Below are 138,572 nucleotides of genomic sequence, written 5' to 3'. Positions count from 1 at the left end.
TGATTGTGCCAAGTGTAATTAGCTAATGTCTGAGCAGCTCTTTGAGGTCTCAAAGCAGGATGCCAGTGCTGAACACTAGGGTCTCTGATGTTTTTGTGGGATTATGAAATATGTTATATATGATTTTGTTTGACAATGGCTCTCTCTCTACTGTTGCCACCAGGTAACAAAAGGGATGACTCCTATAGAGAGAAAATAGATTCTCTTTTCTCCTCCTCCAGCACCAGCCTAATGAAAACTGTTCTGCTTCTTTTACTCTGAAGTGGAGAAGAGCTCCTCTGGAGCAAAATTGCAGCTTCGCTTTTCCTGCTTCCTGACAAAGTTGCAGTTTCTTCAGGCAAGATCCTCAGCCCTATTTGAGTCTTTGTCTGACAATATAAAGGACTGAAACAATACAAAGAGGTTAGAAGGCCACACCCAGGTAAGAGTAGACTTGGGCTCTTTAAGCTTTTGGGTTTTTTTTTCCTGCAAACATCTTGGATTCTCCCGAATACTTCCATGAACATCTCACAATCTTTGACTCACTGCTTCAGTAGACCCTTGCAAGGTAGGTTCAAAATAACCCATTTAACACATTGGAGATGGAGGTACCAAGAGTCCAAGCAATTTGCTAAAGGTCAACAGACTGTGTGGTAGAGCTGCTGGATTTGTGTTGTCTGCTCATCCTTCCTCCCATTCTGTTCTGCTATTTTACAATTTCAGCTCATGAGCCAATTTCCATTAGCCAAAACAAACCTTGCAAACCTTGGGTTGGTCACTTGCTTCATGTGCTGGAGGGACGTTTGGGGGATTCAGACACTGAACTCATGGACACAGAATCTTAGTCTCGTTGCCTGCTGCCTGATGTGTTCCCAGTGTCATCCAAACCCCACTCTCCTCAGACTACACCCCTGTGAAACTGAAATAAGAACATTTTCCTGGGTCTCACTAGTAGCAGGGCAGGAAGTTATTGTTGCATGAGAATTGCTTGGACATTAGGCTGACAAGTGTTACAGGAAAACTCATCAATTGAAGCAATAAGTAATGCCTCTGTGACCATTTACCCTTCCTTTCCACTTCATAATGGTTCTGAAATTGTCATTTTTACTATCTTTTCATAGGAAAGATTTCATCATGGTAGAAAAGAAGCCAACTATCCTATTATATTAACAACAGTACTCCCACTGTGTTTTATATGGGACATAAAAAGCAGCATCTTATAAATAGAGATTATAAAATAAACATCTCTTTCTTTCTTGGAGACAGGCTGTTTTATTCTAAATAAATGTCTCAATCATTGTATGGGCATTCAGAAATCAGGGTACGTCTTTCTAATTGGAATTTCAGCTTTGTCTATCGCCACTCCATTCTGCTGTCCTGTAAATTGATTGCACTATGTCAGCACGTTAAAGAGATGCAACTATATTTGGCCTCGCACGTTAATAACAGCAATTCATTTTGCTAAGTTTTAATACCATTGTTGTAGCACTGCAGAAGATAAAAGCTCAGGCTAACAAACCCCAGGATATTTGGGACCAGCTCAGCTCCTATTAAGGTCAATGGAAAGGTTCTTATTGACCCTGTTGAGTAATGATTACTGTAAAATCAGAATAGGTAGTTGTGACAAGTGCAAAGGCTGATCTTGTAACTAGCAGCTCAGTCTGTTTTCGAGGCACTGACTGTTCATAGTCATACTTTTTTGCAATGCAGCAAACCTACACAAAGCAAAATAAAAGCACACTTCCCAGTAGGAAAGCTGACCAACTACCCAAAGAAAGTGATCAAAAAGAAAAAAAGATGTGACAGAAGGAACGGAGCTGGGATGGATTCTCAGATAATCCAAACTTAATTTCCTGTCTCTGGTGACACTTGTTCTCATGTGCCTAAGAGCAGCTTCCAAAGAAGGACAAGTGCTGGACTTGTACCAAGGGCATGAGGTCATCAGTCTGGACAAATCCTTCAGTTGCTCAATGGGAGAGAGGTCTCTGCATAGACCCATTATTCTCGCTGAAGTCCCTATCCTACTTCTCGATCTTCCCTCTGGAAGCTAAAAGCTTAGAGGTGCCTTCAAGTGGCATTTTACTGGGAAGCATGTCTGCATAAGGATTTAATACTATTAAGTGCTGGTTTATGGAAAATAAGATCAGAGCTGGTTTGACTTATCAGAGTAGAAATAATGACACTGAACGTAGGTGCAGATAGGACTGTTCTTCATCCACTGGAGTGTAATGAGTGGAAGTAAAGCTTAATCTTTGCCACTTTGACTGGAACCGAATGGCACTTCTGAAAGTCATAGCAGGCTCTGTATCAGGGATGGTTACCTTAACCAGCCCACCAGGCTCAGCATCTAGACAAGCTGAAAGAACTAGTTTTTGGAAGTAGACATTTTCCCTTCTCCATTTCTGTTATAACCCACACAAGGGTTGGCATGGCTTGTTCAATCCCTCAGTTCTTCTGGGAAGGAAATGTAATTTCTTCCTATTTTTAAATTTGCAGCCCTGGTTTGGGGTGTTTGTTTTTCTTTAACAAAAGCTTGGGTTCCTAGATTTAACTGACTACTGGCTGAAAGAAATCAGTGTCTAACCTGCTTCTAAAACGATCATAAACAGCTGATCATGAGAAGCTGGGAGGATGTACCAGGGCCTGAAACACCCTGAAATTGCCCTGTTTCTTGTACTCTTCTTAATCATCTGTCATTGGCAATGTCAAAGATGGGATATAGGTGCATTTTGGTCTACCTGAGGCTTGTGTTTTATGACAAAATTGGAGAGAGGGAAAAATTGAAACTGTTGGGTAGTAGTCCAAAAAACCAGTGTCACTGTAGCATTTCTGCATGCTACGGCACTGTAGCATTGTATTTCTCTATTCAAGGTAACAGGAAGCAGGAAGAATATTCATTCAGGAGCCGTTTCAACAGTGAGAAGTGAGAAATACTCTTTTGCTGCTATGCCAGAAGGGTAGGGAAACAGCAGCATTCATCCCATTGAACCAGCCGCTGTTTTGAGGATGCCACCACAGCTGACTGTGACACTCTTCCTCTATGCAGTAAGTGGCTATTTCCATACTAAAGCAAGGTAAGGAAGTAAAAGGCACATCCTAGATTATTTTGCAGTGGAGAAGGGAAATAAAGGGTGCATTCCACTGGAAGGGAAATAATTTGCTCTTGCACAAAGCAGAGCAACCTCAAAGCTGACTCTTTCCTGTCAGAATATACCTTCCCAAAGACCTGGCATGATGTAGCCACACAACCCTCCTGCAGGTTTTAGACTCTTTACTGCATCAGCCCACCACAATTCATTATTTTCAATGGTGTCAGTCCTGATTAACAATGTCAGTTTTCAAGATTCTTATTTTCCATTGTTGAACTGGACTTTTGAAGTGCACTTCACAGGGGCGGGATCAGACCTTTAAAGTAGGGAAAGGCTGAAAAAGAAATCCTTTTCTCTTTGTTGACAGGTCCTTTTTTTTTTTTCTGGCTAATGGTTGTTTCTTTTCTAAATGATTTATATAGCTTTTTATTAGGGTGGCTATATTTTACTGCATTACATTGTAAATTGCACCCAACTAAATATGATGGATTTAGTCATCATGTTATAAATTGTAGTGGATTTTTAAAAGAACCCATCATGGTTGACAACTGGGGCATCTAATTTATTTCTAGTGCTAGACTACTATAACAGTCATCAAAACATTGTCTTGCATAGATAGCTTATTAGAGCATTTCTCAGAATATTCTAACAAATATTTGCATTTCAGAGGCTGTTTCCTACCTATGGTTCTTCAAACCACGTTTACAAAGTAGGACAGGTTACAGCTATGGGAAATACATATGGTCTATAATGAAAACTTTGCACAAACAGTGTGGAGGGAAGATTATAATGTCCAACTGTTCCCATTTGTTGTAGGACAAGGAAAAATTGTGACCCATATAATCTAAGTGGCTGAGAAAAAAATGACAAAAAAGCAAGCTTTAGCTAAATAATAGACTTGATTACATGTAAAAAGAATCTGGGAGATGAGCAAAGAAAAAAGAAAATACTGGAATTATTTCACAAAACAATCATTTAGTATGGAAACTGTGTGAGGGATTATCAGTGGGCAGTCAGACTTTTCCATCATAGGCAAGGAACATTAGCTCACTAGTCTTTCTCTACAGTCACAGCCCTCTCTAGCTAAAGGGGACAAGGAGCCATTCACCCACAGAGAAGTCCAGAATCCAGAAGTACCAACAGCCATGCAAGTTAGTGTTTGTGCTCTGGATTCTGGTCATTTCCAAGAAGCAGTTCTCTTGCTGTTAGCTGTAGAGGGGACTAAGAGAAGTCACCTGGCCAGAGGTCCGTGGCTACCTCAGTTTCCTGAGTAGCCCTCCAAGGAGCATTTTTTCTGTGAGAGTATCGCATGTGGATTTTTGACAGCCATGGAGTATAGTATGGCAATTCTGTCACAAAATAGAATATTTGCATATTTATCATCTGATGTGCTGGGTCTATCCCATCAGGAGCTTTATCTTTCCTGCAACTTGATTTGACGTCACAAGACAAAAGTGAACACTCAGTTTCTACATTTGAACAGGTTTTTTTTTTTAATTGTGATAAATGTAATGTACAAATTAGGAAAAAAAAATCATGCCCTGTTATGTCTACATTCAGGTTATTTCCTGGTGGGTTTCGTATCCCAGAAACAGTGTCTCAATAGCTGTTTTCCCATAAAATGATCTCCTGATGTAATAGTTAAATGAGTTCTGGGCCATGTTCACCAGTTTCCTCTAGGCCACTGCAATTCCATTGAAATAAAGGTGGAGTGGCATTGATCAGTCAGATCCAAATTTGATAACTCTACTCTCTTTGGGAATCCTTAATGAAAGAAGAGTACTTGTGTACACGTGTGAGAGGAGGAGAGACGGTTCCTGTGGGATGCTGCACAATGGAAAAGTGCTAAATATATTAATTATTTATAGAACAATTAGTATTCAGCTTATCCCACAAGTTCGGATCTGAGTCTGGATCCAAACTGTCCCTAATGGGTGCATTTAGCCTTTTGGCTCAAGCCCTACCCTACTTGTAAGTAATGTCACTGACTTAGTCCAGCCACAGAATGATAACCATAGCCCTGCCCTTGTCTTGTTCATGTTTGTATTGTGTGAAGCTGGAGCTGATCCAGAGAAGAGCATCTAGGAAGAGATTCCAGACTGACTGTGGGGTGAGTGAGAACTAATTAAATTCATTGTCTGAATCAAATGCCTTAATAGAACATTAAATAATATTAAATAATCCTGAAACACTTTCATAAACATTAGAATTTATGAAAATTATTCAAAAAAAGCAGTGTTCAGTTATTTGCTGCTACAAATTAGTTTGAAATTTCTTTGATAATACAAATCCCACTCATGTTGGCAAAATTGTTCAAATTCGTAAACTAACAGATCTGTTACAAATGTTCTTTTTGCAAGGTCTCTCAGCCTCTTCAACTGCTTCTATTCAGCACAGCCTAAATTTTCTAGCTTTTCAGGCATGGTACAGAAGGTAGCTGCTAAGAACACTTCTTAGCGTGGTAATGGACTCAAAGTGTGCTTTGGAAGTGACTTATAAGCAAAATTTCTGTCTGGGATTCATCTCCCCTAATTTTTAATCCTAAGGCATGCAAGCTTACTTCAAGTGCATTCTTCTCCGCATGGGTTGTAAAGGAAATTTGACTTAGCTGAGCTGGGATGCTCTCTTTTCAGATGGTTAAAGTGAGGTAAGATAAATCCTGCCATTTCAGTGCTGCAAAAGGACTGCTACAACAGACTGTCTTGTCACTCACAAGGTGAAAAGCTTCCAAGAACATGAACTCATTTGCAGGGAAATGGAACACTGAGATAAAACAAGGGCTTCTCACAGCACAAGTCACCCACAGCACAGAGCAGATGCCCATTGCTGGCTGAGCTGGTGTAACAGATCCTTTAATGTTGATATGTGCCTAAATCGGACAGGTCAGGAGACAGAATGGAAAAGGACATATAAAGACATCTTCACATGTGTTTAAGTGCTAGCAGGTTCACACAGTCATCTTACTTATTGGCTTCAAATTATGATAGTACTTCAGAAGGTTATCAGTGAATAAAAAAGCAATCTCAGACTGTGAAGGAAACTTTCATTCTTATCTGAACATTTCCCTGTTCACATATTTATTTACCATGAATAATTTACCAAAGTTAACAGCTCATCACGGACCTTTGATGTTTGCAAAGCCACAGCCCACAGTTACAGTCCAAAAAGAAAAATTAGAGTATACAGCTGCAAGGGTAAAATTGCAAAGTTATGTTTAAACTAAGAAAGGCATTTCTCTCACAATTACAGCATCAGCATACACTAATCCCAGTGGCACAATAATGCACCAGCCCCACAGCTACTGCTGACTCAATAACACCACAGAAATACAACAGCAAAAAGAGGCCTGATCCACCATTTTTAAGGAAGGGAACATGCATCCTTCCAGCCATTACGCTTTCTGCTATTTAATATGCCACATATTAAACTCTGTCCACTTCAAAAGCAGGAAAAAATGAGACATGCCCCTGCCCAGTGCCCTAACTGGTTATATACTAGAAGAAATAATGACAGTGATATGAACAGACATAGGGAAAGATCTAAATTAATTCTTGAAGTGCAACATAATGCAAATATATGCAAGTTGGCAAAAAAAAAAAAGGCAACAGGAATTTAGCCTCTGATTGTTCTGATTTATTTACAGTAGAGAGTTAAAGGGCAGATAGACCTCTTGATTCAACATTTGTGCTATGCACAGATATTGACTCTTGCCTGTTTTCAGACAAGTTGTCTCTGTTGTCTTTAGTAGTCCACCCACTACTGTGCCTTCCATCAGAAATCACCATCAAAATTATTCTTATAACTCCTTGATGACAGCATTCAGTTAAATAATACAGCAGCTCCCTGTCTTAGGAAAAGTATAATTGTGTATATTTCACATGTATGAAACCAGTAAACTATCTGATTCAACCTCATAAATGAATAACACTTTTTCTAGTGTCCCACTGAGTCAACTGGATTTTAGGGGTCCTCGACTAAGCTTAGTTTCTGTCTTTTAGTCATTATCCAGTACTGCCTGAATGGAATTAATGAACATTCTGTGATACTGTCAATAGAGAAACTTATTTCCAAGCTAGGAACAACTGTTTTTATGATAGCTTATTACAACAATTCCCTTTGCATAACGAATAGCTTGATCCAAATATTCATTTTGAATCACTAAATGATAGATAGCAGTAAGCAGCCTTAAGCAGCCTCCTAAATCTCTCCCTTCTCATTTCTTTCCATGCCTAAGTAAGTTTAGTGCTTTCAACATGTCTGTACAAATTGCTTCTATCTACAAGCTCCGCTAAACAAACCACGTCATCACCCAACGAGCAGCTCAGAGATACCAAAACATCTAAACCCAGAAGCGTGATGGCTGCTTCCCAAAGCTGGCCTGTAAACCTTCCTAGTACAGCTGTGTTGGGGTCAACACAATGAATTACAATAGATTTCTTTCTTTTTGCACTTCTTGAAGCAGTAGTAGTCCAGCATTCCTTAGTACTGCTTAGTCATCTGCTGTATCTGTTTTAGTCATTAACATAATCCCCATTTAATCCAAATTTTCTGTTGGTTAATAGTAGTATATTCAATAGGCCACTAAAGAAGTAGCCTCATACTTCTTTATTCCTTAGTCTGAGTTACTTTATTCCTTGTTCTGAGTTCGGGACACGATGTTTACACTCACATAAACTTTCTGCGTTTGTAGTAAGAAGTTTCCTAGGAGCCAAGCAAATAAAATTAGAAAGGATTCTCTGAAGATCAGTAACAACCACGGCAGCTCTTCTCTTACACCTCACACCATTCAGGATTCTCTGTAACTTTTGTTCAACTCTAAATGAATAGAATCAAAAATGTGGCTTCTCTCTTAATGATAAGAACCAGGCAGAGGGTTCTGGTGCAAAACTTGAAAACCCCAAACTGTGGAGGTATTTGGTTTCAAGGCCCAAAAAAAAAAAAAAGGAATCTTTTCCGCAGCTGAAGTTCAGGCAGAAGAGAAGTTAAGAAGACAGTTCACCTCAGTTCACTATAAATAGAGGCTTCTAAGCAAAGACCTATCAGTACAAAGCAAATTTGGACTGAAATGTACAAGATGTACAGAAGAAAGGACTGATTTAGCAGTAAGCCTGCAAAGAGGAAAAGCTGGAGACCCTGGAGACACTGGTTTGTTTGGCGTTGCTGACTGGGAACAGACAGGGAGTCATTTCCCTCCAATAGCTGCTTGGGTGACACAGATTTCTTTATAACTTACTAGCAAGAAAAACCAATAATGTGGTTCTGTCTTTGTTCTTTCAATGCCACCGTCTCTGAGTCTGTGAAGTGTTGCTAAATGGCCTGACAGTCATGAGAACAGACAGCAAGCAGAGAAGGGATGTTCCCACATATTTGTCAAGACCAGAATGACCAGATGCAGAGTTGTCTTTAAAAATAAAAGGGTGGATTAGTTTTGCCTCCCTGTAGAAGAATACATTCGTACAAGCAGTTATTATAGTAAGCTGAAATGTTACTTTTCAGAATATATCCATCCGATGTCATGTGTCCCATCTCCAGGTGATCCCCCTTTTTGGGGAGGAGGAGAGTCAGAGCATTGAGCTATGTGACAGAAGTACCAGCTCTGCTGTGGATGCGTAGCTTGAATCCCTGTGGACTTCCTTGTTCCATTTGTAAAACAGAGATGGTTTTTTACTATCATGAGATATTGTGATTAAATATATAAAGAATTTTAAATTCCTGTGCATCCATGATACAGTATGAGAACTTTAGACATTGAATTACTTAATTTCCAGTTTATAGTTTTCCTTTGGGATTACAAAGTAGCCAGGTTTACTGTTCTCTCAGGCTAAGTGTTGGAAGATGCTTGGCAGGATGTTTTCTTCAGTTAAGTAGAACTCAGCTTGGAGCCTTACCTGGCTGTTGACTGTTACTGTGACCTCCTTCCCTGAAAGCAGTGTTAAAGGCTGGTGGAGAAAGGTTCCTGCGAATATCTTGTCTGCGTATTTTCTGCGTCCAAATCTGCTGTATTTGGAAAGGCCTGAGTCCATGATCTACAGCTCTTTGGAAAAGTATAAAAGTGTTGCTCACAGGTCTCCTTTATTATTTCTATAGTCCTTTTTTTCTGCTTAATAACCCAGAAGGGTTGGAAGCCAAGGCAATGATAGGCAGCTGTGTGACCATACTGAGAAATAACTGTTTTAGAAAGACACTGTTTACATGACTGTCAGGTTACTATTCCTCCATTGGGCACGTTGCACTCTTAAAAACTTTCAGTCACTCTTTTTTCTAAAAGTAGTTGGGAAAGAGCAATGTGCTCACTTTCCCATAGAAGAGCAGAGAGCATAATCTGAAATTAGGTTTGTTGAAAGTCACCAATTTTGCATAGGCATTGACTGTGCCAATCAAACAGTCCCATGTAAGACCAGTTTGGTGACACATGTCACATTATTCCAGCAAGAACTGTGATGCCTCCCTCACCTTACACTGAGCTAGGGAAGCCTACCCCATCTGACCAGTCTCTCAGGCCAGTGCAAAGTCCTACCAGGACCTTCTACACTTGAGAAGAGTTCACAGTGCTCAGGATTTGCAGAGACTCTGCTCTCTTAGTGCTGTGTAGTTTCTTGTACCATGTTGTCTGGATGTATGTGTTAGTCCCAAACAACCTCTGAGCCTTAGACTACCATTTTTTATCTTTATGTGGATTTTGACTTGTGTGTGCAGACACTGGAACTTTCCAGAACTACTGCGAGCCGTGAACATGCCTTTGAGGAGAGTCCTACCAGCCAGTAATACAGCAAAGCGTGGTGGAGAGACCATATTCTGCCTTAGAACAAATCCTGCTATCAAGTTACAGCACCCTCTGAAATCAGGGTAAGGCGGCCTTTAAAAAAAGAATAATCTTGAAACTGTCGTGTCTGTAGCCCATCTGCTTTGCCCATCGTGATAAGCAATTTATCCAGCATCTTCCCTTACTCATATCGCTGGAAAAAATCTCTGCTCTGTGTAGTGATCAGATTCTTTTTTCAAGACTCAGCTTGAAGTGCAAGGCTGTAAGCATGAACATTGGGTGTTCTGACTCATTCTTTTGGAGGGCTAGTTTTATGATTGTTCTCCGTGGAACTACATATTAAAACTCTCAGTTAATGATCTTGAATAATTTTCACAGCTTTCTGCTGAGCCATCTCAGCACAGTGGTTCTTCCCTCTGAGGTAAGAACTTTTCCCAGGTTCTCAGGCTTATAACTACCCTCCATCACTGCAGTCTGTGAAACCAAACTGTTGGCTGAATATCTCCTTTTTTACTTTTTTTTTTATTGTTGTTACTTCAGTAAGTGGCTACAAGTCAGCATCATTTAAAATTTAATCAATCTTGTCCTAACAGGATATACTTCTTGGATTTTAACCCATCTTCTACATAAAACAAACCACTAAATTCAGCTACAATAACTGCCTCGACAGAGCTTTGTCTCAAGAACCTCTTAATGAGCTCTCATTATCACAAATTGCCTGTGAATATCTATAATCTCTTTTGTAGCTCCACACGTCTCACTACTTCCTGTCTCTTGCTTTCTTCACAAGCCATTAGCATCCCTTAGCAGCCTCATTTGAACTATTAACTTTACTGTTTCTAGAAACACACAAGGAACCCCAGGTTCTACTATTAGGTCTGTGTCTTTGAGAGACCTGGGAAGGGATTCACAGGGTCCAACTTAACGGAGCTCAGATTTCTCCTACAGTTCATGGTCCTCAGAGAAAGATTTACTGCAGGTTGTGGGTCTGATGTGACTGGTAACTTCATCAGTCTCTGAATCACCCCATTGAAGGTCCCCTGTAAAGGCACTTAAACTAAATGTCTGATGTTAGACAGTGAGAATCTACATCCTTTCCTCATACACCAGTTTCAAGTCTCCCTGGCTAATCTCCGCACACAATTTTGCCTTCTCTCTAGATCTAATGTGCTGGCAGCTTTTTGTTGTGCTTGCGGTGGATGTTGTCTACCTTGACTTCAGCAAGGCTTTTGACACAGTCTCCCACAACATATTTATAGGTAAGCTTAGGAAGTGTGGATTAGATGAATGGACAGTGAGGTGGATTGAAAACTGGCTGAAAGACAGAGCTCAGAGGGTCATGATTAGTGGCACAGAATCTAGTTGGAGGTCTGTAACAAGTGGAGTCCCTCAGGGGTCAGTACTGGGTCCAGTCCTCTTCAATGTATTCATCAATGACCTGGATGAAGGGATGGGATGTACCCTCAGCAAGTTTGCTAATGATACCAAGCTGGGAGGGGGGGCTGACACACCAGAAGGCTGTGCCACCATCAAGCAGAGGATACGTCCGTGGTCTCCATCCCTACTGAAATCAACCCTAAAAGTAATTGCGTGCTGTGGACTGGGTTCTCTAAGTTTGTCTGGTGACTGCTTAAAGTCCCTGGAGAACAAACATATCAGAGATTTTACAGCTACAAAGAGCTTGTGCCTGAGCACTAATGGGTACATTGGCAAGCAGATCTAACTGGCATTTCTTGCTGTTTCCTAAAGATATAGAATCTTTTCTTTTGACGTTTTGATAGATCAGCAGATTATCATTGTATGTTATATTCTAGGCATGCAACTGAGATGATTAATGTATACAAAAGTGAAAATACCTATATTTCTATGTCTTTACTGTGTTGATGGCATTTTATCTTGTAGGATGACATCCAGAAATGGGAAACCATGGCTCCATTCAAGTCAATTGCAAATCTCCCAGTGACAAAAGAAGCTCATTCATAAAGCTCTAAACACACTGTTTTCTATAACTTTAATTAATGAAATACTCTCAGGAGGAGCCAGACAGAGCAAAGTCTCAGCTCCAACCTTCATCTGATCAGAAGTGTCTCCATTCTGCTGAAGCTCCATGCAGGTATAAAGTGGTTTTTTTCTTGTATCACATGGCAGAAACAGAACCTATTCCTTTCGGGATGCAGGCTGTTACACTTTTCCCTACCAGCTCCAAAACTATGATGGAAGCTGATCTTTATTTACTAGTTTTGTGGTTTGCTTGGGTTGTTGGGTTTGGGTTTTTTTTTTCCCATACAGTAGGTTTTGGAAATAATAAAGATTCATTTCCTTGCTCCCTCTCCTCCATCCCCCAAAGTGGATTTTAACTTCTGTTCAGTAAGGACTGAATCACTTGCTAAAAATTGGCCAAAATATTGTGGGCTTGAGCCACCAAAATGCTTTAAATTGGTTATTTTCTGCTAATCTTTTGTGGTTTTGCTAAGTTTAATAAATCACTGTGGTTAGGAGATAACAAACTCAGCCCAGATCAGAGGAAATGCCTTCGTAGACTTTACGCCACTTGCTGATGGGACTCGCTGACAGCATAATGAGGATGTAAGAACACAGTGAAGTCCTCCCCGGGGTAACGCGAGCTTAGGTAAAGTCATTTAACTCCAGTTAAAAAGTTTCGGAAAAGACTGGAAGGGCGGGGGGCCGCGCTGCTCCGGATCCCTCGGTGCCAGCGGTGGCTCCTGGGGAGGGGGCGGGAGGGGGTACCCAGGGGAGCGCTGCCCGCCTCCATCGCGCCGCAGCCGGGTCTCGGGGCTGCAAACCCTCGACGGCTTTCGTTTCCTTTAGGTTTTGGTTGGTGGTGTTTATTTTTGAAGGTTTCTTGCTAGAGGAGCTGTCGGCGGGCACCTCTCACCCCACCCCGCCCCGCAGCGCTGCCGGTGCCGGTCCCGGGGAGGCGCCGCTCCCCTCCGTGGCGTGCGGCGGCGGGCGGCTCCCTTGGCTGGGCGCCGCGGCGGGGTCACGCCTGCCCGGTGCGCGGCGCTGGGCTTTCCCAGCCGCCCGCCCGCCGCGCCGCAGCCCCATGTCCTCGCTCCCCGCCGGTCCCGACATCAAGAGGGCTCTGGAGAACAGCCCCGAGACCAACATCGAGGATGAGCTGCCCGACGCTCCGCCGCAGCCGCGGCCCAAGAACTACCTGCTCCTCAGCATCCTGGCCTGCTTCTGTCCCGCCTATCCCGTCAACATCGTCGCCTTCGTTTTCGCCGTCATGGTGAGTAGCACCCCGCCGGGTGCCCAAGCCACCTGCGGTTTGGGGATGGGTGTTCGGCGGGGCGACCTCCGGCTCTCTGCACTGGCCCAGCCGCGGCGCTCCCGCCCGGTCCCGCCCGGGACCCGCGGAAGCAAAGCGGGGCTGGAGGAGCCGGCAGGGTAATGGGCATCCCGCCGCCTTTGGAACCACTCGTCCCTGCTGCGTGTGGACAAAGTTAGGTGAGGCAGCAAGCCTTGAGAGCATCAGTCAGCTGTCCTAGCAGCAGACAGAAAATGTGGACTAAAAGGCAGTTCAAATTGAGTTTGCAGTATCAGGCTATATAAGGGAGGGAGTTTTATAACTCAATTAATGGGATTTGTTACATCAACTAACTTGCACACTGAATTGGACACAGTATCTGTGTGTGAAAGTGGCGACTGGGGAGCAGAAATCAGATTTGCAGAGGACCAGATGTGATTTCTGCTTCAGCTAATCAAATATGATAGAAGTGCCTTTTTTTTTCCCCCAGTAAACAAGTTCTTTAGCCTGCTGCTAACTCTTTGCTAGAATAAAACACACAATAGTGATTGTAGCAAAAACCCTTATAAAATTGAGTATCGAGTACACTGAAAGAACAGTCTTACCCTTACAAGCCATGATTGGTTTGCATAGTCCTTAATAATCCAGCAATCTCGTTAACTTCAAAGGGATTGTTAGAACAGAATCTTCTTTGAGTTAAAAGTTGCCAAGTCAGATCCAGACTTTTCTAATAGGATACATGAGCAGTGTAATCAGTGATACTGCAATGTGTTTCTGTTACTTAGGAGCTGAAGAGGGTTTAAAACATTGTGTATTTTCATCCTTTTCTCTGATAGCCAGGCTGAAAAGGTAAGTAAAAATATAGTTTTTTCTTTTTGCAATTAAGTGTAAGAACAATTACTTATATCTAAAATACACTAAAGCACACTGTTTTAAAACTAGAAAGATTGATCAGAAATCACACCTAAATATTGGGATGCACGCATAAGCTTGATAATTACTTAAAGGAGCTATTCTAAACTCATCTTCACAACCTTTTTTGTCCAAATAAGTATTAGCTGTCACTTTATTTTTTTTTTATGTGTCTATTTTCTTTTGTCATTAACTTAACTATACAATAGGCTCTTTTCTTTGATTTGCTATTTGGTCCTGCTGGTACCCAGCATCCTTTCTGTCTGTGGACATTTCGGGTGCTATATAAAGTAATGAGAGCTGATGAGTTGGGGCTGTGAGCATCTGTTCACCCTGACAGTACTTTCACCAAAGCACTAGGGCTGCACAGAAGTTAACTGTCAAGGACAGAATTTGGCCTCTAAAGATTTTTGCACCCCATATGGAGAAATCTCCACCCACGTGCTAGTTGAAGTTCATGCAGCCTTTTCGAGTCAGGCTTAAGTAACTGTCACCAGGGGATATGTAGAAACCAGGGTGGGAAGAGCACTTCCTGAATGCTAAACAGTCTGTGCAGGTCTCAGCTGCCCACTCCCTTAAAGTGGGGGGGAAACAAAAACCAAACCAATAATCTCTGCTGCATGTGAACGCCTTCTGTTTCAACATCACTCTTACCTAAAACCTCTTCTTGTCCATGAAAATAATATGCCCATCTTCTTTGTCACAGCCTGTTCCCTTGCCTTTTAGAGCTGCAACCTGTAACTGCTCCATTAACCTCCAGTCAGGTTCTGCATTTTGACCTGTGCTGGTTTTATTTCCACTTCCTTTGGGATCTGTATCCTCTTTCTCAGCTTGTTTCCTAGAGTTGCCAAGGCTTAATGTTGGGATACGAGAGTGGGTTATTTTCTTTTCTTACAGAAGATACCTTTATAGTCTGCAGACCTTGCCTGAGATCTTGTGTCAGAAGAGATTTGTAAAAAATTTCTAGTTCTTGGAATGGGCCTGGGAGGAAAAGTCCTGTTGGCTTCTAGAGGGGCATGGTTCAGCACCCTCTTTGCCTGTGTCATGTCCTCTTTAAGTGCTCTCAATTCAGAAAGTGTTTTCACTCTAAAAGTAGAGTCTGGGCTCTAACACACCCCCAAATTAAATGACAGGTTTGTCTTCAGTCTCTTCTTTCTCTTCTGCTGCCCCATTTACAACTCCAGCACTGGTTTCCTCACTTCTTTCTCACCTTTGGGGGCACAAACCTTACCATTTCAGATTTTACCTCCTTGATTATATTTTTAGAATCAACCTGTCCCAAGTTCTCCTTGTTGCAATAATAACCTTTTCCTGTTCCTTACCTCCTTTGTGAAAGAAGTCTGTTTCTCATGATAGCGGTAAGAGGACACTTAATGGCATCAGTGTGTTGATAAATTAGCATTACAAGATCAGCCCCCTCAAACCAGTTGCTGGTCACTTGCAGGTGTAAGGGTTGTTTGGCAGTTTTAGCAAATGGGGATCTGTTTTCTCCATGGTCCTGGCCAAGACTCCTGGCTGGAGGATTACTGTTCTCCTCAGTACTCTCCTGCAGTTCCACTCAGGTGCCATCAGGTCTCCTGCTTCCTGTTGCTTCCAGCAGATGTATCATGTTGCTCTATGATTAGTTGACTCGCTTTCCTTGTTCTTTCTCACGTAGGTGGGACTACAGGCATCAGGGCAGAAGTGTGGGGTGCAGGTACCAGGTCAGGAGGCTGATGAGACAGAAGAGACTTCTCTGGTGAGAGGCTGAGGGTGGGCAGTGTGTCCCTGAGCTCGTGGGCTCCATATCTGCAGTTGTGCCTTTTCCCCCTGTTGTGAACCCAAAGAGCACTCGCTCAGTGTACTGAGTGTGCTGGCAGTGAACTGGCAGCTGTACCTGAGAACTGGGTGGACTGGGCACATCTGACTCATGGAATAAGAGCTAGAGGGAGGCTGTGGGACAACTCTGAAAAATTAATGAGTTCGGTATTTCTAATATGAGCATCGAGGTCTGATAGTTGAACAAACTGGCCTTTCTCAGTACAGCACCTTCAGTTGTCTTTATTTCAGAGATCTGTATGTCAGACTAGTCATCGGATTCCAGAAGGCCTTAGATCTGTAACAATTTCAAAACAGTCTCTCAAGCTATTTCTCCCTGATTGTTTACTCCTAACTGCCTCTTTATGTTGACACATTTCTGTTTAATCATTTGCATGTTTCAAATAACATATGCGGTCAAGCTGTGACAATCTTGGCTCATCTGCCTCTGATAGCAACAAGCTCTTTGACTACATTTGTTATCCTTGGATTCAGATGCCTTGTCTGTATATTAGTTTCCCTAAGCAGAAACAAGAAGCAAAAGCATGGTAGAAGTCATGGGACAGCAAAGGATGGGACTTGCTTTCTGAGGGGGTCACCTCTTCTAATTGGGATCCTAATGAGCCATGTACGGTGTGTTGGCTTTGGTCAGGTCAGTGACTAGCAGTGATCAGTGTTCCTCTTCAGTTAGAAAGTTTATTTGGAAAGTTTATTATTTATACTGCTCTTTTTAAAGTAGCTTGTAGGTACCTGGGCATCTAATATCATATGGGACAGCCTGTACCTACTTCAGGAGTATTAAACAACAAGGCTCAGCAGCTGTTCTTACGCATTTTTGCATGGCCCTTATCTTCGCAAAATGGTAAGTTTCTCTTCTGCAACAACACTTTCAGCCTGTGCCCAGAGACACAGAAGTCCAGTGTTTGTGTGCTGCTGTACAGGCTGCAGAGCAAACTCCCCTTTCACTGTGTCCTGCTTCATTGCCAAAAAACCAGAGATCAAGCCTGGTTCTGAATAGCTTACCTAGTCCCCCCTCTTCTTTCTCCTTCCCTGTAAGTTGTTCAGAGTGAGGAGTCACAGTGAGCCAGCATGTCTCATTCTTCCTTTGGTCTTAACCAGAGAGTCTCATTTCCAGGCACAGCCAAATAAGGTTTGTTACAGACTGGCTCATAGAAAGCATAGAAAATGTTGAGCAGAGAACTTTAGTCTTGTCTGCCTGGATTTGTAAGAGACATAGAGGAGGGTTTCTGAAGTAATTCAGTATTCTTTCAGCTTTTGCCATAAACGGTGCTCTGGGGATGTGGAACAGAAAATGCACATTAAAAGGGATTAATAGTTTGTAGCTAATTCAGTAAATTTCTGTTCATATGAGGTTAAGTTGCTTCATTGTTGAACTGAGAATATCTTTTATAAGTAGGTGTGTGTGAACCTGGTGAAGTCACTGAGATTGCTCAAGTAAATAAGCAGCTAAGGAACCATGGCTTTAATTTAGTTTATGACTTCATAGTGAGCGAGGTAGCAGAAACCTGAGAAATCATATGGCTGAAAATGGCTGAAATTTGTTTTAGAAGTTGGACAGACCAAATGTCCCACACAGATACTGTACTGTGTATATATTGCCTAGCCCTTGGAAATACACAGATGTAACATTTAAGGCTTTTATGGTTAATTCTGTCTGTGTCTGATGTTGAAAACTAGAAGCTTGATCTAAGGGCTTTTTGAAGCAGACAGAAGTAAATGAATTTCAAAGAGAAATTCATCAGACCCCAACCACTTCCTCAAACCTCTTATTTTTTTCTTGAATGCTAAATTCTGCCTTTTAATTTAAACCTCTTAATAAAGAAACTTTTGTCTCCTTCCTGTCTCTCCCAAATCCTCCTCTTTATCATTAATGCTGTTTTCCTCCTCTTCATCGTAGATTTGTATTAAAATGACATTACTTATTAAAGTGCACTGGGTGAATTATTTATGTGGTACCTGCAGAAATCACATGGACATTTTCCAGACTTCCTAAGTACATTAGTAAGACTGCACAGAACTGCAAGCTGGTGCTGCCGTGTCTCGCTTACAACTCTGCCTCAGGCTTGAGACCACATGAATGGTGAACTGAGTTTAGAGTGTTTGCAGGACCACTCTCTAGATGTCACACAAAGTGAATCCTTGGATGGTGGGGAGAACCAAGTCAGGGCTGAGGTGTCAGTGATGCTTCTCCCTGTAGCCACAGTCACGTTCATAGCTGCTGACAGAGGCAGGAGGAGAAGTCAGTCTGCTCAAGACCAAACTAATCCATGTTTCTTCTGATACTCCTTTCATTGACCTTCACAAATGTATTTTGAAAAACCCTAAGAAAAGTCTTCTCCTGTAGACAGGATTCCTGAAAACAGGGGAGTAAGTCAGGTGAGAGGAGCTGTGCTGGCCACTCTTCGTAACAGGAGGCCGCACTGGTGGAGAATCAGAGGTGACATCATCCTATCTGACTATGTCTTTGTGTCAGTCTCATTTCTGTCTTTTTCTGTCTTTCCCCACTATATCCTTTAAGTCCACTAGCCAACCTCAATGAAATTTGACAGCAGAGCAGAGGTATTAGCAATATTCTTTAGAGAAATAAAATAGAGAAATGTTTAGGCATGTAGGCTTCCAGGAAGAGAAGAAATGTATCAGTGCTCTCTTTAAGGACAAGAGTGCATCAGCAGCTCAGCCTTTCTTAGACGCCAGAGAATAAGTACCTGCACTTATCCTTGAGATGCAATTCTAGGAATATTGGCTTCATTGCTTTGGGACTGCCTTGGCACAAGTCATCTTACTGCAGTGCTAACACCAAGGATGCATCTAAGCCCATTAACTTCTATGTGCTCACTAATCGACAGACATGCACAGATAATGCCCCTAATTATTTTTTTGCTTGGAGAAAAAAGGTTCTACAGCAGTGCTTGGTATCCTCTGAAATTCTTTCCTTTCCTGCTCGCTGCAATCTCAGATCCTTACTCTGTTGAAATGTTCTGTCTTTGCTACAAAAAGTGATTCATAACAAAATCACTTTTCCTAATAGGACTTTGTGATACCTCATGCAGTCATTTTCTAAAGACAATCTGAATTATTTAGTCCACAGGGCAGTTCATTTGATCAGGTCCCCACATTCCTTCCCCCACACCTTCCATTTCTGGCATGCTTCCTGAAATAGAATCATAGAATGGTTTAGATTGGAAGGGACCTTAAAGATCATCGAGTGCCGCCCCCTTCCCTGGCCAGTGACACTTCCCACCAGACCAGGTTGCTCAAAGCCCCATCCATCCTGGTCTTGAACACCTCCAGGGATGAGGCGGTCACTGCTTCTCTGGGTAACCTGTTCCAGGGTCTCAACACCCTCACAGCAAAGAATTTCTTCCTAATATCTGATCTAAATCTCCTCTGTTTCAGTTTAGAACTGTTCCCCCTCATCCTACCTCTACACTCCCTGATAAAGAGTCCCTCCCCAGCTTTCATGTAGGCTCCCTTTAGGTACTGGAAGGCCATTATAAGGCCTCCCCGGAGCCTTCTCCAGGCTGAACACCCCCAACTCTCTCAGCTTGTCTTCACAGCAGAGGGGCTCCAGCCCTTGGAGCATCTTTGTGGCCTCCGCTGGACTGTCTCCAACAAGTCCATGTCCTTCTGATCCTGGGGGCCCCAAAGCTGGACACAGCACTCTAGGTGGGGTCTCACCAGAGCAGAGTAGAGAGGTAGAATCTCCTCCCTCGACCTGCTGGCCACATTTCTTTTGATGCAGCCCAGGATGCAGTTGGCTTTCTGGGCTGTGAGCACATGTTGCTGGCTCACACTGAGCTTCTCATCAACCAACACTCGCCAGTTCTTCTCCTCAGGGCTGCTCTCAATCCATTCTCCACCCAGCCTGTATTTGTGCTTGGGATTGCCCTGACACGCAAGTGCAGGACCTCGCACTTGGCCTGGTTGAACTTCATGAGGTTCACAGTTTGCTTGGAGAAAAAAGGTTCTACAGCAGTGCTTGGTATCCTCTGAAATTCTTTCCTTTCCTGCTCGCTGCAATCTCAGATCCTTACTCTGTTGAAATGTTCTGTCTTTGCTACAAAAAGTGATTCATAACAAAATCACTTTTCCTAATAGGACTTTGTGATACCTCATGCAGTCATTTTCTAAAGACAATCTGAATTATTTAGTCCACAGGGCAGTTCATTTGATCAGGTCCCCACATTCCTTCCCCCACACCTTCCATTTCTGGCATGCTTCCTGAAATAGAATCATAGAATGGTTTAGATTGGAAGGGACCTTAAAGATCATCGAGTGCCGCCCCCTTCCCTGGCCAGTGACACTTCCCACCAGACCAGGTTGCTCAAAGCCCCATCCATCCTGGTCTTGAACACCTCCAGGGATGAGGCGGTCACTGCTTCTCTGGGTAACCTGTTCCAGGGTCTCAACACCCTCACAGCAAAGAATTTCTTCCTAATATCTGATCTAAATCTCCTCTGTTTCAGTTTAGAACTGTTCCCCCTCATCCTACCTCTACACTCCCTGATAAAGAGTCCCTCCCCAGCTTTCATGTAGGCTCCCTTTAGGTACTGGAAGGCCATTATAAGGCCTCCCCGGAGCCTTCTCCAGGCTGAACACCCCCAACTCTCTCAGCTTGTCTTCACAGCAGAGGGGCTCCAGCCCTTGGAGCATCTTTGTGGCCTCCGCTGGACTGTCTCCAACAAGTCCATGTCCTTCTGATCCTGGGGGCCCCAAAGCTGGACACAGCACTCTAGGTGGGGTCTCACCAGAGCAGAGTAGAGAGGTAGAATCTCCTCCCTCGACCTGCTGGCCACATTTCTTTTGATGCAGCCCAGGATGCAGTTGGCTTTCTGGGCTGTGAGCACATGTTGCTGGCTCACACTGAGCTTCTCATCAACCAACACTCGCCAGTTCTTCTCCTCAGGGCTGCTCTCAATCCATTCTCCACCCAGCCTGTATTTGTGCTTGGGATTGCCCTGACACGCAAGTGCAGGACCTCGCACTTGGCCTGGTTGAACTTCATGAGGTTCACAGTGGCCCATCTCTCAAGCCTGTCCAGGTTCCTCTGGATGGCATCCCTTCCCTCCAGCATGTTGACCATGCCACACAGCTTGGGATCACCGGCAAACTTGCTGAATACAGGATACTAAAGAACAGGTTATGAATAACCCAATTCCTCAAGGAAGTATGGTGAGATAGTTCAATAGTGCAATCTGATAAAGAAATCTGGACTTAATGTCCTGGTTTATGAATTCAAACTCTCCTGATCTTACAAAATAGCTCTTAGTAATGATAGTCTTTTTAAAAATTCTTTAATACCACCTTGTTCTTGCAAAAAAAGTTACTACAAACTCTGTTAGATTAATTTACTAGAATACTTCAGTGTCCCCCACTGAATCTTTTCTTTTAAAAATATGGTCTGGCTAAAACAATTAATTCAGAAAACACTACAGTGTGTCTCACAAAAGAATAGAAGATCAGTGGTGCTATCACACTTTGCAGTCTCTCTATGTAATGAATATAAAGCATCTGCTAAATCATGGGTGGATAAACTCAAGTATATTGAGATAACATCCATGTCTGATGTGTACCTCAGGATGCATATGACAATAATTATCAGTATGTTCTGAAAACACAAAGGGACACTTTCTAGCCCATGAAGGTGGCACTCAAATGTTTTGTTGGGGTTTTTCCACCACTGGCAAACTACCTATTAATTCTTCAAACTTTGTTTTGAAAAGTAAAGCATTGGAAAAATAGGACACTAGTAGACTAGTAGACTTATTTTAAGAAGTTTTCCTGAGTCTTTCTGTAAAAATGCAGCCCATTTATGCTCCTTTTTATGCTTATGGTCTTGTAAAGTGTAAGAGTTATTTTCCTGCTAGTGAAGTGGCCAACTAGCAGTTCACATGCACTACAAAAATATTTCCAGAGATAAAAGCTACAGATTTATGCAAGTGGGTGGATTAGAGTTGATTTGGCAGCTTTTATGCTGGTGTGTACAAGAAAACTCATCATAAGAGTATAGCCTTACAGCTGAAAACAAGAGCTGTAGTTGCAATGAAATATACTGAAAACGAGTGGAATAGAAAACTGGACTTACCTTGGACTGTTGGTAGTGGATGTTTATTTTTACAAAGCAAATCACAGTTTTCTAAAGTCTTTTCTATAATTGGTTCAAAGTTGCATTGGTTTGTACAGATTTCTGTTTAAAAAAAAAGTCACAAACTCTCTGTTTCTCTTCTACAGGCTTTAAACAGTTATAATCAAGGAGATATAGAAGGGTCAAAAAGACTGGGTCGCAATGCTCTCTGGGTTGCCGTTGCATCCATTATCATCGGGCTTGTCATCATCGGAATCTATTGCGTAGTTCATTTCACCACGGTAAGCAAAATGCTGTCGGTTCCAATGCCAGCAGTTCTCTGCGCACGGGCTTCAGAACATGAAACTAAAGATTATCAGAACCATCTGCTAATGTTAAAATTTAGGCACACATGTATGTTTTCCAGAAAAGCAATTTTTACTTATTTTGCGATTTAGAATATTCCTTGTCTGTGGTTAAAGGCAAGCAACTGTGTCTTAGCAGCAGTGAATTTTTGTAGAAACTCTTGCAGCTCCCATAGGATTTTCCAATTTAGACCAGTTGCCTTTTGGGTTTTCTGCCTGTTAGTTTCATCTTTTGCAAGACGAAGTGTATAGAGATCCTTGGATTTCAGGTAATAGAGTCCCCAGGTGCTAATTTTCAGTCTCATAATCTGTCCAACGTGTCTTTTAACTTTGTAAGGAGAAGATGATGGTGGTCAATTACTGTTTTATTGTTTGATATTAAGGTGACCATAACTGTATCAAAAATGACCACAAATGGAATTTTGACGTGGTTTGCTGTGGGAGAAGGTTGGTTTCTCTCAGTCCTGTGTGATTGACCTGCCTTCGTATACCTGGAATGATAGTAAAGAAGATTGACAAATGGATCTCTGTATACACAGTGGTTATCCAGATGGATTATAAGCTTATTTGAAAAAGAGGGCAAAAGTAATTAGGGTATTGATATCCTTTCTTAAGGTTGTGCAACAATATGTTCTTTTCTCCATAATAATGTGCACTGCCCATTAAAATAACCAATTTGAATCAATTTATTATTGGCTGTTTTGGTTGGAGAGCCTTTCAGTGCACTGTACAAACTTGTGTGTGAACCATAAACAGAGATCACCTCACCGCTGAAATGCAAACATCTCTGGGGAGTGGAATGGAGTAGCTGGTTAAATATATACAGAAGTACACCAGATTGAACAGCAGGGGTGGAAATGGGGTCTGTTTCTCTAGGATATTAGTGGATGGTGCTGCAGAACCAGAAGCTTAATGTATATTCAGTAATTCCCTATGCATTTTTGCAAGCATGAATCTCTTCTGGTTCAGCCTGTGTTCAGTTTGTTCAGCCCTCACAGATTTAAAGCCAAGTCACTTCAGGCTGAGTGTGCCAAGTTTTCTAATTGACAGCAGCAGTAAATTCCTCTGTTCGCTTCTACTACCTTACTCATCGTTTCTCAGACGAGGATAGCAGCTTGGTTATGTGTTTTGTTTAAGTAGGAGGAGAGAAGGGCAGCATGAGGAGTGGCAGACAACACTGACCTGAAGCAGTCATGTTAACCAGGGCACACTACCTACACTTAGTTGTAGTCAACAATTCACTTTCACTACATTAAGGTCCCCGCGTGCTGAATGTGTGAACGCTTCCTTGTGCCCATTGCCAGATATTAGTGGTAGTTGGCACTTTACATCTAGCTAGCATTTGTAAGCACCTGTTTATCTTCTGCCCTCAAGGGAGTAAGGGAGTAAGCAGCAGTAAAGCAGTATAATACAACTTCATGGGGTTTTTTTCTAATTTTTTGTCTTTTCGGGATTTTTTAAATGGCCTTCCAGTACCTAAAGGTGGCTACAGGAGAGATGGGAGGGACTCTTTATCAGTGAATGTAGTGATGGAACAAGGGGTTCAAAGTTGAAGGAGGGGAGATTTAGATCAGATATTAGGAAGAAATTCTTTGCTGTGAGGGTGGTGAGGCCCTGGCCCAGGTTGCCCAGAGAAGCTGTGGCTGCCCCATCCCTGGCGGGATTCAAGACCAGGCTGGAGGGGGCTTTGAGCAACTTGGTGTGTTGGGAGGTGTCCCTGCTCATGGCAGTGGGGTTGGAACTGGATGATTTTTGAGGGCCCTTCCAACCCAAACTGTTGTATGATTCTGACATTTGTATTTTATACGAAATTTTCTTCCACTGGTGTAGATGGCGTTGCATGCTCCATGTAGTTATCTCACATCCATTTGTACCTTGGTCATGATTATTTACTAACAGCCGCTTTGCACTCTGCTAATGTAAAGTGAGTGTAAATTACTTCTATGCTAACTTTAATATATATGCTTTCTAGAAGACCAGTTCAATGAGGTCAACTTGCTGAATTTCAGTAGCCTCTGAATATCAAAACCCCCATTCCCTATGCGAAATTCTAACTAAAGTTATTAATTTGTTTCCTCATCTCCTCTTCTGGCTTTTCAGTGCCCAAACCTACTATGTGTTCCATCTCGCGTAGGAAAGGGGTTAAGTCCTGTGCTTTAAGCAGAGCTGAGGAGGGTTCCCATGGGTATTCCACCTGCCTCAGCCAGGAGAAAAACATCTGGTCGAGGTATTGAGGGTAGAAATGGTAGAAGCTGCAGAGAGAGGAAGTGCAACAAAGTCCTGCTTTGAACAAACAGTGGCATTACACCCCCCAAAATACTGGTAGACTTGGGAAAAGGAAGACCCTTCTGCTTTTCAGAAGCAGCAGGCTCTGAGCCCCGAGCTTCCTTGTGTGTCTTCTGTGGTTTGTTCAGTGACAGAGCAACGGTAGCAGAGGAATAGCAGCAGGGGAGACCTACGTCTGCGTGGAAGAAACAGCCTTGAGTTTGCATTTTGAAGATTTACTAGGTGCTAAGCCAACTCAGGGCTTCTACTGCTGCCTTGGAGAGCCTCATTTGTCTTTAACACTGGCATGTTATCTTTAGCAAACATACATTAAGATACATAGTGATACATACATATATAGCCTGGAACAGGGCCCACCCAGCACTTGAGAGCCATCTACCTTCTGCAGTCATGACCCTGAGTGTAGACAAGGGGAAGCTGTCACTTGCATCGCTGCAGTTAACAGCCCCGCAGTGAAACTTGTCTGTTTTGATCAACGTAAACTGGTGTGTTCCTTGTTACACTGAGGAATCACTGAGTGTTAAGCTGCAGCGTGTGCTGAATGAGGGCTATCCCCCATTCCACACCAGGCCAAATTTATTCTTACTCCAGTCTGTATCTTTTACCTTCTCCTGTCACCTTCTCCTGCACTCCCACCTTGCCAGTCCTGAATGCAGAATTACACTTTCACTGTTTGCTCAGATGTAACTTAAACCAGTATTTGTGTCACCGCCGAGTCCAGCCCTGCGTATGTGCCCATAGGCATGCTGTCCATCAAGAACTGCAGTGAGAAAAGGGACATATATATCTTCCATAAGGAGATGTCACTACAAGCTGAAACAGCGCAGAGCTGTGTGCCATACCCTGCATGTGGTGTGGCCTTAATCTGCTGTAGTGTGCCTGGTTAGAGAGCAAATTGCAAGATAGATATTGACAGGCAACACTCAGCTGGGAACCACAGCCTGAATCCAGCCTCTAGTTCTGATGTCCTTCTCTTAAGAAAGACATGGTGTACATACACACACCCTGCAAAGAGAAGGGCTGCAAGGTATGAAAAAAACTTGATATGTGGAAAGACAAAATAGACACAATCTTTTTGGCTTGGGAAAGAAAGACTTAAGAATGAGTAGTTAAAGGCAATGAAATAAAGAGTGGTTATTTGTTGTCTCTTACTAACAAGATGAAGGGGCATCAGAGGAAAGCAGCTTTAAACAAGAAGGAGGTACTTTTCCCAGTGACATACAATGCAGATGTGAAATCTATTCATTCTGGTTGCTGTGGATACAAAAAATACAAATGATTTGAAACAGCAAGTGAAGTTGCAAAGAAAAGCTTAAATGCAAAGATGCAGATATAATCTTGGGCTCAGAAAGTTTCTAAGCTGCAGATGGCCAGAACTGGAAGGCAGTAAAGGGAGAAATATCACCCTGGACATAGCCTTTTCTTTATACAGTCCCCTTAGGCATTTGTAATGTCACTGTCACTGATGGGATGCTGTGAACAACCCAGTACCACTGTTCTTATGCTCCTGCATAAAGCTTGTAACTCACCTTCCCACTGACTTGAATGGATCTGGAGTCAGAATGGTTTTGGAGCAGATTCCAAATTCTGTTCTGTTTTGCTTTTTGGTAACACAAGACATTTGGTGTCTTTAGGTTTCATTTGAATCTTGCTGCCAGGATTTAGGAAAATGTAATTCTGGTTTGGAACCTCCTTACTTAAGTGATGTCCCAAACCCTTTTGTTAACTGTATCTCAACATGTCATATTCTACTTCATGCCACCATGGGATTTTTACTCCATTGCTAGGTTTGCAGCACAGGCTGTTAGTCTGAAACAACATGCAGCTTCTTACAGCACACGCTTTTAGACTGTCTCCAGCTTAAGAATGCTGCTTGGAGAACTAGAACTTACATGAGCTTTGCTTCTCAATTGAGCCACAAAGCATGTCACATAAAGCCCATATCTTCTGTGCACCTCTGTAGTGGTTCTCTGCAGTCTAGGCAAGTAGGAGCAAATAAAGTAGAAATGTGACGAACTGGTAAGAGATGTCAGAGTGAAGTAAAGACATAAGCTTTTCTGTAGAGCTCGTAGGTAGCAACAGTTTTGGTATGAGGGAGGGTAGCTAAAGTACTGAAGGAAAGGAATGCAAGAAACTCCTCCAATGGACCAGTGTCCAAGACTGTTTTAATTCACATCAGAATTGCATTGTGTTTATTTATCTTGAACCCCAGGGCCACAGACAGGGTAGAATTATCTTCTGGTAATAACTTATGTGAGAAGGGTAGTTGTGTATGGTGACTTTGGAATTTCATGCAAACCATTATGATATTTTGATGCTTTTGTAGAGGAGTGTGAACTTTTGACCCCTTCTTTAATCTCACTTGATCTAGAACTTCACCCCAAGGAAGTCACAGAAATACCACCTGTCAGCATGGCTTGGAAGGAAGACAGAGAGACAGCCAGGCTGGGCAGAAAGCACTGGCTTATACTGTTTCATAATCAGTAGGTTCTTAAATGGAGCATATGTGCAGTAACGCAACATTAGTGGTAGAAGGAGGAGGAGTAAGCATTTAGACTCTGCACCAGGGACAGATGTTTTTCATACATACATTTTTCTTACTAACTTAGAAATAATTGTTTAGGGGGAAAAGGCATGCAAGATTACTTTTAATCTCTGCTGTCCCCTTCCCAAGGCTCTCAAAAGCCTTTGCAACCATTTCACTGAGTGACTGTCTCTCTTTCAGAGACAGAATAAACTGAGGTCAGTAAGATGGCAGGAATTACACAGCTGACCTCCAGATCTTTACATTGCAGTCCAGTCTCTGTACCTCACCATAGGAAAAAAAGAGTCAAGAAAGACTAATCACCTTTCGCTGCAGGGATTGACCTGCCAGTAACTGATAGAGCACAAAGACTGAAGTCATGGCATTCCTGTTGTCTTTTACTCACATTAATTCTCGGTGCCCACCTAGCCAGTGAGCTCATACCGCTGCTTTTCTATCAATAAGGGCATTAACTGATTATCTCAGTATTTCAACTGATACCCTACATCTTCTTACTGAATTTGTAAAGCATAAGAGCTTAAAGTCCTCTACCTATCACACCTGTTCAGTCAGCTCAGAGGCTCCGTAGTGAGCAGACACATGTGGATGCACAGAGGCAACGTGATTACATCAGCCTCATTTCCGTAGCAAAGTACATCAAAAATTCTGGTCCAGTTGTTTCATTTGTGCATGGAGGAAATAGATCCACAAATCCCACAATAGTTTCTGCCCATTAGAGTCCTGAGTAGGATCCAAGAGGCAATCAACAAAGGAGTTAGTGCTGTCTGCAGGACATATTTACTGTTCAGTGCCTCACGTCCTAGATCTCTCTTTAAGGAGCTGCTAAATGGTAGCTGCTTGGTGGAGAAGATATCTCAGGCACCAGCAGAGAGTCCAGCATCCAGGGACAAGCCAGTGAGATCTCTACGTCTCTGGGTGATGTCTGAGACCTACCCCAACACAAGAATTTGAGGGACCTTCTCAGATCATTTCCTATCCTAAGGCAGATGCTCAAGCAGAAGTTACTCAGTCCTTTTAAAACGTCTGCCATGTATTACTGTTGTACTTACTAAGTTGTCTACTGCTGAAAGAACTGTTCTTGCCTGACTCTTTTATGTACCACTACAAGGAAGCAGAGATGCTGTTGACCTCTTGAAACTTTGTCAAATAAGAGCCCGTTTCCTGGCAATGAAAGATTCTGACTTGCGTTGATTCATGTAACCCAGTTTAAAAATTCAGTTTAGATTGACAGATGACCAGTGCTATCGGAAACTTCGCTCTTTGATTCAAAACTGTATTGAACCACTAATCTAGAGGGATGTTTGTTAAGAGAACAATTGCCACTAATGTGGCATAATGTATCCATTAGATCTGTAGAATTAATAATTTAAATTCACAAGGCAAACTCTTTGTCTTTTCCGCTTTAAAAAATACATGTTTCTGTGTCCTTGCAGCATGCTATCTGAAGACCAGGACTGCACTTGGAAGAAATCATCATGTAAATCTTGGGAGTGGAAAAAGAAGAGGAGAAGGAAACCCTTCATTCCAGACTGTTAGATTTGACACTGCAAGTCTGCAGAGGCATGTTGCTGGTGGATGAACCGATAGTCCAGTTAGTTAATCAGCATGGCGTGACCAGGTTTTCAAAATTATTTATTTATAAGGAATCTTAGTATAAAGCAGCATTTTCTCTTCTACCCTGATGTATAATGAGATCTTGCCCTAACAACTCCCTTTTCTTTCTCATTTACGTGGAATGTATGCTGGATCCATGGTGTTCCCTGGCTGACCCTATCCAAACAAAGCCAACGTATCTAGACTGTTTATAGTGCACGATGTAAGATCTGATGCACAGCCCGCTGAAGCTAGTAGAAGAGCTCCTGTTGCTGCCTCCAGTGGGTTTTGGATCAGGCCATTAAGGATTTTTTTATTACTTTAAAATAGTCTCAACATAACACAATCATAACCATGGTTTGTGATTTTATCCTGTTATGTGATTTTATAATGCCGTGGGCGTACTCTGCAGCTGCAAAGCGGCTGCTTTCTTCTGTCATCCTCAGCTTTTAGGTCTTTACCTTGGATTTTTAACCACCTGGGACCGATTTGAATCACTTGATTACTAAGAGACACTCTTCTTCCATAGCGTCCTTATTTTTCTTAATGATTTTTGTTTGTTTTGTTGTCTTTCATTGTTGAACTCCCTTGATTTAGCTCCAGTCCTGCATTAAAGTTGCACTGATCATATTTTCCTCTTTAAACTTCACATATGTAAAAAGTTCATATTTTTTTATCTGACAAAAGATCTTTTTAAATAGATGTTCTTCTTCTTCATCCCTTTGTTACTGTTCCTCTAGGAAGTCACATAGTTTCATTGTGTTCTGCTTTGTTCATGTCTCTTTTGTTTACTTCATCCTCTCATCTTGCTATGAATAGTCTATATATCAATATGGTTAGAGATGGACAGACTTTTGTACGCATACATAGTTACCTACACTCTTGCTGATCCTAAGATATTAGTGAACAGCTTTAGGTTACAGAATTGATAGTCTCTAAATTACTGCAGTTTCTTGATACCTTATGAAAATTTTGCATGGAACAGCTGTTTTTTATTAGCTGAAAACTGTTTGAAAGAATATATTTGTTTTGTCTCACAAATATACCATGTTAAAAGGACTGTGCTCTGGTGAGCGTTAAGACAGATGGCTACATCTTCAGCAGTTGTTGCTCCATTTGCTTTAATTGTTACTACATCTTCAAGCGAGCTATGCCAGCTTACACTCTCCTTGTACTTACATCAATCTGGACCTACTACCCAGAAATGCATGGGAGTTCTGCAGGTGCAAGTGAGAAAAGAATCATGCCTGGCGGGAGTACAACTACCTATTGAAAAAAAGAAAAAAATCAATCTCCCAGAAACCTTTACCTGTTAAAGTATATGCCTGGAAGTAGCATGCATTTTCTGTGCCTTGAATATTATACTTTTAATGTGCTTTTTCGCTTTTCTTTCTGCCAGATTCTGTTTTTCATTGAAGTCAGTGATGCATCACCTATCCTTAATTACTCTAGTATAAAACCTCATGAACAGTGGTGAATTCAGTTGATTTCTTCAGCATTTACACTGATCAAATATGTCCACAGAGGAATCTTGTCACTGATTTTGATGATCCCAAGAGTTGGCTGTTCTGTGAACTCCTCTTTGCTTTTTGAATACTATTTCAATGGTCTGGTATGTCTTGTGGGACTTTTAGTAGCTTGCCTTATTATCAGATATGATAGAACTGTCATTGAGAAGTGGAATAAAATTACTTTTAATTCATGTCCATTCTGGTATGTGGGAAGTGTCTTTCCTAAGTTTTGTTGCCTCTTCTGTTTTCAAGAGTAATATCCCTTTTTCTAACCCCTTGGACAGTTTCAGAATCAAAGCAAAAGCAGGATTTCTGGTCTACGTGATACTATACAACCACTCTGTACTGTAGCTAGTGCATTCAGAAGTTGCTAGAGATCAATTAATGCTCAAAATAATCAGCAAGGTAAGCTTTTTACTTCGTTTTCAAAATAATATCCAGAAAGAGTGTTGAGGCCGTTTCAGAATGGTCCCTTGGTGGTCTCTTCTCTTCGGGGCTTTCCTGCCAGGAGGGGAAAGTGGTCAAATGAGGTCACCGAAGGAGGTCTCTCAGCAGGCCACAGGGGTCAGGTTTCTAACGCCTTGAACTGCTGGCATCAAAGTGAACAATATTGCATTGCTGTCGTAATAGTTTTCTACGTCAGTGTACTAAAATTCAAAGGGTGTACAAAAAGTTTCCTCCTTCTGCAAAATATTAAACTCCAGTTCTGTAAACTAAACCACAGCTCGTGGGGTGAGAGGGGAGAAAGATTTCTAAAGGTATTTGGGCGCTAGAGGATAGTAATAGGCAACTTGAGGTATTTTTTGGAAAGTGCCTACCAAGGATTTAGATCAATAGGAGCTAAACACCCGACTTGTTGAGATGCTTTTGAAAACCATACTGGAAATCTAACTTGCATCTTGATGCTCATAAATATCTTTGAAGTCTTGCTCTTAACATAATTGAGAATTGAGCCATTGTATCTTCAGTGTTTCTGAAGATAAATGTTGCTACCTTACAGCGCTATTGATTGGTATAAAAATAAAGGCTTTATATTAAACCACTTAATGTGACAGAGAGGGGAAAATGCAGCAATTCCTCTAATGTCCTTTAGTGCTTCTATGTCATAGGTAATCTTATTTTTGCTATACTAATGTACTGGTATTGGTTCTCTTCATTTATTTATGTTTACATAAATTTCAACCATGTTTGAGAAATGCAGCTTGTGCTGGAAATGAATATGGTCCTTTTATGACCAAATCATTCTGTTGTAGGTGTGATGGATCCATACAAAGTGAGCTATCAAACACAGGGAAGCTAAATGACATTTTACTGCCCAAATGAGCAAGACCCCTGGTGACAGCAGTGGGTGTGGAAAACAGAATGCAGTTGTCTGAGGAATTAGTGCATGCTTTGTATTTTGAGGAGCATATAAACAAATTCCGTTATTTATGACAAGCTCTTGACATTATCTGTTCTTCATCATCATGCATCTAGATTTGGATTTGGCCTGTTATTTCTGCATTGCACTTACTGGGTTTTTTCATGGAAAAAAAAAAAAAAAAAGACCTGTCATATATATGCATTGAATTATGTTATTTCGTTAAATAGGTGGGGAAAAAGTGGTAAAACCCAACTTACTGGGTTTTTTCATGGAAAAAAAAAAGACCTGTCATATATATGCACTGAATTGTGTTATTTCATTAAATAGGTGGGGAAAAAGTGGTAAAACACGTTTCAACTCAACATCTGTCTTGGCCAGGTGAACAGAGTCTTCCTACCACGAATCTGCTCCAGGCTTCCAGTTTTTGGTGCAGTCTTCCTGCAGGCTGAAGGCACAAACTAATGCCTGAAGTCCAACTCTCTTTTCCTCCTGCATGTGTTACAGGCAGAGACAGATGGAAACTTGAAATTGCTGGCCTCAGCTCCTGGATCATGTTAGAGTCTTTCGCTTCTTACAGGGCAGCTGCATCTGCAAAACAGCAGTGTGCACGTATCTTGATATGTAACCCTAGAAGAGGGCTTCTAAATATAAGAGAAGTTTCTTTGCTGCCGTATGAAGGGGGTCAGCCAGACCCTGTGAAACAACATGCAGTGTATGTTTCATTAGATTGCACAGCAAAATAAAAAAAAAGATCAAGGGGACAACATGAAATTAAATTCCTAGGGTGTCTCCCTGCAGGAATACCCAGGATTTTACAGTTTATGGCTTGGAGATTAGCAATGGCTCTTCAATTTATGTGGTTGCAACCACAATCCATGAGCAGTGTGGCTTGAAGCTCCAGAATCTGTTGCTTTTGTACTTGTATCTCTAGATATATGCTCCCGGTGTTATGCCACTCACCCTAGAGATAGGTTGTATCTGATTGCTGTCAGTGCCCACCACTCTCAGAATCATTCCAGATGCATCTGCTGGAACAGTGTGCAAGCATCTCTCTCTAGGCTCATTTCCTTACCTGGACCCAAACTTTGTCAACCAGTTACTTAAAATGGATTTTGTTACTGATCTGCATCAGTAGGAGAGAGAATGGATCGCCTTCCCAGTTAGTGTTTACGTTGTGTGCGTTGTGTGTGCACACTCAAAGATGGGATTCCCCAGGACAAATAAGATGTAAATGCAGAGAAAGTCACTGGATTGATTTGGGGCACTGTAGGTAAGCCATTACCTGGTTACCTGAGAGCTGATCAGGAGCCTTAATAGAATGTGTTGTTTCATGGAGGGAAGAGTCCTTATCACCAGATCTTCACTCCTGATAGAGGTGTGAACTAAGAGGAGGTTGAATAGATGTGGAACCTACTCTCACTGTGGAGGAGGTACCTCCAGGCAAAATCAGAGATGCCAGAAGACCTGTGCGGGGTAGTGTGTGGCTGCTGCCCAACCTGCAGCTCTTCTTTGCCTGAGCCCTCAGGCATTACCTTCAGGCTGAAATACTATTTGAACGTTGGCTTCCTCTTACTATCCTCCAATCTCATTTTTAATTAGTAGGTCTCTGAAGGTGTGCAGTGTTACACTGGAGTAGAGGAGAAGGCATGCAATGGTCTGTGAGTGATTTTTATGCACACTCACAATTCTCCATTTCCCAAGCACAACGGCATGTTCTGCATGCACAGCAATGGCATGTGTCCCTGAAATGTGAGTGAGCCTTTAAGGAGGCTGCCCAACTTCCTCTGCATCGCTCTCTGGCAGCCTAGAAAAATGGGCTAAATTCAGAAGTGACCTAAAAGGAGGAGAGGGTTTGGAAGCAGATCACTCAGCCGATGTAAAGATGGAGGAACAAACTTGGGAGCCCAAGGTAGAAAGGAAGGTTATAGTAAGAAGTTTAACCAGAAGGGTTTTGCAGTTAAATTTATCCTGTCTTGAATTCTAGGGTAAGTTCTGGTGCTGCTACCACCTAACTCACTCTGCACGGCACAGAAGCTACAAGAATCACTTGCTCATTTGTCATTTATAATGTGATTTATGGCAAGTCTGAATTTGATCTACCGGCTCATGACTGAAGATGGCTCTTCTGTTTTTGTCATATCTAGCTGTAGGGCTGAGTCAGCTTCCACTTCGCTTGCAATGACTTCTCTGTGGCTAAATAAGCTTGCATCATGTCAAGGAAAAAGAATTTTGCCAGATATCAGCGGATTCATCAGGACTTTAAACTGTGCAGTCTGAGACTTAAGGCCAGTGCATTTCTTTTTCAACTCATGCTCTGGGGTAAGAGAAGGGGAAACTCCACTGAACTTAAGGGATGCCCCCCAGAGCAGGCTGTGTGCCATGGCAGCCTCCTGTACACACAGCTCAGCCAGTGTTCATGGCAGCTTAATTGCCTTTTGATATTAACCAGCTCCAGGAGATAATCCAAACAGTGAAAATGAGAGAGTGCAAGTGGTTGGAGAGTGCCATCCCTTCCTCAGGGTTAGCACAAGAGTTCGGCTCTGACTTTTTGTGCCTGAAAGGTTTGTACAGCTGTTCTTCACCCTATTTAATCAAAGACACATATTCCCCTAACACAGTTCTCTCCTGAGCTGCAATCTATCCTGTTTGGTCCTTACTTTCTTTAAAACTGAGTCAGCTGATGAGGACAGTAAGTGATATCTCCAAGGGGGTAGAATGACTCAGTAGTAAAGATGTCACTTCACCACTCAGCCTGTACAGCACTGGAAGTGCTCTGTCATGATTGTCAGAACTTGACAAAGTCTGCTGAGTCTCGTGATCTCATGAGCCAAGAACCAAAACACCTTTAAATTAATTTCTGAATAAGATGCTCTGTATGAGTTTTAATAGTCAAGCCAGATCTAGTTCATGTTTGTTAAAGAAGGTAGATGTGAGTAAGGGAAAAAGGAGCTGACCTTTGCTCGTGGCTGGTGACATGGTAAATAACATGGAGACCATGTAGCTCTTCATATCCTGCAGGTGTTTTACAAACATCCCATTTTAGAACCTCTCATTGCCCTATGAGGTGGTGTAGCACAGTCCTGACACCCGATAAGGCATTTAATCATAAGCATCCCATTTTAGAACCTCTCATTGCCCTATGAGGTGGTGTAGCACAGTCCTGACACCTGATAAGGCATTTAATTACTTTTATCTTGGTTTATGGGTTGTGGACAATCTGAAAATGGACTGTGGGTTTTTTTCCAAGGGAATTTCTTATTCAAAATTACTCAGTTACATTTTCCCCTGATCCTTTTACCCTCCAGCTGCCATTTGCAATTCAGTCTTGTTGTGATTCACCATACAATTTCCATGATACCACTTCTTTTTCCTGAGCAGATAACTATAAATCCTAAGGCATTCACATCGTTGGTGTGATTGCTAATACGAAAATTTGTCTTCATGATGTATAAATTTAATGTCTACTTACGGTGAATATTTGTTCCATGGAAATGTGGGTAGTGAAAACCAGCAGGGCTCGGAATACACCAGAACAAGATAATTCACAGTTCTGAATTTGTATGTAAAGAATAGGTTTTTCAATATTCACTCAGGCTAGCATAAAGATATTTGGCTGATGGCAAGATAATAGCTAAAGGCAAAAGTGATGAAGAGTCTTCTTGAAGGTCATGCTGGCAGTTAGTGTCAGAGGCAAGAAGGAGATTTTTATCTAATTCTTTCTCTCCTTTTCAGTGCAGGTGTTACAGTCACTATTCATGGGCATCCCCCAAAATTGTAGCAATGTACCCAGCCTATGGAACAAATCATTCTGGTCCCAATGTCAGGAGTGCTTAGTGAGGGCTAAGCCTAAGTGGCCTCTTGCTGTGTGCCCCGTCTCATAAAGGTACAGAGCTTTAGCAATGTAGAGACAGTTGTGATAAATTATTTCAATGGCAAGTGACACCTCTGACATTCTCACTAGGGAAGTTAACCAGGAACCTCATTTGTGACGCATATGGAAGCCTTTGAGGAAGAATGTGAACCAGCTCCCCATCTGTTACACCCTCATCTGGCAGTAAGACAAAGAAGGTTAAGGCAGGTATGTAAAGGGGCAGGAGTAGAAAAGGTGTTTTGTCTTCTTCCTCTGGGATGTGGAGGGTGGTTCTGGATGGAGTGGAGAAGGGGGAGTTTTTATGCCCTTTGGGTGGCAGGGCATGGAAGGAGGCAAAAAGTCATAGATGCTTTTAAAGGGAGGAGCAAAACTCCAGTGTTCCAGAAAGCCAGTGGGTGGATGAGCTCTGCCAGGCCCTTGTGGCATGTCTTCAGCTAATCTCTCGCTTCCCACGTCCCCTGCATTAACAGCTGTAAGGGAATTGGGCTCCCACTCAAGCTGATGGGAGAAAACAATACTCCCGTGCGTGTGAGGACCACACATACAGGCATGGCCGTGAGGAGACAGGGTGATGATTTAGTGGGCAGCACTTGTAAGGCCCCCATGTAAGGCTCGTTGTTCATGGTGTAGTGTCATCCAGCCCTCATAATTCATGGGGACCAGGCACCTCACAGGAGTTAGAGGCTGATTGCTCTAGGACTGTGCTACACCTGCCTGTCACGACTGACAGGGAGGGGAGACAAGAATTGGGGTTGAAGAGGAAGCAGTCATGGGGAAAAGAGGGAGGAGAAGGCAGCAGTGGTGAAGCCCAACCACCAAGAAGTTGAGATGTCCACCCCCTCTGTCCTGTCCACAGGCCAGTAACTGCCAAAGGTTTTGGCATATAGCACAACAGGGATGGATGGTTCATCACTGTGTAGGAGGAACCATCACATTTTAATACCAGAACTTTTAATTGAATAATGCTTGGACCTACCATAGACTAGTTACCACAGCCTCATGAGTTACTAAGAGTCCTTATCCTATAGTTTATTACCTGTCTGTGGTTCCTAGGAGTCACAAAAACCATTGCAAAGAAGTGAGGATGGGCCCCAAAGTGAAGGTACTGTCACTTGCAATGACTCTGGCTGGCTCTTGTACAGGTCATCATGGTGGTCCTACTGGGCAGGTGATGGACGAGACATGGTAGTGTGTATCTCCATCCTGTGCTGCAGACAGATCTGCAGACATACCCAGCACACGCAGAGCCACGTCCGTTGGTGCTGGCCAAAAAAGAACTGGGGGAAACAAAACGACTGGGCTTGGAGACAGAGAATGTCGGAGTGCTAAGCTGTGTGGAATACCAAAATAACAACAGCTGTGTTTTATAGCAGGGTGTCTGTTCCGCAGGGGCTGGGGAGGAGCTGCCCACACGCGTTCCTCTCACAGCCCCTCCGGGCTGTCCCGTGCCAGGTATTCTCCCGGGAGAGACAAACTGGGAGCAGCTGTTCCTCAAAACACGCTGCGGGAGCCAGCCCTGCACTCCCCGCTGGGCACGGTGGATCCCTCTATCCCAGCACAATTCTTCCCACAACATAACAGCATGGCACAAGGATACGCTGCGGTTTGGTAGTTCTTCTGTCTGTTTGCAGGTTGCTTCCCTCGGTTAAGAGAAAACCACCAATTTTGTTGCAAAGAGAACTGCCGCCGCAGGAACCTGCAGCGCTCACAACTCTGTGCCTGTTGGAAAAGTAGAAAGACAGCGACAGCTGATGAAGAGCAGAGGGTGGAGAGTGACGGTGTAATTGGTAGTGCTTAGAGAAATCTGTTAGAGAAATACACGAGGGTAACTTAATTTGGGACACATTTATCAGTTAGGGGCTTAAATTTCCATCTGGGCTTTCTCACTGGAGAGCGAGCAGTGCGTGTGCTGGGTGGTCTCACAGACACCTTCGACCCCCCAGCGGTGGGTGTCCGTCCTCCTGCTGCCGGCTCGGGGAGAAGGGGACGCGCACGGCCCGGTTCCCGGAGCTGAGCCCGAACCTCCCGGGGGCGGGGGTGATGGGGAGGGACCCCCTTCCACAGGCTTCGCACCTACGGCACCGCTCCATCAGCCGCCTTCAGCCGGGGTGGGACAGCCCCGGGGCGGCCGGAACGCACGGGCCGGGCTCCGGTTCTCCCCGGGCGGGGGCCGGGCGGAAGCGGAAGCGGCGGCGGCGGCGGGCTCGGAGGTGGGTTCCCGTAACCGGGGACGGTGCGGGGGGTACGGGGACGGAGCGAGGGGTGCAGCCCCTCCGGGGAGCCAACCCCCCCCCCGGCAGAGTCAAGCGTTTAGAGAAGACAGGGAGTACACAAAGCTGTGCGATTTCACATAGCCTGCTAGCGTTTGCGTGCACGCTTGTTTTTTATTGTGCCGGTTACGGTATTTATTTGTTTAGGTTTTTATTTATTTAAGCTACGTACGCCAAGACCGGTCGCGGGTTGTGACTGAGCTGGGATCTCCACAGTTAAAAATTGGGCAATGCCTGTAATTTGAGCTGAGGGGAAACAGGGCAATATCCCGCACAGGTGCTGGTGTGTGCTCTGCAGGGCCCTCTGCCTGGAGTCCCACCTCACACCACCCCTGGCCACCTCTGAGAGGCAGCTCTTCACCTCTAAAGCAGTAGCCTGTGCATCCCATCTCCCTGCAGATGTGGCCACACCGGCTGTGGAGCGGGAAGAAACGTTGTGTTTCTTGCACAGCAGGCCCCTGCCTCTCCCAGCGAACAGCCTCCAGTGGAGCATCGGTGGGACTGTGCTGTTTGTGCTGTAGAGCACAACTTTATTTTCTAGTGAAGTCGTGTTTCTAGTAGGCTGGTTTTGAAGCATTCTGACAGAACGTTCTACTGATGTGGTCAAACATGATATGTGTGGGTATTTGGAAGACAGAAGAACAAGCACTTGGCTTGGGGAGACAGAAAATCAGTGTGTTGCAGTGGCAGATACCTGCATGGTCAACCCCTAGAGTGGCTGAGTCTCACCAAGATGTTAGGATATTGAACTGTAGCACATTTTTAAGAGTAGCTAAAAATTGTCATTTAGTATCTTTGTTCCAAGTGTAATACAATTTTTAAATGCTAGCGTTTTGGGTTGATAAAGTTTCTTATGCTCTTCAACTCAAACAGAGCCCAGGTCTCCTGATGAGCCTGCTTTCCTCCCAACTGGTGTTCTGGCTTCAAAAGTACATGTGTTAATCTGGCTTTCCTGCTCTTCTAGGCCCTTAAAAATGGGGAACACAAGCAGCGAGCGAGCTGGCCTGGAGCGTCATGGGCATAAAGCATCCCGAGGTGACAGCTCAGGAGGAGCCATCAGTACGAAAGAGGGTGATAGACCAAAAATCTTAATGGACAGTCCTGAAGATGCAGACTTGTTCCATCCAGACGAAATGAAGGTATTGCTGGTTTGGTCTTGCCTTCTAACATTACCAGCCTGGGAATGCTTTCCAGTTGTGGGGCTGGAGCAATACTGTCACTGAGTTTACACACAAAACTGACTATCTCCCTTGCTAAGGAGGGATACTGCATTGATGTTCAAACAGACGTGAGTGTAATGTCATGGTTTCCAGCAAAAATTAATTGTAGAAAATCTAAAATATAAGTAGCCCAAAGCTCTCCCCCAGTTCTAGCTACAGTGCCTCAGCTTCCTTCGGATCCTTAATGCTCTTGCAGGTACCAGTGACATTTTACCTGGCTTATTTACCATATTGAAAGATCTCTTAACTGGGTTTTTTGCTCATTATTAGATGGATTGTTAGGCACGTCTTGCTGTGTATCGTGTTTCATAAGAATATCTAACAGAAAAAGACGCTTAGATTTTGACTGTTGGAATAGAGCTGTTTCCTATAGACTACTCTTAATCTTTCTGCCAACAACAAATTTTGTGCCTGAGATAAATGTATAATCTAAATGCTTCTTAAGTGTATTTCTTCTTAATGATATTTCTCCCTCTTCTTATATCTGTGTATTTTGAAAATTTTTGTGACCTTAAGTTATTTCATTTTAAACTAATTTAGCTGGAGGGAGGGGGATTATTTTGCCTTCCAGTCTCTCTGCAGGTTTGGACGGCTTTAACATCTTTGCAGAATTTGTGCAGGTAAACTTGTGAACAGCACCTAGAAATGCACAGTTTCTAATCTCTATCTGATGAAAACTACTTGTAGACTTGTACCTGGGTGCAAAAATACCTTCAATAAAATATAGGTTGTCTAAGCCTGCTAGTGAAGAATTCCTTTTGATTAAGACATTGTGCTTTTAGGCTCCATTGGAGAAAGAAGAATTCCTGGCTTGGCAACAAGATCTGGAAGTGAATGATAAAACTCCCACTCAAGCTCGACCGACAGTCTTTCGCTGGACTGGAGGAGGGAAAGAAGTTTATTTATCTGGGTCCTTCAACAACTGGAGTAAAATTCCCCTGACAAGGAGGTAATAAATTGTAGCTGCTGCTGCTGTGTCAGTGATATTCCCTGGGCTAGTGATGCTTAGTGCAGTGAGAAAGGTGGTCAGTTGATAGATCGGTGTTGTGCTTGGATTTACCACTTCCCTGCTTCTCTTCTCAAGCTGTTGATGAGAATCTGACTTTTTGATTCTGGCGTGGCACAGGAGGAAAGTTGAGCTGTGTGTCAATTTTGAAGGAGTGATTTGTTCACGAGGCACCGTGTGTGAATGACCTGAAACAGTCCTTGTGCAGAGTCTGCTACCTGGGGTAGAGTTGGGGCGTGTAAGGTGAAGTTAGTTTTAAGCACAGGGTCTCTGATGGTCCATGTGCTTTCTTGCCATATCATTGGCTTTTGCCCAGCTCAGGGGGTTGAAATTCTGCTTAGGAAACTCTGAGCCTGGGGTACCTGCTGATAAACTAATGAACGAGAGAGTAAATCTGTGTTAAGGTACCAAGTGCTTTCTCCTGCCAGAGAGCTCTGAAGTTCTGCTTTATTCTGTACCTGAGTGAGTATTTTATTTAAACCAATGTTTTCTCAAAAGTTTATGGATTGATGTACTTTTCAGAGTATTTTGGAACTGATTGTTTGCCTTAAATTCCAGTCACAATAACTTTGTGGCAATCCTGGACCTGCCAGAAGGAGAGCACCAGTACAAGTTCTTTGTGGATGGGCAGTGGACGCACGACCCTTCAGAGGTAACGCTTTCTTCGATTCGCTGTATTTATTCTTTGAGGCATCTGAAGATGAGAAACTGGTACTTATTGGTTAACAACAGAAACTGTTTAAGCTGGTGAGAGAGATTTCTCACCCTGGCTGGCTTAGGTGATGCCACCAGACAAAGGACAGGAGATTTTGGGAGACAAGGTCTCTTGGGTATTGGTTTATAAGAAATGGTGAGCTTTTCTTGCCTAGTGCCAGACTGTCTATTAAAGCACTGTAGCATTGCTGACAGCCCAAATCTCTCTGTGCCAGAGTGTTGCAATTGCTGCTTTCGATCTTTTCATAGGCCAGTAATGGTGCCAAAATCTATCAGGCCTTTTCTTCCTCCTCTGTGGTAAAATGAGCTTTAACCCGAGCTTGCCCAGCGGTCCCTACCTGAGTTGGAACTAATCATTCACAGCTCCTGGTTCCAGTCCTGCAGAACCTCGCAGAGTTTATCTTGCAGTAAATTTAGCTATTTGAACGCCTGCCCTGGATTCTAGTCTTAGCTTTAGTGGTAAACCAGCAATACCAACCATGCTCTGTCCTACATCGGGCCAGGCAGGTCTTAGCCCGGCTCTGAAAGCCCTGGAGAAGCTACAAATAAAACTTAGCTCCTCGTGTTTAGCCCAGACCTGATCCTAGCCTTATCTATAGCCCAAGAATTTACCAAGTGCTGTGAACCTACATCCCCCCCAGTTCTAAATCCTGTACCTATCACTAACAGAGCAATATCTCTTTCCATATCTGGTACTAGAATATTTTAAAAGTAATATATCTCGTTCTTGTTAATGCTGGTTGTGGAGTGTTGAGAATCTAATAGCCCTGCAAGCTTTTTTATTCTGACTTTTGTATCTTGTTTCCTCCCAGCCAGTAGTAACCAGCCAGCTGGGTACCGTCAACAACGTCATACAGGTGAAGAAAACTGACTTTGAAGTATTCGATGCTTTGATGGTGGACTCCCAGAAATGTTCAGACATGTCGGGTATGAGCTTAGTGGTAATTTTATATCACACTTTTTAGAGCTGTTAAAAATTCCATCTTCCATTTCATCTGGAAAATGAAAAAAAGCTCCAGTATAGATTAATCTCCACTTTTGTCAGGCCCTGTGGACGTGTGTGGGAATTGTAAATGCACAAAGGAGGAAGCCTTCTGTCAGAGCAACACGGGAAACTGTAGATCTGATCAGGAGGGATCATGGGTGCTTTACAGCTGTTTGTTTGCTTGTGCGGTGTGAAAGGGCTGGTTCTGGTGGATGGATGAGTCTCTGCAACATCAATCCAGTGCTGACAGGCTGTGCTGCTCCTGGTACCGTCCTGTGCTAGGGAGGGGAACGAGGAGCTCAGAAGTTGCACATGAAGAGGCAGAAATTGGGTGCATCTTAGTAGCGCTGATACAGGCTCAGGAATACATCATGTGCTCTCAGTTTAGTATAAATGAGCTGTATCTTCGAATAATATAAAAATTATATTTTTGCCTTAAGTTTCATATTCTAGTGTAACACAAGGTGAGATTTAGCTTGAGTCATCTCTGAGGTCAGCCTTGCCACCTGCTCTTTATAGACCTTTGTAGGGATGGAGGCCATGATTGAAATAGTGCCTTAAATCCTCCTGCAGAAGACCTGTCCTTCGAATCTGAGGCAGAAGGTGTGTTTGGTCGGGGTTTGCTATATGCTGCTTCCCCCTGGAGAAAGTCTTTTTGGGGAAGGGGTGTTATTTGTGAGACTTGGACAGGAGGAGATTCTAGAAGATGCTTCCCTGCCGTATGCTGTTAACAACCTTCCCTTATATTGCTTTAGGCTCTGAAGAGCTCTTCCTGTTACGCTGTCCCTGCACAGCAATATTACCTGCCTTTCACTTGTGCGTGTTTTTAGTGCTTCCCTTGGAGGTAACACTGTGGAGCAATGTTTACTATTAAGTGTTAGCTGGAGAAGTGCTGGGCAGAGATGACAGTGAAGTTCTGGGGTGCAGTGGGGCTCCCCAAACTCTGCCTCCCACCCCCTCACAGCCGGTCTGAACTCAGACAGACTTTGGGCATCTCAAGTCACTTCTTGGGCAGTGCCTGATCCTCTGGTGCTGCATCAGCTGCTGCAGTTCTTGTACTTACATGTCATTGATTTATTTTGGCTGCACGTTCCTGGATGCGAAAATTGACTTGGAGTACCAGTAAAGACTTATAAAGAGCAGGTATTCTTACAGACTATTTAAGAATAAATATTTAATATCTCTCTGGCAGAGTTGTCAAGTTCACCCCCAGGACCGTATCACCAGGAGCCCTACGTGTGTAAGGCAGAGGAGCGCTTTAAATCACCTCCTATTCTTCCCCCCCACCTGCTGCAGGTCATCCTGAATAAGGACACAGGCATTTCTGTGAGTACATGACTTTGTTTTGCTGAATAAGGGCCTTGAGGGTGTGAACAGATGGGAAAAAAAAATCAGAGTACAGACAGGGGACGGCTTAGGAAAAACCTTAGAATAGTTGCCATGTTGGTAAATTCCGTATTACATATGTCCAGATGGATTCATCTGAAGTAAACTTATTTCTCTTAGAAATTGAAAAGAAAACTGGATTGCTATTTTACTCCCCAAAACCCTCATCTTCCCACTGCATGACTATTAAAATGTCAGAAGCACATAAGAAACAATGCAGGTGTGTTTCACGATGGCAGTGAGGGTGCAGCGGGTTTCACCCTGGAGGCATCTTGGGTTCTTCTGAAACTTTGGCCACCTTTGTTGATGGACTGAGCACCAGAAGCTGTGTGGTGTGTTTGAGGGTATGGCTAGTTCCAGACGGTGTTTGTCACCCATCAGCTGTGACGAGTAAACTGTGAGTTCTGCTATTTTCACGCTGTCTCACTTTCTCTTTTTTCCAGTGCGATCCTGCTCTCCTCCCTGAACCCAACCACGTCATGTTGAACCACCTCTACGCGCTTTCTATCAAGGTGAGAGGCCAGGGCATGTTCTTCACACTTGCAGCTTTCAGATAACCATGGTTCTCACTTGTTTTCCGTCTCCTGTAGGATGGAGTGATGGTGCTTAGTGCTACGCATCGTTACAAGAAGAAATACGTGACTACTTTGCTGTACAAGCCAATATGAACATCATAGTAGTTTGTGACCAAGTGTTCTGGGCCTGTGCAGTCTCAGAAAAATATTCTTCTCTTAACCAAATGTATTCCTGCTCTGTGCTGTAGCAAACGAACTCTGATTTCATATTGTTTCCGAGACTTCCAAGTTCCCCTATATTTGCCTTATTTTCCCAGTCCCACCTTGGAAGTTCTCGGAGATCACAGCTTTGCGGCAACTAGACAGATGGCAAAGGTGTTGGTGCCCATTGTCAGCTCAGTTAATAAACCACCAGTTTAATTAGGCTGAAAAACGCGAGGGCAGCAGCAGATTGAAGCCCTTCAGCAGTGAGGCAGACTGGAAGGAATAAACAAGGCAGCCCAAAGTCTAGAAAGTTCAGGATTCTTGTGGAATCTTATTTGAGCTCAACCCTCAGCAAAAGCAAGCCCGTTACTGCTTTCGTAACTCATCAAACACGCAGTTACTTCAGCAGCAAGTTCCAAACTTGCACGGCTGAAATAAGTGTGAATATTGATGATCACTTTGTAGCAGCCTTTCTAGGCTACAATCAGCAACGCAATCACCTACAAGGTCAGTTTTATTTTATGGTAGACCGGGGTGCACTGTTTCTACTGTGAATAGCTCTGTAGTTTTTTCTCTTCATGAGAATTGATATACAACTTTTCCCCTGTGGAATTTCTGGTAAAGACAATTGTTTTTAATGGCTGGGTTTTTCTGTAAATCATAAACGTGTCTTGCAGTAATCTGCTTTTTGAAACCAATTTCTCTTGCTGTCACTGATAAGGACTTCCATAAACCGGGCTAGGTCACTGTAAGGAAATAGATGTGTTCGGTTTGGGGATTAGTTCTTCAGTAACAGCCCGAGGGTGACTGTGAGTCGCCCGTGTGGCAGTGGCCAAACCTGTCCCTGGGTGCCAGTGGCTGCAGGGTGCTGGGTACGGCAGCACCCGTCTTCTGTGCCCGGGGCTGGAGCTGGGCCCCTGCTCCGGGGTGTCCAGTCCCTGCTGGCTCTTCAGCCAGGGCTGTGGGGGATCTCTGCAACTTTTTACTCTGTTTCTATTTGCTCAGTGATTACAGTCCCTCCAGGCTGCCTGCACTTGGGACTCGCAGTCTGTTTTATCCCAAAACAAACGCAACGTTAATGCAAAACTGCCTGCCAGCGCGCCTCGGGCCTGCCCGGGGGGAACCAGCTCGGGGGTGCCCTGCTGGGGGCTCCCTGCTGGTTGGCTTTTGGTGCCCGAGCGTGCCAGTGACTGTGCCAACGCCAGCCAGCCCCGCGGCGAGTGGGGACGAGCGCTGGAGCAGCCAGGGTGGTGTCCCCTCCCCGGACCCCTTCCCGGGCCTTCCTGCAATATCCCGAGTAGCTCAGTAGGTCTGGGTCTAGTGCAATGGTTTTCTCTGAAAACTCTTTCTTCATTCTGTGCTATGGATAGTATTTGGTATTCTGAAACACGGAATTGCTTTTGTTTTCAGCCTCTTTAGAAACAAATAAAACATTTTCAACAAAAGTGGGTGACTCGCTTTGTTATTATCCTTCCCGTCTCCAGTACCCTCAGCTTCCCTGTAATTTGTTTATAACCTGGGATTGCCTGGTTGCAGTTTTATGGCTCGGTGGATTGTGCAAGCTTTTCATTCATAGATCACCTTGAAACACTGTTTACTTGCAGTTAATGAGTGAAGAAGATGGTTGTGTTTGTGATGTGGACGAGGGATGGGCAGTGTGTGTTTGTGATACAAAGTTTGCAGGAAGAAGGAGAGTCCCAATTGCTTATGAGCTCCAGGGTCTGTTCCTTAGGGCTGAAAAGCCTGGTGTTGGCCTGAAGCCTCCCACAGCCTCTTTGTTCCAGCCCCTCTTCAAGCAGAGCTTTGTTTGAGAGGTTTCTCCTTGACAGCGTGTGGTTGCGGCTTGGACGTGGTTTGTGGTGTCACAGGTGGATGTGTGACAGCCTGTGCCCTCTGTGTGATACCCCCAGAGAGTGCTGCCCCGTGAGGGGGCCAGGGCCAGGGCTGGGGGATGTGTGTTTGATCAGGGTGAGTACCCACAGAGCAGTGGGTGCTGTGCCAGGGGGTGGGATGGGGGGTGGGGGGTGAGCAGAGGCTGCTTTAGCCTGAGCTGGTTGTGTCAGGGCAATTAATGAAACACCAGTTGCAGAGACAGAAGAGCGGGTTGGAATAGTTCAGTGGACTGATGTAGGAGGCTGCCTGTTGTTGAAATACAATCAGAACACCCAGCGGTGTCAGTGCAGAGGTGTATGGAGGTAGAGGAGTGTGTGACCACAGCCAGGCTTTGTCTGTTCCCTGCCTGGTGATGCTGTCGTTAAGCAATGGCCAATTAATGAAACACCAGTTGCAGAGACAGGAGAGCGGGTTGGAACAGTTCAGTGAACTGATGTAGGAGGTTGCCTTTTGTTGAAATAGAGTCAGAACACCCAGCGGTGTCAGGGCAGAGGTGTACGGAGGTAAGCAATTAATGAAACACCAGTTGCAGAGACAGAAGAGCGGGTTGGAATAGTTCAGTGGACTGATGTAGGAGGCTGCCTGTTGTTGAAATACAATCAGAACACCCAGCGGTGTCAGTGCAGAGGTGTATGGAGGTAGAGGAGTGTGTGACCACAGCCAGGCTTTGTCTGTTCCCTGCCTGGTGATGCTGTCGTTAAGCAATGGCCCTGGCATGTTTAGTTTGGAGAAGAGGAGGCTGAGGGGAGACCTCATTGCCCTCTACAACTACCTGAAAGGAGGGTGTAGAGAGGCAGGTGTTGGCCTCTTCTCCCAAAGGACGAACGACAAGACCAGAGGAAATGGTCTGGAGTTGGGGCAGGGGAGATTTAGATTAGATATTAGAAAGAATTACTTTACTGAGCGGGTGGTCAGGCCCTGGAACAGCCTGCCCAGGGAGGTGGTGGAGTCACCATCCCTGGAGGTATTTAAGAAACGTAGAGACATGGCTCTTCAGGGCATGCTCTAGTGCCCAAGGTTATTGGTTTATGGCGAGGTGTTGAGTGTGGGGTTTAGCTGGTGGGTGCGGTGGTTTTGGTGGGCGTTTGGTGTGGTGTGGTTTTTTGGGTTTTGTTTTTTTGTTTTTTTTGTTTTTTTGTGGTTGGACTCGATGATGTCAGAGGTCCCTTCCAACCACTAAAATTCTGTGATTCTGTGATTCCTTCCGTAGCGGCGTCAACAACGATGTGCTGGTGGCTGATGTCTCATAGCACAGGGAGCTGCTGCAGAGGAGCAGCGGGGTGAGGTCTGTCGTGATGTGGGGGGGGTCTGTTGTGATGTTGGGGTGTCTCTAGAGCCATGCACTGGACCACTAAAATTCTGTGATTCTGTGATTCCTTCCGTAGCGGCGTCAACAACGATGTGCTGGTGGCTGATGTCTCATAGCACAGGGAGCTGCTGCAGAGGAGCAGCGGGGTGAGGTCTGTCGTGATGTGGGGGGGGTCTGTTGTGATGTTGGGGTGGGTCTCTAGAGCCATGTACCAGGTCCTGCTCTGGTCCCTGAGCTGTCAGTGGCCTGAGTGAGGCGTTGGGGGTAGATCCCCAGAACCCAGCCCTGCTCGGGGCTTTGTCCCAGGTCAGGCGTGAGCACCATGGGCTGGGCAGGCTTGGCCGGACACCGTGGGCCATGGCAGCAGCTGTAGGGTCTCCAGGGTCTCTCTGTAGGAACCCAACACAGGTGACACATGACAGCACAGGAGGTGAAGGTGTTTGTGCAGCCCGGGGTCTGTTGGGCAGGACAAGTGGTGGCAGAGGAGAGGCAAGTGGTGGCACTGGTCAGCTGTGGTCAAAGAGTGTGTACTTGGCAGACAGACATCATGCAGTGAGACCCCTCAAATGCTTTTAGTGCCAGGAGAGAAACGATACCACAAGTTTCTTATTCTAATGACCTAGAATTATTTTTTTGGCAGGAAGAAGAGAAGGGCTTAGAGGTAGCTTATTTTTTTTTTTCCTTTTTGGTTGCAAAACAGATTTTTTTCACAAGTCAAAGGCTAAAGAAGCAGAAACTCTGACAAAGGGGGAAGAGAAAGGAAGGTGAGCGTGTGCCACCACCTTTTGCAACCCCTAAACCCCTTTGTTTGCCTCAGAACCCAAGGGTGAAGGGCAACAAGCTCCCTGTGCCTGGCACGAGAGGGGATCCCACCACCTTCTGCTGGTTTTTGGGGTGAGCAAGCACCTGAGGGTCTCCCATCTGGAGGCAGCGCCGGGTGACAAGGTGCCCTCAACTCCCCCAAAGGGGAGTTGAGGGCACCTTGTCACCCGGCACTGCCTCCCCAAGGTTAAACCACAGCCCCCCAGACCCCTTTTTCTTCAACAGGACCATCAGTGGCTCGGTGTTGCTGTGGGGGTGAGTTTTGTGGTGTGTGTTGTTTGGGGTGTGGAGAAAATTGTGGGGGTTTTTTTGTGATTTATTTTTCTTTTTGGCCAGGTTGTTTTGTGCTGGGCAGGTGAATGAATGGGATTAATCACGCCGCCTTCCCTCCTTGTCATGGGATGAATCAAAGCCCTCCAAAGGCAAAAAAGCTGGATCAAGAGTTGGGTTTATTAGCTCACTTACATTCCCCACCCACAGCTCCCAGTCTGTGCTGTTATGTTTATTCTGGGCTGTTGCTAGGAGAGCACTTTTTTTATTATTCTTTTTTTTTTTTAAAGATAGATGCAGAGACTTTTGTTACAGTCATTTTTGGGGACTCTCTGAGTGAGCCGGTCCATCCTGTGGCTACGGCAGGAATAACCAGAGCTCCCTGCCCTCCCCAGTGCCCTCCCCCCCACCAAAATTTCAGCCCAGCGTGGGGTGGTCAAGCTGACAGGGAATTTGTGAGGGTTCTTGGTAATCAAAAGGCTCGATAAATTATTTTTTTTTTACTCCACCAGTTTCTGGATTATTTTAGTTTTGTTACAATTCTGATCATGCATCATAGGACTGCAACAATGAGCTTTAAATAAGTATTCTTTGTGCACAGTAAAATAGAAATAAAGGAACATTTAACAAGTTAGCATTTCATCAGATACATCAGATAGTAGGCACAATAGATAAATCAAGCAGCTTGGGTTTTATGTAGAGCATTTTCATGAAGAATGTCATGTAGACCAAAATGTAAAGAGGAGCTATTAGTAACCCGCCCCCACACCCTCCAACAAGGCCTTTATTGGGGGTAAGGGGGCGGGTATGTGCACAAAACCAAAAACACTGAACAGTAGGAGGACAAATTAAGTTACTGTAGGCAGCAGTGTGAATATTAAAAACCTCTTCCTGTGAAAGAATACTTCAGACCCTGTAAAAACTGGTTCAGTTAAAAATAGATGTATTTACATTTAAGTCTGATCTAGCAAGTTTTCCCAGCAGGTGTAAGTTAAGATGTACAGTAACTCTGCAGGTTGTACTCAATCTGACTCGATTTGTGAATTATTTTTTTTAAAAGTTGCAGCTATTTAGCCTTAAAGCACCAGCATATTACAGCAGTGGGATGAGTGACTATCTCCGTCCGCTTTGCTACCAGTATACTGCTGGGAGAAATCCCAAACCTGTCATTAGATCACACTATCCTTAATTAGATGGTGGTGGTGTTGGTTTTTTCCAGCTGACGATGCGGGGGTCATCTACCAGGGCGAGATTGTTTTCCCAGCTCCTCACACGGGTCTCACCTCTACCCAGAGCACTGGGTACCTCTGTGAGGCCAGAGTTTAGCTGGAGGTGTTGGCAGCTGCCTGCTGCTATAGTAAAATATTTGGACAAATCCACCTGTTTTAGTTCATATGAACATGCTTGGGTTTTGTGAAGCCACTTAACGCTACTTGGTGAGGGAATTACAACTATTCAAATGCTAAATATTGTCCAGGTGAGCTCTTTGGTAAGCTTTGATGCCTATAGATTACACAGCTGGGTGCAATGGCAGGATGGCTCCGGGATGCTCTATAGAGAAGGAAGTGTTCATTTCACCATGCCAGTCAAGATAGTTATTTGTTTTATTTGGTTATTGTTCAACAACAAAGTTCAATACTTTCCAGGTGGAGCTTTGAACTGTCCCTCTGGTTCCCTCCCTTGTCAATAATAAAAAGGTAATGAAGAAAAAATCCTGTACTTTTAGAGACCTAAAACCTCATTTATGCTAACAAGCTTCAGTTGCAATTTAATGTTACAATATTTCTTCATGGGAGCGGGAGGACTAAGCTGAGGCCCCTCCAGTGTCTGAAGATGGCTGTCCACAACCACCAGTAAAACAAAAAGCTAGTGTTGAAAAACGCACAGTTTACAATAAAAAAGTAGAAACCAATTCAATTCCCTTTTGTTACGAATATAAAGTTTCTTGTAAATATGTACAGTCCTTTGAGCTATTTCTATAGCAGGAAGCATTTCACAAACAAGACACAAGAGATACACTTTCAGGACTCAACAAGCCCATTTCTGAGGTCTTGAAGATCTTCCATGAGATGCAAAGATTTAAAGACTGATCTCAGTGACCTTTCAAAAATATTCAGACCAGGAGACAAAAACTTTCAGCAAGTTTCCTGCCAAATCAGCTGATCGAAAACATCCCAACAGACAAGAGAACGGAATACAATATTCATGAAACTCGCCAAAGGACACTGACAAGGCATTTGAATTTTGATGGGTTTCTAGAACAGGTTAGCACAGGCTTGCGAGGGACTAGCAGAAGTTTAAGAGTGTGGCCAAGGGAAGATTGGATGCAGTTTTTTGCTCTTTCCAGTTGTAAAGAACATGGTTGTTCACTTAGAATGTTGCTATTGCAGATCGAATGGTCGAAACCTGCTTTGAAAATCATTTGCTCTCTGCGTCATGTTCACAGCAAAAGAGAATAGAAAGCAAGAAATGGCTCGAGGTTGGACACGCGAAGCGGAGGCGAAGGTTCCGTAACCGCCACAGCTGCTCGTGGTGAGTATCCTCTTGTGCCGTGACATTGGGGTCTTATTGTACGACAAGTTACAGGTCACGGGAGGAGCCAGCCCTGGGGGGACTGTCATTGCTAAAGGGACCTGGTCGGTGCTGAGAGGAGAACACAAGCGTGACTGTAATTCTTGTCATAGAATAAGGCTTGTTAACTCTTCGTTGCCAAATTTCCAGAGTAATTAACGGTTATTTTGCAGCGTAATCTAAAGGTTTCAGTTAATTTACAAGTGAGGTACAATACACTACTCAGCAAAGCAACCTAAAAGGAGAGAGCAGCCAGTGATGGTGCAGCAGCATGCAGTGAACTGTCATGCAGAAGACCTGGATAAAGTCTTACACCCCAGTAGCTTATAGGTAATGCACTTTGTCTCGGGGCCGGGCAGGTGGGATCGTTTAAAGCAAGGGTTCTTCCCTCCCCATCAGAGCTGCTCTAGAGCAATTTCAGTGAGAACAAAATAACTTTCAGAAGTGGCAGGTGAACAGACTAATCGGAAGTAATTTTTTTTCTTGTGTTCTGTACAGAATATCCAATCACAGCTTCTACCGAAAGACTCACTCACCTTGGCCCTTCTGTTTCCAGGCCACCAGGAATTCCCAGCACGTCTCAGAACTACGGTCAATTATCTGGTAAGGGGTGCTAACCACATTAAAGACCTGGGGTGGGACTCTAGTCCCCTTTAATTTCCTTGATGAACTACTAGGGAGACTAAAGTGAATACAAAAAGTTCATGAACTGCTTGAAAGAGTAACAGTAGTACAAAGTGCAAAAACAGGAGTGCAGGAAAGTGCAGAGAAATTAACTGAGATGCGAACAATCTTCAAAAGCGTCACGTCTCCCGATGCAGAGCGAGCTTTGGCCCAGGAATGCTGTTTGGTAACTGGGCAGCAGATGTATGGAGTGCATATACTCAGTATATTTCCTTTTATTTTCCTGCAGGTCAAGATGAGTAACTTTATCGAGCTGAGACTTACACTGAAGACTGGTCCCAGACCTGGCAGGGAAATAACACGACAGTTACAAGTTGCAAGTATTTTTCTCTTACACACACAGGTCCCAGCAGCAGCAACGTCACCCAACCACTGCCCCTGAGCCAGGGCCACCTCCTGCTCCTCGGGGGCAGGACCCCAGTGCCCAAAGGGGCTCCAGGAGAGAATCAGGTCCCAGCAGCAGCAACGTCACCCAACTGCTGCCCCTGAGCCAGTGCCACCTCCTGCTCCTGGGGGGCAGGACCCCAGTGCCTAAAGGGGCTCCAGGAGAGAATGGGGATGGACTCTTGATCGGGGAGGGGCAGGGAAGGAGGAGGGGGAAGGGTTTTAAACTGAGAGAGGGGAGATTGAGATGAGATGTGGGGAAGAACTTCTTTGCTGTGAAGGTGGTGAGAGCCTGGCCCAGGGTGCCCAGAGAAGCTGTGGCTGCCCCATCCCTGGAGGGGTTCAAGGCCAGGTTGGAGGGGGCTTGGAGCAACCTGGTGTGGTGGGAGGGGTCCCTGCCCAGGGCAGGGGGTTGGAACTCAATGATCTTTAAGGTCCCTTCCAACCCAAACCATTCTATGGTTCTATGACTATCAGCATCACGCTGAGCGCAGCAGGCTCCCACATTCCTTTTTCCAGACATTGTCCCCCTTCAAGTCCTCAGGAACTTGATTTCTGTTGGTAAATGCACCTTTGCTTTCAGATCTGGAGGCCTTTAGCCTGTTGCACAGTCAAGCTGCTGTTGCAGTTACAGAGCGAGCACACGGGAAGGTGTTCCCTCATTACACCGAGTTACATTGTGGGTCCTCTCACTTAATCCAAGTTGAGGGGGTTAAGATTTGATTTCTCTTGCACTTGACAGCACCGTCAGCCCTTCCATGCGTTTTCCCAAGAACTGAAAAGTTCTCCAGGCTCCCGACTTACCTTATTGACTTGAGCAAGAGGAGTTCTGGCACCACTCACAGGAATTCGCCCTCGGCTGCTCTCATCAAACAGTCTTCCAGGGGACCTTTCTCTGCGGGTGCTCAGAAGCCGGCCTGGAGATTTCTCCCTCTCCAGCGGTCGCCCGGGTGACTTGTCCCTCCGCAGCTCTGTCCTGCCCTCGCGGTACCGATGGGGTGTGCTTGGCTCTCGAGGGTGGCTCGGACCTTCCGGTGGCCCCGGGCTTGACGCTACCCGCTTGGTTATGTGCTCGTTGTATGTGGGGGGGCCTCTCTTGTTAGGGCTGCTGTCATTCAAAAATAATGGACGCGAACAGCTGAGCGACAAAAACCTCACGTTACATTTTCTTTAAGCAAAAATGTAACTTTTCCCAAACACCCAGCTGTGTTCGGGTGAAAAAGCATCAGAGCTCCCTGGGCTGAGATGAAAAGCGCAGAGACATTTTGATAGCAGAGTATCCATTGCACTAGCAACACTGGCCAAGTGCCTTAAGGAATTGCTAACCTGTCACATCTATGTATCCAGCCACAAAAAGACACATTTTCATACACTTAAGCATTATATTTTCCAGATAAAAGTACACTAAAATTCAATATATGCCTTTTCACACACAAAATTTTTAGTAACTCCAGGATGTTGAGGCCAGGTCAGGATGAGCTACAAGCCTCAATTTCTCAGTTTCTGATGCCCAGTGGCACTCTCACCCCTGGTATTTATTCACCTGCCTGAAGGATCAGTTCTGCTGAGCAGAACAAGAGCAGGTCCCAGCTTCCCAGCGCTGTCTCCCCAAGGCTCACTCAGTATTTAAGAGGAAGGGGCTCTTTCTTTAGAGATTGTTACAGCCAGTTGGTGTTTACTGTCACATCAGTAGCATCTAAGGTCACCAAGCTTTGACATCACAGCTGTATCGCAACATAAAAGGCCACCAACTGAAGATCAGGAAGCATTTGTGGCAGAGAATACCCACGTATTCCTACAAAGTTGATGGTTTTTTTGCCTTCTAGGTTTTAAAACGTCAGTGACTCTACAGTAACTGGCTCACACCAGCCTCTGTCTCTAAGAATAGTACAAGGGTATCCAACATTTTGGGGGAAAAAGCCATCTGGAGCCCAGTTTTCTTACCAGGTGTACAAGGACCAGAATACACAGAGTTCACTGACCTGCGCGTAGCAGAAGACCCTCTGTGGTGCTGCTCGTTGTTGGTCTCCTTCACTAGATTGCCCTTACAGCAAATCACCCTTAATTTGTCTTGATAGGAGGAGGCCAGGTAGATAGCTCCAGATGAAATTGCAGGTCCCAGGTACCGGGGATTTGGTATCTCCAAGTGGGCTCGCGCGGGAGTTCTGGGGAAAATTGCAGGAAAGAGTGTTTTCAGTGCCAAGAGCGTACCTTTCCTGGGGAAACACACACACTCTCACAGCACACGCTGTTCAAAGTACTGAAGAGAGACCAGCTCACCCTAGAGAAGCTCGTGCCTGGATCTCGATCACTTCAAGGGAATTGAAGTGGGTCACGAACAGATAGGGCTCCCTGTAGGCTGAAGGAGCATCACAGAGGGAGGAAAAACAAAATAAAATTCTCTATTAGAAACTTCTAAAAAGCATCAGTGAGCACAACAGAGCCTCACAGCCCCCTGGGAAAAGTAAGGGAATGTATTTTCTGTAATAAGACATAGACTGTATTACTAAATAGGGAGATACAGGCTTAAAGAACCGTTGCTTTGAAAATATCTTTATCTCAAGAATTTTCCTAACCAAAGTATCACGAAAAAGGCATTACTGGCTGAATATTAACTGGGCAGACTCCCATTTGGGAGTGGAAAAGGCCTGAGGGAACCACACTGACATTCTATATTCCTGACTATTTCAGAAATTTCCAGGCTTCATTAGAAACTCCACTGGCCAGTTCAATCACCACCAGGCTGGGAACATTAGGGAAATAGAACTTTGGGTTAGTTTTCCTCAGTGTTCACACTTCAGAAGGTTTGCTGTTTGGATTTAAAATGATCTTAAGTCATGGGAAAATCTCCATAGTTTCTGGGTGAATTGGGCGAGGGAAGAGGAAAGGGAAGTGCTGAGTGAGGAAGACCCGTCTCACAAGGATGTTTCCCTGTTTCAGTAACTTCCATAATCCAAGTGAACGTCCCTCAACACCTACCGAAAGCCAAGGGCAAGCGGTTCCACTTCAGGTCATCTGTCCTACTGCGTCTTCCATAGGAATCTGACATTCTATATTCCTGACTATTTCAGAAACTTCCAGGCCTCATAAGAAATTCCATTGGCCAGTTCAATCACCACCAGGCTGGGAACATTAGGGAAATAGAACTTTGGGTTAGTTTTCCTCAGTGTTCACACTTCAGAAGGTTTGCTGTTTGGATTTAAAATGATCTTAAGTCATGGGAAAATCTCCATAGTTTCTGGGTGAATTGGGCGAGGGAAGAGGAAAGGGAAGTGCTGAGTGAGGAAGACCCGTCTCACAAGGATGTTTCCCTGTTTCAGTAACTTCCATAATCCAAGTGAACGTCCCTCAACACCTACCGAAAGCCAAGGGCAAGCGGTTCCACTTCAGGTCATCTGTCCTACTGCGTCTTCCATAGGAATCCACAAAGACACCAAACTCTGCCAAGAAAAGTAATGTCACATCATGAGCACACACCTGAATTTTATTCATTTATTTCTGAAGGGACAAAGGCAATTGTCCCCGGCATTTTAGGAGGGACAGGGTGCTTACAATCCTGCACACCCCAGAGTGGCTTGAATTACTGTAATTGGCATTGAATTGGCTTGACGTAGGAGAACTTTCAGTACTGAAAGGTACTGCAATTTCAGGTCTCTCTACACCAATTAAGGTAAGGTTATTATTTAATCTACAGTTAGGAAGACTAAGAGACTCCTACCCTAACTCACCCCAAATTACTGCTAATGGGCTTTTGAAGACTTCCTGTGCGTTTCCATGGCACTATCCCAGAGGGCCAACAAAAGCAGCTATGTGAAAAAATAAACACCCTCTTTTATTTCATCACAAGAAGATTAAAAGGTCTCACCTGTCTGTACAGAAACCAGACGAGAATGCCAAAGTTTGAAAACCCCTTAACATTTTATCAAGATAATCAAACACCTCTTTGAATTTAACTTTGACTACAATCCCTCCCCTTCAGGCACAGAAGCCAATTTGTAGTAACTGATCCCCAGGCACGGAGAACTTTTAAGCCAGAAACGAACACTGCCCAAAGCACCTCAGCAGTCTGCAGCAGTAAGTGCTATTTTGGTGCCAAAGCCCTGTAAACCACCTGTAAACCTCACTGTAAACCACCTGCCACAGCTCGTCCAGGGCTTTTGGATTCACAGTCTTCATTAAAGCTTCACCGCCAGGTAGTAGGAAGCCAGCTCTGTTGAGCTTTGCTCTACACCACTGCTTGGGTGCCTTCTGACAGTTCACCCAAGAGAGCAGTTGTAGAGCATCAACTGCCCGACCACAGCACCCACTCACCGTGGAAACACAGCAGATACTCCTCCCTCTGCCCTGTGGGGTTCACTTGGATGATACTGACTGGAAAACTGTTGGTGGAAGCAGCAAACAAAGCAGAGGCCAAAGTGTGGTCATTTTTATCCAGAAACTCTGCAAAGAGAATGGAGAAAAACAGCTTGATCAGCATCAACTTTTCTTTTTTTTTCCCAAACTGCTTTAGAAAAGCCCCACCAAAAGAATCTGTGGAGCCACTCGGTGTGTTCCTCAGGAATGTCTCCTACCCTCCAGCGTGTACTGCTTCATCTCGATTTCATAGAACTTGTTGGTTCCGATGATGATGCTGTACGTGGTCAAATGGATGCAGCTGCAAGGCTCAGACGTCTCAATCTCCTGGAAAGGAGGGAAGTACAGATCGATATTAGTTCCCTCTAACACTTTACATTTTGCTTATTCTGGAAGATTATATATTGCACATTTATTGTTATAAAAGGGAGAGATGGAAACCTCAAACTGACTAACAGTCTCTCAAAAAGCACATGGAAAAGCACTCCAGCTAGAAGAAAAAACTTAGTCTTGTTGGAAGTGATACTTGCTTGAATAAAGACCTGCCCATCAACTCAACTCCAGGTGCTGACCCTGGTAAGAACCTCTTCCTTTTGGAAGAACACAGTATTCTAGAAGATACTTTTTTGCTCTGTAGCTCAGTTTCCTGGAGCAGCAGGGAGAGGCTCCCTCCTTACAGTAGGTGGCAGCCAAGTCAATGACCTGCACATGTCTGGAGATGATCTAAGACCAGGACCAAGCAGTTAGGGCTCAGTGACAGCCTTGTCACTAGGAATTCTGTCAGCCAAAACTGTCCCAGCTCCCAAATAGCTGTGCTACAGCCATCACTTCCTGACCTGGAAGGCACCAGGAATCAGGGCAGCTGCTAGAGAGGCAGAAGATTCTAAGGCAACTGCCGCAGGATTGACCACAGTCAAGTCCCAAACTCTCTACAACCAACAGAGCAAAACCTGTGTCAGTTGGCACGTCCACCACTGTGACTGCCACAGAAAGGATCAGCTCCCTAAAGCCTCTCTGCTGGTAACACTTCAGAAATTTGCTTGATGGGTCCTTAAGCAAAAGGAAGACAAACTTACACAATCTTCCTTCTTTCTTTCTACCACCTACAGACACGATGTCCACCAAGCTCTGCACTGGGACTGAAGAGCTGGGAGAGCCCTGCAGGTTCGCCTGACACAACCCACACATCCCTGCATCTTCCGAGGAGAAGATTCCTTGCATAATTCCTAGTTTATCTGGAAATTTAGTTGGCAGAACAGAAGAGCACATTCTGGGCTTGCTGCCATCTCCTTAGGATCTCTGTTCCGTTGTCTGGATTAGTGAAGATGAGGAAAACCTGCCTTCTGAAACACGCCTTTGCGTGCACTGCAGGTAAGCCCTAGTCAAGGCAGGTGGCTCTCCGGAGGCGGGTGGCAGCACGAGCAGGGGACAGTGACTCTGCATCTCCAGTGTTTCCTGCCGCTGCTGCTCCAGCGTGAGGAACAACCCATAGGCTACAACGCCTGGAGGTTGTTCCAGGTTTGCTGCCATCCGCGTTGTTTGAGCCAAGATCTTCTCCATCAAACACGTCTCTGCTTCCGAGGAGGCCAGCAGCTGAATTACTGTGCCAACTCTGCTCCCTTACAGCAGCTCAAGTGAAACGCTCGGGGGATAAAAGCCTCAGTCAAGCTGAAAACTGAACCAGTGCCCTCAAAGTAACCTGCAGGAGCTCCCTGGGGTATGTAGTTTGACCTGAACACCTCTTAACTTGTCAACTGGAGAGGACATGATTTTCTGGGTACCAGCCCATTTTAAGGCGGGCAGTGTTTAACCTCCCTGTTCTGAGGAGAGATCCCTGATGTGTTGGTTTTCCCTGGATGCGTAAGAGCAGATAAAATTGATTCATGACAGTTCATTAGACTTGTCTTCAAGAGGAACAGTGGGTTAGATGCTCAGAGTATTATCTGCTTGTAACTGGCTGCCTGGAGAAGACTTGTTCTGCTTTTCGTATCTGTGCACAGCAGAAAGAAGCGACCCTCGTACCAGCCCCGCGTGGTGCTGGTGTTGCAGGGGGATGTGATGGAATTCCATCCTGTGATGGAATGACACCAAATGATACCAATTCCCTTTGGTTTTCACAGGGACAGTGAACAGACTGAGAGACCTGTTCCTTCCTTAATGTGAGGAAGAGAGAAGTCATTTGTTCCGGATTTTTCCAAAGACAACAGGTGAGGGAACGCTGCTGGGTAATTAAGAAGAAAGCCTTTTTTTGGTAAATAAGTGAGGGTATGATAACAGCTGAGTCCAGTATCTCAAAAAAATCACAGTTCTGTCCCGCATCTCTCTAAATATGTCACCTCTTATTAAAGGAAATTGCTGCCTGCTCCAATTTTAGTCTGTGCACCTGCAATTTGTTGTGATTTTAGCTGACAAAAAATATTCTTATACATGCAAAAAGGTTGTTTGAGATGTTTCCTCCAAAGCAAAGCCTTAGTGCAACATTTGAATTACTTCAACTATTTAAGGAAATCGCTAAACTTACCTTTCTGATACAGAACTTGCTCAGGCTCTCGTTGTATCGCAGAACCACCACTTTATTGGGCATCGCTGCGCAGATACAAAGACTGTTCTCAACCTGTAAGGGAGGCAACAAGTGCTGTTCAGGATGGGAATACGGAGTAAATTCTAATGCTGAGTGTGTGAAACGGATCTGAGAACCCCTTACAACAAAAAGAGCTTTGCAGAGATAAGCAAGTACATTTTAAACAGGGTCGTTATTGTGAATTAGTGAAATAATGAAAAGCCTCTTCACATTCTCAAAAAAAGAATGTGAATTTGAACTGCTTCTGTGATTCCTTTTATACTTGAAAGAACTCAATAAAAAATTAGAAGGATGTTTGACAAAAAAATGTTTCATTGGAAGGGATAAGAAGGTTAGGTCTAAATTTTAACCCCTGATAGTGTTATCTCATCCATCACTTGGAAAGGAATGCTGTTCAGTTTGGTATCCAAGTCTGCAGAAGTAATTGTTAATGAGATTTTTGCTGTGGATAAATGTCCCATACTAAGACTGGGAATTAATGTAAATATCAAGAGCTATCAAGTGACGCAAACACCTAAGTAAATTTGCAATCCTGGAAATTGTTACATGACATTCAAGAACAAACAGTGGATGGAATTCACTAATTATAAATCTCAAAATTGAAGTCAGCTGCGAGGAGGCAGTTATCCTGCACCAGGCTGCAGTTCAGGCTTTACCATCATGTCATCCTGACTGCATTTATTCAGATTAGTAGTAGATCCTTCATACTGTCTCCAGCTCAGCCTCTCTTCAGCCCCTGTATTCTTCTTATTTGAACAAAAAGGTGTAAAACAAGAATATAGACCTTGGATTTGTTGCCAGTGAAATAAAGATGCTGATTTTGTTATTGTTAAACTCAGTGCAGTCTGAAGGGTGCTCTGGGGCACAAGGGAGCTGTATCCCACCTTGCCAGCAGCAAAGAGGTGACATCCTTTGACAGCCTCAAAGACATTTGGTGAGACGTCGGGCTGGGCTGGGAGGTGTGACTGGGCTAGGGATTGCTTCACTTTCTTTACATCAACAAGACACAGGGCCCTTTCTTCTCCTGGAAACAAAAATGGTTACATTTCATCAAGGGAGAACTCCCTATTCTCTACCAAAGTCTGTTCTGTTACCTAAGCAGCAGCTTATCATTACAGGCTGTTACTGTGGTAACAGTCACAAGGTACCACGTCGAATTTATTCCATATTATTCCTATTAAAAATGAAACAGAAAACTTACAAAAACCCAACCACACAATAGGCAGTAAAACTACCATTAAAACAACCATTCTCTGTTTATGTCATGTCTCTCATTAGTGTTGCCAAGGTCTAGCAGATCATAACAACAGTGGCCTCATTAGGACACTATTCCAAATTAGCCAGGAAGTTTTCTTTTACTCTTCAGAACTTCTAAAAGTACAAGGTGCTTTTGCCCCTCTGTGCCAACAGAACCAGCAATGGATTTCCAAGAAGTGCCCTAATAAATTGCATCATAGACCAAGCCCGATTCTTCTCAGAAGTCTGGCAACAACGGTAACACAGCCTTCTCCTAATTTGTGAGATTTTCTTTTTTCAATTGTTTTTTTCTCTACCACCACGAAGAAAGCATGGACAGCTTAAATCTTTACAAGGGGAAAAACACAGAGCAAACAGAACAAGACAATTTGTTTTTCATTCCCTACAAATGTCATATAGAGACTTGATAATTTGGGCTTTCGCATGAAGATACGCCCTAACGTTCAACATGCCTACATCAGTGTAGGAAGGATTATCTCTGGAAAACCACAGATGGAGAGATTAAAGCTGGTGTTAGATTCATAAGAGAATCTTAAACAAACCATAAGAGTCATCCCCATTTTGTTCCATGGATTAGTGTTTAGAGCAAGAGAGGTTAAGAGTTGTTTGCCCTAGGCCACCGTGATCACACCGTGGTCTTCAAATGGTTAATGGTGTTAAAAAGAAAGGTTCTGTAGTGGTTGGGGAGAAAATCTGCTCAATACTTTTTATATTGAGCTTAAAATGACGAGTAACCTCTAAACTGGAAACCCTCTGCTTTCCTCCCTCCCTCAGCTTTGGAAACTGAGAAAACACTTTCTCATGAAGGTTGAACTGAACCTTCATTCACAGATTCATTTACAGGAAAAGCTCAGACAATGCAGCGTTAACCACAGCGACTCATTCCTGACAACACACTGATAAAAAACCACCGTGTATTTCCTGCAGGACAAACGCTAACGCGTAGCCCCCACCTGCTATCATGAGGAGCTTCTCCAGGTCCTTGATGAGGTGAATTTGGAAGACAGCACCCATTCCTGGGATGTGCGTTAAGGAATTCTTCAGGACATTCAGGGCATAGAGACCTTCTTCTGCACCCACCAGTACGACCTACGGTGACAACAGGAGAAAAAAGAGCAATAGCACTACATGAGGAGAATAAGGAATGCTCCAAGAGCAAACTTGGATGACACTGTCTACCAGTGAAGAGGAAAAACAAAGCAACCAACAAGTCTATAATTACACATACTGCTGTTAAGGTACCGTTTCCATGAATGAAATATCTGATACTCAGAAAGGCCCAATGGAACACTGTCATTACCTGGTCACTGAAGGGCATTGTGCAGTTTATATCCAAACGGTCTTCACCCTCCAGCTTCAGCAGGGAGTTTCCGAGCAATTTCTGCAAATGACAAAACAATATTTTTTTTGTTGAGTTAATCTTTATCTCTTTCTCTATTCATATTTTAACAATGCAAGGGCATCATTTCAGACAGGCAAAAAGTTTGGCACAGATTTCTCTTACTAAGAAAGCTAGAAATTGCAGGGATACCTCCTACTAAAGAATTACTGAAACACAGTCAGGCAAACTAATCAGAATTAACCCAAACTCAGTCAGAATCTATTGCTGTCCCCATCCTTTCCCTTTCCCTCAATCTCCCGCAATGAAGCAGTGAAATTTTCCTAGGGGGAGGATTAAAAAAAAAGTCTAAATGTTGGTGGGAGCTTGTATTTTCCTCGAAGACAACAGGAATGTGAACATGAGAACAGAGATGATTTCCTAAGAGTCAGATATTCCCTAGCTCCAAAGCTAACATCGAACATGCATGCCATAAAATCAAATCTCCCTTTATCAGAAAATAGAGTTATCAGTGCAACAATGATGAAAAAGGCTATCCAAAACCCAAACAACTCCATTTAACCTCTTAATCTTATCAGGAATAAAACTTAAATCAAAAACCACACACAGCCCTCCCCACAAGAAACTGAAAAACCCCGAGTCCATAAGAATGGGAGAGGAGGGAGCTTTTTCCTTGCTTCTTTCTTTCTTTTAAGGTTTGCTCATTCCATGTGGTACGTTATGAGATTGGATTTAAACCACGTCCTAACTGCTCTTTCTTTCTTTTCTGTTTGCTTTAAACCACGTCCTAACTGCTCTTTCTTTCTCTTCTGTTTGCTGGAATTACATAGATATAATTTTGGGGTCCTTTTACTATATTCCCCAAATCTAAGGAAGGATATTGTAACATAAAGCATCAGTCTCACGATGAACTTGCTTCCCGGTGCTCACACTGTACATCAGAAGGCAGAGGTAATAACTTACCTTCAAGTTAAACCTCAGTATGTCAAATACTGAAAAACTATTTTTCAAAACTCTGCTCCCTCCCAGAATATTTTATTATTAAATGAAACTTTTATACTCACAGCATCAGCCTCAGCTTTTTCTCTGGAAACTCTCCCACCTGCCACTACTGATTCCAGTGCTGTGACCCAGCGCTGTTTGTCAGGGAAGCTGGGTGCTAACAGGTAGAGTGTTCTACCAGGCCAGCAAGTGGTGTGTGGATGAGACTCCAATTTTAGGATATATGGCACATCTGAGATGTTATATAGATAGAATAAGACTTAGATTAGTTTTTGGAATATTGTCAATGGACTTAAAATCAACACCTTTCAGCCTCATTGGAGAGAAGTTGTACTTATGATGCGTTACCATGGCAATTTATACATAGGTTTCTCCTTTACAGGTCCTGCACAGGCTACCTCCTTACAGCTACGTATTGGCTGGATGTATGCAAGCCATACAAACAATGCTGTCTCTACTAAATAAATATAATTTCTTGCCTTTTATTCAAAAGAGAAAGAAAACACCATTGTGGAAAAAAAAAAGTACAAAACCAGCCACTTGACTAAGGTTTTCCCTGTACTGTTCAAGAAAAATCTGTAAAAATTGGTTATGGAAACCTTTGTTTTTAACAAGCTGTAGCCTTTAATGTTAAAGTCAAGACATACATCATCTTTTCATCAGTTCTATGCAATACATACAAATCAAAACATAACATTTTTTCATAAGAGACTGTACACAGCCCACAGCACTTCTAAGTTAATGACTTTCTGGTTAGAGCACAATGGTGGCATGAATTATGACACTTCACACTTGATAGAGAGCATTGAGAGAAGAAATCTCAATAAACCGAGTGCTTTAAAGTATGTTACAAGACTCTTAAAATTTACTTCCATTTGGCTTGATGATTATATTATTCACAGTTCAACTACCACGACAGAAGCAACCGCCCACGTGTAACTAAACCTGGATGACTGACCTATTCACCGCACTCAACTAGAGGTAACCTCCAAATCACAGGGTTACAGAAGGAAAGTTAAAGGCAGAAAATTTGGCTCAGCTAAACAGAATGCCAAGTGATGGCGAGGCAGATGAAATCCATCTGACCTCAGCTACGTAAGATTCTCACCTGTCTTTGCTGTATTGGTAAGTTCAGAAGCTCCTACAGCTCCGTGAACAGTGACATCGCCGTCGGGAAGGCAGAGCTCAAATTCCTCCAGAGGCCTCTGTCCGGCTGCAGGGGGAAGGGGGGGATGGATGAAGAAAGAATAAACAAGTAAGTAGCAAGAAAAGAATTGTGAGAGCAAAGTGAAGATCTAAGGATTAAAAAAAAATGTTCTTCCTAGAAATGCCAGGTTACCTTCTCTTGCTTCTGCATCATAAATGAGCACTTTCGTTCCTTCTAGGACAATGTACTTCCTGTCCCAGCCCTGTTGCCCACGTTTATTATTCCTGAAGAAAAAAAAGCACAAAGCCATGTTGGATTCTGAATAAAAAATATTCTGATTAAAAGAAGAACACAATTCTTAGAACGACAAATTTCAGTGCTAAGAAGTAATTGTAATGGCCACGTATCATAGAATGGTTCAAGTTGGAAGGGACCTTAAAGCCCATCCAGTCCCACCCCCCTGCCCTGGGCAGGGACACCTCCCACCACACCAGGTTTCTCAATGCCTGTCCCACCTGGCCTTGAACCAGGGATGGGGCAGCCACAGCTTCTCTGGGCAACCTGGGCCAGGCTCTCACTACCTTCAGGGTGGGCCAGGCTCTCACCACCTTCAGGGTAAAGACTTTCTCCCTAGTATCTCATCTAAATCTCCCCTCCTCCAGTTTAAAACTGTTCCCCCTTGTCCTGTGGCTCCCTTCCCTGATCTAGAGTCCCTCCCCAGCTTTCCTGGAGCCCCTTTTGGGACTGGAAGGGGCTCTAATGTCTCCCTGAAGCCTTCTCTTCTCCAGGCTGAACCCCCCAACTCTCTCAGCCTGTCCTCCCAGCAGAGGGGCTCCAGCCCTCCCAGCATCTCCATGGCCTCTGCCAGACTCACTCCAACAGCTCCATGTCCGTGTCCCAATGATCACATTGTAAGAGCCAGGATAATATAAGGAACTGGTCCAACTGTTTCAGCACCTGATATGGCACCAAGATTCGTGTTTATACCTTGGCACTTTCATCCATCCCTCAAGACGCAGACTGCTGCTCGGCTCCTTCAGCTGCAGACCGGGAGAATTCATTTTATCCCGGCAGAACGCTTCGGAGAAGTGCGTGGCATATTCTGTTGGCAGTCCACAAGTAGCTGGCAAGCAAGTTGAGCATTTTGGGTGACACATCACCTGGCATTCTGACAAGAGGACAGAGAAAAACTTCTGTTACATGACAAAACCCCCCCGTGACACAGCTGCTTCAACTTCTAAGCACAGAGCCTGGCTTTTCCAAGAATCTCCTTCTACTCTAAACCGTCAGATGTTTTCTCATGTAGAATGTTTGCACCAACTAGTTTCAAAGTCTTCATACTTCCTCCTTTCTTCAGCTTTCACTGAAAATCTGTTCTAGATGGCTGATGCTTTTTCATTCTGCCGTCCAGCCACGCTTTGTTTGCTCACACACTCTGCTCTTACCCAGACATTTCGATGCCTGTCGTCCGAAGTGCACCGTATCCAGACACACCGCACATTTTGTTGCTCTCATATTCAGCCCCACATTAAAACGATGTGGGATATTATGATGCATTCGCTCTTTCAGGCGTCGGCTGTACTCTGGAAGTGACAAAATTTATTATCAGGATGAAAACTGTGATAGGGATGAAAATTATAGTAGGTTTTGGCATTCGAGGCCAAGGTAATACAAAGTGCCTCCATATCTCTATCAAAGCCCTGCTGAACATAGACACTATTTCCCTTCACAATCTGCAAATCTGATGCTACTTCACCACCTCGGTAATTACCTTCTACAGATGCACAGAATGTGCCGCTGAGAACAGACTGTAGAACTGAAATGGCCAATGTTTAGTGTCACAAGATGATGTCAATCAAACCATCTACATTCCAAGCCTGCACTCGGCTCCAGTTCTTACAACGTGTGAAACTAATCTCTCCATTTTGCTTATAGTTAACAAACCCTTCAACACCTACAGTGCTGTCAGCAATACACCACAGGCCTTCCTCGTACAGCCTTTGTGCTCCCCATTGCTGCCAGCGTAGCTTAAAGCACACCTAAAATCCCTGCTGGTGGATCCACAATGGACAGTTTATCCTTCAAGGCATGGTCTTCTCCGAGGACACCTTCTCATGCCAATGTCACCCATCCTTACAGCAGCCTCTGCCTCCCCAGCAGCTACATGCGATGGCTGAACCAGTTTGACACCTTCTCATGCCAATGTCACCCATCCTTGCAGCACCCTCTGCCTCCCCAGCAGCTACATGTGATGGCTGGGCTCTGGCTTTTTCCAGCTAAAAGGCTGGAGGTTTTAGTTCAGAGTCTCTGGATTCAACACTCACTCTGCAATACTGGGTAACTAAGAATAAACAAGCAGACCCCTCAATCCTTTTATTTTTTCTGATGTTTCTCTCCCCTCCATTCTCAAGGATATGGAAGGGTATCCCCTTTTTCTAGTTAACAGCATATTAATGTCATCTTTGACCTGGTATCTTCTTTTTATGCCTGACTGAAGTTTTTTCCCTTTACCAAAAGTCTTGATAGAATCTTTCTGTTCAGCAAAAGAAATCAGAAACAGCCATAAATCCTTTTGATCAATGCAGAGCGTAATAGAGAAAAAAAATACTCCCTTGAAAAAAGCATGTTTTTAAAACAATTCATGCTTATAATGACTTTATTGCTTAAGTTTTCAGAAATAAATTATAGAATACAAATAGAGACTTTTAAATCAAAACTTATCATCTGATATTCCTATAAGGAAAAAAAAATTGGTTTTGACATTAAAAAAAAAAAAAAGAGACAGCATTGAAATAGCAGACCCAAAAACAGTAACAGAAAAGTTCACCAAGAACCTACCCTCTGGGGTGGAAGATTCCTTCCTGCGACTGGAGGGAGGCGCGAGCAAACTGATGGGCGTGGGCTGGTGCTCTGGGGAGCGGACTATGGCAGACATGATGATCTGCTGCCTGGCTGTGGCCGGAGTAGATGGATGAGGGTGGTCTGATATTTTCCGATGAGCAGCTACAGACGAGATAAATGCCACTCGTTAACAAAACCAACACCAAACACTAGCTCAGAGCAGTGGTTCTGCGTAACCGCTCAGTGGTGACAACCCGCAGAAGAAAGCGTAGCCTTACTGCATCTTCACAGCAGCAGGTAAGAATTAAACAACGTATGTTATTGCTACAGTGGCACACAACTAAAGGCCCGTTTTCAGACTGAAAACGTGCGTCTCCTTCCAGGTTTCACCTTTTCTGGTAACCCCTACCTTCTTCACGAGCAGATCTGAGTTCAATGCGTGTTTTCTGTAGAGCTTCCTCCAGCTCAGCAGAACGAGCCTTCTCCTTCTCCAGTGCCACTTTCAGCTCATTGTATTGCAGGGGAACCTGTGTGGGTAAAGAAGGGTCCTCTTTCCGCCGACTAAACAGGCCCTAGCAACAGAAACACACAGACAACTCCTAACTCCTAGTAAGAGATGGCTTAAACTAGGCAAAGTGAAACTAGCTAGTGGCAGCCCGGCCAGAGGGCCTGATGGCAATTCTGATATGCATAAGGATGGATTGTTAGTGCACGTCGGCACTGGAGAGAAAATGTTGAGATATGGATTGATTTAAAGAGGGACGTACGTTACCTGTTAGTACCCACACCTTGAGTTTCCGAAAGCATCTAAACAGAGGATCTCAAAATATGTGGTTAAAATTAAATTACTTAATTCAAAATGACAGAACGGCTTATGACAAAGGTGTGACACAAGTCACATCTCCTGACTAATCAATCCTATGCTGTAGCTACAAAACAACCACTCTAGATACACAGTATATTCATACACACAAACATACTTACCGTGAAAAAAACAAAAAGCATGGTTAAAATTCTGTATTCCTACAGCCTCCCTGAGGTGTAGCTACTGGGTTGTAACCTAAGTATCACAAGAATAACAAAATACTGGCAAAGCCACTGAGAACACATTCTGCCTGTTAAAGTTTGTGTTCAGCGACTCAGATCGCTCTTAAATGAGGACACATTTGTGTTACACAAAGAAAAATAAAACAGAGTATTGTGAATACACAGCACATAATTCATCACAAAACCATCACTGAATTCCATGCCTCTCAAAACTCATTCACCCACCTTTTTCTTTTTCGCTGGTTGGTCCATCTTTGCCTGCAGGAAATCAATGAGTTTGGTTTGCTGAGAAATAGTGCCCTCCATTTTCACTTTTTCATGGGAATAGAGAACCTGTGAACCACATACACGTAAAACAAATTTCATCTTAACAGACTAAACAAAGAGATAACTCAATAGCAGCACAGAGCTCCAAAATAGTATAGGGGAAGTGTCTCACAGAAATGGTAGATCACATCCCAAAGGATGGGGAGCTCAGATTCCTGCTTGACGTTTCCTCACCCTCACCTGAATGTTTTCCAGCTGATATTCCAGGTCACTTCTTTCAGTCTTCAGAAGATCTGCTCGATCTAGAGCCTCTTGCAGACCTTGAGTTAGGCGGAAGATGTGATTCTTTTGCAGATCCATTTGCTGCTGCAGCTTTGCCTGCTGTTAAGAGGAAAACAAAGGCCTATGTTTCACTTTTGTTGTTTGCTTGTTTTTAAATAAAAGCTATTAAATGTTATCATTCCTTGTAAAATAACCATAATTGCAGAACTTCAAAGTAAAAACAACTCTTTAATAGCTGGATCCCAAAGGATGGGGAGCTCAGATTCCTGCTCAACGTTTCCTCACCTGAATGTTTTCCAGCTGATATTCCAGGTCACTTCTTTCAGTCTTCAGAAGATCTGCTCGATCTAGAGCCTCTTGCAGACCTTGAGTTAGGCGGAAGATGTGATTCTTTTGCAGATCCATTTGCTGCTGCAGCTTTGCCTGCTGTTAAGAGGAAAACAAAGGCCTATGTTTCACTTTTGTTGTTTGCTTGTTTTTAAATAAAAGCTATTAAATGTTATCATTCCTTGTAAAATAACCATAATTGCAGAACTTCAAAGTAAAAAGAATTCTTTAATAGCTGGAAAATTACAATACTCTAAAAGTTTTCCTTCCCTTCAGAACACATAATGACTAAACCAGCATTTCTAGGCAGTGTCTTTATATTCATTTGTAGCATTTCTTTCAACTCCATGTTCAAGTTATTTGTTTTTTTAAGCATTTAAAAATCTTGCAATTGTTAATAAGACTGCACATACATGAAGAATTTCTTGATGCCATTTTCTCAAGCTCTGGTGGTATAATCATCAGAAGCCATCTCAGTACTTTGTAATAATAAGAATTTTTTTTTTTCCTATAAACCTGTATAAACTCTTTGCTCTATAGTCATGTAAGATAAGTAAAATGATGTCCAACTGTTTACATTTTTGTCTCCAACTAACAACAGAAAAGGGCACATGACAAACTGTGCCTAATTCTTTCAGGTTTTATACTTTCTTGATGAGAAAGTCCCTGAGTACGAAAACCATCAATGCTCATATGTTATGAAACAAGAGCCAGGAATCTTTCACTATGATGCACACTAGAATTCTCAACTTGGCGTAACTTGTCAGTACCCCAAGTACCCCAAAAAAGTTCTAATTGCCCTGTCTAATTATCTGTAACCACCCTTCCTTTGGAATCCTCCTCTGCAACCCCCTCCCCCACTGCCCAGCTCCCTTCCTTTGGAATCCTCCTCTGCAACCCCTTCCTCCACTGCCTGGCTGCCTGCATTCAGTGTCCCACTCATCTGGTGCAGGTGTGCAGTCTTGGGTCAGCTGGGAACCAAGCCCAATTATGAAAAAAGAGCTGTGAGAAGCCTCACCTGTGGCCTCCAGCCACACACCTGCAGCACAGCGGCTCCAGAGCTGGTTTTAAGCTACAGCCCTTGCACTTGGTCTGGTCAGAGCCACGTTGTAAGAACACTGTGCCTGGGCACTGGCCTTGTCTTGCAGACCTGACCCAGGATGTGCCTCATCACTCTGGGTTTCTGTAATGGTCACCGGGCCACTGGCTGAACCTGCTCACCTTCACTGAACCTGCTCACCTTCACTGAACCTGCTCACCTTCACTGAACCTGCTCACCTTCACTGAACCTGCTCACCTTCACTGAACCTGCTCACCTTCACTGAACCTGCTCACCTTCACTGAACCTGCTCACCTTCACTGAACCTGCTCACCTTCACCAAACCTGCTCTGCTCTTGGTCAGGACTGTGCCCACCGGCTGCAAGGTCCCTGTCCTTGCCTGATTTGCTGTCACCCTTGGCTCCCAGCTCACCTTCCCTTGAGGAGCAGTTCACTTTTACTGCTCCCTGCCACGGCCACGCACTTTGCAAAGTTTCATGTAAAAACAAACTCTCCAACTTTATTAATGTCCTCAGTTATAAAGAAAAAGGATGGACATGTAACACTGCTAATCACACCACTTCCTCCTTTCAAGATATGGAACCTTCTTCAGAAGCTATAACATGAATTTCCAAAAAGTTACCTCCTCCAGAAGCCTCTGCTTGAGCTCCCTTTCTGTCTCGAGCTTCTGTTGTAAACTGCGTGCATTCATCTCCAACATGGCATGCTTCTTCTCCAGGTCATTGAGCTGGGCAGGTGGGATAGATGGTCAGAATTAATATGGAACACTAATAAATGCAGCATTTCATAATCTTAAAATCCAACTTCACCAAGCACACACTACAGAAAAATGATACAATTATCCTTTACTTACTATAAGGCGGAAAACCAAGCAAGCAGCATTTCGGTATGCCATGGCTCAAGTGCAGATAGCAAGTTAGTGAAGGACTTTACTGTACGCTCCAGGCACCATAGGCTGCTTTCTGTTTTAGTCTTTTTCAAAAGGAAATCCAAGGTCTTTGGCTTGAAGATAAAATTCTGTTCTATGACCTCCAGTCTTTTCAATTTGCTCTAACATCTTGCAAAAGCTGCTCAAGACCGTATTTCTACAAGTAATATCTCTAGAAAAGCATCTCGTCTAATTATGAAAGTCTGGGGTTGAAAGTTACTTACCTTATCAGAAAGGCTCTCGGCTTTGAGTTTTTGTTCCTTTAGTGCTTGCTGGAGGGCTAGAATCTCTGCCTTGTGTTCTTTGACAGCCAGCTCTACCACCTGCCGAGACTCAGTAATACGCTGATCTGCTCTCACTCTGTATTAAAATGGAAAATAATGTTACCTAACTCCTTTCTGGGCTTGACCTCCTCCTGGCACGCAACGGCATCAATAACTCTTTCAGGGGTTTGCCTCGAATTCAAGATGTTACTTTATAAAGCCAGACTGTTTGCTGCAACACTTTTATATTATATAACCCTGTTCCTGCCCCTGCTAGAACTGCAGCCTGGCAACTTCAAGACCCCACAGGAACAGTTGGGAGCAAAGACTATTTTTCCATAGAATAAAATAGAAGATAATAAATCGAGACGTTTTATAAATTACAATGATAAATACCACTCCCCATGAATCGCTCACTTGCAAAGAAACAAAAGGAACAATATCACTGGTGAACGACTATTAACTAATAAACCATTTTTAGAACTACCTCAAGAATTTATATTTAGTTCCAACTCCCATATCCTATTCTAAATATAATTTTTGTACTAGCTTCTATAGAGAATTTTCATAAAAGTTAATAAAAGGAGGAGGAGGGGGGAGAGACCTGCTCTGTTTCTCAGTATCCAGCATCCTCTGCAGCTCTCTAACTCGACATTCAAACTGGGACTTCTCATCCCCTAGAACACTTCTCCATGCTTCCCACTGACGCTCCTTCTCCAAGAGTTCATCGTTCAGGGCCTCCAAGTCCATTACTTGCTCTTCCAGCATTGTACATGTTGTCTTCAAGGCCTCCATAGTCTAAAAATAAATCCTTCTATCAATTCTCACATCCCACATCGAGCGTGCACTTTAAGCTTCAGCCTTCCCATTTAAATTGCAGCACATGAGAATTGGCAGCAAACATAAGCTGGTAAATCACAACCCATTTATTGCCAGGCTGCCATACATTCACTCGTGACTGCCGTTAATGGCAGGTCGATCTCATTACAAAAATTTTGAAACTTCCAGGGTCACGAAATTAAAATGAATAATTCTAAGTTACAGTATCTTCAGAGTGCAAAATTTTTAAATCAAATTGCATAAAATACAATGGGAAATACCAAAAATTTCCATTCACTTAACTGCTTTGAGAAAGAAAGCTTAAATGATAAATGGTTTAAACCACTGCCCCTGGAAGCGTATTCATTCCGTATAGGTTTCCAGATTTAAAAGAATGTTTTGCCTTTCAGATAAATGGTTTAAACCACTGCCCCTGGAAGCATATTCATTCCATATAGGTTTCCAGATTTAAAAGAATAATTAGCCAGCTATCACAAAGAGACTGTGATCCAGACTTGAAAAGCCTTACTTGCTTCTGACTGGTAAGCTGCATTTCTCTCTCTGTGATCTCCCGACGGAGATGGTCAACCTCACTTCGCAACTGGACAACCTCATCGTTGGCCCCCGAGGCCTCATCGAGTTGTTTGGACAGGAAGAAATTCTGATTGTTCAGTTCTGCGTTGTCTTCAGTGAGCTGGTTCAGCTGCTCCTCCAAATCCGTAATCACCTAAAAAGAAAAATGAATTAAGTTACATGTCAGCGAGTATAGGTTTTTGAAAAAGTGTTCTCCTCTCAGAACCATTTATTGCCAAGCAATACGTGGCTTTTTTTTTTTTTCTTTTTCAAATTTAAACAAAAGCAATCTTGTAATGGTAGATTTTATGCACGGGAGTGCACTTCGATTAGGAATAGAGTTTTGTTTCTTACAGAAACTAGCTTGATTTTTTTTTATTTGGTTTGGAGTATAAATATGCTGCAATGCAATTTATTATTTGAGAGAGAACTGTCACACCTAAAGCACTGGGAGTCAGGAGTTCTGGTTGCATCCTCAGATCTACTGCTGACTTACAGTGTGCCTTTACCAAAGCACTTTTCCTTTTTTTGCCTCAATTTTCCCGTAAGTGAAATGAGGCTGATACCTCTCAGAGAGGCTCTCGGAGCGAGATGTTGAAGTAAACTGAACAAGAGATGCAATGCAGGCAGTACAATGTGATGGATCTGCCTAGCAGTTGTTTATATTACTATATGTAACACTGTATGTAACCAGGGAAAGCAGAATAATTTTAAGAAATATATTCTATCAAAGTAACAGCATTATAGATGGCAGCACGGGATACATGAAGAAAGAAAAAAGTGCAGCACAGACTCACAGAAAATCAGGGAAAAGCAAAAACTCCACAAGGACAATACCCTGGCCTTTAATGAAGTCAAAGTGTCCATTTGTTTAATCAGAATAGCATTATATTCTATGCTTTAAACCACATTCCCCTTCAATTTAAAGAAATATATGAACAATGGTGGGCTATTTTCACAGTCCCATTTGTATTTTATGAATGAAAGGCCACGAACACTGGATGGATGAAAACCTGTACCTCCTCCTAACTCCAAAACAGTGTCATCTCAAGAGAAGAGAAAGAAACCTCAGTATAATCTTAAAATCAACTTAATAAAAAGAATTTCAGAAAACTGGAAAGTTCTATACAATTCATATTCAACTCTTACAAACATGTTCTAGAGGCATTTTTGCCTAGATGTCAAAGTAAAAAGAATAAGATATTTTATTAAATGGGGAAAATTAAAATCCCAGAGCACAGTTGGCCACATTCAAATTTAAACGTTCCAATTTTCTACACCAGCCAAGGACTTAAATATCTAAAGCAGAAGAGCAGAGAGCATACATCTCTTCTCAGCTCTCTGGAAAGATGACAACCATTTCTTTTTGAAGAATCTGTAACGCATATATTGGCAGCCTTTTACCGTGCCTCTCCTAGATCTAAATTAACAGTATTCAATTTTTAAGCTGTCAGCAGAAAAAGTCAAACCGACCTTACTCCCTGCTGGGTGAAGGGGAGTTCCTGCTGCCCATATGTTTAGGGTCAAATCAAAATGATTCATACTCTAAACCACAATATTTCTAATGAAAATCTGATTGCGTGATTGTTTCTTGAGCGCTCTCACCGCCCTATTCAAAGTGCATTTTATTCTGTACTGTAAGTGTCAAGTTTTGAAAGAACACAGACTATATCCTACAGATGTGTTAGTGTCTCTTTTGCTGTAGGGATAAGAACTTAGAAATGCATTTATCCAAACAAAAAGGAACAAAAGAACATTTGTTTTTACAGTGTTGTACCTACCATTCTTACAAGTAACATCTGAGGTTTCTACTAACTGCCAGATAAAATAATCTCTCTTTATCCTCTACTTGGTTTTATTTCTATGTTTAACCACACCACATACCTAGGCAGTTTTAAGATATCTTTTATACATCCATGGTTCCTTACACATGTATTTTATGTATTAATACAAGTACTTTCTATAAAAATTATGAAACTAGGGTTGAAATACAAGAAAGCAGAGATGGGGAAAACACAAAATTGCCAGGGTGACACGCACAGTTAATACATCAAACTACTTAATTCATTTTTTTAAACTGGCTCTGTTTCAAGTTGACTTTATCCTCTAAGGACTGGAAGTTAAGCTCCCATTTGCCTTTATGCGGTGTTCTGAGATTTTGACTTCTTTCCCTGAATATAACTAAAATTAAACCAGACCGTTTTAAATTTCACTGTTACACTTTATCTAGTAGGATGTTTCTGGAAAACATCAGACAAAGCAGTTACGAAAGATGGGTTCCAGAAGAAGTGACATGATCTCCTTCCTTGAATATTTTCCAAATGTTATATTTATTGACAATTCCAAAACAGCTTGTCTTAAATCCCACATATATTATAATCTATATAATACAATCTATATAAATTGATAGATTTTATTTTTTTCAAAGACAGAAAATTTGTTCTCTGTAAAATTTTCCTTTTTTCATGAGGAAAGGGAAAATTTGTTGATGACTAATTTTTAAAATTTTTCTGCAGCTATGTATAACCCAACAGGGTTCATAAGCTCATAGAGTTCATAAGTATTATAAAACCTAAACAGTAATGGGTAATATTGACACAGGAAAACGGGACATGGTGCGAGATGCCTGTCCTGGGAACCAAGAAGAAAGAAAACACAGATCAAAAAAAGACACTTGATAGGAAATGTTGTCTTAGGCACATATACATCCATCCATCCATCCTATGCTGGAATCCTGTATCTGAAAAGAGTTAATAGCTTTAGGTATTTTTCTTTTCAGTTAAGGAAATCCCCAGGCAAAAAAAACCAAAAAGCAAATAAGCTAACCAACCAACTCTGTGCTATTCTGGAGTTAAATATGTAAGTACATTAAAGGAAAGTCTGTAAGAAAACACTATTATATGCTTTAGAAACCCATCATATAATTGCAAAAATTTGTAAGAAGTTTATAAAACAACAAAACACTTGAAAGCTTGGAAAAGCAATTCTAGGCTGCCTTATCTGTGCCACTGTAGCATCGGTCACTGAGCAACTGTTTTCTCTTCAATCTATGCACATCTTCATCACAACTAATCCACAAAACAGAGATATAATCTAACCACACCACGCTAATCTTGGCAGATAGTTCACTACATGCCACATCTAAGTGCACAACTTATCTTTATCCTGATACAGAAGACTGTATCTCATTTTTAAATATCACAGAGCAACCCAAGCATAACAGTTCTCCAGCAGAAGTGACCATGTTCAGTACAATTCCCTCCCCATTGCAGAGTTTCAGAAAAGCAAAGTGTTTCCCTGTTGTGAGATTGCGCAGATTCACAGCTATTATACCTGGCCCTACAAACTTCTCCAGGCATGGAGCACAAATTAAATATCATGGCAACAAGTACTTCAGGGCCACAATGATTAGGTTTGCATATGAGACACAACGTACAAAATTTAATCCATATGTCCCACCTATCAAAACCACAGGCAAAATAATGAGGGAAAGGAGAAAGGAAGCCATTTTAGAACACTCCCAACTGCAGTTCGCAAACTTCTCCGTAACCTTCATGAAGACATCTCAGTTCTCAGATGCCACCAACAAACATGCAGGAAAATGCAAGGACACAGGAAGGTTAACAGTTTCAGGATGCTATCAGCAGCATGTTATTTGGAGTTTAATGCAATTTTTAATGAGCCTTCATTCAGAATTTCCAGTTTTACTCTACCCATTGCCACTCCTCCCCACCCCCAGCAATCTTTACTAGAAAGCTATCTGTCAGTGGGAAAGAGGAAAAAAGGAAAAGCTATCTCTCAGCCCCAAATTATTGTGAGGAGGAAACAAGAGAAGGCATCAGTCACTTCATCTTAACCTATTCACATTTGGATCCGAGAGCCAAAGCTCTTCTAGCTTCCTACCAACCATTGCAACGGAGCAGAACACCAAGGACACAGCTGCAGATAGACACCAGTCCTATAACTCTACCTCTTTGATTCATATATAACAATGAACTCCTCACTTTCCTCCCCTTTCCACACTCAGACAACATCTGTGATTGAAACATACCTGACATGGAGATCTTGGTCTCCCAAAAACCCATCATGGCTGAGCTTGAGGGACACTGCTCTCACTAGCAGCTGCAGAGCAGCAGGACACTGCACACTCTGCATTCCTCTTGTCCCACAGCACCCCATTATTAAAACACCCAGTCTCCTCTTCTCCTCCATCCTAGTTCCCAGAAGACGAGCTCCCTCTCCCAACCATGAGCATCATCCAGAGATGGGGATGAGGTCGTTGTCCACGGTGAAGGTCCCATCAGTCTCTTTCACAGCAGCACCTCAGCAACACCCTAAAAGCCTCTGACTTTTTCTCAGGCTACAAAACCCACAAAGCTCCACTGTTGCCTTTAACTACCATCTGCCACCACATTTTCTGTGAAATGAGTACCAGGGATAACCCCTCCCACCCAATTTATTTCCCTCACCCCAGATTTAACAAAGCCACATCAAAGTTTTTGCCTGGGTATTCGCCTTGTCACAGTGGGCAAGTTCCCTTTATGCTGAAACATAATTTAGCATGGAAGTACATGACATCTTTAGACATAATTTTGGAAGTTCTCATGAACACAGATTATTCTTGTGCGCCAACTCGTCGAGCCAATGTGGAGCAGATTCTTAAGACCAAAGTCAGCAGGACTTCATGCATGACTACAATTACACACACCCTTAACGGGCTTGCAGTTTTAATGCCTCAACATCCAACCTCACAGACAAGTGCAGAATCAAGGTGGTTAATGCTTAAGACAAGACCACGAGGTGATGACAAAAGAGCCTCAAGGAAGGGAGCTCAACCTTGTTTTACTGGAGAAACCTTGAATAAATGGAAAAGCGATATCCAATTAGTACTAAGAAATGCCACTCTCTTTGCCAGAGAAAAAAGCAACAGCCTGTACCTGAAAAAAACCATGGAAGATTCAGATGGTGGTTCCCTGGAACAACAATGGTATTTTTCCAAGCTGAGTGTAAATACTTTATAGAATTGTTTTTCTTCTAAATATTTAGAGTCTTTACTGCCCGTTTACTGAATGTTTTATTTTTGAAACAATTCTAATAATATTTAGATAACTTAGTTGCATTTTTAACTCCAAATGTGTTGATGATCCAACAACAAGCCATAATTAAGAAGCAGATGGAAAACAACTGACAAATACATAAAAGACATTTTCTTAAATAGGAAAATTTATTTCTAGAACTTTTTCTGATTGCCTAGAAAACATTTCTAACATTCAAATAGATCATATTTTTGACAGAATAATTCTTTAAATGTCAGGAACTAGTCCTCCCCCCTCAACAGATTTGCTGGATGAGCTATCACTGTGAGAAGATTATGAGAAAATATTGCTCTTCACGTGTGCCCCTATGCATCTGTGTGTGTGGACAGCAGGTACTATAATTTTAAAATTTCATTGTAATTATGTATCCTATTATTTCTTGCACAATTGAGAGACAGAGAAAGCAAAAGCTACCATTGTCATTCTGACTCCCCATGGTAAAAAACAAGAGATGTCACAAGGTGAAACAATGCAGAGCTATCAGAGCAATTCAATATAAATTCACAAACAAGGTAGAAATTACAATCAACAATACCACAGAATCATAGAATGGCTCAGGTTGGAAGGGACCTTAAAGACCATCGAGTTCCAATCTCCCTGCCCTGGGCAGGGACACCTCCCACCACACCAGGTTGCTCAAAGCTCTGTCTAACCTGGCCTTGAACCCCTCCAGGGATGGGGCAGCCACAGCTTCTCTGGGCAACCTGTTCCAGTGTCTCATCACCCTCACAGCAAAGAATTTCTTTCTAGTATCTAATCTAAATCTCCCATCTTTCAATTTAAAACCATTACTCCTTGTCCTACTACTACATTGCCTGATAAAGAGTCCCTCCCTCTCTTTCCTGTAGCCCCCTTTAGATACTGGAAGGCTGTTATAAGGTCTTCCTGGAGCTTTCTCTTCTCTGGGCTGAACCCCCCCAACTCTCTCAGCCTGCCCTCACAGGAGACGTGCTCCAGCCCTCGAATCATTTTTGTGGCCTCCGCTGGACCCATTCCAACAGGTCTGTGTCCTTCTTAGTAAGGGTCTCTGCAAATGCACCCCAAAACTCAGCAAATTTAAAACGAACAAGTAGGAGAACCTAAAGAACGTCTACTTGGCTCAGCAAAAGAAAGACCAAGAGTGCGCTGAGGATGCCAGGAGAGCAGACACATGTAGACACAGGTCTTAGGTGTAATGTAAGCCTTCTCTATAAGCAAAAGCTGCTACCTTTGAGAAGCTAGAGAAACAGAAGAAATAGCAAAGGAAGTAGACTAAGTATTTTTATTTATCTTTTGAACACTACAAAAGTACTGAAGTAATTCAATCTTTCCATTTTTTTCCCCTGTCTAATCTTATTTTCATAATTCTTACGGTGTTTCGGGCTTCTCAATAAGATTAAATAAAAAATAATTCCATACCAAATTTTGCTGCATAGTTTAAGGAGTTTGTTTCAGAAAACTTGCTAAAAGAATAAACCCACTCATTATCATGCTGCATAAGTAGCAGCATATTACAACTATTTCCTTAAATGTTATCTTACTTTTAAAAGAGTATAAACTCTAATCACCTTCAAGTAGAAGAACATGGTCACCAAAACCCAAAGCCTGCATCATAGTGGGCATAATCAGGTAAAATTGAGGTTAATTATGAGGCACCATAATTAACGTTCCCTGATCCCTCACTCTCAATAGAAGATCATCCTATATTTTCTCTCCGTGCTCCGCAGTAAACAGGATGGACAGCTAGAACTACTCATAACACAGAACATGATAGTTTCTATCCATGGTCAATTAAATTATACATGCATTCTCCCGGGCTGGAAAGAGAATGTATTATTCATTTAGGAACTATTTAATTAATTTCTTATTGATGAGGATGTCTGATCCCACTTATCCCAGTGAAGGGCCTTACAATACACAACACTTCTAGAAATCCTTTTATGCAGAACCTTTGAAGCTCTCAGCATTCTTGAAATGTTATGGGTCACTCTTCACTGCTGGAGATTGCCCACCACACTTACAGAGCCCAAGTGCTACTAGATAATGAGTTACAACCTATGAAGGGCAATCTACCATGCAAGGAAAAGAAACCACAGATTTTCCACAACTGGTTTTTGCCTGCATGGAGATCACACAAGCATTTTCATAGAAAGCTGTGGTTCTGCACAAATGGCAAGAGAGAACAAAAGAAGGTAGCTATGGATGTGAGATACATGATAGCACATATGGAGTGAGAGGATCAGTCTAAGAAAAGAAGGGAACAATAAGTAAAGTTTCCCGTGCAGGATGTCATTTCAATAGAGGTGACCACACTTTGGTAAGATCTACTTCCTCATCTCCTCATATCAGTATATTCTATGCACAAAACAGAAGAATCGCCTCGCTTAGCGCTAAAGAGGAACTGAGGAAAACAGAGTAACTCCCATCCTGAAAAGATAATTTTGAAAGATGAAAACTTGTACATTAGATACTTAGTCCTACAGAATTAAAAATGGAGTTTGAGGAAATCATTGGAAGTATGACAAGACAAAGAATAAGATAAAGATACCAGCAATTAAGCCCTGCTTACAGGGTGGCATAAGGAGAAAAAGCTTAGGAAGATGGGCAATCAGTGCTGATCCAGAGGACTGTGGTCCTTTTGTAATTCATGTCACTGGAAGGCAGATGCTCTCCATCAAGCATCATAAATGTGAAGATAGTGTTAATCTGCAAGAATCTCTGTTGATAGATCCTTGGACATCTGTCCTGGTCTGACAAAATGAATCTAAAACCATGTCAAAAGATCTCAAGCAAAAGAAGGTGCAAATGAAGATCCTAGAGTCCCCTCTGCTCTTTGAGCAGATGACTATATGTCAATGTGTTATTTGGAACCTCTTCAAACAGTGTTAAAATCCCCCTTAAAACCCAAAGTAGCATGAAGGCTCTTCCACTCTGGCCTAGATCTACAATACAGCTCAGGATTTGGACAGGTAGATCTTTTCTTCTTGTGAGCAGAAAAGATCTCCATTTACAGTCTTTTTTTGCAGCTGCTACACCATTCTTATTAGCTGCACTGCAATGAGATATTTTAATTTCCTTTCTTCTCCAAAAAGAAGAATAGGGTCAATTTCATGATCAGACTAAAACCTCAAAATTGAGGTTCACCTGAAGCCTAAAAGAATCAAATCCAATCCATCTAGCTCCTACTAACACCTCGAAGCCAGAAGTCCCCATTAGGAACTAGTGTCATCAAGGATTAAATAAGTAAATTGTTTGTTTCCTTATGCTTAATTTCAAAATAATTCAATGATCTGTATTTAATACTCACTGTGCAGCTATTACGAAGGGCTTCAAATTTACGCTGGATTTCATCTCTATGTGCCTAAAGGAGGTAAGAAGTTAATCATCAATTTTTCATACATTAGAATTCGAATCCAACAGCTGTTGCTAAACAAACTGCAGAACAGTCTACCAGCAAGCAAAGTGTGGAAGGCAGATGCTGCAGGCTATGAAAGCACCCTGTAGTGGCAAAGAACTGATTAGCAAACGTCACATTCTACTGAATCAAAATAGGCTATCAATTCTGAACTGCTTCAGAAAAATGTACAAACTCAAGAACTGAATTATGTAAAGGGCTCCATCTGAAATGGCCACCAGAAGACGTGTCAATTCCATGTTAAGTTTGTACATTCTTGACATTTAAATTTGAGTTGGTTTTACTTCCATATCCAGATTGGTATTTCGTATAATATAAATACTGCATACAATTTAACGCTTGCAAAGAAAAACTATAACGAAGTATTATGCAAGCTATCCCAAAGAGCTCTGCCAATCTACCTGCATCCAACCAGAAAGTACCATTTAATCCTGAGCCTCTCTGAAAAGCAGTGATGAAACAACATAATCAATTCTTTGGAAGACAGCACCCAAAGTATAGCAAAGTGCAAACGCTTATTTTAAAGAACGCGGTATTGCATGCACCATTTTACCTCCTAATTTACAAGCAAAGCATGACAAAGCAAAAGTTCTTGTTTCAGCCTCATGGCCTCTCAAAATTCATCAAACTGATTTAAGAAGGGTCTAATGTCATATGCTCTCTGAAAACTGAACAAATGACAGGGTAGTGCACTAGCACATCCAGCCACCTTTCTTCATTCAGAATATTTTCCTTAGAGCCAAGAGACTAAACAGGAAAAACTGTTCAGCAGAAGTCAAAGATGAGAGCTAAAAAGCTATCTTACCACAACAGGCAATGTGAAAAATTTTAAAAGTATATTAAAAAAATCCATAAGAGGAATAGTCCCAAGCCCACCAAACAGGACTATCTTACAACAGCTGGCCCAAAAGCACTACCATTTTGCTGAATTAACTGAAGCAATAACTGAGTGAACACGGGTGGTAAACATTCCTCTGTTTCAGTGGTGGTGCAGGGGACAGATGCCCAGCACATCGCCAGCCCGTTGGCATTAGTCCTTATGCAAAGCTTTCAGCTGGGAGGGCACCACCTTGGTTTTGAGCAACAAAGGAAACCAATGCCATGTTCTATTCAGTTATTCTTAAGCCTTGATGTTGTTGCTGTAGTTTCCCAGCACGTACCAGCTTTATCCCAACTCTGAGTGAAGGGTTCTCCCATTCATCCACCCAAAGCACCAACATAACACAAAGCCCCTGTCTCGGCTGAGCCCCCCATGCCTTCTGAAAACTCGTGACGGTAGAAACATTCACAACAGTCCTTTGATCAAATGCCACTGGAGCGAGAGAATGCACATTTTCAACACTTCAAAAATCACTGGATTTGAAGGTCATTAAAGGCTGTTGCTCATGGGGGTTTGCTGGCATCCAAAGTAGCAGGTCCACTCGCTCCCCCTCAGACCCAGGGGAATCTTTTATGAAGGATATCTTTCTTAGAATCAAGCAGTTTGAAAGCATCTTTTGGTACTCAAGAGACAGCAACCAGCAGCATATAATTTAGAATTCCTTTTACTGGGAGTGGGGGATAAAAAACGGGCAGGGGTTGAACTTTTTTTCCTTTATATCATTCACACACCTCACCAGAGACTGCAAGACACACATGACAATTTTTAATGAAATAAGCATTGGAATAAAATTAGGGTGCTAAAAACACTATTTTCCTAGGAATTTCAGGGATTTTTCCCCCTTTATATCATTCACACACCTCACCAGAGACTGCAAGACACACATGACAATTTTTAATGAAATAAGCATTGGAATAAAATTAGGGTGCTAAAAACACTATTTTCCTAGGAATTTCAGGGTTTTTCCCCCCAAAAGCAGGATAACTGATAGAAAAAATCATCAAAACGTTTATGATCATGAATTACTTTCAAATCCATGAGATAATATTTAAATAAGTAAACCACACAGTACAACCCCTAACAATAACAATTTCATATGCAACTTTCACCTCAGCACAAAAGTAATAAAGCTCTTAACAATCAATAGTCCAGGCAGCAATGAACCACTACTAGGACTCACTCACGTAGTTAAAGATAATAAGGCAGAGAAAATTTGACATTTTAGCCATTTCTTCCCCTATGAACACATGGCAAAATTCATGTCCTGTTCTGAAAATTAAAAATTAAGTAGTATAAATTCATTTTAACCTCATTACGAAACATGCACCTCCATAATTCTAATCTGCATATATAGTTCATAGAGCTATATTTTAGGGCTCACCGTGAGAGCTTGAATCTCCTCCTCTGCCTCAGCTGTAGTCTCCTCTAGTTCGGTCTTGGCTTCGCGGAGCTGGTTCTCCAGGGCCGTCCGTGCTGCCTGCAGCCCAGTGATCTGAGACTCCCGCTCCTGCAGCGTCAGCTGCAGTTCTGTCAACTGCCTTTTGAGTTCCAGCTTTTGCTCTTCATGCTCCAGACTAACCTGAAGAAAGAAAGTAGCATCCAGATGTAAGTTACTCTCAAAGAAAATATAGGCAATCTAATCTCGTTCAGACCTCACTTTAGGATGCCATTGACATGTTTATCCCCAAAATCAAGTCTTAACAGATTACACTTAAGTCACTGAAAAGTCAAGGATGGAGCTTTGTCAAGCACCTAAACACTACTGGTTTGCTTTAAAAAAGGTTAAAAGCAACCTGGCATTTTGAAACAACAAGGGCACAAGAATAGTTCCAGCTGTGACTCCAATATCACATACAGTTGAAGTAGTTTGTGATTAACTTTCTCCACTGAAATTGAGAATCTTTAAAAATCTTTATTTGGGAACCTTTAGGCACAAACATCAACACTAATCTTTAGGTGTATGTAAACATTACATGTATTTCGCAGTTGATTTTGATATTTCATTTTCCCTTCAGATTCTTTTTAAAGAAAGGAACCAGATCATCTGGCTCTGGGTTTATTTGAACGGCTTCTGCTGAAGATTTTCTTGAGGCACACTCAGGGATAAACATGTCATTTCCAGAAACGGATAAGAAATGAACAAGCAGCGCAACAGATCTCAGGGCTCAAAATCAATTCCAAAGCTCAGCACCTTCTTCAGGCTCTCTGCTGCCCCAGATGAATGTCTCTGTTGTGCTGCAGATGCACGACAAGCCTGCCCTAAATCTTACACTGAGCCCAAGCAACTTCCAGTCAAACAAGGACATGTGTTGATCACCCAACCCTCTTAGCTCAAGATTTCAGTCTTAGTTGAAAATTAGTGGACTGAGACTGGAGAAGGTAAAAGAAGATTTGACGTGGATCTAAAGTAGTTGATATATACAAGTAAAAACTCAAGCTCAGCTCACAAATCTTTAAAAAGGTATGTTTTTATGTTACTGTTAGGTTTCCTTTCCAGAAAACTTCTGAAAAAATGCTCGTGAAGCAACAGATCTCCCATTTTCTTACAGCAATTCTATTGTGTCCTTTGCTTTCTGATCTGTAGGCTGTAGGGCTGTGGTTAAGCTGGTCATTGTACGTAGCTAAGCATTTATTGTCTACACCATAACCACTCTAACTGGACAACATTATAAGGATACTGTACAAAAACCCATCAATATGATTCTGAGAAAGCAAGATGATCTAAAAGCTCAGAATGGTCTAAGCTCAGAAAGGTCTAAGAATGACAAATCCTTAATACTTACTTTTACCTCCTTCTAATGAGCAATTTTAAATTTATTTTTTTTTAATCCTAGGGAAAAAAGCACCGCTAGACAAAACTAAATTAATACACCTTAAGATACCATTTTTCATGGCACATAGAACTGAAACAACTTAATCAGGGTTCTCACTGTAATACTCAAAATGGGCTACATTCAAGATTAAACCCAAGTTTTCACCTCTCGCAGCCTAGTCTCTAACTCCAGCAGGCGGTTCTTGTCAGTGTGATCTTGGTGACTCATCTTTTCCAATTGTTCTTCTAATTTTCGATTCTGGGCCTCTAACTTTCCAGCTTGCGTTTCCAAGTAGAACTTCTGTTGCCTCAGCTCTGAAATCATCTCCTCTTGGGCTTTCCTGGTAGGAGAAAAGCACAAGTGACAAACCCAAAATGTCCTTAACATATGTCCTTTCACTGGGGTGAAGTAAGGAAGAATATACTACAAGTTTCCTGTTAAGGAGAACAGTTAAGTTCATAGTTTAAATTCCTGTTAAGGAGAACAGTTAAGTTCATAGCTTAAATTCTACATCCCAAAAAAAAAGAAAAAAAAAAAGACAAAAAGAAAAAAAATTCAACTCTTTATTCCTGTTTGCAAAAGATCCATGTACTGGTGTGTTCATCAATGCATGCCCAGAGCATGCCCAGAGCATGGCAAACTCCATGTTTGCCAGTTGCACAGAAAAATTAATCTTGTAGACAGCAATCTACAGCAATACTTGAGCTACAGTACATTCTTCTCATTTCACCAATGCCTTGTTACACGTTTTTCTATGCAGGAAAAATAAATGCTAAGAATAGTTGCTTTCACACAATGTATTTCCATGAGATAAGAGAAACCCTAGGGTTTGGAGGGGGGGGATAGTGTGTTGTGGGGATTTTTTAAGTTGTAATGGACCTAGAACTTGACCTATATTGAAGAGAAGCTTTGTTGTCTCTGATCAAAGTCTTAATCTACAAAGTGAACAAAAATAATTACTTGTGCTAATAAGAATTTTGAGAGCTGGCAATGATTAATTATTACCACAAGAATTTGAAATGCATACCCTCATAAAAAAAAAAAAAATCAAAACAAAAAAACAGAAGGAAAAAAAGGTCTTTCTACAGTATTTACAGTTCCTGGAATCAGGCATTGGAAAAATCTGCCTCATGGTGTGCTTTCTACTTAGAAGTCTCACAAAGCTCTACATATATTAATGAATTAATATTTTAAGAAGTTCACTGTGAGATAAGCTGTTATTAATCCTATCCCAGAGAAATTATGTGGGTTGCCCAAGATCAAATAGGAAGACTTAACAAAACTAAAAATAGAACTTAAGTCTTCTGACTCACATTTCTGTGCATTGCACACAAAATTTCTCTTGTTTTAGTTTACCTCTACAGACTATTGCCAGCCAGAACTGTCAAATGGTGTTATTCCACTTCCTGCTGCGTCCTGGGCTATCTTCTCAGGAGCCTGATAATCATTAATTTCCTCAGATACTGAGGAAACAAAAGCTAGCAGAGTTCCCCTCTCCTCTGAAGGGTTTAATCACTACTCCTCCTCTTCAAACATGCTCCGATTAGCTGTATCTTTTCTGGATTCAAAATACAGTGCAACAACAGATTTATATATTTTCACCACTACAATTCACAAAATAAGCACAAATTCATTAGCTATCTGCATGCATAATAAAGCAGTTTTCTCTTAAAACGTTATTAATTCTGTACTATCTTCTACCAATCCTTCAAAATTATGGTACCTGACAATATGTCTCACAATAAACTACTCCAAGTCTTATGTTCAAATATTACTATATTTTTTTCCTGTTTTCTGTGGATCTCCAGTGAAATGTCCTGATCTCAGAGGATCCATCTACCTCAGCCAAGTTCTTACACTCCGTTCGGCACCAACGACTGCGACACTGGACCTTGCATATGCCTCTCAGGTACACGCCGAGACAATACTTCTGTTTTATTTCAGACTGAAGGTAAATTATGGCTTTTGCTGCCTCAACAAACTTCCTGGGTAATTAACTGGAGGTCATCTGGAGTAAATACAACTGGAGCATAAAGCAACGCAATTAAATTTCTCAGTTATTTCTGTGAATATTTTTGGCTGCTCAGGCTAAAATAACTTGCCAGATATTTGAAATATAACAAAAATTGGAGCCATTACATATCTGGAGGCATAATCACCACTGAAAAGGAAAAAAACCAAAGCAGCTCTTTGCCAAAATGTATCCTTGCTTGATTCTATTCAGTATTAAAGGTAAATCTCTCCAAGAGACACGACCTAATATTGCATCCAGTGTTGACAGACACTGAAAACCTTTCTACTAAGAGCCAAAGCTCATGAATCTCCTAATACAATAAGAGCATAGACTATTTTAGCCCTTCCTCACAGGACAGATCAAACAATCCATGCTTTTCCCTATACTTGAAGTAGAATTCCTTTACATCTCTTATGAAGGAAAATCATCATTATAAGGACAAGGAATCTCAGCTAAAAAACAAAGCAAAATAAAGTTCAGGCAGACAGAAGGGTCTGACACAGAAGATTTCCTATCCCACAATGATTCAAGATGTCATTAGATGTTGACCAGTAGAACATCCCAAAAGCACTGAACTGATTATTACACCAGTTGTTATGGGAACTAAATAGAGGCTGAACCCAAAAAGGCAACAGAGACACATGCAAGTGCTATCCGGGTTAGGAAATAAAAAATCTGAATTGAAGCAGCATTCTGAAGCTTGAAGGTGGGGTAACTCCTACTTCATGTTACTTCTTCCCATTTCAGTAACAAAATATCTCACTCCTGCAATCAGCCATTCAAAAACATGCAGAAAACCTCTTGGCTTAAAAATCTAGTTTTCTTACTTGCCTTCTCACCCATCAGGGCAGAATGGAATGTTTGTGAAAGAAAGGTATTTAATCTTTTCAATTTCACCATCACGTAACCGTCACAGGAAGCAAGGAAAATATAAAACTATTAGCAATATGTACGTACAAAAAAGGAAGATATGCTTCTCCAGAGGTATTTTAGACATTAAAATTATTAGTATTTATTTAACTTGCTTGGTAAACCTGCACGAAGCACCAGCCTTAGGAAAGGCTCCAAAGTAAACACTGTAATACAAACCAATTTTCCTAGTCATATTTGAGGAAACACAAAATACGCAGTGAACCACAACTGTTTGAAGAACAAGGATATTTTTGCATCACTGAAAAACAAGCAGAGAGCAGAGCAGGCTGCAAAAAAGATCCACTTTTCCACGAAGAGATCTTACTGAGAACTGTTGGGTAGTGACCAGTACGATAGCAGTTGCTGTACTTACATGTTCCTCTGGGTGAAAAGGCTGCTGTTTGCTGCCAGTTTATTGGCCTCAGACAATTCCACTATTCTCTGCTCCAGTGACCTAATCTTCGAATCCATTGCATTGATCATCTGAAACAAAGTAAATGTGCCTTTGAGACTGCACAATAGCAACTGATTATAAAAACCTTTAAAAAAAAGGACAAACTTTTTTTCCAGAAGCCAAAAGAAGTAAAAGAAAACCGATCAAATGGCTAAAAGAGCGTCACAAATGCAATCACTGGAGCTATTTACAACTGCTTTCTACTGCTTTAACATGAGGTGAAAGCAACCATTATATTATCAATGAACAAAATGAACAAAGAAAGCTTACGTGGCTACTTTTAAGGAAATAATATCGAATATACCTTGAATTAAAAAACATTACTTTCGAAATTAGTATTAATCAGAGGATTTCCTTCAAAAGAGCCCAGCAGCACTACAGAACCTCAACAAGATTGCTTGAAATCACAGTCTCAGGAAGCTACTCTAAAAATGCTTTGATTTTCAATTCAACCATACATACCGCCTTCTGTTCAGCAAGGACTTTGCATTTCTCACGTGCTTCTTCCTCATGTCTTCTGAGCATATTCTCAAGTGCTTCCTTATCTGCAAGATCTTTCTTCATCTGATTTTCCAACACCTAAATGAAGACATTTCTTTTGTCTAAATTATATCTGTTTCACTGGGCAAAGGGCAAGCAGAAAGAAAATCATCAAGAAAGATTTTTTTTTTAAGCAATTGATCTTATCTCAAGCAAAATTAAACCCAAGATTCAACTGCATTAAATCCATGGAAGAGCAAACTCCAAAAAAGAACACTCCCTCCGTTATCTCTGAAGAGTGAATTTAATGATGGAATTTTATGAAGACATGGAGATACTGTAGATGTTTTTTTATTATTAAATCCTATAAATTGTGTTCAAGAAATATTCCAGACTAACGCAACAGAAAACAGAAAAACTCTATATCCCAATACATATAGCAGAGGAGGTATGAAGGGCACATCCTTTGGCTGCCCTAACAATAAGGCTCCAAAGTCATTTGGAAGTTCTGTTGCTGTGAGTTCTTCAAGTTGGAGACACCAAATGAAAGAGCTAAGTAAAAGACTTCCTTTTGTGGCACAAATCCCTGTCATTAGGAACAGTACTAAAGTAACTAATTGTTAGATTGCTTGAAAATGCACACTATGCATGTATGTCCAGAGCTTTAAACCAGTTGTTAAACTGAAGGTCATTTCCTTCAAAGGCAAGTTTTCAAACACACACAGGCTGGATACAAAAGGGTATTTTTTACTGTTCCAGTTACAGACTCCCATGTCCTCTTTCATCCTTTGAACCTCTTTCACTCAGCTTTCTGCTTCCTTCTACTAAATCCTGTGTCACATGTCCCTGTAATACACTGGCCCTCTTTTTCTTTTTGTTCTTTTTCCAATCCCCATCCTCTTTTCCAGTTTTTGTGTCACTACTTCTCCTTTCCCAACATTTACCTCTGACCGTCCTGCCTTCTGTCACTCTCCTCTCATTACTGATTCCCACATGTTTTGGTCTGCCAGGAAACCTTCTTTCTTCTTTTTTTTCCTTCCTATTTCTACCATAGAAATACCTTCTCCCCTCTTAAATACTATATCCTCTCACCTTTAAGCTGAAATGTAGAATTAAAGTCCTATGGTAAACACACTAAATAAGGATTGCTGAAAACAGATTATGCTTATAAGAAGCAAAGATTCTTACAAAATGCATTTACTGGCTGATGTACTGCAGGTTCTTTAGAAAAATCCATAGCCAATGTACATACTCCTATTTCCCAATTTGTTTTTCCTAATTTTAGATGGTGTCTATGGTTCTATTTCTGACTGTTTGTTAAAGTCTTATGCTACCCTGGAAAAGACAAAAACAAAGTGGGCGGTTTCTGTGACTTCTTGGCAGATGTTACAGCTCCAAGAAGAGGGAATTTCAGAAACGCTCTCGTATTTGCTGAATTTAAACCTTGCAGGTAGGGTGTGGGAATACTCTTGGAATCAAATTATCAGTAGGAACTGAAAACTTATTCAGGATGTGAGATCCAACAGCAATAGTCAAATTACAATCAACAACTGCATTGCTATAGTTCTGACTTCAGATGCTCCCTGTTTTAATGCAGAGCTAAAGACAGGTGAGGTACAAGGGCATGGACGAGAAGAAAAAAATCAGATTTCACTGAACTCTCTGAACATTTCAGTAGTGGGAAGCAAGAAGGCAACTCATAAGACTATGCAATCAGAGCCTAAAGGCAACTGTTTTTCCCTGAACCCATTCTATCCACAAAATCTTGTAGGAAGATGATAAGAAGATATTTTTACTTTGAGTTTTTCCTCATAGAATTGTTCCTTCTGTTTCAGCTGCAACTCCAGGTGTTGTGCTGCAATCTGAGCCTCACGATGTTTTTCTTCCAGCTCCTAAAAGCAGCAGAGATTCAAATTCAGCCACAAGAAATAGTAGGTGCTGTGCGTACGTGTTACACAGGTATCAAACATTCATTCATTCTTTTTTAAGGCTTCACACTATAAAAATCCCAAGACCAGGGCTCTTGTAGTAATAAAAAAAAAACAACCATTGAGAACTGCACATCAGTTATAAACTCTGCATATTGCTGCCGACCCATCTACTGCTAGACAAAGATTTCTACTTCCATGGTAAGAATCTCCATTTCCCAGTAAAATATTTCCAAAGATGGGCCAAGGATGTTTTGTGAAAACAAGCAGTTATAAACACTTCATAGCTGCAGTGGCATTACAACAAGTTCAGATCTATTTTTAACAAGGTCTCTCACGTGTTTTCTCACAGAAGACCTCAATAATGGGGCACTGCTCTCTCTGCTTTTCATTTTACATTCATAGAGTGGGAATAGTATTTACTTTGCTATATTCCTCTGACGAACGTTGTCAGAATAACTATTTATAAATCGATTCGAAAATGAAAAGAACAGGATGCAATCTATATGGTAGAACATACCAGAATATTTTTAACCTCTTTACTTCACATCCGTTAGTTTCAGCCATGCACAGTAAGGACTTAAAATAATTTTGCATCTCAGAAGTTTGCTGTTTCTGCTGTCTGACTATATTACTCAGGATATATCTATAATCACCTTTCAACAGGACACCCAGCAAGAGTTGAGCTCAGAACTTGATGCTCATTCATTGTCATATTTGCCATTCCAACCATTTCCTGAGCACAAGAGGCAGATCCAGGTCTGTCATTCATTACCACTGGATCGCCTCTTGCATAGACAACTTCAGGTTTGGGGATGCACCTACGTCTCCTGCCTGCCTTCATTACTGCATAGCACAGGAAAAAATCCTAATATTTCTACTTTAGCTCTTTTTATATTCTCTTTTCTGGTCTTTCTCATCTTGAAAACATAAAAATATTTTTTAATCCGGTAATCGCAATAGACCTCTTTTTCCAGAAGTGAGAATCAAAGAGGAGGTTCACCAAAAGTAGGTCATCTACAGTGCCTGGTACCCGACACTTCTGCAAGGAATGGAGATTGCTGCTTTTTGCAATTGAAATATGTCTCCCAGCAACAAGAGGGACAACTCACCTCCCCCAGAAGCCCACATGTTTCAGGTCCTGGCAGGGAATCAGACAACCAGATCAGCAGCAGCTTCAAAGCTACCAGTATCAGACTGCTCATATTGTAGCAGAAGCTTCACCGGTTTCTGCAGTGGCACTTAACAGCCAGGGTGGGCTTAAAAAGGTAATCTCTTACCATCCCAGTTCTCACTTACTATTCTCTACATAGCATTAACTTTCTTATTAGCATCGTAGCAATAACATAAACTTTCAAGCAATAATATGTAGCTTCTCTAACTTGCTTCTTATTTACCTCTCTACAGGCAGATCAGCAGGTACTTCTCAGGTACTGCTAGATGATGGTACAGGAAACCAATGCCTTTATTCAACAATTTCCACCTTATTCTGTGCAATTCTGTATCTTCAGCTCCCTTCCCACCTTTCTATACCAGGAAAAGTCAAAAGTGTTTGAAGATATCAACTTGAGGGAACAAACAGGGTAGAAGTGGAGCAAAAAAGAAAACTGTTGCCCTGTGCTCCCAGCTCAGAGCTACAAGGGACTAGAAAAGACTCTGTAAGATTATTTCTTCAATGTCTGTTTGACTTTTTTATAAGATACTTTTCTAGCTCTCCAACATTCTATTGGAACTCCATGGAAACTATCTATAAGGAGAGCTAAACATATCCCATGGTGTAAAAGAAATAGTCAATATTTCTGCATTCCCTACCAGTTTTTCCTGTCCACGGAGAATGTAATCAAAACCAAGGAACCATCCCCAAATAAACACAAGAGGCCAATGAAACAATTCAAAGTTTTCCACTATTTCTAAACATAAAGTTGGCTCTGTGCCCAGCAAAACCATAGTCTCCCACTTGCCATGCACTCACGATACCAAAACAATTTGCTAGAAACAACACTACTAAACAACTGATTCTACCTTTTTTTTGAGAGCACTCAGCCTTTCTGATGCTAAAGTACACAGTTACTCCCCAGAACAAGTCTGGGTCAACTCTCACCTCCAAATACAGTTATTTATACACTTCCATTTGGTCTTCCTCAGGGGTGTCTATGCTCAGTGATTGCTACCAATAAAAATTAACCTTTTTTCCTTGTTATATTGACAACACAAAAAGAGAACTCATGAGAAACGCAAAACACTTCCATTTGGTCTTCCTCAGGGGTGTCTATGCTCAGTGATTGCTACCAATAAAAAGTAACCTTTTTTCCTTGTTGTATTGACAACACAGAAAGAGAACTCATGAGAGACGCAAACTAAATTTCATTATTTCACTATAAAATTATGCTTCCTGACCCCAGGAAGTGAAAGTATTAGAAACACCCTCGGCTTGGTTCACTTCAACTGACGTACCAACTTATGATAGAGATTTAATAGGTTTAACAAGGAGAGAAAGAAGAAATTGCTAACAGAGAAGGTATGTGGGTGAAAATGGATTCCTGACAAATATTATCTTTGGAGACGAACAGTTTAGATGACTAATTTCTCTCTGCTTCAAAATGTAAGCATTTCAAGTAGATCTGACCTCTAAATTCCTCTGCAATTTAGTTTAAAAGCTAGATATCAATGTTTTTATTGTTGCAGTATGCTGTACTGAGAATGTTTTAATTCGGAAACCATCATTAGGTAATTAATTTAAATATTACAAGCTGACTTAAAAGTTCTCCCACTGAGACAACTAGAATTTTAAAGTCATATTAAAACCAAAGGTACAGGAGTGAGTTTGTAACTAAAGGTGCAAATGGAATTTGAGCACTTAAGCCCTCTCCAGTATGCCTGGTACAAGAAACAAACCCCTTTATTCAACAATTTCCACCTTATTCAATGCAATTCTATGTCTTCTGTTCCTTTCCTACCCCTTTCTTACAAACTCTTACCCTTTATCTTTCATTTTCACCTCTGCTCACCAGAATTTTTTCTGCCATCTGTTGAATCTGTTGAGATTTAGTCTGAATATCTTCCTTTAGACGGTTTTCTCTTCGTTCCACAGTCTCCAATCTCTTCACCTGATTCTCCAGAGAATGGCGCCGTTCCTGTAGAGCAATGATTAACTGCCATTTAGGATACCCAACTCTGCAGTATCACAAAGCAATGAGTATCTTCTAGAAAAAGTCAGCTGAAGCAGTCAATATATGCTTGTCTTCTATATTTGAAAACCTCATCATGCCTCAAATCCCTTATGCTAACCACGTGTCCTTCTTGACTCCGCACTGAAAATTAAAAGCCTCTCAGTTTTCTTCAAAGAAATACATGCTTTTTAATTAAAAATGGATTAATGTCTAACATCACTTTCCTATGAATAGTTACTACTGGGATACGAGCTGTTCAGAGTCATCCAGATGAGGGTTCCTAAACTGAGAGACATTCCAATAACTACTTTATTCTAGATAGAGGTTCTCCACTCACCTCCGCTTCAAGCAGTTTCTTCTTCATGCTTTCATTAGAGTCTTCCCGATTCTGCAGTTTCTCTAACTCCTTCTCAGCTCTCTCCTTTGCTTGACGGATATTCTGAAGAAGTTCAGTAGCCTCTGAGCTAGCTTTCACAGCCTAAAGGTCCAAAGGGGGGAAAAAAGAACAGTATTATAAGAAAAACACAAGCGCAACAATTCAGCATGTGAAAAGTTCATAACCTCAAGATGGTCAACATTCTGAATAAAATTGCTACAGAACTTTGGCCTAGCAATCTAAAATTCTGACCACCTTACAAACATGTGCAGGAACATACAAATTCTAACTTCTCTTCCATAATTCTTTTCTGTTTCACAAAAAAAAATGAAAATCCAGGAGATCTACATGTTTGTCTTGCTCTGCTGCAAGTTTCTAATCATCTCTGAATACTCAAAGTAAAGTCTACTCCCAAATTTCAAGCTCTTGGAATTTGCTCACAAAAATACTCTTACTACAATAACCTTTTGGCCTACAGATAATTCCTTAGCGTTAATGAAAGGAGAAAAGGGGAAGGGAGACTAAAACATGACTGTTTTTAAATATCAGAAGTACTATTTTGACATAGTTTTGGCCTCTTATTCATATTCTAGATGACTAACCCTTGAAAAAGCCCTCTCTCAGCAGGTGCCACATTTGAAAAGCTCTCTTAGCAGATTATTATGACCACCCCTTATTTTTCTGCTGGAAGATCCCAATAAGAGACATTCCCCTACTGTTCTTACAGTCCTCCTAAGTGACAAACTGCAACATTTGATATTTAATACTTCCTACTGCAAAGGTATTTTAATTCTGCTGTGAACCCTTATCATTCAACATTTTTACTGTGAATAACTGAACTGGAAAGTGATTTTGCAATTAAAACAGAGTATACTGAGAGACTAAATTAAGTCCAACGTGTATTTTACTAGCGAGCTACAAACATCTGAACCCTGTCTTTGGAAGCAAGGGACCAGTGTGTTGCGTACGGCATACCCAAACTGGCCTTTTAAACTAGAATTTCTCTACGCTACTCCAGTTCTGACTCAGCTTCATTTGTAAAAATAAACACTGTTGACATGTCTCAAGAGCTGAAAGCATATTGAGAACACCAATGATTTCAGATACCAGTTCCCACCCCCTTTTCCTTATCATCGCCCATGCTATGACTAATACTATTTTTGAGGATCAAACAAAGTGCATCCCTCCTCTGCATTAAGGTTTCACTGGAAAATCTCGTGGAAAATTCACTTTCACCACCCAGACATTACCTTTGTCAGCTTTTCCTGCAGCTCCTGAATTTTGGCCTGCTGCTCTGTATTGATCTACGGTTAAATAAAAGGACGGGGGGAAAGAGTGTCATAAAAGCAAAAAGGAAAAAATGCTCTCTCCTTATGATACCATAGTTATTTTAATTAACTTCCCAAAAACCCTTTGTTTCACCCTGTAAGTTCCAACACACCAAAACACTTCTTGGCAAATCTACTCCCATTTTACTAACTTCTGGTTGGTTTCACATTTTGGTCACCAAGTAGATTGTTCAGCGTGAGAATACCCAGAATTCTTTTTATCTTTCATTTGCTACTTTTTATTTATAAAGAAAACCATTATGTATCACTAACCTAACTCCAAACTCAGATTACACATAATGGCCTGTCCTTGCCTAGCTTCTGAACACAATCCATTAAGAACAGGATATCCAGACCCAGGAAGCAAACTCCAGGACATGGAAGTAGCATACCTTCTCCAATTTGCAATACAACTCTCCCGATTCATTTTTTCCTTGATCTTTAACCTGTAACTTAAATACAAAATATATAAAAGTCTCAGGAAAAGTTACAGTACACTGGTCTTCTATCCAGTCATCACCTCATGCAATTTAAACACAAGCAGTTACACAAAATAGAAATTACATTAATTGCATGTGCAATTGAAAGACATTTTGTATTGGTTGTACAAACGGCGCTAATCGTTAGAGGACACAAAGAACTTGTGTGTGTGAAACAGCACCAGAAATTCAAGCCCCCCTCTCCCACGAAACCTAAACTACCTTTTGCAATTTGTTGTGACATTCAGTAGCTTTACGTTTGAATTCTTCAGCTGCCAGTCGGGATTCTCTCAACTCCGATTCATAAAGATCACTACGCCTGCGAGCTGAAATAAGATCCTCTTCTAATTGATTCATCATCAACCTCATTTCTTCTACTTGAGCTTGATACTCCTGTATTTGTGGTGGAAGGAATAGGTATTACACTTTAGAGGCAACAGGGGAAATAATTGGAGCAGCAGATCCCAGAATACTGATTGCAGGCAAGAGGAGCATTTAAGAACATGTGGAAGAAAACTAAAGTACAAAATAAAACAACAAAACCTAAATAAAATGACATATCCATGGCATTCTAGTTTGAGCCTTGCCATTTTCAAGTCAATACTTCATAAAAGTCAAAACATTGACTTTTTGAGTAGCTTCACTACAGAAACACATAAGTACATCTACATACAAATTATAAAAATTACTTACATTTCTAATTTCTGAAACAGAAATGTGCCTTTGAGTTGATGTCTCTACTAAATGCCCAGATGCTCCCTCAAGACATATTTTCTCAGGCTGATAACATAACAATTACCACAGATCTGCACAGCTTGGGTAAAAGGAAAGGAGAAGCAGAGGGGTAGCATAACTGTGGCTTCTAGCTCTCAGTTACTTTCTCTTGACAGAAAATATTAACTTACAAAAAAAATTGTCTAAAAATCACGTTGCCCATAGAAGATATTGATCTATAAGGGCTGAAATAAGGAATCCTCATGCAGGACACTGCCACATAGGGCATTTGGATGGGGAAGGTGGGAGAAGAAGAGAACATTTGAATTGACTCTCTCAGTGGGACTGGGTACTCAAACTGAGCCTAGCTCCTGAGGTTGCTGCTTGTATCTTCACTGGAAAAAAAGAATTTAATTATGCTTATGTAGCACTCACTAAGTCCTGTAAGTATACATTTTATAAAATTACTCTAAAAAAATAAAACCCAAGAAAAAGTATTTTTATGAAGTTGAGAACAAGTAGAAAACATGCACATCAAAAGCGAGGAAAAAAGATTATGAAGGACTGTCAGTGGGGGAGTCTATCTTTCTTTCCATTTTAATATCATACAATATGCCTGACTACCCCCATATTCAGAAGAGTAACTGTCTCATGACAAAATCAGGTTTGTCATCGCTCCTTCCAGCTGTCTTTAGTTAGACAAGCGATCGCATGAACACTGACCCTGTGTCAGCCTGCGATTCTCCAGCAACATGGAGAGCTTACGCAGATATTTAAAGAAAAGGCCTTTAACAGCTTGTGTTACTGTCCATTAATGGGGAGTGGGGCAGAACAGCTCCTTGGGCTGTAACCCCCAAACTGGTTCTCCAGTTCATAAGGCAGATGGGGGACCTACTCTCTCTTCCCAGTTAGTCTCTCTATGGATGATCTTATTCGCTTGCTGGAAAGAATTAAGAGCCTTTTTATAATACATGAGCATACATTAAGTCAAATATTCGTTTCATACAAATATGCTTGTGAATAAAAAAAGGCAGAACAGTTTGAAGGAGTTCATGTTCTGCTCTGAAATCATAATTTGTTCAGACTTCCTAAAATATTCGGATTTTTTATCAGCAAACATTTGACCAAAGAATTACAGGTATGACTACAGTTGCCACTGTGAAAATTAGTATTTGGGAAGGGAGGAGAATGGGAAAGGAGAAAAGAAGGAAGAAGAGGAGATAATTAGTAATATTTCAGTTTTTTCTTGTTTCTTGACATTTGCAAGACCATCTTTGAATAAATCTCATGGTCAGGTCAGAGGAACAGGCTGCATCACTCAAGGTGACACAGAACAATACCTCTTGCATATGCATTGCTCATAGTTTAAAAACTATCAAGATGTATATTAATGGACATATTAATGGACAGGCAAAGCTCAGGGCACATCCCTGAAGAAAATCACATCAGGGTAGCTGCATACAAATGAGCAGGCCTTTCAAAAAATATAGATTCTGATTTGTTGCAAGTTCTTTCATCCGTTCATACAGGCCTTCATCAAGTAATGACCAGAACACAGATTTAGTTAAACAAACAAACAAACAAACAAAAAAAACGACAAGAAAAAACAAAACCAAACAAGAAAACCCACAAACCCATCACACTCTTCTATCCAAGTACCTGAGGTTAAGTTGAACCTACAGTCTTGCCCTGGAAATACCAAAAGCCTAATTATTGGTTTTTGAAGATTCTGATTTGCTGCTAATTTTACCAGCTCTCTCTCAAAGCTTCAGGTTTGCAACAGCAAAACTCTAAGGGACTCTTCTATCTCACCTCCCCAGTTCCAAATAATGATCCAAGTCCTTAATGGCCAAGGTCCACTTGCTGGAATGAGTCAGCAAAACCATCTCTGCATATTTTGTTGCGCTGTTCTTGCACATGGGTTTCAGATAGCTCACAAGACCCCCCCCCAGACCTGAAAGTCTGCAGGATAATACAGATCCATTTGTTGACCTAAGCAGCATTTTTACATCATTGTGAATCTTCGCAAGCCAAATTAAATGACTCTGGGACAAAATATATGATTAGAAATTACTTGTATTATATTTCCTCTGTTACATGCAGTACTGCCTAACAATCTATTGATATTTATCATCGCCAAAAATGTTCCATATTTCAGTATCTAAAGCAAGTTTGCTAATGAAACACCAAAACAGAGCACTGAGCTTTAGATCCCTTGTATTACATAAAAGAACAATCCAGAAAAATGCTGTAGAGAAGTCTATGGAGGCCTGCTACATCCAGGGGGTTGTTTTTGCATTTCATTACTTTTTACATAAGAGCTGCTCATGTCTGGAGAATTATTACCAAGGTTTCTGGGCTTCCTTGTCTCAAACACTACAAAATTAGTCAGTTAATGTTTGTTAAGTGCTCTGAAGATGAAAAACAACAGATAATTGCAAAGAATTGGTTGAATGCCATAGCAAATTTCAGTTTCTTTTTCTCAATACAAAATGTAGCTATTAATTCACAAAACTGAATGGGTTCTGTCTTGTAGACCATTTTAAGTCCTAAAAATGTCCACATTTGTCACCATATTTTCTTTTAATTTTGACATTTTTTTTCCTTATGAACATTTGTATAGATTAATGAATTTTCAACATTCTTCTGGTGGAAAAAAAATATGAACATCTATTTGCAAATAGATTAAATTAGGAAAAGAACAGTTAGGCAACGCAGATTCCATTTTGAAAGACTATTAAGCATTTTAAATGGCCAGATATGAAAGAAGGAAAAAAAAAAAAAAACCCAACACAAAATTAATCCTAACTCAGTTCTCTTCCAGGTGAAGATTCATGAACTTGTTGTGGGATTTGTTCAGCTTGACCATTAATAATGGACAGATCATTTCTAATGCAGCTTATTACTAAAGCATTGCGACACTCTGCTAAGCTGGTTTTATAGAAAAACTATCTTGAGGACTAGGAAAAGAAAAACTTGGAGTTTGGAGTTTGTGCTTACTTGCAATATACACAAAAGTGTAATTTTGTTGCTTCCTGTTTTGTTTAAGAAACCATATGAAAACACACAGATTGGGAGTCATCCCAGCCTACCAACATAAAACCTAATCCTGGCAACAGAGCAAGAATATGCCAAGAGTGCCTCTTTGTAGACAGCCCCTCTGCTCCCCAGAGAAGCAGGTGTACCTGTTCTTTGATCTCTTGCAGTTTTCGGCTTTGCTCTCTGATATCATGAAGTAGCTGTAGCGCCTTATCATCTTCCTGAGACACCTCCATCCGCGCCTGCTCCAGGCTTCGCTTTAAGCTCTGCAGAAAGCAAAATGTTCAAGACACAGTCCTTGGTTTTTCAGATGGCTGTATATTAAAGGTCTTTAGCTATACCCATGCCTCCTTGACTGCAGTGAGGCATCACAAAAATCAAGGCACCAATGATGGAACCCTACAGAACTTCATGGGCAGTGCTGCTTCTGTCTGGACAGAAACAGGCCATCTCAAAAGAACTGTTTACTCCACTGAAAACTTAGTTCAAATCTCTACTTCCTCACATCAGGTTTAGAGACAAAAATCCAACAGAGATCACAAAAGGCATCCATTATTGACAGCATTTATCTATATTTTATCTAGCGCTATTAATTCACAACCTAGATACAATCCTTCAACTTCACGTTACTAACAGGCCTACTCATTTTTCTTGTTACTGTTAAGTGAGTTAAATCCTTTAATCATTGCTAAACTTCTACAAAGAACAGAAGAGCTGCTTCTGTATCTCACCACATACCTTACCTGCAAAGTTTGGCTGACCTGTGGTGGTCCTATCAACCGTATACTATTCTTCAACAGAAAGACACAAGCTTAATTTTATTTATTTACCCCAGTAGCATCTGGTATCAGGAAAATCACTCAGCCTCATTTTAAGTTCTGCTTCCCAACAAACCAACCCCATCAGGAATGCTTTTCAATTCTCTGAAACAGAGTATTGTCTGGATTTTTAATTCTTCGTACAAGAGAGGAACCAGAATATTATATCCATCTGAAAATACAAAGAGTATTAACTAGAATGAAAATATCCTCCCTGGAATCTTGCCAGGACAACTGGGCAGACATTCCAGCTCCCATGAAAAATGCCAAATGATCTTTGAAGACACAGTTTTAAGGCCTCATTTTTATCTTCTATCTGAAAAATAGCATCATCCCTGACACTTTGCTGGGGAACTGGATCAGTCTGAACTGAGAATCCCACAGATGGGAATAACACCACAGTTTCCTAATCCTCTTCTCCCTGAAGATTTCTGTCTAGGTACTGATTAGGCCCCATCCTTCTCTGGCTAAGAAACCTGTGAGAAGTCAAACTCAAGCATGTTCTAGCACAGCCAGTGAGACAAACATCACAAACAGTTTCAGCAAGACCAGGAGAGTAGCTATTCCTGTATGTTCTACGCACATGACCATGGAACAAAGTTTGAATCAAGCAAGCCTCTGCAAACAATTCAGGACTCCATATTCCACAGATATCCTCTCACATATTATTTTCTCTCCATCAAGTACCCCACTGAAACCATGATGGAAGAGAAAGGCAAAGACCACCAGATTTCAGGCCTTCAGAGCTGAAAGGACTGGTGTAAGGGCTCACACTGCATTCTGTGATATAGGTGGCCAGGTCCTGCTCCAGGAGGGATCGCTGGGTCTCAGAGGCTTTCAGTTCCACCTCCTTTTGGCTAAGTACAGCCTCCACCTCTGACACTCTCCGGTGCAACCGCGTCATTTCCTGCTCCATCTGCAATAAATATCAAGAGGTTATAAAGGGGGCTTCAAAAGCTTTGTTAACTGCTACTTTCAGAGCTCTGCTTGTAAGGAATTTGTCTCCAAGAGACTTCTAGCTATATTTCTCCAAATGGTGTTTAAATGCCGATACCATTGTCTCTGCTCCAGGAATGCACAGTTCTTCTTAAGGACAAGTAGTAAGTCTAAGTCACCCCATTCATTCAAGCTGCTTGTTCATATTCAGTCATTCTTCGAACCCCAGTGAGCAAAGAAGACACAATCATTTTTCACCTGACTTGCAGAGATGGATCACTTTAACCTTATCCCAAATCCATGCTGGACCAGAAGATGGTTTCCCCCCATCTCCTTGTCAGGAGCAAATGGTCAAATCCAGAACAGAGCAGGGAGAAAAGTAATCGAACTCTCATAAAAGTCTCAAACAAGCAGTAAGTTTTAAAAGACTCCACCGGGTTCCCTTTATTGGAGCACAGCAACTGTTACAAGATGTTCACCACAACCAGTGACGTGACAACAGTTATGCAAGTAGAAGCTGATGAGTTAGGAAGAGAACCTCAGAACAGTACTGCTGTAATTGTGCGTATGATGAAGAGGCACGGCCTGCAGGAAGCAGCAGTCGTCTATCACGCTGAGAAAAGGACTGTTTAAAATCCAGAGCCGCTTCTTGTTAAGATAAAAGTATCTAGAGCAACAGCATGGCCTAAATTCATCTCCTTTTGTACTGGAGAGGAAGCCACCTCACTGAAGGAAAAGCACTTTGCCCACCACGAGTCTGGATGATCAGCAGCATCTGACAGATCCCTGGACATACAGTGGTTGCAGATTCCTGGAGCAATGGAGATGGCCAATCGCATAAATAAATACCTTGTGACACTTGTCCTGGGCGTCTTGGAGTTCTTTGCTCTTGAGAAGAAGTTTCTTTTCCATGGAGCTGACCTTGGCTGGAGAATCCACACTTGAAAAAACAGATCTAAAAGAGCAAAGCCAAACAGCACATGAATATAGGCAAAAGGTAGAGAAATCTGCACTTATGCAGCCTTAGTAAAGTCATTGGGTACTTACTTATACTGGAATAAAAGAAAGGTGCAGCAACCACAGTCTAAGAGCCATCATTTCAGATCAAACATACCATAAAACCTGATGACAGTATATCATTATTAAATAACGCATGTGTACTTCTAGTTACAATATTAATATTTTCCATCAGTGACTTTTCTGTCAGGATGCAAAACAATACATCACAGCAACATTTTTGCATAACTTGTAGGGATTTATAAGCATAACAAAAACAAAGCATAAAGTCAACGTAAGCACTTGGAAAGAAAACAAATTTTCAGAGAACTATTTTTCATTTTGTCTTTTCTTTATAAGCAGATTTTTAAATTATCATCAAAGTACAAAAGCTCCAAAAACTTTAACATGTCATAATCTGCACCACAGGAAGCAGCATTTAATATCCTTAGTTACCTTCTGTGAATCAAAATCGAACTGCAACTTTCCTAACCCAATTCGTATGATCCCTACGAACTCAAATCAATATCAATATGATTAGTCACACTGCAGAACTTCAGAGTTCCACTTAGAAGTGATTTCTCTCGCGAGACACAACTTAACTGTACTATTCAAAACAATTTGACTCCAGAAAGCTAGGGAAAATATTTACATGTTCTTAAGCTTTCTGTCTAATTGGGACTCAACATTTAAGAAGTTTACAATTTCTGTTCGTCTAAATTCATTATAGAAAAGGATAGGAAGCCACTCAATGTTTTGGGGCATATTTTTAGTCTTTGCAGTCTTAAATATGTAATTTGCAACCAAAAAATTAAGTACACACATCAAAACATAATTTAAAAAATCACATTCTCCCTCGCATAAAATGATTCAAACTAGATATTTAAGCAGTTAATGATGGAACCAGTGTTAACTGATAGATGAAAACGGCGAAGTACAATGAAGGTGCTAATAAAAGATCATAGAGTCTGCCCACACGTTGCTTTCTGCTTCTCCTGGCCACAGTTTGGTATGCAGCCAGTTATCCCCATGGAGAGAAAAAGAGCTCTGAGCAGCTCTCTGCATATAGCCATACACCCACACACAGCAGCACAGTCTCTTCTTAACACCAAGGAAAGTTTGATTCCATCACCACCATTTTCTGAGAAAAATCTACTCCTTAATCCAAATAGACATGCAGGATAGTCACCAAAAAAATAAAAAGACAGACATGGATTTTTATTAAAATGCTGCAGCAACGTAACTGTATCAAAATAGATCTTCAGTACCACTGCCTTAAGCAGTCATTAGGAAACACTGTTTTGATATTAGCAAACAAATAAGAGAAAAAATCTATCAATTCAGCCTTGAAAGGTCATATGTTAATATTCCTGCAGAAACCGGATGTGGAAAAAACTTTGAAAAAAGAATACTGCATGTCAACAAACCAGATATGATCAGGACTTAATAAAAAACAAATGTTAAAAGTGAATGCTTTTGTAAAGCATTCCTTTAGTCCTGGTCCAATCAATCCAATCCATCAGATTATCATATTTAAAATTCAATTTATAAAGCATGTCTATACTCCTACAGAGGAAAGGCAGCCATCTGAGAAAGATGCATATTAAATCCCCTAACAGCTGGGTGTACAAACAAGGCTAAAAATGAATAGTTGAGAAAAGCAGTCTAAAAATACAAATTAAAGCTCACATTAACTAAAACAGACACTAAGGAATCTGCTTTAAAATGTTAATCAAATATATGTAAATAGCTGCAAATGTGAACTGAGAGAAGTCTGAAAATCCTTTTATAATAAAAATTTAGCTTTACAGGTCTGAACTGTACTGGCTAATGCAATTATTTTATTTTTTTTAAATTATAGTTTCAGCATTAGCCATCACCTTTTTACTTTTATTCTTCTCAAATCTGAGGCATTACCTAAGAAAACTCGAGCCAGTTCCCACAGACCTGCTATTATTTGCTGCTTCTATTTCACCTTCCCAACAAGACTCATTTTGTTATTTTTGCTTATTTATTTTCTTTGCTATTAAAAGCATCAGAGCCTAATATCACAGGCACCATTTTGCATTTCACAAATGACTCCTAACAAGCCAGCCCAGAGCATCCCTGTGCACTGCAGCCCTGGAAGGAAGAGGACGACTCCAGGTGAGGATCCTGAGCTCTGCAAAGCCCCGTAGTTGAGGCAGGAGGGCTGGGGCGGGACAGGGCACAGGAGACTCCCACTGCCCAAATTTGAATTTCCTGAGGTGACTGTAGAGGGAGCTGCTCCTCAGGGTTGGTGTCAGTTTTGTAAGGAAAAAGAAGACTACAAACTAGAACTACAATCGTTCTTCCTCATCTCTGTCCAACGGGAAGAAGAAATTCCTTAAAAATATATGTGCTGGTCACACGATGATTCTCCTGCCATGGAAATAGTAAATCTTATTCCCAAGGGAAGCTGATTTCAGTTAGCCCTGAAGTTTTTAAAAGACATCCTTTCCCAGTAATGCTTTCCTGTGTACAAATTATATTAGAACAACTTCATGAACATCCATACAACCTTCAAAGTATCAGAAAGGGGGCAGATGGAGGAAATCAAGAGAAATGGAATAGCGACTAATCTAATAAACCCTGTCACGGTGATATAAACTCTCATCACAGCATGACAAGGTGGAAAATACCCACATTGCTGGGGCACTTACATTCTTCCCCAGTCAGCATCATCTCCGAAATTAAACACATTAAATCCACCATCAAAAGCCATGATGCAAAGCTATCATTCAGGTTGGTACCATCTCCGAGCATTTCATTTAGTTAACTGCTACATCTGGATCAATTCTCTTAGCACAACAGAGTAGTTTCTGCTGCTTCCTCTGAAGCGTGAGAAAATGATTAACAAAAGGTAACCAGCATACATCAACAAGAAAATTCCAATAATAGATTAAAAATACCCCAAAGTCAAGTCTATAGTACCAGGAGCTGATAGCACTAGCTGTGCCAATTGACTTTCAAAAGCAGCACTGCCTGCATGACTAAAAATCAAGTTAACTTAGAGCTGACTAGCCAGTGATTTCACAGCTAGATCAGCAACAGCCCCAACCAGCACAATTATCAGAAATGCTGCTACTTGTGTAAAAGCTCCTCCGCTCTTAACGTGGCTAAGACGAAGAAGAAAGAAGTATTAGTAGAGGAAAAGCTATAAGATGATTCTAAGGTATCAAATTTGTATCTAATCTCTCTTGTGCATCATACCTCATACCTTCCTTTGTCCTTTTATGCCACTCATAAACCCCCAACTCACCTGTGCTTCTTCCTTCTCGCGACGATTAACACCATCTGTCCTAATCCTGGCCCCCACACAACATGCCTATAATCTCATCCCCCGTCCCTCATGCTCTATTCTTTTTAGCATTATACTCATCTGTACCTTCCGCCCCCTCCTAAATGCTTGCTCAGGCCTAAAAAAAAACCAACCAAAAACAAACAGTGATACCATCAATCTGTGAATAGAGCTAGCTGAAGCGAAGCGTATTTTTGGTATGTTCATCCTCTGCTTCCTCTTTCATCTATCTTTGGTGAAAGAGTTTACCAGAACCCGACAAACTGTTGGAAGAAAGCCGTAGTCCTTCTTTTCGGAAGAATGGCCCATTTTAAATCTCAGTATTTTATAATGACAATCACGAATCCACATCAAATCTTGACATTGAAAAAATTCAATAAATCTTGAAAAATACCACTTCTTAAGAACTTCCGGAAACAATTCAGACCATCTACCAAAGCCTCACAGATCACAATTCAAGAAGTACTAGGATTACATTTATTATATGTTGACAGATAATTGAGATTAGGTACTAGTTCCACTGTCAGCCTTACCTGTGACTATCTCTCTAGGTTCTGGTTTAGCAAGTAGTTTGTATTAACCTAAGTTTTGTATCAGAAATAGTCAGGCCCCTTTAGCTCCTTACTCCAGTCTAAGAGAGGACAGAGGCAGGCAAAAAATTACATTATAAACATTTTTTTTTAATTAGGTATTTATTTTTATTAGATATTTTGGTATATTTGGTTAGCCCTGGATTTATAATCTATTTATCTTATGCCCTAGGGCTTCTGCTAGTCACCTGCAAAGGACAATAAGAATTTTCTTTCACCACTTGATGCATATTTCTGGCATCCAAGGGTTTTTCTCATTTGTTCTAAGCACTGGAGACCAGCCACGGTTAGGGACAGGAAGTAAGGTGGGGCTGGCTTTTAATGGAATTAAACTCTGAGTGGCCTGTTATCTTGTCACAGTCACATGCTGGCAGCCAAACCAGCAGCCAGATTTGCAGTCAGACGGGCATTTCACCCCCAAATCAAGGATTCAGAGGCCATGATGGGAGAAGGAGTTGGCTGGTCCTTCTCTGCAGCCTGATCCCCGTTCTTGGAACCGTATAGGAGACTTATCTCACAAACACTTTGGTAGTACAGGAACCTATGACATAAGCAATGCCCTTGATTTCTCCCGATTGCTTCCTACAACACGTCATTCTCATGCCTTTCACTCTTTTGTTACAGGGTCACAAATTCTTCCCAAAACTCGTGATATGGGACAACATACAGAACATTTTCATGCAGTGGACCCTTCTGAACTACACACTGACTATACAATTTCTGGCAACAGGTCCAAGTGACTTAGGTGACACCTTCTAACCCTAAGTGATTGGGAGAAAGAGGAGAATGGAAAAAAGAACTTTGTTTATCCTTCTTCTGGGCAATTTTTTTGAACTGCTCTTTCTCTGAAGAATTTGAAATTCCTAGCTCAGCCATGGCTTCTTACTGTCCAGTGAACAAGGGCAAGAGTATAACCCTAAACTTCATAGCTCGGCAGCCCTGAAATGAAAAGCAGTGAAAGTTTCAAGGACTATGTTAATTGCACTCTGCAGTTGCCTGGCCTAACTGTGAGCAGCACTAGAGGCATTAGAGCTCTCATGCTGCAGGCACAGGAAAACAGATCTGCATCACTTAGCAACCATAAGGCTTAGACTTTCAGAGGAAAGATTTTTAAGAAGAAAAATTCTGGACTGATAAACTTAATTACCTAGGATGTTTCAGAGGAGACATCCCAAGATTCACAACAGATAAGCCTATCCCCCATTTACTGTTATCTTCTCCATCTAGATTTTGATATTCACAAGCTAGTGTGGACCAAAACAGTACTTTATTTCCCCAAGTAAAACATACACCACGCAATAATTTATAAGTAAGAAGTTATCTTTATGACCCAGTGTTGCAGTGATATTGAGAATAAACTAGTCACTGCATTATTTAAATACAGATATTTTCAAGTCTCCAAACTCTTTGCCGTATTTAAATCACCTTCTTCGAACAAAATGCAAGTATTTACTGCTAAAAATATTAACGTGCCTTTATTAAGTTCTCATTCAAAAAAAGAAACCACTAAGATCTACTTAATTTTCCCCAAAATAATTTTAATGTAAGTACATGATGTCTTTCTGTTCCAGCTCAGGAAAAAACAGGCCACACCAAGCAGAAATTTTACTTCAGTCAAAATTTCTCCAGAGCACATTAATCTCTATTTTCTTTTGCTGTCTCCCTTCTCACCTATTACCAAAATTCAAATAGAACCTCAGTGCTTTGGTACTAGCCCCACTAAGAAAGCATTTCAATCAATCTGCTGTAGCAATATGACTTTTCAGCCTTCAGCCTCCTGCAGTTTCACCACTGCTCCTGAGACTTTACCTCTCGCTCCTTTTCAGTTCTAGTCCTGGGCCCCCATTACATACATATTTTTACCACACATCTGTGGTCACTGTTGAGCCTCTTCTGACTGTTACATGAATGGTCGTGTAGCCTTGACAGACAGATTGCAGCTCCCCAGGCAGAAAAGATAACACCGTAAGTTATTTCACTTCTAAATCAAGATAGATTTTAACCCCAGGTATCTAGAGATATAACATTCCATTTTTCTATTTCTGCTGACAATATGAGACCATTTCACCAAAAGAATACTTTTTAGTTGTTACGTCCTCTCCCTTCCTTCCTCTTTTGTCATAAAAGCAACTCAGCTGAGGAGGTACAATCAAAGATTCCCTTTTTATTACTGGCATAACCATCATATAACCTTGATTCACGGTGTAGGCAAGATCAAAGATGTCAAGAGTATCACCAGATTGGGTTACACACTTACCGCAGAGCAATTATCACAACCAATATGACAAAAAAAAAATAAATGAAAACAATTAGACGGATTGACAACCAAGTCCCTTAAGGGACCTCACTAGCAGCAATGAACGATGGTTGACACGAAAACACAGAGCCTTAGTGCATTGAGTCACTAACCCAGCTAAAGCCATCACATTCCTGAGAGGCCTCATGATACTGAGGTAAGGACTTCTCAACTTAACGTACTGCACTAACACTTTTTCAATAGCTCTGTCATCAGAAACTAACCACCCACTACATCAAATGGTTTATACCATACTATTTATATGCTGATTTTTTCCCCGACTCCATTCTCCCAGAAAGCTTGTTTTCTTTCAAGTGAAAACCATTTTTTCTAGATCTTTACCTCCTTCCACAAACACATACCCTGCATATTTCATCTGAACCTCCAGTCTTTTAACACACAACACAGCAACATCCAGTCTTCGTATTTAACTTGACCCAACAGCACAGAGTCAGCTGCTGGGAAGCTCCTTCTCTTGTTCACTGACCCATCACTGCACATTCCCAGACCGGTGGAGCTCCATTTCTCTGGATCACTGATTCAGCCTTACACAGCCCCAGCACTTGGTGCCCACTCTCTGACCCAATAAAATAACACCCCCCCCTCCCTTTTCCATCTCCGAACTCCTTAGCATTCTCCTTCATTCAGGGATCTGCAATACCAGCAATGCAATCACCTACTGCTCCCTGCTTAAGAGGGACAACTAATTCAAAGTATTTGAACAACAATTTTAACAATAACTGTTTCAGAATCGGTCTTTCCATTCCCTTCCCCCTGCCTCATCCCAGAAATAATCACAGAATGGCAGGACATGCACAAGCCACAGCAGCAACAGATAAAGCCAGAATCTGGCAGCTTCCCTAAAGCAAAGTACAGGCCAGTTAAAACAGCTTTTCCCCACACGCAGCATCCTCACTGTAACAAACCTTCACATTTTTCCAATGCTCCTATCCACCTAAGCAATAATTCTTACTTACTCTGATCTGAGGATCCCTAATGCCTTGATGAATGAAAACCCCACAAACGGCAAATCTTCACCGGAGAAGCCTGCTGGGTTCAACTGGCACGTAGAAGATAAAACCCGCGAATTCTTCTCTGGTTCATCAAAATTTGAGGTGTCATCATCAGACTTGAGAGTAGGAACGAAGGGGGGAGGAGCTGGTGAAAAAAAAAAAAATGCAAGAAGAAAAGACAAAATTCAGCTACAGTTCACTCTGCAACAGTCTCACTCATTCAGTGCTTGCAATGGCACTGCAGCTCCTGCTTTTAATCTTGCTAACACAAGCAGACTGAGCTGCTGCTCTCAAATCGTATTACAGCAACAAGAGATTAACCCTTAAGCTACCAACATGGCTACCACTCTGCAGGCAGAACGTCTCCCACACCGATTAAACTGGCTTTTTGGTTAGGGATTCGGGGTTTTGGGGGTTTGGGATGGTTTTTTTTCAGGTTAGGGTTGTTTTTTTTTAAACACAGACATTGAATCAAATCAAAGCACCAGGCTAAGAAAATTATTACTGTAATATAGCTAAAAGTAATACAATTTGGATTCATCTAGAAGAAGAAAATGTCTCCAACCTCTCCAATTAGTGACACTACATGAGAATGTAGCCTGATCCTTTGCTAGTCAGCTAAGGGATATATCTACCCTTTAATGCTATCGAGAATCTTCCCAGCATGGGCTTCTAATCAACAGCAAACTGGTCTTTCTCTTAGAAGATACTAACAAACTATAGCTACTAGGAGCTAATGTGGTCTTTAGGAAGGGAAGAAATATCAGTAAGAGTTTATTTCTTTAAAAGAGCTTGCTAAAGATCTGGAACTCTTGTTGGGACACCACTGCAGTCTGGCTCTGATACAATCAGCTCTGAAGAGAGGTATAAATAGCAGGAATTACAATGTATTTCTTACTATCATTTCTAAATCGGTACCACTTAACTTGTTAAGCAGTTGTTTAATTTCAGCTGATTCTCTGGCGTTTGCTTCAGTTTAATTAACCAACAGAACAAAAGAACAAGTTCTTCTCAATGATGTGCAGCACCCGAGCTACCTGCTGGCTTGGCTACGTGTATGAAAGGAATGAATGCAAAAGCCTGCTGTGCCATTCCACCCTCATTAAATCCCGGGTTTTAGGAGGTTTATTTATTTATTTATTTATTTATTTCATTACTCGGGTCCTCACTGCAAAACTACTAATCTCTTTTTTTTTCCTCTATAGAGGAGATGGCTCTTCAGTCAGCGACTAGAACACAGCCCATTGTCACAAGCTGATGGAAGTGTAGTGTGCTAAAACCGTTACCATGGATCCAGTATAGATCTCCTGTAGCTGAAGGGCTGATGAGAATTGAAGAACCGGGAACAAACATCCCAACCCCTGCAGTGCAGGCTCCCTGCTCCTCGCTCCCTGCATGCTCGGGAGTTTAACCCTACCTGCCTGCAGTCGTGACAGATGCTGATGCTTATCTGACTGACACAGGCGGAATGAGTCACGGCTGGAGCTTGCTAGCTCCCTCTAGGTTGCCAAAGCCTTTCACAGCCCGCTTTTTTAACTCTTTAATTCTCTAGGCAAACGTACACTTAAAACTACCCACCAGACCAGCATTAATAGCCAAAAAAAAAAAATAAAAAAAATAAAAAAAATCATTCTGTATGAAGCGGCAAATCCCAGCTCCGCAGGCAGGCTTTGTTAGCAGCTCCCCCAGGAGCCGTTCTGACGCCGCTCCCCAGCAGGGAAGTGAGGAGAAATTCCATGAAGCGAGGATGCTGCTCACGTACAGGAGTTCCAAGCACATTAGAACGAGATAAATGGGGAAAATACACAAATTAAATAGGTTCCGTAGTAAGCAGTTTTACTTACTGGCTCCAGAACATTTAAGTTTTCTGTCAATATCGTGAATTTATTAATTTCTGCTAGCTTATTGGTTATAATATAAATTTAGATACAATATAATGCTGACATTTATGTACTGTAAACAAAATTTTGGAATATAATTCTTGATTCGGAGATGTATTTTTTTTAAAATTCACTTAACGTCAGGATAATGTCCAGCTACTCTTTCATATGCTCTCAATGATTAAAACCAGTAAAGCAACAGAAAACAGTTTGTAAGTATATCATCTGTAATGCAAATAAAAGCCTGAAGTTACAGATGATTCATAGCAGAGGATGATATGTTCAGAAATTAATATTTTTTTGTTTAGGACCTCTGCTGAAAGAACTTTGCCCGTCCTCTTACAGGAAGGGGTTGCTGTGGGGTTTTTAACATTGTCTCTGAAGGCAGATAGAGTCTATGAGGTAAAGTAAGAGAGAAAACAGCAAAGTATTCACTTCGTATGGGGAAGTCTAGAACCTTTCTTAAAGAGATAGCAAAACCCAAGATAACTGCCTTTTTGTAATGGAGTAACAGCCCCATTATATACTCCTCAGAGCCTGACAGGTAACTTCAGCTTCAAAAAAGATCTAATGCCTTACTCCTCACCAGAAATTAGCTAAGATCTTAAGAGTCATCTTCAAGCTCTTGCAATTAAAAAGAAAGTCTTTCCTCTTACCGACAATAAGAATTCCTAGTCAAACCTCATGCTTAAAAGAGAAGAAAATTTAAATATGCCTAAGATCAGCATGTACATAGAAAGATGAAAAGGACTCAGTAGGGGCACAATAGATGCAAACAGATGAAACTGAACATGAGACAGAGCAAACCTTTGGGGCTGGTGGGAAACTAAAGAGCACAATGTTTGACACTACAGTTTCCTCTACTGTTTAATACAAGATGTGTATGTGAAATGAGAAATTGTGAACACTAGATTAAAAAATAATGAAAAAATCATTTACCCTCTATTTTGCATTCACCAAAAATCAATGACTAATAGCCCAAAAATTCTGCAACTTCACAGTGTAACCTTGTTACAACATTTGTATCAAGAAATAGGAGCAACTAAAAAGAAAACCTTGAATAGTCATTCAACAGAAATACCTCTAGATGTTAAGTAGTTCTGAACTGTCAACTGTGACAGAAAATGAGAAGCAGAACTTCTTCAGAAGTTTCAGGACACTGGAGGAACACTCACTTAGGAGTAAGAGGGAATATCTTTAGAAAAAAAAAAACAAACTGGATTCACTCTTTCTGATTTAATTATTTGGTAGCTTCTTCATAGTCCTTTACTCCTAAAACAAAGGAGTTCTTTGGTGTCCAAAATATCTACAGAAGCAAAAACAAGCTAAACCAGATGAGCAATTTTATTCCCAAATATAGGTCCCACGGTGACATAATCTCTAGTTAAATTATTATTTCTTGCTTAAAATCAGAGACCTGCAGTACAACTATAGTATTTTCAGAACAAGATGGAGGTTGGTGAATGCAAATACACTGAGGTGTTTATCAGTTGCTTCTTTAAAGGGAAGAATCCTTTAGTAGAGGTCAAGCTAAGCCCCTGAGAAGTCAATATTAAAACCACGCCATCGCACCTGACAAGGTGAAAAATTTGCTCTTTTTTCAGGCTCACCCAAAAGGGAGGCAAAACTATTACTCAAAAAGACAGTAAACCCGATGCTTCTACTCGTACAAACTGGTTGGGTATAAAGCCCTCTTTTTCCCACCGATATGTTACAAACCAACGTACATGTTCTGTTTACCATTTAAAGTATCTTGTAGAGAACGGCATGTTTTAAAAAAGCCAATTGCTTGCCTAGATACCTCCCCACTTGTGGAAGGATGTAACCCTCTTCCATCTGTTCCAAAGAATGACTTTCAGAGGAAAAGGGGGTGTTGTAGGTTGCTAAGTTTAAAAAAAAAAAAAAAAAGAAAGAAAACCCAAAAATCAAAACCACCACACATATAATGCAGTACTTTAATCAGTTTATCATTAAGATCAGATAAAATGTCTCTTATGGAAAGGAGCTTTTAATCAGTTTATCATTAAGATCAGATAAAATGTCTCTTATGGAAAGGAGCTCTTTTATTTTTTTTTAAATTCTGCACTAGTGTGCGTATTTATGATTAGTTCAAGGAACATTGCCTTAATCGGGTCTTTTCATCCTTTCAAAATATTTTCATGCAAATTCAGAAAAGAGATCCTGCATTTCCCCTGGGACAGTGAAAGGCTGAGCTGAAATAGAAAATTTAAAGGAAATATAGAACGATTCTTAAGAATAAAAATATGTCTTTTCTTGATCTACAAGGTGATCTATATATACTTTCCGAGGAAAAGCCTCCACGCAGCCTTTTTAAGTAGGTTAGGCATTACCCTTCCTCAGGCTTTGAGAGCCCTATTTGAGTAAAACGCTATGAAAGAAAAATAGAAAACAGAAAGTCCAAATTATGTAATTTAAGGATGTTTTATCTAAGACCTCTTTAAAAAAAGGTATTATACTAGTTGCAATCAATCTATACAATATTATCTTAACGTCTTTTCTGTTCTGTCAAGGCAATGATCCAACACATACATTTCTGTTAATAAAAGCGATCTTCAAGCTGACATGAAAGTCATCTTCAGTCAGAGAAAGGAGTCAACACATTTTTCTGAAGGGAAGCATTTAAATGAAACATCACAGTGTTTAAACTGTTAACCTATTGAAGACAACTTTGGGTTCATAAGGATAAGGAAGAGCTGTAGACTTAGGAAGAATGGGATTTGGCTTCCTGCCTGTTTAATAGCAGAAGACAGCCTAAAAAAAAATAATAATCAGTCTTCAACGCTTTCTTAAGTTCTTTTTTTGCACAAGACATTAATTCTTTTCTTCTCCTATATATGGTTTCCTCATGCAAGTCCAATATGGCACTCCATTTTCAAGACCTCTTAAACTGCAGTTACAAAACAATTCTTAAAATGAGAGATTCTTTATGTTATACGGATATATCACTTAGTTGACAACAAAAGTCTTCTGACCATCTCTCAGCTAGCCTTCAGCAGGCAGATTTTCAGTTCCAAAGTAAACAGCCAATGGAATTTATTGATTTCAAATAACAAAAAGTGATTAACAAAATCCCCAAATTATATAGAATGCAACCTTACAGCCAATAACTCAAGTATGTCATCCTCCATTCTCTACCTCTGACTTTAGATACTTATCAAGTACTCAAATAGTTCTGTTACCAACTTTCCAGTTAAAATCCTGATCCTTTAGCTCAAACACAGATAGAAATATGTTTATTCCAGGTAAACAAATTCCAAAATATTTTCAGAAAACTGTCAAGTAAATCAACACAATCTTTCCAAAGTTTCCTTTTGTTTTCTTTTGTTTGGGGGAGTGTGGTAGTGTCTGTTTTGAGGTTGTGGTTTTTTCAGAAGCTTTAGAATTCATTAAAAAGCAGAAGTCAACAAATACAGAGAGCAAAATCTACAACTATGTTTCAGTACAATACTCCAAGGAAGAGGAAAATTACCAGTTGAGACCTGACCTCAGGTTTACTCGTTGGATTCTGTTTCTGTAACTTAAGAGCTGCTTCTACAGACACACGCTACTTGAACCCAAGGAAGTCGGGAGCCTTTCTAGAGGCAACTGTCTTTTGGGAAGGAGTTTACTGAAAAGTCAAGTGTTTCATAGGTTACCATAACAACCAAACGTAACACTGAAAAAACCCTTCATGACATATTCTTAACCAAAATCAGTGCATTAAGAATGGTTATCCTGGAGTTCCCAGCATGATAATTTAAATACCTGCAAGGCAAGGGTATCAATTTTTCCCCTACCATTCTCAGTCTGAATTAGAAATAACACCACTGCTTTTATAGACTAGAGGAAAGTCTGACTGCACTGACACAGAATTTCACAATCAAAGCATCATAGAATCATTTAGGTTGGAAAAGACCTTTAAGTTGAGTCCACCATTCCATACCCCCAAAATCTTTGACCAGGGAGTGAGATTCTTGAGTCTAAATCCTGTGACCTCTTCCAGCACTCGCTAGTTCCCTAATTTTCTCAGGCTGCCATTGCTCCAGTTAAACACCACTATCAGGGGAGGTCAAGATAAGAAAGAAACCTTTAGCTTTTAGATAGCCCAGGCCAAACCCGACAAGGGGTTTGAACAGAATGACAGCGACGCTGCCCTGAATAAACCAGCAAATGGAGAACCACTGCAGAGAGCAAAGCAATAGGTGATGCATTGAATCTGCTACCAAAAGCAAGAAGACTGCTGTGTTTTGTGCTAGTTACAGTGGGGTTTTATGAAGTATGAGAAATAACAACCAAGTCAGGGGTCAAAACTGCATGAATCCTCACAGTAGGTAAGTCCGGATATTACAAGGAATGATGCAATCCGTTGGCCAGCTGCAGACAGAAATGGGATTTTTAAAATCCCAAACGATTATTTCAACATTATAACGACATCAGGGCTGTCGACCAGCTTGTCCATCAGTATCACCGTTGTCACATGAAAATGGCAAAACACTCAATTAACTTGTGCAGTTGTGTGAATACTGGACAGACGATTGCCAAGGAAACACCGGAACATATGCTCACATGCCTTTTTTTTTTTTCCCTCAGATCTGAGATAATACAATAAAAATGCAACACAAAAATTTTAGAAACAGAAACTGGTGACTTAGGCAGGGTTCTAGGGAAAGAGGGCAAAATGAGCTAAGTCTGGCAAATAAATACTAAAATGATGAAAAAGACTTAAGGCTCAATGGCTCTCAAATGGCAGAAACAATGGATTTTAACAGAACAGTAGCTCCACAAGTTCAAAATTAATGAATCAACAGAATTGTGAGTAAACATTCTGTGGCGCTGACAGCTGAAGTGCTGAGATAGTCATCAAAAGTAGCAGCACTGGCTTAGCAATTTATCATGGAAAATGGAGCACAGTCATTGCTCTTACAGCATATTTGATAAAGAATATAAGGCAGACGTGTTCCTTGTCCAGATAATCTTACAGTCCAAATAATTTAAAATACTATCCAACACAACTCAGGCATAGATCACTAATGATCTGTGAAGTATGTAGTTTTGCCATGGATCTGGTGCCTCAGTACTTCCAAATCCTAAATTCCACTGCTTCCATAGTATTATAAACAATTTTCTGCCTAGGAAATTATCTGTTTCACTGATTTTATTCCATTCCTTGTGGAATGAATGGATTTTTGACCAAAAAAAAATCATATATTAGTCACATTAACTTTGAGGAAAAACTCCAGTGCCCCTATGAATGCTGACATTTTATCACCTACAGGAGATAAAAAAACCAAACAAACTTAAATGAAGCTGTATCACAAGCAAGAACATACTGATGCATTTTAATCTGAGGAAAGACATGGAAAGGACCATTTTGATTTTCCAGTCTAGTGCCTGCAGTAATATGCCAATTGCATCAGAAATTCATATAGAATTGTATTAAACTTCATCCTGCCCTACAATTTTCACCTGTGAGATGTTAATGTATCCTACCCAAAAGCAAAATGAATTGTTTTGTTAAAAACACCTGCTCCATGACACAATCCTGTTTCATTATGACTAATTATTCAGATCAAACACAATTAAATGCTCACGTTGTACAAATTTTCATGTTACTCAAAGAAATAGGCATTGTTTATAAATGCAGTATTATTCTACTTACAGTTACGGATATTATTCCAGTCAATTTTAGAAAAAAATGGATGGCAGCAGAGCCCCTCATAACCCAGCCTTTCCTTCTGCCCACAAAGCAGGCTCTGGATCAGATCAAGAAATTCACTACTAACTTTCACCTCCTCTGGGAACTTCAGAAATCTCTGCAGTAGAAAGAAAAGGATTTCTGCTCAGTAGGGAAACAATCCCAGAACAGTAAGATTCAGTTTCATTATACTGAGATACGTCAGGCACAAAGGATAAATACTTATACCATACAAATAACAGTACTGCATATTTTTTCCAAATAGGCTTTTATATGCATTTACTGCAGTAAAGAAAAGAACACAGGAACAACCATACTCGATCAGACAAATGGCAGACCCAGGTCACCATCTTATGCAGAACAGTGGCCAATGGCATACATAAATGGAAGAGTAAAATGGGTCAATTCCCCAGAAAATTCTCCCAAACAGAAGCATTTAGTAAGATTCAGAAACTTTATCAATCCACAATTTATCCTTTCAACTCCTTTTCTAGATTATTTTGGAAATGCTGCAATTATAGTTGCCTAAGATGGATAGCTAAATCTTTTTTAAGTACACACTGCAGATGATTATTTTTAGACACCTGTTATAAAAAATAACGATATCTACGATACAGAGACACATAAAACCAATATAAAATACGTATTCTAAATATTTTACAAACACAACAAAATAAGACACATCCATAAACTTCTTTTTTCAACTGTCTTTAGTGACAGCCTTTTTACTCAAGAACATGGAAGAAGTTCTCTCTACCTGGAAGTTCATGATGTTATTGAAAGTTTTTGCTGAAGTCCCTTCAGCAAACGGAGATCTTCCATAAATCATTTCATATGCAATGACTCCTAGGGACCACCAGTCACATTCTGGACCGTAGGAAGCTTTGCCATCCCCATTCAACCCTGTGAGCATTTCTGGTGCCATGTAGTCAGGTGTGCCAACAGGTAGCTTGGCATTTACCTAGAAGCAAAGATATACCAAATGAAATTACAGCACTTCCTGTTCATTGTGATCTTGGTAATAAACCAAATCTCTTATCTTTTTTTTTTTTTTTCTTCTTTTTCATTTTTGTTTTTTCAAATGAGACACAATTTTCAGCCCTCCAAGTGAATTTTAAGGAAGTAATTTTAAGCAGGGCTGTTAAGCAAAAAAGTGCAAGGTTAAGGAAACTGCTGGTAAACAAACAGAAAGCAAGCTGTTTGGTATAAGAAGAGTCAAATTATCAGAGCTAGCTGTAACTAGAAAGTCCAAACAGCTAAAGTAGAAGAGCAGCATTCTAAAAAACACAGGGTTACTAAACACTGATGTTTTAAGCAGTATGCATTCTCTAGCACTATTGCTTCTACTAGTATTAACAGGGACTTCAGAGCTGAAATTTCAAAAATAGTCAGATTTAGGCATAAATATTCCCTGCCCTCATTCCATTCTGTGTCATCCCTACCTTTTTACCTTGTGTTCTTGATCAGCAAAGTACTAGTATTTGAATTTCTGGAGTGCTTAGAAAAAGCCAAAATTGCAATCATTTTTGCACTGAGTGGCATAAAGAATGAAACAAAACAGCAGGCAGACTAACTCAAAAACCTGAAGATGCTGAAAAGATAACGTGAAGAAAAAAATTAAAAGAAAAATACAATGCAGAGAAGCACTGAAAAGGGAAGAACAGGGAAAACAAAATATTAAGAGTCACAACACTAAGAAAATGCTACCAAAAAAAAAATAATTCTAAAACAAGACAGGATTCTGGTATAGAACTTCATATTCTTGCTTAGATATATTTTAATTTCAAATTATCACTTGACATTATATGCAGTTAACCAAATTTACAAGCAACTTATAAAAAAAACTCAACCAGTTCACAGCTTTGAATATAGTGCTTTCTGGTGAATAAAGCCCGGAACATTTGAATGTGACTCATTTCAATCAAGAACTCCCCAGTCTTCAAAACTTTAGTTAAAACAAACAAAATTTTCAGTCCAATTATAAACAATTATAAATCCACATCCTTCTTTAAACACAGCACTGAGCAGTTGTAAGAATCTCTAGATGTCTGATTTTGTATTACAATGCAGCACCACAAGAAACTAGATTTGTCTTTATCTTACTTGTGTATTAAAATTTTAATAGGCAAATATATATCTACTGAGAACTGCAAAACATACTCAAGCTCAGGTTTGAAATGTTCATTAATGGAAAAATATCATTGTGAATAGATTCCATGTTGGACAAGTAAGGCAGAAGAACAAGGTGTAATAAGGAACAAACATAAAGTTAGTTTTCCCCATTTGACTGGACTATCCAAACAAGCCATAGGCGAAATTTAAATTCACATTATTACCGTTTTGTTTACTGTCATTTTGGCAGCTGACCCAAAGTCCACCAGTTTAATGTGTCCTGTTCTGTCAATAAGAACATTCTCTGGTTTGATATCTCTGTAAGCAAGAAGGAAGCAATCAGTACCCTTCCATGCTCTTCCCACTGCCACATCTAGGTAACCAGATACCCCTAATTCAGCTACACTCAACTGTGCTCAGCTGCATAAAGGCTTAACAAGTGGGAGTCTTTATTTCACAGAAAGTTAATAATTGTTGTCAAAAGATGGAAAGAGAAGGTGGCTTCACAGCTTGACTACACTGCAACTGAGTTACAAAGAAATATTAGGTAGCTTTCTTCCCAAATTTCCTTGCAGCTTTTTATTCCATACATCTTTCAAATCCAGGCAGGTACCCTGCATTAGAAAGCCACAGCCTGTGTATGCACTAAGTGCAGCCACTGCAGCTCCTTGGAACATAAAATACATTTCCAAAGCCTCCGAATGCAATAAATATCTTAAACACCAATCTGATTTGCATATGCATACAGAAACAGCCTTCAAGCCTTGATACGATCTTTAGAAAACTCTGTGATGTTTAAACTGCTCCAACATCTTAAACCGCCCCGTTCGCCAACCAGCCCCCGATGAGTTTTAACAATGACACTAATTTCCCATACTACTTGGTGCTAAAAGCAACAATCTCTGGAAAAAAATTCATTTTTTACAGTGCAACATTAAGGCTTCTTTTTACTAAACTTCTAGAAAATATACATAACAATCCTTTCTTGATATTAGTTTGAACTTTACATCAAAGTTAATGCCTTTAGCTACAATTATAGTTGGAGTCTGATTAATTTTCTAATTTTCTTTTCTGCTAGAGCATATGAAATACTGTCCTGAAAGAGGACAGAATTTTAGTTGGAGTCTGATTAATTTTCTAATTTTCTCTTCTGCTAGAGCATAGGAAATACTGTCCTGAAAGAGGGCAGAATTTAAAAAAAAAACCAAAACCAAACCAAAAAACACAGGAAGGTATCATTCCAGAACACCTTTTCTGGAATGACACTGATTAAACATTATGTGTGATGCAAAGCAGTGTTTACCTACCGGTGTACGTAACCCATCTGATGGACACTGTGAATGGCTAAAATCAACTCTGCAAGATAAAACTGCACCATGCTCTCATCTAGTTGGTCCTCGTATCGGTTTAAGAGTGACAGCAAGTCCCCTCCAGGCTGATACTCCATAACCTACATAAAATTTTAAAGGAAGAGTTATAGTTCATACACACACAAGATACTGCATTCAATTCCTCCATATTACACTGGACACGTATCAAACAGTGGCGTGGAATGCAGAAAAACTAACTCATGACGAGCACATTTCAAACACCACATTGTTCTTCAACATAACAATGCCAAAAGTGTTCATTAGAGGAGAAAAGAAACAAAGACTTGGCATTACCAAGTAGAGATTCTTCTTGTCTTGAAATGCATATTGTAGCTGTGGAATCCACGGGCTGGTGCTCTGAGATAATATACTGCGTTCTTCCTCAAAAAATGACACCTACAAAAAAAAAGGAAGTGCTCGGTTATATCACGATGAAAATTAGTTAGAATACATTAGAAATCCCTAGTTTCAGAAATATTTGAGTCTGTACCAAAGGCACAGATCGCAAAAAAAATTACATAGAAAATATTACATGCTATTTCTTTGTGATGTGCACCTTTAAAAAAGGTATTTTTACTCCTTTGTGTTTTCTGTCTCCCTCCCACCTTCTGTTGTCTAGCTTGCTTTCAACTGAATAGGCCCTGCTGCAAAGGCCAGCTTCCCTTTCAAACTGGTGAAGCAGCTACCAGTCTGGAGTGCAGCCTTGCTTGACCTCATCTGGACTGACCCTAATAAAATAAAAAGTAACCTCAAAAGAATCAGACAAGCAGAAAAGAAGCTAGAGCAAACATGGGGTAGCATTTTAACAGCTAATTCAGTAATAAATTCATTGTATGGTATTAAAATAAAGACTTTCTTGAAATCATCCTCTAGCAACTATTTAATTATTCAGATGTGCAGCCAGACAACATTATCCCAGAGATACTTCAAGTTCATTTAGATCAACATTCCCTACTTGCAATGACCCACACTCAACAAGGCTGAGCAAGTGTCATATTGAGGGTAGCAGGAGAGCACTTTGCTTCCTTGTCAACCTAGGCCATAGCAAGAGCTATTTTAGTTTATCTTCGTTTCCCACAGCCACAAACAATGCTGAGGGATCTCAGGAGGAATCTAACTGCACCATATATTGGGAACAACTGATGCAGATATTGCTGTATAAATTCACAAGGTCTTTCATGGAGTGTCTGTGTCCTACTTGTCATCCCATGTCAGTGAAAGATTAACTCCTGTTTCTCACTAAACCATGATAGCAACCTCCATTATCCCTTTTCTTAATTTTTCAAGTAACACATTTCTCAAGCTAGTGAGAGGCTCTCCATAAAAATCCAGTCACCACAGTTTGCCTTCACACCCACTCCTGACATTCTACGTCGCTCTTTAAAATAAAAAAAAACCTTAATGAATAGAATGCCTGAAAATTCAAGCCATCATCAAGCTGATCAATACTGATCCAGCATTCTCTTCATCCATTTTTTCTTGGTTTACAATTAGATGGTAAGCTCTTTAAGACTAGGGCTGTTTTTTTTTTTTGTCTTGGATGGCACCTCACCCAATAGATGCATAGTCTATGGCAATGGCTTTTAAACACAGCAAAACTATACACAAATATATTACTTCACTGAAAGATAGAATGATCCTTCTCAAGATACACTATTAACTTAATTCTAATAGTAGTGACAAAAAGGAAATGTTCAACAAATGGTAATTTATCATTCTACTGTCATAACAGAAAAATATACATACGTGCTCCTGCGCCAACAAGGACTCCTTGCTCATCACCTTCATAGCATATACATCACCAGTAACTTTCTCTCTTACTACTTTTACATCTGCAAAGTGACCACAGCCAATCACACCCTTTACTTCAAAATCCTTCAGACTGGGTTGCAGTTCCCTTAATTCAGCTATGGTCTCTGCATCTATAAAAATAAAAAAACTTATTTTTACATTAGTCAACTGGCATTTCATAACAAACACATCAAAAATGAGAAATAAATAAAACAACAAAAAAACCCCAACACATTTACTTCCAGATTCTCAAGAAATGTTAAATCATTCCAGAATATACTTCTTAAAAAAAAAAAAAAAGTGTGCATAAGTACTAGAAAAAGACTGTATTGATGCATAGTTAAGACTAAAATATGGTACATACAAAAGAACCAGGAAATGTTAAGACAGTTCCCATAGCAACCATAATTCTGTCCCATTCATAACATCATAGGCTGATAGCCTCTTTTGTTTCTAATTTCTTTCCAACCGTCCTTTACCAATACAAAGTGTATTCTCTAAATATGAGGGCTTTACCCAGCCGAGTGCTACGAGTCAAGTGGCAGGGTTTTCTCCTCTGCCTGTGGGAGGCACTAGTCTATTGTCTAACAAATAACTGTAGACGTTTATTTCAGATATTCAGTTCAAGTTTTCCATTGACTAGTTTCAACCGGCATGCACTGTGATAATCAATTGCTCACTGTAGATTGTTCTAAAAATTCTTCAGACTAGCAGAAAATTACTCTCCACTAATAATATCCAGAAATTGTTGGATAGAACTATTATAGAGGGCATGATAAGTTACTTTTAACCAAATGGCTTCCTAGTATATTTTAATAGAAAAATTGATTAACCTTTTTTTTTCCTTTTCCCCAAAAAGAATCCAAGCACATTATCAGTGTATAATATCAGACTATATTTACCCCACCAGAAATCGTAATTCTGAAGCACAGAACTACTATTTACAAGCTACACGTGCAAAACTCAGGTAACCCATGGAATCCAAAAGACTACTTCAAGCTGAAAGAGCTAAGGATTACCCAGCTCCTTTCTAGATTTCTGTTTCTTCGTACCTCTAATCACTGTCCTGCTCTCAACTTCTGACATCCTTCTGTTGTGCACACTTGGAGCTTTGCTGTATGCAGTACTCAGCCACTTTTAAAGTGCCTCCTCAACTATAAATATAGTACAGACTAAAAAGGATGAGCGTTCGAGTCACAGCATTTCAAAAGCCATCTGTATTTGACCTTTTTGGACCCAAACAAAGCCTTCATAGGATTGCCAAGACCCCCTTTGCAATGTCAAGTCTGCCTACAAAAGGTCAGATGCTCAAAGTCCTGGGTTACAATTATTAATGAATCAAAGCAACTAAAGCATTAATTAAACATTCAGATTCTTAAGAACTGTCTTTTATAATGACACCTGAAAATTAATCTAAACGAACTTACACTTCCTGACAAAGTTGCCAACATGTTTAATTTTCATTAAAGCAGGGTTTCTGCATTCTTCAAAAAGAACGAATAAAGAATCGAGGATGCCTTCCCGGGAGAGAGGAGACATCTGCTGTTGAGTCAAATTTTTCAAGTAACACATTTCTCAAGCTAGTGAGAGGCTCTCCATAAAAATCCAGTCACCACAGTTTGCCTTCACACCCACTCCTGACATTCTACGTCGCTCTTTAAAATAAAAAAAAACCTTAATGAATAGAATGCCTGAAAATTCAAGCCATCATCAAGCTGATCAATACTGATCCAGCATTCTCTTCATCCATTTTTTCTTGGTTTACAATTAGATGGTAAGCTCTTTAAGACTAGGGCTGTTTTTTTTTTTTTGTCTTGGATGGCACCTCACCCAATAGATGCATAGTCTATGGCAATGGCTTTTAAACACAGCAAAACTATACACAAATATATTACTTCACTGAAAGATAGAATGATCCTTCTCAAGATACACTATTAACTTAATTCTAATAGTAGTGACAAAAAGGAAATGTTCAACAAATGGTAATTTATCATTCTACTGTCATAACAGAAAAATATACATACGTGCTCCTGCGCCAACAAGGACTCCTTGCTCATCACCTTCATAGCATATACATCACCAGTAACTTTCTCTCTTACTACTTTTACATCTGCAAAGTGACCACAGCCAATCACACCCTTTACTTCAAAATCCTTCAGACTGGGTTGCAGTTCCCTTAATTCAGCTATGGTCTCTGCATCTATAAAAATAAAAAAACTTATTTTTACATTAGTCAACTGGCATTTCATAACAAACACATCAAAAATGAGAAATAAATAAAACAACAAAAAAACCCCAACACATTTACTTCCAGATTCTCAAGAAATGTTAAATCATTCCAGAATATACTTCTTAAAAAAAAAAAAAAAGTGTGCATAAGTACTAGAAAAAGACTGTATTGATGCATAGTTAAGACTAAAATATGGTACATACAAAAGAACCAGGAAATGTTAAGACAGTTCCCATAGCAACCATAATTCTGTCCCATTCATAACATCATAGGCTGATAGCCTCTTTTGTTTCTAATTTCTTTCCAACCGTCCTTTACCAATACAAAGTGTATTCTCTAAATATGAGGGCTTTACCCAGCCGAGTGCTACGAGTCAAGTGGCAGGGTTTTCTCCTCTGCCTGTGGGAGGCACTAGTCTATTGTCTAACAAATAACTGTAGACGTTTATTTCAGATATTCAGTTCAAGTTTTCCATTGACTAGTTTCAACCGGCATGCACTGTGATAATCAATTGCTCACTGTAGATTGTTCTAAAAATTCTTCAGACTAGCAGAAAATTACTCTCCACTAATAATATCCAGAAATTGTTGGATGGAACTATTATAGAGGGCATGATAAGTTACTTTTAACCAAATGGCTTCCTAGTATATTTTAATAGAAAAATTGATGAACCTTTTTTTTTTCCTTTTCCCCAAAAAGAATCCAAGCACATTATCAGTGTATAATATCAGACTATATTTACCCCACCAGAAATCGTAATTCTGAAGCACAGAACTACTATTTACAAGCTACACGTGCAAAACTCAGGTAACCCATGGAATCCAAAAGACTACTTCAAGCTGAAAGAGCTAAGGATTACCCAGCTCCTTTCTAGATTTCTGTTTCTTCGTACTTCTAATCACTGTCCTGCTCTCAACTTCTGACATCCTTCTGTTGTGCACACTTGGAGCTTTGCTGTATGCAGTACTCAGCCACTTTTAAAGTGCCTCCTCAACTATAAATATAGTACAGACTAAAAAGGATGAGCGTTCGAGTCACAGCATTTCAAAAGCCATCTGTATTTGACCTTTTTGGACCCAAACAAAGCCTTCATAGGATTGCCAAGACCCCCTTTGCAATGTCAAGTCTGCCTACAAAAGGTCAGATGCTCAAAGTCCTGGGTTACAATTATTAATGAATCAAAGCAACTAAAGCATTAATTAAACATTCAGATTCTTAAGAACTGTCTTTTATAATGACACCTGAAAATTAATCTAAACGAACTTACACTTCCTGACAAAGTTGCCAACATGTTTAATTTTCATTAAAGCAGGGTTTCTGCATTCTTCAAAAAGAACGAATAAAGAATCGAGGATGCCTTCCCGGGAGAGAGGAGACATCTGCTGTTGAGTCACAAAGAGTGGCTTCCCCTGGAAAAAAAAAAGAAGCAACAGCAGATGGAGTCTCAGACAACAATGAAAAGCCTCAAATCAATAACATATGTATAGAGCAGATTATATATTATCCACTTAAAAATCACTACTTCAGAAATTAGACAAATGATACAGAAGTGTGAGGTAAATATATCAACTCACTATGTCTAACCATAATAACTGTTACAGGTATATCACTTTCAGACAAAGCAATCCTTTAAAAATGGTTAAAGTTCAAATGACAGGTTTCTTGAAGCTATCTACATCCTATTGATGATTCTGATCTGACTGGCTTTTTTCTTGACATTGTACCATGTGGGTTTTTTCATGGTACAAATAGTTTAAGCAATCCAGAAGGAGAAGCTGCTGAACCTCAGACGATCAACAGCAGCTTGTTAGGTAAATCCACCTCATGACAAACCCTCAGCTACATCACCCACGAAAAAATTGCAATTACAGGACGCAGAACGCAATATTCCATATTTCTGTGGGAAAATCCACTGACATTGACAGATAAACATAAGACCAGCTCCTACGCACTGAACTCTGTGCAAACTAGATATGCATTTTGAACTTCAACAAGTTATCATCCTTTAACAAGTTAAACCCCTCCCTCGAGGGCCACACAGGCACACTTTAAGCTTCCACATGAACAAGCAAAAGCGTATTTTGATGCTCTGGGGCGTACACACAGACAACAGCAAGATCAGCTAATCCCAAAACAGATGCTCTTTACCTGAAAGAGCAGATTTAGCCGAGAAATTCGGCTGGTGATGGGCTCCATCGGTCCTGCCTCTACCGGATTTCGGGCGCATTTAAACTTCAACATCTTTCGAGATTACCGCGTGTAAAAGATCACCTGAAAAACAGATGCGGTAGACTTTCAAACAGGGGTACTTGAATAGGTGGCTTTAAATAATAATAAAAAGGGTATAATTCAAGCGATATATGTATTTCCTTGGAGACAGAATTTATTAAAACGTGAAAGTTTGAAAGCTCTCACCTCAAAACCCACCACACACAAACACACCCCGAGCAGCTCTCCTCACCTTTACCGCCATCCGGGTTTGAACGGAGCCGAGGGCGTGTCCCGCCCGCCATCACTTCCGATGACGCTCTCCTTCTCAGCCAATCCCGAAGCCGCCCTGGCGGAAGCGTGTCGTCACGTCCCTAGAGGCTGGGGGCTGGCACCGAGCCCTGGGGCGGGAGGCCCCCCCCCCCCCCCCCCCCTTCTCCCTCATGGGGGGAGCGCGCGGAAGGACCGTTAACGGTTTTAACCGTTAAAGCGGCCGGAGTGGCCGCCATGTCTGGTTCTGAGGGGGAAGCGCCGCTCCCTCAGGCAACCGCTCGCTCCCTCAGGCAACCGCTCGCTCCCTCAGGGCTCCCCGCCCCACCGGGCCCTGAGGGAGCGAGCGATGGAGGTTTATTCCCCTTTTTCCCCTTTGCCAAAAAGCACAAAAAACCAAAAAAAAACCACTATAAAATGACTCATTCTGAATAATTCTGACCGGAGCTGGTGCAATCGTAGGTTAGACGTCACAGTTGGCAACAGCTAACGGCCAGATAGGACAGCCAGAGGGGAAATAAAACTGTTGTGTTTTATTCTTTTTTCCAGAAGCTTTAAATTTTGCTCTGTGAAAGGCTTGTTTTGACCTTTTATGTCCCACTTCTTTTTTTATTATTATGTTGGTGATCTATATAGCCGTTTTATTCATATATAGGGTAATTAGCTTTCAAGTGAGGCGGTGGTGAAGACGTTCCAGCTCGGCATCACCCTCCGAAGTGGCTACGTGCCATCCATCAAAATGCTAAGTGGAATGCGGCACGACCTTGTTTGAACGACGGACGGGGTACGGTGATGTCAGCGGAGAACATCAGCATCACCGTTATGCAAAAACGCCAGGATGCTATTTCGAAGTCGGGGTCTTTGTTACACAGTGCCTTTGGCAGGCTTGAAACTGGTAACAAGACATCCAGGTGATGGGATTCCTTAAAAAAAAAATAAATAAATAACCCTATTGCTGTGTAGTGACATGAAATGAGATGTTTTGCTATCCAGCAATCAGTTTAATTATGCTAATACGGGCTTGGCATCTAGCTGATAACATAATGCACTGATGGATTTATTGTGTTACGCCTTTATACAAATCATTTCACAAATAGTGCTTCCTTCCACCTCTTCCAGTCCACCACTGGAACACTAACATATTTTTCCTGTATTTCTTGCCTCAAACTTACATATCTGGGTTCATTTCAAGTTACTAAACCTGAAAGAGTTTTTAGAATCTAATCTATTGTCCAGCACCTGCACTGCCAATTAGTTTTTTGGATTCCACTCAGGACACTGTCATTGTCTATGTCTCATCCTCCACTGCATTGCACAGGAGAGAGCAGCTCTTCAAAAGAAGTGCCATAAAGAGCTCCCTTTTCATAAACTGGTAAATTTTCATGCTAGTGCATTTTAGTAAAATACCACATCCTGCCTTGATATTTGGAACCCGCTCGTGTCTAAGGGTGTTCTGTCCCAAATTTTGGACAAGCCTCATTGTCTGCCGTCCAAACTAAGAGAACTTTAGGTTCTTCTGCCTTTCCCTTTCTCCGGCCTACCTCCTCCTGCACAAATGCCCTTAGCCCCCTCTCTTTTAACTGCCAAAATTACTGGTAAATATCCACACTGTGTCTAATGCCACTTGGGAAATTACCATATCTGTATATGTTTAGATGTATAAAATGAAGGAAGTGGAAGAGCTGGGTTCTCTTTCACGGAATCATGGAATCACGGAATTGTCAGAGTTGGAAGGGACCTTCTAGAGATCATCAAGTCCAACTCCCCTGCCAAAGCAGGGTTACCCAGAGCACATCACTCAGGAGCATCCAGGTGGGTCTTGAAGATCTCCAGAGAAGAGGGCTCAAGTTAGATTAGTTGCCTTTAAGATGGCCCTTAAAGAGCTCATTTTTCTAGAAACAGCCACGTGGTAGAAGATCATTTACTGTTTTTTCTTCTTCGTTGCTGTGTAAAAGACTCACGTAAACAAGAATGTCTACCAGCAAAATGAAATAATAACATAGAAATACAGCTGCGCCAGAACTGTTATCGAGCATTAAGAAAAGAAATGGCAGATGGAAGGAGCAGAAAAAGAAAAGCTGTGCAGCTTCAGTGATAAAACCTCAGTATCCATTTCTGCTGTCTCAGGTAAAAAAGAAAAAATAAATACCTTTTCAGAAGAACACGTATTTTGTTTTTCTTTAAATTGGTTATCTGAAGTCTTCAGAGTGAAAGTGATGATTCCTTCATATTTTTGATACTTTTATCAAGAGCAATCAGCGATCATAGTAGATGAGTTCTTCGTCTTTATAACAGACAAATTATATATCACGTCTTGATCTTGGCGGCTACCCCTGTGGATAACCTCACTTCACGTGAAGGATCATTGCAAACCTGCAATTGTACAAAACAAGAGCTTATTCCGTACTATTAAATTAATAGGTCATTCAAAAGCATAACAGAATAAACAGCTCTATGATTTCCCCTAAACAGGTCCCAATATGGTGCTCAACATGTTCTGACATCTCACCATGCATTGAATTGGTTACCATCTGTTTGGCAATTTTTCGATTATAAAAGTAGGGGTTTCCCTTTCTTTCCTTGGCCAAAATTCTCCTCCCTCGTGCTGTTGTAGAGTGCGCCCAAGTGACCCTGTTCCAAAGATCACAGAATCACACAGAATCACAGAATGGTTTGGGTTGGAAGGGACCTTTACAGGCCATGGAGTCCAACGCCCCTGCCCTGGGGAGGGCACTAACACCCTCCAGGCTCACTCAGGGTCTAAGACAATAAGTACATTTCCATATTTTAATGGGCAGAGAGATGCCAACTGCCCCCTAACAGCATCTGGCTGTGAACTTCTGTATTTACAGCGGCATCGTTCTTAAATATCTTCATCTATGGAGCAGCAGGACACTGGTGACTGCTCCCAGGACGCTCACTTCCTGAGATTTACATATGGCTAGAAGGTAAATAAAAAAGGCTTGTGCTATTACAATTCTAAGAGCTAAGCATGACCAAAAAAAGCCTATTTTTTGTCCTACCTTGGAAATCACTCTGTTATTTCCAGATTTTAATGCTAATCCATTCGTGCAGATGCCTATTTTTTGTCCTACCTTGGAAATCACTTACAGCTCTGTTGTTTCCAGATTTTAATGCTAATCCATTGATGCAGACCAGTGGCAGTTTGCAGCCCGGGCTTCCAGACTATGTGGACCCCAGAAATAAATCATGTTCTTCAGCAATTCTTTTGTTGAATGGCCTTTACCATAGCTAACCTATATTCGTATGAAAACAAAAAATGAATTATCCCTTATCATCTCTATTCCTTTCTCTAACTCACCAGTATTTAAAAGATTCTGTAATAAACTAAGCTTTTATTTTTTTTCTAGCCCAAACCCAGATCATAGCTGAGCTACCACTTTCTGAATCAAGATAAAGGGCTAAAGCTGGCTGACTTGAATGCTATCATAAACCTTTGCTAATAGTTGCCCTCTCACCATTGCTTAATAGGACCTAAATAATCCTTAGATCCTAGGCACGTTTTTTTCCACTTTATTTTCCCAAACTATCACAAAATATCAAACTTAGATGTAATAGTCATGCAACCACAGGGAACAGAAATATTTGCACAATACATCTTTAGGAATAACAGTTACGGAAGAGGCAAGTAAATTCCTTTTCAGAGAAAGATATGAAGGCAAAGAGAAATAATCGCCAGGAAAACAATTATATTGTCTTTTCTTTTGCAGCATTTTTCATTTCCTCAGAATTTTTGGAAAAAGACCACTCTGCAATCATTCTCCCAGGATAGGCAGAAAGGAAATGAAACTTCAAAAGACCTAAGTGGTTGTTAGGTGTTTCTTCCATAGAATTCCACTAGAAGTTAGGTACAAAGCTACATCTGATAATATTATTCAAGGTTATTTTGACTGAAATATTAAAGACCTTTTCTGCTTATATTAGCAATATGCTAATAATAGCAGTATATAAGTGCTAATGTTCACTGGGTGGGGGTTTTTTATGTTGTTTTTATTTTCTTTGTATTGACAGAAGTTAAATCCATTAAAATAGTGTTTTAAACACACATGGTAGTCTTCCTATTAGATACATAACCATCATCTATTTTTTTATTTGTTTATAAAAATGCAAACAGACACACATGATGCTCGTCAGACCTAATGCCAGTTCTGAGGATTCCTCATTCCAGCACACACTGTTCAGCGACTACTCATGTTTTCTTACTGAACTCTCCAAACTTCACAGCCCAGTGTTGAATTTCTCCATAAGCCAAAATATAATCCTGCTACATTTTTAGTTTGACCAAAATGAAATGGTAACCAAATTGGGTCACTAATAACCTTTTTTATATTCAAACTGAGCATATAACCACATGAAAGTGAAGCACTTTTTAAATCCTAATTGTCTTCCGCAACCATTTTTTTATATTTATCCTAAAACAAATACCTCACTACTTACTGGAGAAATAATTTATTACGTTTTACCTGCAGTGAAAAGCAAATGATCTGTTACATATCTCAGCTTGAGGCTTACTTTGTGCCACCATAGGAACATCCCTGATTCCACAAAAATTGTTTTATAGAAGTGATTTATTAATTCTCACGATCTGTCAAGACACATGAATATTGATGTCTTCACATTAACATCTCCTGGAGCGGCTGAAAACTAAATTTGTCATGACTTAACAGGAATTATATGTTGCAGAGCAACAAGTGACAGGGGTTTAATTAAAGCAAAAGTGACAAAGTATCTGAGCAACTACAATAAACATTTTGTTTTAAACATAGCTAAAGAACTACTTGCATGTTTTCACTGGTGGAAAGGAAGGCAAGGCTCAACTTTGTTTTAGAAGATAAAACCTAGAATGGAACAGGTGCAGTTTATCATCTGGAAATTGCATATAACAAAATAATTACTCTGGGATTTAGATTTGGTAATCATGTAAAAGATGATCACATCAAATTATATTTTACCTAGATTTCAAAAGAAGATAGGAACTGAGATACCTTTATAGCAAGGATACCAAATTCTTTTGAGAGCACAATTAAAACTTATCAGTAGAATTTAATCTTACATTGGTCCTAGGATGAATGAATTCTAGATGTTCACAGGACTTTTTCCTCACCTTACATCAACAAATCCACAGGAAAGACCCCCTTTAGTTTACTACAACACTAATTTGCTTGCTTGTGGGATGGTCACCTGCGCTTCATTGCTATGTGTTGGAATTCTATTTAGAAACCTGGCATTCCCCCCGCTCCCGTGGGCTGCAGAACATTGTGTCTCCTGATTTGTGGTGAAAGAATTTCTGACTCAATCCAATCCACGCGCTATATTTGGAAACTGGAAATCTGACCGTCATCAAGGGAAAGTGCCCAAAAAGATTCATTCTGTCTTAATATAAAGTCGTAGGCTCTTAGCTGATCTCCGTCCCTGAGCTCAGCCAGAAGCCGAGATGTGCCAGACAGACATCTCCCTGCCCAATATTGATGAGCAGCAGAGCCGTGCCTACCCATAAATCTCTTTGGCTGACTTCCAGAAAGGTGGAAGAATGTGAATTAATTGAGGAGTTAGCTAGATGGCGTTGAAAGATACTCATATGTCACTACACCATTGTGATTTTGGGGAGAACAGGTCTAGCTATTGTTTGGAGTTTTCTGCAATAAATCAGGTTAGATTGATGTTGAAACTAGACTATGGACCAAAATGGCAGGCAGCCATCCGGGGAGGGAAGCATCACTAAATCAGTTTTCCACTGGAGTGGAAACCATCCTCCTTTCTGAAACAGGGATGTTTGTTAGTTTGTTGTTTATTTGTTTTTTGTTTAAATAGGTCAGTTCAATGCCATTTGCAAACTACAATTCTGTTGGGAGGAGCCTGCTCCTATCAAATCCACACTGAGGCGATAGCTCCAGCTCTGCTGGAGAAGTCACTGGGAGTAGAAGGTCCTTTCCTGCAGCCTAGTGTTGGCTGTCACATGTAACTACAACGTACTACAGAGTTCCAAGATTTGTTATCTAAAAGCAAAATAAAAGCCCTCATTCTTACCTACAAGTTCAGTAAAACAAATACTGTCAGACTAAACCATAAAAATTAAGTATTAAAATAGATTAAACAAAACGCGCCTGTTAAAATTATGTAAGCTCTTTTTGAAAAAACAAAACTTTTTATCAAGTTGGGTGAATTAAGATGCACAGGTAGACTTGGCTTCTTCATATAACTGAACTTGAAAGAAATTCCATCTTGTTTCTTTTGAAGATTTATTCCGTAAAAACCCAGTTAACAATAATCTGTGCACGGTGGCAGGAATGAACAGGGTAACAAAGAACAAAAGCAGTGTTTCGTTCAGAGCATAAATAAAAGCATCAGATGAGGCAATGACAGCTTTAATGTAGAAGGACTCTTCCAGGTAAGACTAAAAGAAATTTAGATATGATTGCCTGTCTATTTTTTAATTTGGAATCACGATTTTGGTGCTTTACAGACTTAAGATGTTCTTGCTCTGAGTGGGTGTGTTCATTCCTGTCTTGAAGAGCTCTGCAATGACAGCCTACATGTTACTTTATTTAATTCTTCTAGAATTAGTTCTATACTGTTTGCTTGGAGGCCAAGAAATATTTTACAGTGACTATTGTGGGATTCTGATTTTTAAACAGCTTTTCCATGTTAAGAATTGCGATGAATAAGTGATTAAGACATAAGACTGACAAACAGTGAAGTAACTTAATGTTCAGATAGGGATTGAATGACAGTTTCTGGCTGCTCTGGAGGTTCCTGCACGGTCAAACTGCTGTTTTGGAGGGCTGTTCACCATTCCTGATGGGCTATTGGCCTGGCTCACATTGTTTTCTTATACTTTTAAATTTGCCTTGCTACCTGGAAGGAAAAGGTTACAAAACCAGTATATTCTTCCTCAAACAGAAAAAAAGCATGGTGGGAGGTTGTTGCAATTCTGACATGTTCACGGTCTGCCAAGGAATTGCATTAGCCATTTTGAGCCAAAGGCTGGATACTAAAATACAAGTCTTGGAAGAGGAACAGAAACTCCATGCAAAAGAGCTTCTGTGGAACAAATGTTTCCTGAAAGAAAAAAAAAGAAAAAAACAAACAGACTTAAGGCTACTTGTCTTTTTTCCTGTGTTTTTAAAGTACTACAGATGGACTTAATGTTTTAAAACTTACTTTTTAATAAAAGGTGGATTTACACTACTGTTTCAAATTTATCTATAATTGAATAAATTACATAAGTACCAAGGTAGAATATTTTCTACTTTCTGCTCTTCCCATCACTCAGCTATTCAGTTTTCCTAAAGGCTATTGAGTCTTGTGCATTGATTCTCTGAAATTTTGAAATGGATCAGATGCAGCATTTATGAATTGTGCCAGTGGATGAAAACAGCTAATAGCAATTACTTTCTTGGAAACAAAGGGAGAGGTGCAGACTTGTTGGGGAATAGTACGTATTACAATTCTTAAACCTCTTCAACATGAAGCAGAAAATAGTTAGCTTTTCATAAAAAACAATTATCAGAAAAAGCCTAATAGCCAACCTCAAAGTGACAAAACCCCCAAAAAAATCTATGCTAAGTAATTGTTATTTGCTAACAACCTTTCTAAAGCAGAACACCAGCTACCACTTAAAATTCGCCAGAAGTCAGCAGTAAAAGCAGTGGAGGAGGTTGGGCTAAACATCAACTCAATCCACCATGAACAGATATTAGGAAATAAAGATGCTATATTTTAGAATATATTTTAGGATGCTGGAACAAAAGTGTATTTGCAGACAGGCTGCATAATTTTTTGCACCTCTGTCCTCCCTATATTCTCCTGGGTTTCATCCTGATGCCTTTCAGTAGCCCAACATCAAAAGATGATCTATCATCTCTTTCCTATGAATAAGAACAGCTATTTGTCTCTTGAAAGGGGCTCTTTAAATCCTACTGTTTTTCTGTTTTGCCAGGCTGGGATTCTTCAGCATCAAACTGAGCCAGAGGCACAGACTGGCAATGCTGGCAGTGGTGTCCAACAGCTGTGTAGAGACTGCTAAAGGATGACTGGTCTACAGCCAGTCTTTCCACCTTATATGTAGCCTCTTGAGGAAAAAAATGCCATCTAGACATTCAAAAAGATCCAATAAACAGGCTGATACAAGGCATTTATAAATTATGAAGGTGCAGGAACAAGCTTGTCTCACAACCCTGTCATCAACTGCCCAGCTGTGGTAGGAGCAGGAGGACACACAACTCCCCCAGCATGGATCAGGAGTACCAACACATCAGAAAAAGGCAACTGCTAAATAACATTTTTCTTTGCATCCCTACCAAGTCTTTTGTAAGGGGCTATTTCTGCCCAAGCTGCATATAAATTTTATGTTGTTAGTAGATTGATGCTGTCTCGCTTCATCTGCACAGTGCTTCATGCCAAAACCATGAAACTGCAGGACTTCAGTCATAAAGAAAAAAAATTATCAATAAGCCTGGGCAGCTTGTGACGCTTAGTGACAGATTTTCACTGCCTGTATGGCTATATTTTAAATTAGACAAAAATAGTTAACACCGCACTTGCATGCAAAAAGAAGTCATCTGCTTCTTATCTAATGTGTAATTCAATAATTCCTATAATTGATCTTCATTGACAGTTTATGCAAGCTCACTCACCCACACTGCACATATTGTGCTTCCTGACATAATTCCCAACATAGACTATGATATTTCAACAGAGGAAGCTTGTTAAATCAGGTCAAACAAAATAAAGAATCAGAATCTGCTGCAAGTCCTTGCAGCTGTCTGTCTTTTTACCCTCTCCTTCCCCTTTCTCCCCTCAAAAAAAAAAAAAAAAGGCTCCCAACTATTGGTATTTTTGCAATGGGCTAAAAATACAAAAAACAGTTTTGTTAGATGTTGATAGGCTTCAGAAGCAAAATACATCATAATTTTTTCCCTAGATGCCGGACTAATTGCCAGTCTTTATTGTTTCCACGTGGTTTGATTTTCCCTGGAAGTGCCATATATATTCTAATGATCTGCTGAATTAAGAGAGTTCTAAATCGGTTCCCAATTGATGAGACGCTATTTCTGAGATAGGCCAATAAAGGACATTTTCTCTCATAGACAAGGCAACAAAAAAATTATGGAGGTGATAATGGCTCTTCAGGTGTCTGAAAGAGTGATACGTAATTTCAGAGAAGCATAAACAATAGATGCTTTTTCCATTTACAATAATTGTAAATAAAGAGGAACATAATGTTTCTGTTTTATAAACACAATCACTTGCCTAGCCAGCGTTCTCCAGCTATTTCAAATTACTCATATTCTCCAAAGAAATGAGATATAGGAAGGCTTTAACAGACTAATGACTAATCGATACAATTAATGGTACCAGACAAAAGTTAAATAGAAGCATGCTAAAATACTAAACATAAAAGGCTGGAAGATCATTTCCAGAGCATATGCTAGCACAGGGAAACCCCTGGTTTAATCTTCTATAAATACAAAGAAAACTCCAGCTTTTTAAACAAATCATTATTTGAAGTTCAGAGGTATGTAGATTCCTTTATTACAGATTCTCTTTCCAACTGTAAGGCCTGATTCCATAACAGTTGAGCAAATGATTCCCATAAAGAACGTCCTTCACCCACAAGCCTTTTTACCCCATCAGCTGGGGGTAAGCTTTTAGACTACCTACCGACTGTGCTGGGGAATGATTTTCCAATTTCTGATGGCTATAGCACTTCAGGTTAGTTATGCTACACTTTAGTGAGCTAGCAAGTCATCAGGAGAAAATGGGAAGCAACCAAGGGTGACACACGTGCAGACATAATAAAATCACAGTAGTCTGCTCTTACTGTTCATACCCTCAGCACATTCCTAGCGAGGCTTCTGCACAGGACAGGGATGTTGCTGTGCTCCAAAGAGACAATATTTCATGATCTCTGCGTATGCATCATTTTATGTGGAAGCATCTTCTTTTTCCTACAGAGTAACTTCTGGAATACTAAAGAAACAAAAACACTTGAAGGGCAAACCCATAAATATTTCAGTTATTTGTATATAGGTTACTCTTTTGGGGGTAAAAAATGGAGTAAAACTGACACGGTGTGTATTGTACCTGTCACTGACACCAAATAGCACAAAACTGACCCGGGGAGTAGCAAGGATTACTAGCTCTGTGCCAGACTGTGTGGCATGGGCAAGCCGTGTAGCCTCTTCTGAGAGGACATTCAATAATGCTTTGGAAGGTCCTTTTGGCCTTTGCTGAAATTTCTTCCCTTAAATGTAAATTTTGGGAGACAATATTCACCTATCTATGAAATGTCTTTGAATCAAAACAGTGAGAGAAAATATAAAAATTAATTCAGTTCTTCACATAAGGCTACATGTGATGCTAACCTAAGCAAATGATTAAAATAGGCAAAAATTATATTCATCTAATCTAAGGTGTTCTTTTAATAGTAAACTGTTTCCAAAAGACACCAGACACCCAGATGTGTGGGAGATAATGCAAACTAGCCCACAGCACTGAAATAATGCACGTAAGAAGACTTTTGATGACTCTTCTCTTCCTGCTCAACAAGGCTGATTTCATGGGGTTCCAAAGACCTTGTCAGGCAAAGGTCTGGAAGTTTATAAAACAACTTGGTCTCCAAGAGAGAGGAGAATCACAGTCCAGAGCACGACAGGTATGGAAGGGCAATCAGCCAAACCGAGCCTGGATTGCTGGGGAGTTTTATCATAGACTCGGCATCTCAGATGAAAGGCTGTCAAGTAAGCAAAATACGCACACGATCTCTAGATCCTTTTACAACAGCACGTCAAAGTATTCATCAATCCCAATGAATAATATTTGGCTTCATGTTTGTCACATCTCTCATTTGTCACGTCACAGGTCACGCTGCTTTCATACACCCCATGGGAGAAGTTGACTGTGAACCCAGACCGAGGTGGCACTAAATGTTCATAAATGTCATTTCTGATGAGACAGAGCTTGCCCAGCCTCTGCAGGCATGGAATGCTATAGAGCAAAATTTAAAATGGGAAACAAGAATGGAAGATACTTTATTAAGGTAATGTTCATATCTGAATTGCACCCCCATATAGATCACGCGTGGGTGAATATTAGATTTAAGCAGTTAACTGAATGCTGAATACGTTAGTGACAAATATGGTCTATGCACTTCCTAAAACGTCTAGAAGTCTGCAAAGCAATAATACGGGAAAGGCAAGAAAGACAAAGGAAACTTTTAATCTTAAGGTTTATTTTTAGGTCCTATACTGAATGAAGGTTTGGCTTTTCCACAGAACACCCACACCCAGGCAGCAGAGCAAAGATTCTGATGAATGTGATACCCAGAGTATCACAACTTTCTCCATGGTTGTTTTTTTCATTTAATGCAGTTAGTTAATTAGATGTCCTCTGATCAATCATTGAATTACCGCTTCAAAAGGCATTGTGATATGATAAGAGTGCCTCGCAGCAGTTAAACACTTTGATTTTTCTGTCCTAACACATTTACAGCTTGTGTGAACTAGGTCCTCCCAGCAGGAATAAAGAAATACTTTTTCCTTTCTAAATTACAAGCACAATTTATCTCACAATTTAGAAACTGACCAGTAAAATTACTGAAATATGGATTCATTCTCTCCCCTTCTCCTTTCCGGTATTTAAGACTAATCCCTTTCATGTTTTTCATGTTTCTTATGTTTTGATCTCAAGCTCGTTGGAGCTGTGACCTCTCTTGTTCATGTTCTATTCATCTTCTTTAATACCATACCGTTACACATCTGTGACTTCAGCTGTGTTACAGCATCTCCTTCCTTGATCCTTGGGAGTCTGTCTCAAAAACCAAAGCAGTGTAGTCATTACAGGAAGATACTACCAGGATCTTTCTTGTTTTCCTCTTGCAACTTGGCTCTTGAGAAATTATGATCTAGGGGTTAAGACAGTAAGTCACAGCTTCAACATGAGGTTTGTGTCTGACCTGGCATTGGGGACTGTTGGCCAGTTACTGCCTTGGCTTCACTTCATCCATCTGTGAAAGGCGAACACTAATTACAGGACAGTGTGACCCCAAGATTTGCCTCATTAGAGTTTCTACGAAGAGCTTTGGAATCTTTGGAAAGAAGACAGTACCGTATGTAGTATATGGTATATAGACAGACATGGTATATAGTTCCTGGAAAAGCCTGCTTTTGCTGCCTCCCCAAAAGCAGATGACATTGCACA

The 138,572-nt window shown here is 41.2% G+C and overlaps 3 protein-coding genes across 14 annotated transcripts; 2 read left to right on the top strand and 1 right to left on the bottom strand.

Annotated features, from left to right (window-relative positions):
* The first annotated feature begins 9,754 nt into the window (after nucleotides 1–9,754).
* Nucleotides 9,755–30,393, top strand: TMEM233 (transmembrane protein 233). Of its 2 annotated transcripts, XM_014961430.1 has the most exons (7): nucleotides 9,755–9,914; nucleotides 10,992–11,090; nucleotides 11,734–11,944; nucleotides 12,328–12,460; nucleotides 12,690–13,084; nucleotides 22,064–22,198; nucleotides 28,526–30,393. In XM_014961430.1, exons 5-7 carry the CDS (start codon nucleotides 12,896–12,898, stop codon nucleotides 28,535–28,537), a joined length of 336 nt encoding a protein of 111 aa, XP_014816916.1. In that variant the 5' UTR covers nucleotides 9,755–9,914; nucleotides 10,992–11,090; nucleotides 11,734–11,944; nucleotides 12,328–12,460; nucleotides 12,690–12,895; the 3' UTR covers nucleotides 28,538–30,393. The 2 variants fall into 2 exon arrangements, with proteins under 2 accessions (XP_014816916.1, XP_014816924.1); XM_014961438.1 differs by lacking the exons at nucleotides 9,755–9,914; nucleotides 10,992–11,090; nucleotides 11,734–11,944; nucleotides 12,328–12,460 and having other exon boundaries at nucleotides 12,681–13,084.
* A 7,214-nt stretch (nucleotides 30,394–37,607) lies between these two features.
* PRKAB1 (protein kinase, AMP-activated, beta 1 non-catalytic subunit) lies at nucleotides 37,608–45,175 on the top strand. 2 transcript variants are annotated; one of them, XM_014965425.1, is made up of 8 exons: nucleotides 37,608–37,640; nucleotides 38,665–38,839; nucleotides 39,703–39,869; nucleotides 40,485–40,578; nucleotides 41,453–41,567; nucleotides 42,818–42,951; nucleotides 43,455–43,523; nucleotides 43,602–45,175. In XM_014965425.1, exons 2-8 carry the CDS (start codon nucleotides 38,675–38,677, stop codon nucleotides 43,677–43,679), a joined length of 822 nt encoding a protein of 273 aa, XP_014820911.1. In that variant the 5' UTR covers nucleotides 37,608–37,640; nucleotides 38,665–38,674; the 3' UTR covers nucleotides 43,680–45,175. The 2 variants fall into 2 exon arrangements, with proteins under 2 accessions (XP_014820911.1, XP_014820920.1); XM_014965434.1 differs by lacking the exon at nucleotides 37,608–37,640 and adding an exon at nucleotides 37,651–37,672.
* A 3,334-nt stretch (nucleotides 45,176–48,509) lies between these two features.
* Nucleotides 48,510–126,430, bottom strand: CIT (citron rho-interacting serine/threonine kinase). Of its 10 annotated transcripts, XM_014963393.1 has the most exons (48): nucleotides 126,334–126,430; nucleotides 126,021–126,143; nucleotides 125,140–125,281; nucleotides 123,667–123,842; nucleotides 120,146–120,247; nucleotides 119,789–119,931; nucleotides 118,706–118,799; nucleotides 117,127–117,330; nucleotides 116,334–116,487; nucleotides 108,759–108,939; nucleotides 101,430–101,535; nucleotides 100,417–100,560; nucleotides 98,973–99,092; nucleotides 95,296–95,466; nucleotides 94,987–95,040; nucleotides 94,517–94,570; nucleotides 93,228–93,368; nucleotides 92,729–92,854; nucleotides 89,589–89,684; nucleotides 87,775–87,891; nucleotides 87,232–87,341; nucleotides 84,098–84,272; nucleotides 82,501–82,698; nucleotides 80,132–80,185; nucleotides 71,706–71,903; nucleotides 70,962–71,155; nucleotides 70,319–70,454; nucleotides 69,789–69,893; nucleotides 68,065–68,205; nucleotides 67,456–67,563; nucleotides 66,593–66,755; nucleotides 66,181–66,345; nucleotides 64,788–64,925; nucleotides 64,330–64,510; nucleotides 63,535–63,626; nucleotides 63,304–63,408; nucleotides 62,258–62,427; nucleotides 61,155–61,235; nucleotides 60,808–60,943; nucleotides 59,482–59,621; nucleotides 58,538–58,630; nucleotides 56,235–56,343; nucleotides 55,975–56,103; nucleotides 55,023–55,103; nucleotides 53,944–54,022; nucleotides 53,646–53,828; nucleotides 52,468–52,771; nucleotides 48,510–51,563 (listed from the first exon to the last, which is right to left on the bottom strand). In XM_014963393.1, exons 2-48 carry the CDS (start codon nucleotides 126,111–126,113, stop codon nucleotides 51,540–51,542), a joined length of 6,210 nt encoding a protein of 2,069 aa, XP_014818879.1. In that variant the 5' UTR covers nucleotides 126,114–126,143; nucleotides 126,334–126,430; the 3' UTR covers nucleotides 48,510–51,539. The 10 variants fall into 10 exon arrangements, with proteins under 10 accessions (XP_014818879.1, XP_014818813.1, XP_014818828.1 ...); XM_014963327.1 differs by lacking the exons at nucleotides 123,667–123,842; nucleotides 125,140–125,281; nucleotides 126,021–126,143; nucleotides 126,334–126,430 and adding exons at nucleotides 121,598–121,773; nucleotides 123,070–123,182 and having other exon boundaries at nucleotides 52,468–52,801; nucleotides 94,987–95,046; XM_014963342.1 differs by lacking the exons at nucleotides 123,667–123,842; nucleotides 125,140–125,281; nucleotides 126,021–126,143; nucleotides 126,334–126,430 and adding exons at nucleotides 121,598–121,773; nucleotides 123,070–123,182 and having other exon boundaries at nucleotides 94,987–95,046.
* Nucleotides 126,431–138,572: the final 12,142 nt, after the last annotated feature.

This window comes from Calidris pugnax, unplaced genomic scaffold (assembly GCF_001431845.1).
Source record: "Calidris pugnax isolate Ruff unplaced genomic scaffold, ASM143184v1 scaffold32, whole genome shotgun sequence".
Taxonomy (NCBI): Eukaryota; Metazoa; Chordata; class Aves; order Charadriiformes; family Scolopacidae; genus Calidris; species Calidris pugnax.
Note: the sequence above shows the minus strand (reverse complement) of the source record. Positions and strands in the feature narration are given on the sequence as shown.

Excerpts from the sequence above, each read along its gene's own strand:
- TMEM233 (XM_014961430.1), top strand. The coding sequence starts at position 12,896 with ATGTCCTCGCTCCCCGCCGGTCCCGACATCAAGAGGGCTCTGGAGAAC. Across the intron at positions 13,085-22,063 it reads CCTTCGTTTTCGCCGTCATG|GCTTTAAACAGTTATAATCA; the intron begins GTGAGTAGCACC and ends TCTCTTCTACAG.
- PRKAB1 (XM_014965425.1), top strand. The coding sequence starts at position 38,675 with ATGGGGAACACAAGCAGCGAGCGAGCTGGCCTGGAGCGTCATGGGCAT. Across the intron at positions 38,840-39,702 it reads TCCATCCAGACGAAATGAAG|GCTCCATTGGAGAAAGAAGA; the intron begins GTATTGCTGGTT and ends TTGTGCTTTTAG. Across the intron at positions 39,870-40,484 it reads AAAATTCCCCTGACAAGGAG|TCACAATAACTTTGTGGCAA; the intron begins GTAATAAATTGT and ends CTTAAATTCCAG.
- CIT (XM_014963393.1), bottom strand. The coding sequence starts at position 126,113 with ATGTTGAAGTTTAAATGCGCCCGAAATCCGGTAGAGGCAGGACCGATG. Across the intron at positions 66,756-67,455 it reads AACCAGCGAAAAAGAAAAAG|GGCCTGTTTAGTCGGCGGAA; the intron begins GTGGGTGAATGA and ends TTCTGTTGCTAG. Across the intron at positions 52,772-53,645 it reads GGGTCTTCTGCTACGCGCAG|CAGCCCTAACAAGAGAGGCC; the intron begins GTCAGTGAACTC and ends TTTGAATGACAG.